The sequence below is a fragment of the Drosophila obscura genome, unplaced genomic scaffold (genome assembly GCF_018151105.1).
Source record: "Drosophila obscura isolate BZ-5 IFL unplaced genomic scaffold, ASM1815110v1 contig_150, whole genome shotgun sequence".
Classification (NCBI taxonomy): Eukaryota; Metazoa; Arthropoda; class Insecta; order Diptera; family Drosophilidae; genus Drosophila; species Drosophila obscura.
Genome location: NW_024542736.1, coordinates 3,783,759 through 3,886,670, shown reverse-complemented (window position 1 = coordinate 3,886,670; position 102,912 = coordinate 3,783,759). Strand labels below are relative to the sequence as shown.

General features: G+C 45.5%; 25 protein-coding genes and 1 pseudogene across 29 annotated transcripts in view; 12 read left to right on the top strand and 14 right to left on the bottom strand.

Annotated features, from left to right (window-relative positions):
• Positions 1-881: 881 nt before the first annotated feature.
• LOC111067604 (transcription factor IIIB 90 kDa subunit) lies at positions 882-18,079 on the bottom strand. The gene is made up of 7 exons (XM_022356779.2): positions 17,777-18,079; positions 17,340-17,708; positions 17,165-17,269; positions 2,539-2,688; positions 2,247-2,473; positions 1,254-2,187; positions 882-1,193 (listed from the first exon to the last, which is right to left on the bottom strand). Exons 1-7 carry the CDS (start codon positions 17,847-17,849, stop codon positions 1,042-1,044), a joined length of 2,010 nt encoding a protein of 669 aa, XP_022212471.2. The 5' UTR covers positions 17,850-18,079; the 3' UTR covers positions 882-1,041.
• On the top strand, positions 5,530-15,614 carry LOC111067576 (BTB/POZ domain-containing protein 6). Of its 3 annotated transcripts, none has more exons than XM_022356753.2 (6): positions 5,530-5,558; positions 11,212-11,613; positions 13,307-13,816; positions 13,900-14,053; positions 14,122-14,796; positions 14,864-15,614. In XM_022356753.2, exons 2-6 carry the CDS (start codon positions 11,277-11,279, stop codon positions 15,411-15,413), a joined length of 2,226 nt encoding a protein of 741 aa, XP_022212445.2. In that variant the 5' UTR covers positions 5,530-5,558; positions 11,212-11,276; the 3' UTR covers positions 15,414-15,614. The 3 variants fall into 3 exon arrangements, with proteins under 3 accessions (XP_022212445.2, XP_022212453.2, XP_022212437.2); XM_022356761.2 differs by lacking the exon at positions 5,530-5,558 and adding an exon at positions 5,577-5,595; XM_022356745.2 differs by lacking the exon at positions 5,530-5,558 and adding an exon at positions 10,044-10,087.
• Positions 18,080-18,327: 248 nt separating the features above from the next.
• Positions 18,328-19,464, top strand: LOC111067627 (protein phosphatase 1 regulatory subunit 7). Its single transcript, XM_022356814.2, has one exon. The coding sequence runs from the start codon at positions 18,477-18,479 to the stop codon at positions 19,458-19,460; it is 984 nt and encodes a 327-aa protein (XP_022212506.1). The 5' UTR covers positions 18,328-18,476; the 3' UTR covers positions 19,461-19,464.
• A 141-nt stretch (positions 19,465-19,605) lies between these two features.
• LOC111067633 (protein CREG1) lies at positions 19,606-21,039 on the bottom strand. The gene is made up of 4 exons (XM_022356828.2): positions 20,934-21,039; positions 20,198-20,661; positions 20,059-20,140; positions 19,606-19,995 (listed from the first exon to the last, which is right to left on the bottom strand). Exons 2-4 carry the CDS (start codon positions 20,636-20,638, stop codon positions 19,886-19,888), a joined length of 633 nt encoding a protein of 210 aa, XP_022212520.1. The 5' UTR covers positions 20,639-20,661; positions 20,934-21,039; the 3' UTR covers positions 19,606-19,885.
• Positions 21,040-21,388: 349 nt separating this feature from the next.
• On the bottom strand, positions 21,389-28,304 carry LOC111067612 (leucine-rich repeat protein soc-2 homolog). Its single transcript, XM_022356788.2, has 3 exons — positions 28,110-28,304; positions 25,863-26,445; positions 21,389-25,794 (listed from the first exon to the last, which is right to left on the bottom strand). The coding sequence occupies exons 2-3, from the start codon at positions 26,341-26,343 to the stop codon at positions 24,350-24,352; spliced, it is 1,926 nt and encodes a 641-aa protein (XP_022212480.1). The 5' UTR covers positions 26,344-26,445; positions 28,110-28,304; the 3' UTR covers positions 21,389-24,349.
• Positions 28,305-29,529: 1,225 nt separating this feature from the next.
• On the bottom strand, positions 29,530-30,108 carry LOC111067634. The gene is made up of 3 exons (XM_022356844.2): positions 29,937-30,108; positions 29,733-29,864; positions 29,530-29,670 (listed from the first exon to the last, which is right to left on the bottom strand). Exons 1-3 carry the CDS (start codon positions 30,019-30,021, stop codon positions 29,585-29,587), a joined length of 303 nt encoding a protein of 100 aa, XP_022212536.1. The 5' UTR covers positions 30,022-30,108; the 3' UTR covers positions 29,530-29,584.
• Positions 30,109-30,213: 105 nt separating this feature from the next.
• On the bottom strand, positions 30,214-30,597 carry LOC111069927. The gene is made up of 2 exons (XM_022360168.2): positions 30,371-30,597; positions 30,214-30,297 (listed from the first exon to the last, which is right to left on the bottom strand). Exons 1-2 carry the CDS (start codon positions 30,558-30,560, stop codon positions 30,239-30,241), a joined length of 249 nt encoding a protein of 82 aa, XP_022215860.2. The 5' UTR covers positions 30,561-30,597; the 3' UTR covers positions 30,214-30,238.
• An 856-nt stretch (positions 30,598-31,453) lies between these two features.
• Positions 31,454-31,971, bottom strand: LOC111069923 (salivary glue protein Sgs-5-like). Its single transcript, XM_022360155.2, has 2 exons — positions 31,701-31,971; positions 31,454-31,641 (listed from the first exon to the last, which is right to left on the bottom strand). The coding sequence occupies exons 1-2, from the start codon at positions 31,939-31,941 to the stop codon at positions 31,454-31,456; spliced, it is 429 nt and encodes a 142-aa protein (XP_022215847.2). The 5' UTR covers positions 31,942-31,971.
• A 94-nt stretch (positions 31,972-32,065) lies between these two features.
• On the bottom strand, positions 32,066-33,524 carry LOC111069915. Its single transcript, XM_022360141.2, has 4 exons — positions 33,012-33,524; positions 32,609-32,954; positions 32,386-32,553; positions 32,066-32,312 (listed from the first exon to the last, which is right to left on the bottom strand). Exons 2-4 carry the CDS (start codon positions 32,859-32,861, stop codon positions 32,257-32,259), a joined length of 477 nt encoding a protein of 158 aa, XP_022215833.2. The 5' UTR covers positions 32,862-32,954; positions 33,012-33,524; the 3' UTR covers positions 32,066-32,256.
• An 899-nt stretch (positions 33,525-34,423) lies between these two features.
• Positions 34,424-35,261, top strand: LOC121403826 (greglin). Its single transcript, XM_041591664.1, has 3 exons — positions 34,424-34,539; positions 34,594-34,908; positions 34,977-35,261. The coding sequence occupies exons 2-3, from the start codon at positions 34,710-34,712 to the stop codon at positions 35,066-35,068; spliced, it is 291 nt and encodes a 96-aa protein (XP_041447598.1). The 5' UTR covers positions 34,424-34,539; positions 34,594-34,709; the 3' UTR covers positions 35,069-35,261.
• A 459-nt stretch (positions 35,262-35,720) lies between these two features.
• On the top strand, positions 35,721-37,254 carry LOC111069048 (lysosomal aspartic protease). Its single transcript, XM_022358933.2, has one exon. The coding sequence runs from the start codon at positions 35,746-35,748 to the stop codon at positions 37,162-37,164; it is 1,419 nt and encodes a 472-aa protein (XP_022214625.2). The 5' UTR covers positions 35,721-35,745; the 3' UTR covers positions 37,165-37,254.
• Positions 37,255-37,443: 189 nt separating this feature from the next.
• Positions 37,444-38,799, top strand: LOC111068876 (pepsin-2B). The gene has a single exon (XM_022358645.2). It carries the CDS (start codon positions 37,460-37,462, stop codon positions 38,630-38,632), a length of 1,173 nt encoding a protein of 390 aa, XP_022214337.1. The 5' UTR covers positions 37,444-37,459; the 3' UTR covers positions 38,633-38,799.
• A 693-nt stretch (positions 38,800-39,492) lies between these two features.
• Positions 39,493-41,186, top strand: LOC111069875 (lysosomal aspartic protease). The gene has a single exon (XM_022360069.2). It carries the CDS (start codon positions 39,546-39,548, stop codon positions 40,728-40,730), a length of 1,185 nt encoding a protein of 394 aa, XP_022215761.2. The 5' UTR covers positions 39,493-39,545; the 3' UTR covers positions 40,731-41,186.
• Positions 41,187-41,326: 140 nt separating this feature from the next.
• Positions 41,327-41,794, top strand: LOC111069895 (annotated as a pseudogene).
• Positions 41,795-42,075: 281 nt separating this feature from the next.
• On the top strand, positions 42,076-42,674 carry LOC111069883. Its single transcript, XM_022360077.2, has 3 exons — positions 42,076-42,316; positions 42,374-42,526; positions 42,603-42,674. The coding sequence occupies exons 1-3, from the start codon at positions 42,133-42,135 to the stop codon at positions 42,611-42,613; spliced, it is 348 nt and encodes a 115-aa protein (XP_022215769.2). The 5' UTR covers positions 42,076-42,132; the 3' UTR covers positions 42,614-42,674.
• An 815-nt stretch (positions 42,675-43,489) lies between these two features.
• LOC111069002 lies at positions 43,490-44,153 on the top strand. The gene is made up of 2 exons (XM_022358881.2): positions 43,490-44,034; positions 44,104-44,153. The coding sequence occupies exons 1-2, from the start codon at positions 43,653-43,655 to the stop codon at positions 44,151-44,153; spliced, it is 432 nt and encodes a 143-aa protein (XP_022214573.2). The 5' UTR covers positions 43,490-43,652.
• A 391-nt stretch (positions 44,154-44,544) lies between these two features.
• On the top strand, positions 44,545-45,413 carry LOC111068993 (histidine-rich protein PFHRP-II). Its single transcript, XM_022358868.2, has 2 exons — positions 44,545-45,170; positions 45,238-45,413. The coding sequence occupies exons 1-2, from the start codon at positions 44,618-44,620 to the stop codon at positions 45,297-45,299; spliced, it is 615 nt and encodes a 204-aa protein (XP_022214560.2). The 5' UTR covers positions 44,545-44,617; the 3' UTR covers positions 45,300-45,413.
• Positions 45,414-46,547: 1,134 nt separating this feature from the next.
• On the top strand, positions 46,548-47,009 carry LOC111069897. The gene has a single exon (XM_022360103.2). The coding sequence runs from the start codon at positions 46,601-46,603 to the stop codon at positions 46,958-46,960; it is 360 nt and encodes a 119-aa protein (XP_022215795.2). The 5' UTR covers positions 46,548-46,600; the 3' UTR covers positions 46,961-47,009.
• Positions 47,010-50,559: 3,550 nt separating this feature from the next.
• Positions 50,560-72,000, top strand: LOC111069469 (peroxidase). Its single transcript, XM_022359550.2, has 10 exons — positions 50,560-51,430; positions 61,385-61,546; positions 67,095-67,177; positions 67,249-67,339; positions 69,404-69,792; positions 69,857-70,030; positions 70,111-71,041; positions 71,101-71,379; positions 71,451-71,547; positions 71,609-72,000. The coding sequence occupies exons 1-10, from the start codon at positions 51,420-51,422 to the stop codon at positions 71,654-71,656; spliced, it is 2,265 nt and encodes a 754-aa protein (XP_022215242.1). The 5' UTR covers positions 50,560-51,419; the 3' UTR covers positions 71,657-72,000.
• LOC111069501 lies at positions 58,647-59,181 on the bottom strand. Its single transcript, XM_022359601.2, has 2 exons — positions 58,982-59,181; positions 58,647-58,929 (listed from the first exon to the last, which is right to left on the bottom strand). The coding sequence occupies exons 1-2, from the start codon at positions 59,169-59,171 to the stop codon at positions 58,862-58,864; spliced, it is 258 nt and encodes an 85-aa protein (XP_022215293.2). The 5' UTR covers positions 59,172-59,181; the 3' UTR covers positions 58,647-58,861.
• On the bottom strand, positions 59,461-59,838 carry LOC111069496. Its single transcript, XM_022359587.2, has 2 exons — positions 59,638-59,838; positions 59,461-59,585 (listed from the first exon to the last, which is right to left on the bottom strand). Exons 1-2 carry the CDS (start codon positions 59,825-59,827, stop codon positions 59,518-59,520), a joined length of 258 nt encoding a protein of 85 aa, XP_022215279.1. The 5' UTR covers positions 59,828-59,838; the 3' UTR covers positions 59,461-59,517.
• Positions 62,015-62,804, bottom strand: LOC111069487. The gene is made up of 2 exons (XM_022359575.2): positions 62,599-62,804; positions 62,015-62,529 (listed from the first exon to the last, which is right to left on the bottom strand). The coding sequence occupies exons 1-2, from the start codon at positions 62,795-62,797 to the stop codon at positions 62,051-62,053; spliced, it is 678 nt and encodes a 225-aa protein (XP_022215267.1). The 5' UTR covers positions 62,798-62,804; the 3' UTR covers positions 62,015-62,050.
• On the bottom strand, positions 65,481-66,889 carry LOC111069479. The gene is made up of 5 exons (XM_022359563.2): positions 66,655-66,889; positions 66,400-66,591; positions 66,025-66,336; positions 65,834-65,963; positions 65,481-65,778 (listed from the first exon to the last, which is right to left on the bottom strand). Exons 1-5 carry the CDS (start codon positions 66,862-66,864, stop codon positions 65,693-65,695), a joined length of 930 nt encoding a protein of 309 aa, XP_022215255.2. The 5' UTR covers positions 66,865-66,889; the 3' UTR covers positions 65,481-65,692.
• Positions 72,001-72,339: 339 nt separating the features above from the next.
• On the bottom strand, positions 72,340-74,626 carry LOC111069140 (eclosion hormone). Its single transcript, XM_022359043.2, has 4 exons — positions 74,504-74,626; positions 72,919-73,117; positions 72,821-72,849; positions 72,340-72,743 (listed from the first exon to the last, which is right to left on the bottom strand). Exons 2-4 carry the CDS (start codon positions 73,022-73,024, stop codon positions 72,588-72,590), a joined length of 291 nt encoding a protein of 96 aa, XP_022214735.1. The 5' UTR covers positions 73,025-73,117; positions 74,504-74,626; the 3' UTR covers positions 72,340-72,587.
• A 6,566-nt stretch (positions 74,627-81,192) lies between these two features.
• LOC111069565 lies at positions 81,193-81,662 on the bottom strand. The gene has a single exon (XM_022359676.2). The coding sequence runs from the start codon at positions 81,573-81,575 to the stop codon at positions 81,276-81,278; it is 300 nt and encodes a 99-aa protein (XP_022215368.2). The 5' UTR covers positions 81,576-81,662; the 3' UTR covers positions 81,193-81,275.
• Positions 81,663-97,277: 15,615 nt separating this feature from the next.
• Positions 97,278-102,912, bottom strand: part of LOC111069449 (Down syndrome cell adhesion molecule-like protein Dscam2) — a 21,009-nt gene continuing 15,374 nt past the window's right edge. Inside the window, exons 21-33 of one of the 3 annotated variants that reach the window (XM_022359531.2) lie at positions 102,793-102,912; positions 101,934-102,242; positions 101,712-101,867; positions 101,296-101,475; positions 100,815-101,189; positions 100,551-100,676; positions 99,864-100,179; positions 99,255-99,418; positions 98,862-99,110; positions 98,571-98,798; positions 98,306-98,510; positions 97,876-98,139; positions 97,278-97,801 (exon numbers count right to left, since the gene is read on the bottom strand). The exon at positions 102,793-102,912 is cut by the window's right edge and continues 24 nt beyond it. In XM_022359531.2, the coding sequence (XP_022215223.2) occupies positions 97,780-97,801; positions 97,876-98,139; positions 98,306-98,510; positions 98,571-98,798; positions 98,862-99,110; positions 99,255-99,418; positions 99,864-100,179; positions 100,551-100,676; positions 100,815-101,189; positions 101,296-101,475; positions 101,712-101,867; positions 101,934-102,242; positions 102,793-102,912 (2,714 nt within the window). In that variant the 3' untranslated portion in view covers positions 97,278-97,779. Of the gene's footprint in view, positions 97,802-97,875; positions 98,140-98,296; positions 98,511-98,570; positions 98,799-98,861; positions 99,111-99,254; positions 99,419-99,863; positions 100,180-100,550; positions 100,677-100,814; positions 101,190-101,295; positions 101,476-101,711; positions 101,868-101,933; positions 102,243-102,792 lie in introns of those variants that run through there. The other 2 variants (XM_022359523.2, XM_022359539.2) reach the window with 2 other exon arrangements.

Below are 102,912 nucleotides of genomic sequence, written 5' to 3'. Positions count from 1 at the left end.
AGCAGCAGCAGTCAAGTCAAGTTGTCTACTAATTGCCGTTTTACTGTCACATTTGCTTCGGGGATTTACATGTGCATACATTTCACATTATTATTTCCAGTTGGGCCTGCTCTAAACCTGTCCCCGAGTAGGGATCTGGGGCAGGGCTACACCCACAGCCGCAGCCATCAGGATTGTCGAGTGGTTCGTGTGCATTTTATTAATAACTATCCCCCAGCTGTGGGCTTATGCAAATTAGCGAACGGACATTAAGTGCAGTTAAGTTCAGTTTGATTCGGCCCTCGTTTTCGGCTGGGTTTTTGGGGGCAGGAAAGTTTAAAGCCCAAAACTGTGCAACACTTTATGGCTGGGGCTTCGCTGGGGCTGAGAGCTAAGAGCGAGTGCCTGTGAAGGAGGGGGCGGAGGCAAGTAAATTAACACTAATTACAACATAATAACTATAAAATCGCAAAGACAAGTGCTCGGCAGTAGACTCAACAGCTCATTGCCGGGCACTTGCCACTCAACAAGCCGCCCAGGCAGTGGAGTCGAGCCAAGTTCTTGGCCTGGCTGCCTGGCTGCCTGACTGCCTGTGCCGTGGCATGATTCAGGCCGCCTGCAGTGCCGTGCAGGACCAGAAACCGGAGAAAGGCAAGCAAAACAAAGTGCAAAACATGATTAAGAGTGAAATATTTATTTGCAGCACTTGGAGGCGCGCCACGGCAGCGCCAACAATTAGAAGCAAACTACTACTAACCCCGCTGCCATGCTGCCCACCCGGCCACCCGGACTCCCGACATGGCTTAAACATGTAAATGGCTGCGCCAGGGCCGCAGGGCACGCAGTCAGCGATGATTTAATGGCTGCCGACTCGCCAAAGAAGCGGGAAGAAGCAGCACAACTGCAACAAGTAAAGTGCTGGGGGCGGAGGAGCAGCACAGGGCGCAGTACTTTAAGATTAATTTAATTGTATTATGATTAGTAAGACGCATACTATAACAATCTGTGTGTATCGTAACTTAATGGCTAAAAACGCTGAAGGGGCTAAATGCGAACTGAAGTCTAGTAATCCTCCTCCTCAAAGCCGTAGCCAAACTCGTCGTCATCGTCGTCGCCGCCCTTGTAGAGCATATCCTGCAGCGAGGCCTCTGGCTCGCCCTCGGGCTCCGGCTCAGCCTCGTCGACCTCGGCATCATCTTCCTCAATCAGCGTTTCTGTGGAAGGGAAAATTCGCATTAGATTGCGGCCAGTTCCATTGCACTGGCGTTGCTTACCTCCTTGTTCCAAAACGGGCTTGGTTTCAGGCTGCTCCACCTCCAGCTCGGGCGCCTGGCTTATGGGCAGACCTGCCTCAATCTTGGGCCGTTTCCTGCTGGGTCCAGGCAGATCGTAGGCTGGCTTGGACCGACTGCTCTTTGGGGCAATGGGGCCCTCTTCCACAATGACCGGCTGCTGCTTCAGTTCCTCCAAGGTGGTGGGCTTGGTGTCCACACTGGATGCCGGGGATTCGCCCGTCAGGCCAGCGATGCTGTCGGTCAGGGTCTTGAGGATGTCGTAGTTGATTTTGCTGGAGATTTTCTTCTCCTGAAGCATCTTTTCGATGGCCTCGCCCGCGGTAGACGATGGCCCGATGACCTTCTTGCGAGGCTTTCGCTTTTTCCTCTCTGGCTTGCCCTCCTCCCGCTCCTTGGCCAGCCGCTCGTCCCGCTCCTTCTGCTCCTGCAGATACTCCGCATTCATGTTCTTCCACATTTCCAGCTTGGTCACCGCCTCCTCCTCGGTCAGCACATACTGGTCCAGCTCATCATCGTTCAGATCGTCGATGACGAGCTCCGTTTCCAGCGGCAGCTTGGCCCGCTCCACATCCTCCAGTTCGCTTTGGGTCACCCGACAAATGGCTTCGATGTCGGGCCGCAGCCCCTCAATGCCCGCCATCAGGCTACCAGGCTCTGTCTTCTTCACATCCTCACTGTGCTCGATCAGGTCCTTGATGATGGCAGCGTTCGACTGCTCAATGAACTGCCTCGAGTCCTCCAGCTCAATGTCGTTTTCGCAGGCACTTTTGGGTGTGCCGGGCTCCGAGTCAAACGAAGTGTCGCCCTTGATTTTCGTCAGTTGCCGGAACACGCTGCTCGAGTACTTTCCCAGATCCTTCTCCAGATGCGCATCAATTTCCTTCTGCAGTTCCGTCAGCTCATGCTCGCCCATCTGGGGAGGAATTTATAAAGTAAATTTTGGATATTCCTGAGAATTCCAGCCACACTTACATCCTTGATCCGCTCACGATCCTTTTTGCGTGCCGCTCTGAAGGAAGGCGGATCCTGCTCGCGCTCCAAGTCCACGGTCATAAACTCCTCCAGCGTTAGGCCGCCCGACGGCGTCTCAGCGAACTCCGAAAGTCGCTTGCGCAGCGTCGACTCATGGATCTTCACCACGCCAATCACATCGACCATGGTGCGGCTAAAGTCGTGCATGCGTGCCGCGATCAGGAGAGCTAAAAGTGGAGATGAAAAGTAAGCTGACTTTAACGCCTTCAACCTTGACAAAATCCAATCTCACCTGCGCCGCAGAGTCCGGTGGGTCGTCGGCCCGAGTGCATGCAATCCTTTTTCATTCGCTGCACAATCCTCAGGGCCGTCATGGACACCTCATGGGTCTTGCCGCCCAACTGCAGTCGATTGGCGAATCGCATAATGTACAGGCAGGGATCTGCAATAAAAACACACACAGCAATAAGGAAGCAATGAGTCAGTGGTGCATGGCATCAACAGATTTAAATAGCATTAGCATCAGCCGAAGAACTTGTTCGACGACCTTGAAGACGGGCTCCGCTCGGCTCTGCTCTGCTGCCCAATGAAATCGAAAACATTCAATAACCGGCCCCAGACAGCCATGGACAGCTGCCGAAATAAACAGTCTTGAACCCGAACTTCAGGTATATACAATATTGTTTTTATTCAATTCATTCAACTTTTACATGAGGCCCAGAGAGAGAGAGAGAGAGAGACAGACAGAGAGCGAGAGAGAGAGAGTGCAAGAGTTGCTGAGTGGGAGATCAACTTTATAGCATGCGATAAATTTTTAGCGCGCGCTCTCCACACAGACATCACGCATCCGTCACGTAGTCCAACGACTGTGCCGCTCGCCTAAGTTTCGGGCTATGCGTTGGCCTATTAAACCAATAATTAGTTGTATTTGAACTAGATGAAAGATAAGCCCAGCCAAGGAAACCGCAAGCCGACAACATCGACACCAACCTGTGCAATTAACACTTGGCCCAATCCCCAGTCCCCAGTCAAACGGAACAAAAGCCAAAGCCAAACGCAAACAACAATTAACGCACGGCAAATATCAGCTCGACAACGCCATGGAAAATCAAAAGCCCCAGATCCAGAGACGCGACCTTGCCAACATATTTGCCAGCGTTTTTTTTTGTTTGTTTTGTTTTCTTTTGTTTCATATATATTTTTCCCCTTTTTTTTTGCAGTTGGGAAATGTCATAGAGTGGATGAGCAGGGAGCAGGGGCGGGAGATTTCCCCAAGCTATTACAAATACTGCCTGCCAGTGTGGTTGGGGGGTGAGAAATTACATATTTCAATTTTACATAATCGTTTGAATAATTGTCCAAGCAAATGATCAAATAATTTTGTATATAATTACTCGTTTAATTATAATTAAAGGTTTATTGTTTGGCCAGACCAACAGCATTATGTGAGCGCACACAAAAGCACCAAAGCAACGTAAAACAAACCTCTTGTTTGTGTGTTTTTGTACAAGAAAAAAATCTGTTTTGCAAACCAATTAAATAAAATCCAAAAATGCTCAAAGTTGTTGCAGTATTAACAGAACCTTCTGTCTGGTTCCACAGCTCAGCATCATTTTGGCTAATAGTTCCTCGCTGTTTTTGATTTTGTCACCTTATTAGCCCCTGTCTCCGTGGTAGTCCTCCGGTCTGGCTGCCACCAGCTTGCTTGATTGTTTATGCAGCTCCACTTGACACACAATGGCAGATGCTGTTAAACGTGAACCACGGCTGCCCTAGAGGAACAGCCAGAGGAAGCCTGTCAAAGTCTCGCTAACTGCACTTGAGGAAAAAAAAAAAGAGAAAGAACTAAGCAACAAGAGGAAAAAAATTATTTATTAAACCCTAATGAATGCGCACATTTGTGGAGGCCCTCCAGCCAACAGTCTCCATTCTCCACTGCCCATCCCACCATCCGAATCCTCGGAAGCAACTGCCGTTGAGTGCTTCACTTGAAAAATGATGCCGCTGCGGCGGCTGTGACCGGGAGCTGTGATTGGGAACTAAAACAGTGACTGTGGGTGGACATGCTTCATTGACCCTTCAGCACACACCCTTCGCCCACTCATCTAGAGCAGCTGTTACTCCCGGGCTGCGAGATACTGTTGGTTAACTGCTACTGCTTGACAGTTGCCTGGCTGCTGCACGGCTGCTGCTAATGGTTTCTTAATGTCTCACGGCCCAGCCCAGCCCTCAGTCCTATGCCCTCAGCCCTGCCGACAATCTGCAACTGCAGCTACTGAAATTATTATTATTTAAACTTTATTTTTGCGTTTGTCATGACAGCAATTATCATTTTGGGTGCGGTTGGGCCGCTTCCACCTCAAACCCCACTAAGTCTGCCTTTGATTACTTTGCGTTTTCTGAAAAATGCCAGCAATTTTGGTTGGCTCGGTGTTTTGCTCGACGCAATTAACTGTAGTGCCGCCTGCTTTAATTGTTTTGTAATTGACCAAGAATTCGTGATTAATGATGAAATTGGAATCTTTGCAGTACTTCCAGTAGTGTAATGGGAAACAATACTTATTGTGTCGCCCAAGAGATTAACTAACAAAAGCCCAAACTGGAAAAACCTTACACTACGCGAATAACAAACGGAGAGAAACCATTTGAAAAAGTAGATAATAGATACTTTAATTAAATCGGCAGAGAATCTGCCTGCTGCCTGCTGCCTACAAGTGCTGACTTCCAAGCGAACAAACACAAAATTCTGTTCGCACTCTATAATTCACATCAATTCAAGTTCAGGGACGATAATAGGTATGTCTAGCCAGTGGGAACCAGGCTAAAGGTCTTACCTCATGAATGAAACATTCGAAAACCCGCATTCGACATTACTCCGCGCAGTGTAGGCACTCCACACAAATCTCTGTGTTCGCACTCAATAAACATCGAAACAAGTGCAGAATTACAGCACAGTTATCGCATGGGATAAGTGATCGTCTCAAGGCGAACAAACACGACGACGCAGCCGATCGATCGTCTGTGATCTTTGGCTACACCGCTGGCTCGTCTCTCAGTCACTACGAATTCGTTCGTTGGCTCGCGCGCACCTCAAGCCGCAGTCGCAGCAGTCCCCACAGTCCCCAGTTCCCAGTCTCAGGCCCCGGTCGAAAATCTGCAAGCAGCAAAACAACCACAACAACGTGGCCGGTCGACGCGCATGCGCAGAGGCAGCTGGAAAACAAAAAAAAAAAAGTCCCTCCTCGCATGTAAAAAATCTTCTTTCAACGTCTGTGCTGTGCTGTGCTGTGCTGTCTGTGGCTTCTCTAGAGTGTGAGTGGTTTGCTTTGTGGCTCACCAAATTACCAAAGTGTGTATTCGTACGGGGTATTCGTACACAATTGTTTGTTAAAATAATAATAATCATTTGCAATGTGCGCGTAGCTCGCTCGCTCATTCGCTTGTTTGTTTGCTTGTTTGTTCTCCTGTTGACGTTTTAATTTATGTGCAAATGCCGGTTGGGGCGTCAATTACTGCGAGTGAAGTGCAAATATTACAAACATACAAGTGGAGGGAGGGGGGGCGCAAAAAAGTGCCCAAAAATTCCCTGCTGATAATTGCTTATAATAGCTTTGGATTAAGACCCTCCGATAAACTCTTCAGGTTCTAACATTCAACTCAAGTGAAGTGCAAATACTACAAAGATAAAAGCGACAAAAAACCCCCGAAAAATCCCCTACATATATAATTATTCAATATGATTGTGGATTATGGCTGTATGGCTACACTCTTGACGTTCTTTTGCATGACCGTTTTCAAGCAGCTGTATACGATCCTCTTTATGGGTCAAGTAGGATAATTGAAATCAAATAATCAATAAAAAAAAAGAAACAGTGAATTTGTGGCAGTGCTCTCTCATGAGCTCTCATAAGCAGTATGCATATGAATATATATATTTTTTCTATGCAAAATATAATTTTAATAAAAGTTTCATTTTTGGCAAAAGTTTTATGTGGCAAAAGATCGGAAAATAATGAAATAATCTTCTCAAAACTTTTTTCCACTGCTTGCTGCTATTTTTATTTCCCGCTTATTTAATTAATCCAGCTAATAATTAGAACAAATTAAATTAAATGTAACCTTGTCTCTCTCTATCTCTCTAAATCTCACCCTCCAACTATCCATCTATATCTCCCTGTGTCTCTCTCTCTCTCTCGAATGTGTCACGTGTTCGTTTTGTTGTCTCTATGACTCCTTTGGGCTTTGCTTCATTCAGTGCAAAACGTATTAATGATAGATATTCGCGAATGAACAGTTGCAGCAGCAGTTAATCGATTGTCCAAATATGTGGATAAGCTATTAAGATGTGAGAAGCAAGCAAATGTTGGGCCTCTGGTGATGAGAGCACCCCAGCGGTGAAGGTCGCCCCAAGATCGTGCAAAGAAAGTGCTAAGCCTTGATGGAAACAATGGAAACAAATCAAAGAACACTTGAACAACATTAAATCCCGCCCGAAAAGCACATGGCGAATGCATTACTGATCAGCTGACTCTCAAGTGCTCGGACTAACGGCGCTATCTTGAAGTGAAGTGAAGTCTCGTTGCTGTTATCACCCGCGGACTGATCGGTAGATCGGCGGTACTGGCCGTATAATTACTATCTGTAAAATGCACTTCCGACTAATTACTAACTGTTTAGCTGTAATTTACCGCTCATAACTATGATTTTGATTATTGTTTCTGGAGGTGATTTTTTAATGACCGTCCGTCCGTCCGACAGTCCGCCCTCCGTCAGTGTCAGTGTTTGCCAATACTCAGTTCGGGTACGGGGTTCGGTGTTCACAGAAATTTCCCTGAACTGCCAGCACAAAGATCAGTCAACAGCTCACCGCACCGCACCGCAATTTCTTGTTTGTTCTTTCAACTTAAAGTCAACAGCAACGGACGCCCCGCCTCGCCCCACCCTTTGCGAAAATAAAGCTTACGAAATGGCATAAATATATCTTTCTATTCTGGGCATCGAAATCCCATTTAAAATTCCCCCTCCAGACCCCAGCGAACGGGGCGGGGAGTCATAAATATTTAAATATTAAGTAACACGAGCACAGAAAACGTTTTTGGCCAACCGTCTGACGCGATGACAATTTGTTGTTGCCATACAGCAGCAGCAGAAGATTATTTAAAAGCTTGAGCAAAGAGACTCGTGGCAAAAGAGTCCAGAACTGGTTCCAGCCTCAGCCTCAGAAAAAAAAACACAAAAAAAAAAAACAAAAACAAAAAAAAATAACCATAAACATAAATCGAGGAATATGTCACAAGAATTAAATAAAAACGAATCAAAATTTAGCAACTCATTCGCACTTCAAGACGCATTCAATAATGGGGGAATTTTACTGGCCCAAAAAGAATCGAAAGCAAGCAGCAAGAAAAATGTATTGTACAATTCCAAAAAAAAAAAAAGGTTAATTCGTCGAGTCATTAGACAAAATGCACCATGACTTACCAAATAATCTAAAGAAATATGAAAAGTGAGTGAGAAAAACTGCATGTTAATGTCTATAAAATTATCTGCAAACTAAAGCGTCTAAAGGCGCAGACGACAGACACCAAAGGCCCAAAGACCCACAGACAGAGCCCCCCCCCCAACCGACAGCGGAGAGTGTCTGAATAATTGCGAAACAACCTAAGGGCCCTCGAAACGAGGCATAGACTCATACGAACACAAAAACACACTCTCGCATCGAGAGACTGACGCGGCAAGCGACTGACTACTGCCAGATGGAACTCAGACTTTTGAGCGTGACGAGAATGAGATACTCAGGCCCGAAAAACCCAGAGCTGGCAGGAAATAATGTGCGGTGTTCCTCGATAAAGCCAACCCATTAGCATAAACTATTTTGGAATATTATGATCTATTTATGGGCTGGCTCCTGGTTAGCGAAATCGTTAGGAAAACATCAGCCTTCTATTTTAAGGTTTCTTATTCCTAATTGATCTGCTCTCGATCTGCTCTCCTTTCATATTTAATAAATAGCTTTATACCTTTCGAATTTATTGATCTACCTGAATCTGATTGTGATATGATCTAACCTCAAGCAAAGTGCATGGCAGCCCAAGAACTCCCTTTTAATATGAACCTCTTGTGAAACAGTTCCCTAAAGCTTTGATCAGATTACTGACCTGAACCAAAATTGGCAAGCTGGCCCAAAACCATTCCATCCCCAAGCCAAAAAGCCTCGGCCACTGGGGCAGGTGTACATATACAATATTGGGGGAAAAAACCAAGAAAAAATACAGACAAAAGCTCATAATTAAAGTGCAAAATCGACAAATCAACAAAACTGCTTGACCGACTGATCGGTGGATTGACCGATCGACAGTTCGAGCGCTTGACCGACGAATCGTCGTTTCGAGCATGGGGAGCCACGTGAGCGAATGGTTTTTGGGCCAGAGACCGCCGGCCCAAAAGTATGTGTGGAGGTCGTTGGTGTGCCAGCTTAAAGAGATGGCTTAGATGTGGCCCGCATGGAAGTGTATTTTGGGGAGGAGGGTTAAGTGTATGCAGAGACCCCTGCTTTATGGGACATTTTGCTAATCAGCCATATGCGTGGCGATTGCAAAATTGTCTTAAAATGAAAAATGCAACAAAAGGAGCTCGTTAAAAGTAAAGAGCTAAGAAATAATGAGAGGCCAAAAGACAAAAGACAGAAAACAGAAAACAGCCACAAAAACAGAAACAGAAACGGAAACAGAAAGAGAAAAACACAAAAGAAAAGACAACTCTTCACTTTTTCTCTGAGTGGCCGTCGCCAGTCGTTAACTTCTTCATACATACACTCGTAGTGTATTTTGGCTGGTGGTTTACTTTTTGGGGAGCGTGTAATGAGGAAACAAAAATCGAAAGTGTTACGCGGGTGTCTCTCTCGCTCTCCGAGTCGAGTCGAGTCGCCCAAAGTATGACCCGACTGGGCCAATGTGGGTCGCGCCATTTGCAATTAAAGAGGCAATGAAAAATGAAATAAAGCACAGGCCAGGCGTAGCCAGCAAGACCACAAATAAATTAAGAAAAGGGCGTCCCAAGTCAATGCAGGCGGCAAAATTTGAAATGCGTTTCATACGCGTGCAAAGTGCAGAGGCAACGCCGGAGAAAAAAAAAACCCATTTAATGCGAAAATAAAGTTGCACATGGGAACAAACTCAGCAAAATGCGGAAAAATAAACGCAAAAATAAAACACCCAGCCCAAAATGAAACAAAAACCTGCAAACTGATGAATAATAAACGTGACTTGATTGTTAAGCCATGAAATTAATTTAGCATAAATTGAGTGTGTGCTTTGCATGGCAGCAGCTGCCAAGGAATGGCATGGGATGGGATGGGGCGATGGGGTGGGCTGGGATCAAACAGCTGCATAGATTTATGTACGCCTAATTGATTTCCATTTGACAAAGAATCTAGCCATAAATTCAACAACTTAAATGCTCGACAGCCCATCACTGACAGGGAGCGTCAGATTTGTGGGCAAACAAATTTCAAATGAGTACAAAAATCTGTCAAAAGAATTATACATTACATCCGTCAGGCTGCAGGATGCAGGGTTTAAGTGAGCCTACTATTTTTCAATTTATTTACTCAGCAACGCTTTAAGCAAATGTCATTTCTGACATTAAAACTATAAGAGAAATATGTGTACATATTTGTTGCCAGGCTAGAGCAGCACAACAGTTCCATATACACACAACAGTTCTATATTTTGTACAACACATTTTATTCAAGAAACAAATTCGTATACATATTTAATAACTTATCAAAAACTGCGACCAAGTCATTGATCGCCTTGCGATTGGACCGAGATCAAGAGCAGGTAAATAAGTTATCAAAAGAGTCTTTCATTTGTCTTGCATAAAAACATGCAAATAAATAATTTAAAATTCAAAAGATTTCCGTACAGTGTTAAGTTGGCTGCGCAACTAGAACTCATGTAACGGTATTTGCACACACAATTTTTCATGCAATTATTTAGCAAGAAAACGCAGTAATAGTTGACCTTAATTTGCACCACTCAAAATCAAGTTCAAATTTGGAATTTTCCACACTTAAACAACACGAATTTTTGTCAAGTCCCAGACTAAGCAGAACAAAGATCAGTTCGGTGACGAGAGAGACAATCGAAGCATGAAGAACTTCATTAGGCGCCAACAACAAATTGCTTTGTTAATTTGCCAAGTCATTTCGGGAGGAGGCGTGTCAGTGCGCGGGTGGGTTGGGGTGGGGCGTCCGTTTTTTCAGGTATCGCTCACTCCTGCCCATATCCGATGTCGCTACAAAGTTGTTGATTGTCCAAGACACCAGCGACACCCGGACCAGACCGGACCGTACCGGGCCGTCGTCGTCATCATCATCCGCGTCGCATGACGCGACAAAAGAGCGAGAGAGAGAAAAGAAACAAAAATTATGTTCATGTCTGTCTGTTGCCGTTTTGTTTTGGTTACGGACTTCGCCGTGTTGCCAATTAAAAATAGCCGCTTGCATAATTTCCTCTCCACGGGCGGAGTCAGGTGCACAGCACAGAGAAATGAGTTCTGCTTAGGCGGCATCGGAGGCGACCCCAAAAGCGTTAAGCCAGAGCCGCGATTTGGGGGCGGAGAGCAGAGCAGACCAGATTTAACTCACTTCCTGTAACAGATAAAATGCGACAGATGCGTGAGGCGCTGGCAGGCGAAGTGGAAGTGAAAGTGCAACCGCAAATGGCAATTTGTTAGCCAAGAGGAGAGCACTCCAAGCCACAGACTCTTGTGATACACTCTCCGCGTGGGGAGTATACAGCCAGATTAAGTAGAAATTATAGTTCAAATTCTGCCAAGTTTAGTTAAAGATCTTGGCAAGGGCATACATTCTTCGGTGCTCCGAAATGATGCAGCTTTCACGCATTTTTTCTTGCGTTATGTAAACCCAAGCGGTTGCTCTCTTTCCGATTTTTGGTTGCAGTTGTCTGAAGGCGGCGGCGTGGGCGAGAGCACAGGAGTTGCGATGACAGCGATGCTGGCACAAAGATGATCGAGGCCTTTGCGAATCACCTGAGCAGTCACCTGGGACGTCACCTCTTCTACTGGTCGATTGATACGAATACGACGGCACCGCACGGCGGAGCCAGCAGCGGCCGTGGCAGCGGCACCGACGGTGGCAACTACGGCCTCAATCTGCGTCTCTCCGAGCTAATCAACAAGTTCCACGGGCCCCTCGAGCGGGGCGTGCAGGTGCTGGATCATCTGCTGACCCTCGAGGAGGACGATTTCGCCGGCCACTGGGGCAGCGCCTACGCGCACAACTATGAGCCGGAGTACGCGGTTCGAGTGCCGGAAAACGAGGAGATGCCCCCGCCCGAACACAGTGAGTATTACGGGGGGGGTGGGGTGTAGTGGAATGGGGATCGATCTACCAAATGACTAAAAATTAGTTTGCGCAAAGGTCAACAACATTTTTTGTTGTAATTTTCGGCACAATCACCAGCACCGCCCCTCTGCCGGCTGCTGCTGCTGCAGCCACATAAAAAAAAAAAAAACAGAAACTGGTTTAAATCGCGGTGGTCTGTGCGTGTCTGCGCGTGTGTCTGTGTGGGAATGTGCTAAGAAATAAACAAACCTTCGGCACGTTGGAGCGGTTGGGTTGGCATCGCCGATGACCAACAACCCAAAACCCAAGCAGAACAGCCGTGCCGCCGGCGATCCATCGAATCGATTTCAAGTTCAACACATTTTATGGTCGTTTTAAATATGCACCGTCCAAACTAAAGAATAAATAATAAACAAGACCATATTTGAGTCAAGTTTAAATCGGTTGAGTACATGCAAATACCCAACAGAAGCGAGGCAAGGCTGCGTGAGAGAAAGATATTTGGACAGAGACAACAACGACAACGACTGTTGTAGAAGCTCTAAGATCGTCCCTTGCTGTGTGCTCCTACACGTACGCTTTGACGTTGACGCGCTTTTATGGTGGGCCATGACGGAAATACATATTAGCCGCGAATGGCCATGATATAATCAATGAGTTGCGAAATTGGAAGCAAAGCAAAGCTGGCAGCTCATTCAAATTCAAAACATGCGCGCGCGTTGCTGTACGTTTAGCAGCACTCCATTTGCGCTGTTAGCCAACACTCTAGAATCTAGTGTGACCGTACGATCGCAAGAAAGGCCAAAAACCTATCGTTATCGCTTCGAGAACAAATCAAACAATAAAAACAGCCAGAGAAAAATAAAAATAAAAGAGGAAAAAACAATGACATTTGGCAGTGCATCAGTGCATCATCCGCTTAATTGAAAGCAAATGTTTGCATTTCACTCGCTTTGCTAAAAGCCAGCTCAGCCCACCGCGAAAAGGTCGGTTGGGGCGCGGTGCATTTTGCCTGACCTCCAGATAATCGCATTTTTCACATTTCCACTGCGACATGGCCAGCAGCAGCAGCAGCAATAATCACGGCAGTAATAATGGCAACAACAATGCCCTGAATCGGCTATCCCTGAAGTCGGCCAACAAGCGCAACCAAGAGTCAATGTCCCATTCCCAGCCGAATGGCGGCTGGATAAACGGTAAGAAAAGCGAACAGTGAGACAGAGAGAGAGAGAGAGACTGACAAAGGGGGAGGTGCAGGTGCGCCGTGTCGTGTCTGTGAGTTATTGATTTTCCACACATATGTATCACACTGCCGTCGCCTCCTCCTCCTCGGCGGTGGTAGGGGGGGAATCGTGTCTAAAAGTCGCGCGCCACGGCAGACAGCGCGAATGCGTCGCTATTTTTGGACGCTCCACTTTTTCCCCCGTGAGCTGCTTTCATATTCGGGGGAAATTTAGAAGAAAAAAATACCCACAAAAAAAAAAGGGGGAGCCCGATGGCAACGGCATTCGTTATTTATTATGCAGACGCGACGGTAGCCCAGCGGAAGTCGCACACTTCCGAACGCACAGCACAACAAATGTTGCATCGCATTCAGCAGACGCTGTCGGAATTGGGTGGGTGGGGACCTGCCTACCCTACCTATCAGCATTAATAACCATTAACCGACTATCCTTATCCTGCCTTTCAGTGGAGACGCTCAACAATGGAAACATTCTGCTGCACTCGCCGCCGCACAACCATCAGCAGCAGCAGCAACAACAGCAGCGGGGAGCAGCTCTCTCGCCACAGGCCGGAGGCGGAGGTGCCTCGGGCAGTGCGGCCGATCAGAATATTCAGATAACCCAACCGATCAGCGCCCCATCCTCGCCACTGGCCTCGCCCGGTGCCCTCAACAGCAGCAGCGTCGGCAGTCCCACGGCCTTCGGTCTGCCATCGAGCTCGGCAGCAGCCGCTGCCATTTCGGCGGCCGCTGCTGCTGCCTCAAATTCGACCCCCACTCCGACCAGCGGCAGTGGATCGTATGTTTGTTCAGCTGGCGGCACCAACTGGCACTATGCGGCTGTGGGCGCCTCCAATGCCATCGACACGGCCGATCCGAATTGGCAGGCCAGCAAGGCGACGGTGCTGGAGCGCAATGCGGCCATGTTCAACAACGAACTGATGTCGGACATCAAGTTCATTGTGGGCGGGGAGTTCGGTAAGTTGTTCCCCTACGCACGCGTCACTGAACCCTGTCCTTGATCAATCTAAGTCTGTTGTCTGTTATCTTCCTTTGGACAGATATCGATCCCATTCAAACAATACCCGCGCACAAGTACATCCTAGCCACGGGCAGCTCTGTCTTCTATGCCATGTTCTATGGCGGTCTGGCGGAGAATAAGCAGGAAATCAAAGTGCCTGATGTCGAGCCCACTGCCTTCCTAACGTTGCTCAGGTAGGAGAGAATCAACACAAGAATTGATCCATATATATTTCATCCACATTTTGCACTTGCTGCTGCAGGTATCTCTATTGTGATGAAATCAAACTGGAACCTGAACACATCCTGGCCACGCTGTACGCGGCCAAAAAGTACATAGTGCCGCATCTGGCACGGGCGTGCGTCAACTATTTGGAAGTGAAACTGACGGCAAAAAACGCCTGCCTACTTCTCAGTCAATCGCGTCTTTTCGAGGAGCCCGAACTGATGCAACGTTGCTGGGAAGTGATCGACGCACAGGCCGAGATGGCGGTTAAGTCCGAGGACTTTGTGGACATTGACCTCAAGACCTTCGAGTCGATATTGTCGCGCGAGACCCTCAACTGCAAGGAGATCCATCTGTTCGAGGCAGCCCTAAACTGGGCCCTCAACGCCTGCGAGAAGATGAGCATCGATGATACGCCCCAGAACAAGCGGAGGCTGCTGGGCCAGGCGCTGCATCTGATACGCATTCCCACCATGACCCTGGAGGAGTTTGCCAATGGCGTCGCCCAAACTGGCATCCTTTCGTCGCAGGAGACAATCGACATGTTCTTGCATTTCACAGCCAAAATGAAGCCGAATCTCGGCTTCCCAACGCGCTCGCGTGCCGGTCTCAAGACCCAGGTGTGCCACAGATTCCAGTCGTGCGCCTATCGCTCGAATCAGTGGCGTTACCGCGGACGCTGTGACTCCATTCAGTTCTCCGTAGATCGCAGGTACATTGAACCGCATGCAAACACTAATTGAATCAATATTTCTAACTGCATATCTGATCTTTGGCAGAATCTTCATTGTGGGCTTTGGCCTGTACGGTTCGTCAACGGGCGCCGCCAACTATAACGTTAAGATTGAGCTGAAGCGCTTGGGCAGGACACTGGCGGAGAACGACACGAAGTTCTTCTCGGATGGGTCCAGCAACACGTTCCACGTGTTCTTCGAGAATCCCATACAGATCGAGCCGGAGTGCTACTACACCGCCTCGGTCATACTCGATGGCAACGAGCTGAGCTTCTTTGGCCAGGAGGGCATGTCCGAGGTGCTCATGGGCAATGTGACGTTCCAGTTCCAGTGCTCGTCGGAGAGCACCAACGGCACTGGCGTGCAGGGCGGCCAAATACCGGAACTGATCTTCTACGGACCAACCACAGTGACGGCCTTAAACTCGCCCACCAATTCGGTGTGTGCCACACCAATTGCAGGGGGAGCCACAGCAGCTGGTTCAGCGACTGCCATTGCAAATGGCAGCGGCAGTGGAACGGCATCGACAGCCGCTGGCAATAATGTGAACAGCTCTGGCGAGGAGCTGGGCGGCAGGGAGGATGGAAGCACCTGATGCGCGCAGCTCTACTGCGCCGAGTGGCAGGGATCTTGCTACTATCGCCAGCAGCAGCCGCAACAGAGGAGACCAACACAGCAATACAAGACACAACCACAAATACAAAATAGAAACTCATGGGTTTTCAGTGCAACACAACAAGGCAAATTGGAGTTTTAGAGGAATCTATATATAGCAGTTATAGACAAGTACATATATACAGTACAGTACATATAGAGAGTGCTCTAGTTTTCGTAATAGTCCTATATAGTCATATATACATACCCATACATACATATGGAACCATACACTCCTATATATACATCGCTACAGTGCGTTTCAAAGCTCATTGGCAGTTGTGTTTAAGCTGCAAAAGTAATTAATGGATGCATTGCCCATTGATGTGAGAGATTTAAGATTTCCAGCTGGCCTAAAGCTCTGAAACGCACTGTACCTAGTTTGTTGGCATATATAAAAAAAAAACCAGAGTTATTTTCAAAACGTAACAAGTTGAACATATACACCCCAGACCTACATATTTATAGATACAGATACGACTCGAAAAACTTATTACGTTCCACAACTTGAGGCGTTGCAGCGGGCGATGAGGAGAAGCAGCGATATAGAAGCGGCGCAATATACACATACGGAGATATATGTTAAATGCAATAAGCAAGGGAAAATCGGGCAATCAGTCAAGCTAAAGTTAATCAATATTCTAAAGTTGAATGCAAATGGAAGAGAATAAGCAAAACAAATACGATATATATACCAAAACAAATATTTTTTGCCAGCATATACCTAACATATATACATACATCTGATCTGATACTGATACTGATATATACACATAAATAATATATATATATATATATAAACTATACAGATAAAGATATACTTGAAGTAAAAGGGAGTAAAGAGCCATGTTAAGAGTTGCATACGACGAATTTGAAAGCAAAGTTAACCAAGTTTATTAAATAAGTAAATACGCGAGTAAACGAGACCTATGTCTTGTTCTCGATATATTACATACATATTGTAGCATGCATTATTTCCATATCGGTAGTTATTTCCCCTATAATATCTCTTACAGCCCACAAATATGCCTTTCCACTGATATTAAGCCCCGTACCTTTCACCCATGTATCCAATCCATGTATCTGTCAAATCTTCTTGGCTGCTCTGCGCAACAATCAACAATTTTATGTTCGACTTAAAAATTTCTTTGGAAATTGTACTGATTTTTTGCTGTTGCTTTTGATAAGAAACCAATTAATGTTTTTTGTATGCATTATATTACATATATATGTACATATATATATTTATACATATATGAACATGTATATCTTTGAATGCAGCAAGTGTTATCCTATATTGACTATGAATCTATTATAATTATTATGTACCTTAATCAATAAAATACATTATTAGATTTTTTCGAATTCATATTGGAAGTGTGCTTTCCCTTTGGATTAGGATTGAGAATATTAAAAACCAGACGACCAGACCAGACAAATACAATGGAATTTCGCCTAGATCATTGTCAATATTATCTACAATCAACAGCACGCTTTCTCTAGCTCGTTTGCTAACTATTTGAATATATAAAACCTGGTTTGCTGTGTTAGCTATGGATACTCAAAAAATGTTACACTAATTTTCTCTCGATTGGCATCCTTACTGGCTGGCTCTCATTTCGGAAATTACCTTCCCATTGAAAATTACACCTCGACCAATTATTAAATTGAAATTTGTTGGCTTTTACTCACCCACAGACGGTATGTTGATGCACAAGGCGTGTGACAACTTTAGATAGGTGCGTCCCAGCTCATACGAGCAGATCTGCTGCACATCGCTTATGTCGATGAGGAGATCTACGAATGAAAACAATCTTATTAAACAACTACGTCATGCCACAATCATTGGGGGGGGGCGGCGACTTACGTGAGGTGCCCTCCGTGCGGCAGGTCATGTACACACAGGCAGCGTAGATGTGGGTACTCTTGCGACCGCGGGTCAGGTGACGACTGAGCGCCATCTTGAAGAAGTTGAGAGCCGTGTCGGCGTAGTGCTGAGACAGCTGCAGCTGCTGGCAGAGCAGAGTGATGTCCTTCTTGGCCTTTTTGATAGTCACCTCGCGCGATTCTGTGCCCGAGCCCACTTGGAATTTGCCGTAGCCGTAGTTGGTGGCGCCGCCCGACGACTCGGCCGACACAAACTGACCTATGGCGGCGGCGCCATGGCCCACCTCCTCGAACTGTACCTCTGACACAATGAGCGAGTCCTCCAGCACAGAACCGCAGTTCGTACAGACTGCAAGGGAAAAGGTAACAGATGTCATTAAGAAAGATTGAAGTCAGAAGTGAAATTCCAGAGCCTACCTCGATCTCCACGAGCATTGTCCTCTTCGATCTCGTTGGATCCGCAATTGCGACACTTTAATCCCGTCGACATCTTGTTTGACCGAAGTCTTTCCTTCCAGCTGTGTTCAAATCTTTAGAGCTGTGAAACTGTAGGGTCTTCAGTATGCAGTGGGAATCCAAGCAAGCAACTCAAAACCACTAGGTTACTCCTCGGTAACGATGCATTTTCTTTTGTTTTTGATTAAACAATTGTTAGTTTATTGTCAAAAATTAATTGCACGCTAGCTGCCAGCTGACCATGGCCAAGCTGCGATTTACAACACTGCTTTCAGAACGAAGAACAACACTGAAACAGGTGATAAAGTTAAAGGTGCCGCAAGAAAAATATTCGAAAGTTGTTTCTATATAAAAGTCGCTTTATTACAAAGAAAACTGAATTTTGTATGAGTAAACTAACCGTATATTGCACATAAAACATTAATTTTCAAAAACTGTGCCATTAACAATTAAGTACCCTGCTATCCACCCGTCAGATTCATCTGTGTGACGTCACACAGCTGACACGAGGCCTCACCCCGACTCAAACACACACACTGCTCACGAAAATACCAAGAAATAATAAACAAGTTAAAGTCGGCATAGAATTGTGATTCATTTACGTACAATACCATACCATACCATACCCAAAGTATAATAATAATACACAAGAGCTTCCGAAATGGGTGATGCCGACCGAGAGATTAACACTAACAGCGAGCCGGTGAAGCCGCCGGTTGGCCTCCAGGTGATTGCGCCCGAGGATATGGCGTCCATCGAGGAGACAATCACAATTGATCCAGAGTGCTTCGAATTAGATCTGAATCATCGCCGCATTGAAAAGCTGGAAAATTTCGAGCCCCTCACTCAGATAGAGCGCTTGTTCCTGCGCTGGAATCTCATCAAGAAGATCGAGAACTTGTCGATGCTGAAGACCCTCGTGGAGCTGGAACTGTACGACAATCAGATAACCAAAGTGGAGAACCTCGAAGAGCTAACCAACCTGGAGATGCTGGACCTCAGCTTCAATCGGCTGACCAAAATCGAGAATCTGGACACGCTGGTCAATCTGGAGAAGCTGTACTTTGTGGCCAACCGGATCACCGTCATCGAGAACCTCGGCATGCTGACCAGCCTCACCATGCTGGAGCTGGGCGACAACAAGCTCAAGAAAATTGCTAATATCGACACACTGGTCAATCTGCGCCAGTTGTTCCTCGGCAAGAACAAAATCGGCAAAATCGAGAACCTGGACACGCTGGTCAATCTGGAGATACTGAGCCTGCAGGCCAATCGCATCGTAAAGATTGAGAACTTGGACAAGCTGACCAGCCTGAAGGAGCTGTACATATCCGAGAACGGCGTTGAAGTAATCGAGAATCTGTCAGAGAACAAAAATCTGGACACATTAGATTTGGCCAAAAACCGATTGAAGGCCGTTGGTAACCTGGAGGCCTTGGAGAATCTGGAGGAGCTCTGGTTGAATCACAATGCCATCGATGATTGGAACAATATCGAACTGCTGAAGGCAAACAAGGCCCTGCAGACGATCTACTTGGAGAGCAATCCCCTGGCCAAAGACGTTCGCTACCGATCCAAGTTGCGCGACATTCTACCCCAGCTGCAGAAGATCGATGCCACCATGTGTGTGATGCCGGGCCAATAGGCTCCTCCATACATTTACATAATATATATATTTAATACAACCGTTTCGAACGACTCATCCACTGGCTAGCCCAAACAATGTTACATATATCAAGTAATCAATGAAACCATGCGTTTAAAAATATATTAAATTACACATTAATTAATTTACACGATTTTAATATACATGTGTACTCCTGTGTACATCCCTACGAGTACTATTCCACATTTGAAAGTGTTGCCCGATTCGGCGGGAGCTTAACTGATAAGTGACGGACACCATTGCAAAGGTTTCTTTGTGCAGTCAGTAAACATCAGTAAAAAAAAAAAATAATAATTGGCTTATCATGAAATTTGTTGCTGGAATGCTCAGCTGAACAAAGAACTGAGGCATCAAGTTGTTTCCTTAGCGTCAAGTATGGTCAGGTGGTGGTGGTTGGTTGCTCATCACAATTGAACGGCGTAATAGTCGGAGGCAGTGACCTGATGCGGGCCACCATAGAAGTCCAGCACAAAGATATTGCGAATGATCAGCTCGCACAGATAGAAGTTGTGGGCTGCAATTGAGCATTGATTGAGTATAAATTAGATAGGAAAATGGAATTTCTTCTGATACACACCCTTTATCCAATTGTTTGCCGACGGATGCCGCTTTATGTAAGCGTCCAGCGCTGGCTGGTAGCTGCTATCTTTTGTATCGAACTACAGATGGAATTCGTTTATTATTTTGATGTAAATTTGGATGCTTTCGCCACTCACCCTCCGGACTTGGCCGCTGATCATTGAACGGGCACAAGTGGGCTCCATGGGATCCTTGCCGTGATCCTTGCAGTTCAGGGTCTGCTCCTCACTAAAAAGCAGCGTCACCTTGTTGTTCTTCTCCCAGTCGGGACCCGTGAAGTCCAGGTCGGTGAGCAGGAAGCGTATCTTGCCCGTGGAGTTGCCCTTGGCGTCACTGTCATCGATCGATATGATATTGACCATGGGATAGCTTTCCACGATTTTGTTGGTGGAGATGCTGCCCACCGCCGCCCAGTTAGCGCGGTGCACCAAATTCCTGGCGATCTTCGCGTGATTGAGTCCCATCTCGCGCTTGTACTCCTCAATAATTCTGGCATCCTCGCTGGGGGAATATCCTTGGGTTTGGCTGAGACCAAAAGCAAAAACCAAGGTCAGCAGCAGAGCAGGGCAGGTGTTCATTGTGGCTACAGGTTGGCGGAAAACTGTAAGTAAGAGCGTTCACTTTCAAACACCCACTGTGCGGGATTCAGGAAATTTGCAAAGTATTTATAAGCAGCCTTCATCTTTGTAGCAGTCCCAGTGCGTAACTTCGTGCGTGATTCACAAAGATTCACATAAAGAACAAAGCGACCGGACCATTTGTTCCGCTGCTTTCACATATTTACGCATTGACCTTTGGCGCCTTTTTGCTTTCGATTTTCTACGTAGAACTTTGCACGTAGCTCCTACACATTTATGTATGCACATCGCTTACCTTTTCTAGTTGAAGTGTTTAGTGTTCTGGCTCTGTGGCGATTTGTTTGCCAAATGACTTGCCCTGCTGCTACTACGCCTTTGTTATCATCACCTGCCTGCCCGCCCGAGCTACAAAGAGAACGGAGCCCACAAAGCAGCTGTTTTGAGCTGCTACCCACCGCTGGAATGGGTATATGTGTCAGCATCATTAGTTGCTGATTAACTAAGCAGGCAACTGGTTACTAGCCCGCCTTGCATTAAGCTATGCGCACATGACACATTTAACGTTTTTTCCCTTCCATTGCAACGTGCATGCTAAGTAAAAAGTATCAGCAATGCTATGCACAGAGTTAATTGGGGGGTATTAACTGGTCGATCCGCTCTACAGGTTGCTCGCACGCAGCATTGCCAGACCAAAATTAGCTGAGTGCTGCGGCACCCCAAGCCGATACAAACAGTTATTTGAACTCATTGTTGGGCTAACAGCTTGGTTTCTTTTATTTTTGCAAATTTTTACTCCATAAATGTATTTGATGTTAGGAATATCATAATATTTGTAGTTGTACATTTCGTTTTCCATTAACTTGACTTGGTTTAACATTTATTGTGGCAAATTTTTATGTTTTTTCCGTTGTAATATAAAACAAACAAAAAATTTAAATTAAAGACAAACGTTTTGTGTATTCATTTCTATGAAAAGTTCTTCTGTATTTATTACAGGGTGCGAATATTGTTTAACATTTATTTGTATTTGTATTTTTTGTATTTGTATTACTGTTACATTTACGATTTCATTTTTGTACCGTTGGAAATATACGTTTTGTTTTGTTTTGTTTGGTTATTACTCGTATTTGTTGTAATTAAATTACTTTTGCCAGTTTAGTTTACCCTGCCGCATACAGTTTGTTTGAAAAATATATGTACATACCTATGCTCCTATCCCATTGAATACTGGGGATAAATACATACGAGTATGTGTAGATATCAAGTGTGTTTTGCATTCACTTGACTTTGTCTTTGTTTTTGATTTGTTTTTTTTTTTCAAAAATAGATGTGTAAAAGTACATAGATCATATGATGCGTGTATGTATTATGTGTGTATATATGTTTGTGTAAATATATTTGTATGGATGTACAATAGTTAAAGTTAGTTTCGTTGATGTATTGATTTTACAATTTTGTTAAAAGATTAAAGCCCACTTTTGCGTTGCATTGCAGCGGAGCGTAGCTCAAAAATGTCTTACTTCTTTGTTCATTGTGTGTGAGTGTTCCAGGACATGTAGCTTAAGTCTTACAAAATATAAATCATCGTGTTTTTGTTGGCTTTGAGCGGTATTCAATGTCTGCATGTATTGCCAGTGCGAAATGGCAAAGGGAAATTCGACAGATTTCCTTCTATGCATCTTTCTCTCAAAGTTGATCCAAAAAAGTATTTTGTCCAGCGGCCCCACAAGCAAGTCAGTCATAAACAGGATATATTATATGTCGGACGGACCATATAGCATGTCCAGAAATGATTACCTGCTTAGGCCTCCGACACGCGCTCTAATTAGTGCGTATCCCGAGACCTTATCAGCTTTCTCCTGCCAGAACACTTTTTCAGTTAACTTTACGAATGAGCAGCATAGTTTCCATCTGCGGAGAATATATGGTATTTATGTATTTTATGCTTATCAATTATGTGGCATTTAACTCTTTGCCTGCCGTACAGATATCGTTGCGACAAAATAAAACTTTTGGTATGTAATTTTTAGGCCTGGTTGTGAGCCATTCTTACAATTTGCAATAAACATAGCTCCAAAATCTTTTTTTTTATTCAAATACCGCATTTTGGTTACCTTGCGCACTTTTTTAACTTTCACACCACCACAAGCAAGTGTGTCACACAGAGGATATAAGTATAAATATAATGGGGACAACTACATCATAAAATACATCCAAAAATGATCAACTGCTGGCCTTACTAAGATAATCAAATCAAAGCTACAGACATTTTTCTTCGCTATCGTTTCAGCGGATATCGAAAGTGAAAGTTATAACAGTGCGCAGTGTCACCAAAAGGCGGGTTTTGAATTTTTTAAAATCGATTTTTTGGCTATTTTGCAAATGGGAGGGATACGATCTATCTCTTTGTCCTGTGCAAAGTACAAAATCACTTTAGTTATGATAACTAAATGCATTGAATCATTTATAGTATTCATGCGCACACCTATACTGAAAGGTTTTACAGATATATTCAACATTTTTTTTGTTTTTCTGTTTTGCTAGTTTAACTCCATTTAAACACGTATAGGTTTAGTATTAAGTTGTCTGGTTAATTTAAGTTTAGGCTAACATACAAAAAGCAAACAACAGCAAGTCGGTCACATACATATACATGTATGTATAGTGGATATATCTATGTGGTGATGGCCGATAACTTGCCTGTTGGCGCCACATATTAAAATAGTTACACACACATATATATGGTTATATAATCGTATTCTCGATGACGTACATTTACAATTGAAAGAATATTGTATAGGATATACACATACATTTTTATATATAGTATTTGTCCCTCGTGGGGCGCACAAAAGAAGCATTTGCATTTGCAATTGCAATTCTTCTCCATGTCTTTGTATATTAACCCAAATCCCTATTACATACATTTGAGTAGTTTATGTTTAGTACATATCTGTACATATTTGCATAAGTTACTTAATAATCGTGTTAAAGTTCCAATACATTTTTTCGGCTACGTTTTACTTGTATAAATATTAATAATTTCTTATTAATTTTTAATTTCATTTTGTTTTTTGTTTCTCTTCTGCTTCATCATCATCAAACAATTCCTTGGCGCTTGCGTATTCTGTGTAGGTTTTTTTGTTTTGTTTTTAACATTAGATTTTGCTTTGCTTTTTGTGCCTCTCGGTTGTGAGAGCGTGTAACCAAAGACCAAAGTTCGAACAAAAGGTTTTAAAGCTTTCAATTAACTTTCATTTCGTTTCAATTAATTATTTTTGACTAGCTTGGAAGCATAAGTTAAATTAGAACCTAAATTTGTGTGTGGTGTGTGGTGTATATGGTGTGTCCAAGCAGCTTGGGAACTGTGACCTAAAAGTGTGGGTTTAACATAAGGTAAAAGCAAAACGGGGCAGGGCTGTTTTCAATACGCGGGACATTGGTATAACACGTTAAAGCTATCATTTTGTCGGCCAACGCACTCCAGTAGGTTTTACTCGGGATGCTTGGGTCGGAGGAGAACGTGAACCTGGACAGGAACGGGGGACGGGTACGGGAATAGGACTCGCTCAAATCGCACCATTAACGCCGATCGTTGCCGTCGCCCGCTACCGGCTTTGTATCACCGGGCGCCTTTTGCACCGCCTGCAGCTCGTACTGGTAATAGCAGTCGCTGCCCACATAGACGGTGCGCCAGACGCCGTCCACATCTCACATCTGCCGGTAGGGCGAGTGCATCTTGAGCCACTGCAGCACCAGGGACGGACCACCAGCCTGGATTTCGGGCGGAATGGTGCTCAGCGGACACTTGTCAATGTTGAGATACTTGAGGTTCTGGCAGAGGGCCAGCTCGAACGGCAGCTTCTCCAGACCGGGATTCTGATTGATATATAGGTTCTCCAGTCCCTCCAACGACCCAATCTCCTCGGGCAAAAACTGCAGGTTATTCTCGCTGACGGACAAATGGGTGAGGTTGCTCAAGTGCCCAATGCTGCGCGGCAGCATTGTGATCTGGTTGGTCTGCAGTATCAGGCGCTGCAGCTCGTGCAGCAGCCCAATCTCGTGCGGCAGAGTCTCGATGCGGTTCTCCTCCAGGTCCAGGATGCGCAGCTTACGCATATTGCCAATCGTGTTGGGGATCTTCTTGAGCATGTTGTTCGACAGGATGAGTATCTCCAGATTCTGCAGGTTCATGATGTCATCGGGCAGCTTCTGCAGCGCATTGGTGGCCAGATTCAGCTCCACCATGTTCACCCACGTACCAATGTCCAGGGGCAGGGCCGTCAGCATGTTCTCCTTCATGTTCAGCTTGGTCAGGCCCTTGGCTCTCGAGAAAATGCCGTAGGGTATCTTGTCGATGCGGTTGTGCTCCAGATTGATGCTGTACACGTTCGTGAACTGCGCCGGTCCGCCGGTGGGGTAGCTGGTGAACTGATTGCGGGACAGGGTGATGGTGGTTAGGCCGCTCAGACTGGCGAGCATGCCGTCTGGCAGCTGTGTCATTCCATTGCCCTCCACATTGAACTCGTCCATGCTCTTGCAGTTCTTCAGCGTGGCCGGTACGCTGCTCAGTCGATTGTAGCGCAGCCCCAGCCGCACCAGCGACTTCAGGTTGCCGATGCTGTCGGGTATGTCCAGCAGCTCATTGTGCTGCAGATCGAGGGCACTCAGATTCACACAGTTCCCAATGTCGTCCGGCAGATGCTCCAGGTGATTGTGCGACACATCGAGCGTGGTGAGATTCACCAGCGCCCCGATGGCACTGCCCAGCTCCCTGATCTTGTTCTCGCGCAGACTCAGCATCGTCAGGTTGACCAGCTGTCGCAGATCGTCGGCCACGGCGGTGATGCGATTGAAGCGCAGATACAGCGTGGTGAGGGTGCGCAGCCGATAGATGACGGCCGGGATCTCGGCCAGTTTATTGTGCCGCAGATCCAGCACCTTCAGCTGCTTGCAGTGCTGCAGCGACTCCGGCAGCGAGGTCAGCGAGTTCTCGTTCAATGCCAGATTGCGCAGGTTCACCAGGCACCCAATCTCGGCGGGCAGCTGGCCAATCTTGTTGCTGTACAGATACAGTTCGGTGAGGTGCACACACTCCTTGACCGTGCTGGGTATCACCGTGATCGAGGATTTGCTCAGGTCCAGTCGCTTAATGCCTGCACGGGGGAAATGATGCACAATGATTGGATGTTCTTTTTGGGAGTGGATGCTGTGGCAGACTTACCCTCATCGCGGCAGCGTTGCAGCGCCTTGATCACGTCCTGGTCCGCCTGGATGGGCTTGCTTTTCTTGGTGGTGGGCTTGGGCTTGTTCGATTCCGGATGCTTGACCGTCACCATTTTGGGACGCGTCTCGGGCGGCATAGTTGCGTTATTTTCGTTGTGTTGCTGTGTGTGGCTGTGTCCGTTGCTGCTGCTCGCCGGATTGCTGCCCCCGCCGCCGTTGGCCGCACTCTGCTGGCTGTGGTTGGAGTTCAACACTTCCTCGGGGCTGCCGCCACCTCCGTTGCTACCAAAACAGTGTGTGGTCGTCTCTGATTGTCCCTCGTTGTTGCTGTTGCTGTTCCTGCCGCCGCCGCCGCCACCTCCACTACCTCCTCCTCCTCCTCCTCCCCCGCCTTCAGGCGTGCCGCCGTTCCTCTCCGCCTGACCCGTGGATGATAACGATGTGGTCGATGCCGTAGCGCCCGAGGAGCACAAGTTCATTATTTTGCCCAGTTTTGCGGTCGGCGGCGACAAAGCGTTGCCCAGAAGTGTGCGAAAGCAACAGCCGCAGCAGCCGCAGCCAGAGGGATTCGTTGCGTTACCCTGTAAAAACGTTAACCACGGAGAAAGGGAGAGAGGCAGAGTCAGTAAATGGTGGAAAAGTTGATTACTCGTTTCGTTTATTGCTGCACTTTATCAATTGTGCGTCAGACGGAGAACAGAGCCCAATCGGCGACCGTGCGTCATCCCCACTGCCAAAGCCAACGCCCCTCTCCAGCCCCCCTGGCTAACCCGCGCTTTATTACTTTTGCTCCGCTACGCCACGCGCCTTATTAACAAGTTGACCATAAACTTTTCAGCAACTCTACACGCAAATCAATAATTAAACATTCCATTCCAACAGTGACGTCGAAAAAGGACCGAGTTGATGTTCCGCCTCTGGGATACCCTGTACGGTGTACAGTGTACACACCCCTCTACGATTTGTGACAAGTGCAAAAAACAACACGGCGAACATATAAGCCCCATATCTTGAACGTTGTTCCGGAGCTTTTCCCTGATAATGGCAAAAGGAAGAAGACGTGATAAAAATATAAAACAAACATGAAATTCGTGAAGATTAACCAAGAATAAATATGTATGATGTTTGCTAGCTCTATTGAGCCAATTTTATTAAGAGAATACATTTATTTAATTCGGAAATAATTTACTGTTTAAATGCAGCTGAAAAAGGATTTAAAGACAGGGACTAGATCGAATCGAGTGCTAATCCAATACCACAAAGAATTTATACTCTTTAAAGCACTTTACATCAATAGGTATGCCCCAACAGGATAGAAGAACCCGAACCCATCTATGGGATGGGTACGCCTTCTACTTATGAATGTATTACCCTCGCAGTTCCAGCGCTTTCCACTCCCATCACTCCATATATGTATTTATGCTCTCATAGAACTTTCGAGTGCTGTCAATAGCAGCAGGATACATGGGGGCGGAGAAGGCGCATCGCATGGCATTGGGTTGCACCCCACGCCCACACCCGCACACACACCCACAACTACCGAATGCCCACTCGCACGACAGGCAAATGGAATGGTCCTGGTATATATTCGTGGTAAATGTCAAGGTCAGTGTGGCAGTCAGACGATTCCTGGAAAGAGCCAATGCCAATGCCAGGCCAGTGTCACCACCACCAGTGTCAGTCAGCCGTCAAAGGTTGAAAGTGCACTCAATACATCACATCGCATCACCGTTATGCAGTGGCCAAGAAACACGAGAACCAACAAACCACAACTTTGGCCACACACAGGCAGGCAGACCTCTCCGTCTTGTGCGAAACTTGAACTTAATTATTATGCACAAAAACAGAATTTAAGACGCCCTAATCAAATTTCGCTGCTTTGTGCACATCCGAACCAATTAAACGGCCGCTCGCTCAAGTGGAAGACGCCGCCGTGGGGGATCAGAATCTCGGTACAAGCAAAAATGCAGTGGAATTGTACGAAGCTTACGATAAAGTCCCCACACAGAATGATAGATGGATAGCGGGTGGGGTGGGGTGGGGGGACGGGACGTGCTGGCTGGCAGCCTCTGATTCATGGTAAATTTCCATTTCTTTGATTATTATATTATAGCGCATTGTACTTAACGCATTGTTGTTGTTGTTTTGTCAGTGGGTCTCATAAATTGTTGCTCTTTTCTAGGCAAACACACACACACGCATATTAATTGAAAAGCAAATCACTTCTATGCAGCATTTAACTTACTAATTTCACTTAATGTGCCATCAATTTTAATCCAATGCTGATCTCCTAATTTTCCGTACTCAGCTCTGCACATTGCCGCACACAAAAAAGATTGTTATGATTCAATTTGCACACATCTTTTTGCTTGTTTGCCCATTTTTTTTTTGTCTTTCTGTTTTATTTTTGAATCGAACAGCTGTTCCTGGCAGTGTGACCGCAGATCGATCAATAAAATATACCGTTCGACCCTCAGAAATATGCCAACACAATATACCTACTCATTTTCATAATATACCGCAATGAGGAATATCATATTTCTCAATATTGATATTCGATTGAATATTATAAGGTAGTTATTATTTCCACCAGTGAACAAGTAATTTCACCAGATAGAGACATACATTTGTTGCAATATTGGCTAACTTTGAGGCTTGCTTTTGATGGATTGCTTATAAAATCTTGCGATAGAAATATCGAGCAAAATGAAGTACAGCAAAAATACGCCAGGTCATGCTCAAAACTGCGCTGAAGTGTTGGAAAATGCCAAATGAAAAGCTTGCACTTCAAAAAATAAAAAACAATGAAAGAACAATGAAACTTTCAATGAAATAATGAAACGCAGTTATCGGTATCAATGAAAGAACAATGAAACTATCAATAAAATAATGAAACGCAGTTATCGGTATCAATGAAATAATGAAACTGTTATACATAATTTATGTATAACACAATTTGGCACAATTTGCCAACATTGCAATGCAGAAAAGGAGGTTTTTCGCCCGAAAAGCAACAAATGACAGCCATCGGGCAGGGGAGTAACAAAAATAGTATACCAACCTGCAAGTAAATCGCAACCCGTGAAAAGGTATTCAGCGTGTCCTTGCGAGTCCCGTGCACTGGAATTAACTTTTTTCTTCCTGCGCCTTTTCCTGCCCGAACACACTTTCGCTTGACCCTCCTCTGGCTGCGGGATTTCTGTGTCTGCTGTGACCGTTTTTTGCTTCGCGTTTTTTTTTCTCGCTTAATTTTCACAGTTTAGTTAATGTCGAACGCGCTAGTTAATGGCTTAATGTGGAGCGGGAATGAAGCGGAGCGGGATGTAAAACAGTTTAACTTAATCCGGAGAAAGTGACTTAAAGCTTTGCAGAAAAATAAACTAAATAAAAACTGGCGATTTTCCTTCTCGGAGGTGATGTGACGCGCGTTCAGAGTTGTGGTTCGCCAGAGAGTTGCAAGGGATATATATATTATCCTTCTAGAACTTTGTACAAATACAAAACACGCAAATGCGTTCCACGCACAAGTTCCACACACGCGTCTGCGCAGTCTGCAGGCTGAAAATAACATGTAAAAATCACGAAGAAGTAAAAGTGACAGTAGAATTGATATTGCCGTTAAATTAGAAATTAAAAACCGTCCAACGAATCGCTAAACATATTTATAACCTAAAGGTACTTTAATTAATTCAATAACAATTTGTATAACATTTCAAAAACTTATTTCTGCAGAAGGGTTCCCAGAATGTTGTTCAGCTCATCGTGGGTTATGATCTCGCAGGCCCGTTCCGACAAGATTTGGTAGTCTGGAATTGAATATTGAATATCTAAGAGGAATCTGTGGGTCCTTGGCTCACGGCGATCTTACCCTTCTGGTACTTGCAGTTGTACATCCTCATGACACAGCTGCTGGCGAAGGTGCGTAGGCAGCCGTCCAGGGCGTTCAGAGCGCAGACGACACGATACTTCATCGGGCACACATCGTGGCACTTTTTGGGACCTGCACATAGGATGTGAAAGGCGGTTTCAGTTTTCCTGTGAATTTTCAATTAATTTAACATTTTTGACGCACCCGTCAAGGCAAACAGGGGGCCCACACCGATCCCGGCTAGAAATACACAAATGACGAGAATTTTGTTGCCAAAGGCAATTGGCATTTTTACTGGTAAACTTTTTACGCCGTCTGCAATTTTGTTAATGTGAAGGTCGAGCCGAAAAAAAAGTTTCTGTACTGCCAACCGAAATGCTTTTATATATTTCATCTGTCAATTGTGTCAATATTTATGTAAATTTTTATAAAAATAAAATAATAATATTCATGTTGGCTATTGCCCTCAGCGCCGCGACTCCTGCTGCCTGGTTCATATTTTTTGCCTAGCGGCCACAGGTATCCGAGTCTCGCGTGCACCGACCTGTCGACGCCTTCCTCCAAACTGATGAAATAATATCGTAATTTAATGCACATCAATCTCAATCTCAATCTGTTTCTGTCGGACATGCACTCACCCTCCCTTTTTTGACAGGCATGTCTATGCATTTCGCAGGGATTCCTGAAGCTGCACTCGATTTCAACTCCACTTCGCACCGTTGTACCGCAGAGGTACTCGATGCGTCTGTTGCACTCCGTATTGCATTCCTGGGCCAACACCAATGCCATCAAGGAAATCAGTGCTAATAGCATCAGGATGAGCTTCATCGTGGGGTAGAGTCTGACGGGGCTCTTCAACTGGCACGCGCTGGGCGCGAACTAAAGAACTTTTATATGACCAGATTTGGGACATTCAGCGAGCTCGTTTCGAGAACTGCATTGTTAATCTGGAAACAATAAATTCGCTTTGTTGGGGGTATTCTACATACATGCACATGTAAACAATGTTTATGTAATGCTTACAATATCAGTTCATTGATAAGAACACGTAGAGTATGCCTGTATGTGGTGCACAACATGATTCGTGCCTACTTGCATAGACAACATTTTCGAATTTACAGTCACGTGACAAAATCAGCGAAGCCCTGAGGCCAGTCGTGGGCACGGGCACAGGCAACAGACTATCTTATCCTCCGACCAGGCAAGAGCATGATGTATTGCAGCTGCACGAAATACGATCCAATCCATTTTCAGCGGCTGATTTGTCGTACAGCAAATTAATTTCACATTTGCCTACTTTTGGGGACTACTTTAAATAATATTGCTTGCAAAAAAAAAAATTCATCTCGCAGAATTCTGAGCTTGTACTTTTTATCTTTTATTTGTTGATTTCTTTTATTTTGAAATTTGTTTACCTTGATGTGTGTGTGTAACAACACATTTTACTGCCTATAAATCGTTTCAGACAATTTGTTTACTTTTTGTTTACCCGTAATTACGATTTTTATGAACAGTTTCCCAGGGATGGCTCTCCCACAAAGGCTGTAATTGGAAATCAACAAATTTTATGAGTTTAAAATAGATAAAATAGACTATTAAATCCTGTAACCTTTTGGAAAACTTTTATAAATACTGATATTTAAATGTTAGAGTTTAAAATGGCTATATAAATGTGAGGCATGGATTTTAAATGGTTTTATGTTACATATTCAAGACGATAGCTACCGACCTATATTATTCCGGCAGGCATATTGCTCCAACAGACAACGGTTGGGGAAGGCCAGAGAGCGATCACTGTTCACCCCGTTGCTATTGATGTACGGAAACCAGCCGCAGACTTCTGGACCAACGCTCGGACAACGCCTGGGGCAAAACTCCTTACACTTCTCCGGCGAGGTGGCACTCAAGGCTAACGGGAGGAGGGAGATCTTGTAGACTTTAAACAAGCTGCGGCGACGAAGCACTCACGTGACTGGCCTTGATTGACCCTCGTGCAGTTTTCGCTGCCAAAGATGCAGCCGTTCTGGTAGACGCGACAAACGCCATCCACAACCGCCCACACCAGCTCTTTGTAGTAGGGCGAGCAGCGAAAATATAAATTGCAAGTCCTGGCACAGCTCCTCGTCTGGGCGGCACTCGGATGCTGGAGTAATCCCACGAACAAGACGATGAGAAACGACAGCCTGTAGTGGCCCATGCCCATGCCCATGCTGCTGGTGATGATGATAACAGAGAACTGAATGTACTACCGACTAGATGCCCATCATTTATAGCAAACATCTGCACTGAAGCTCTGTTTAAACAGTCGATAACAGCTGCGCATACTAGTGCTCTCTATTTAATTGAATTTAATTCAAATTTAGGAAATATATAATTATCGGTATTCGTCAGTCGTTGATGAACAAAGTTTACTTAGCCATAAAAATTGTTTCAATAATTATAGAAATTATTGTGAATAGATATAATTATTGATATACTCCTATCTGATCTTAATAATTTCCAAAACTTCTACTTGATTTTTGTTTCAAAAGGCCAACGTGTTGCGGGGGCACTGTCCCAGGGTTGGTTCGCCCACATAGGCTGCACATAAGAAAATGTTTAAAGTTGGTCAGGACTTTGTTTGTGATTAATACTGATGCTGAAATAAACAAACCTTGAGCATGCTGGCAGGCATATTGATCCATCAGACAACGATTCGGGTAGGACACGTAACGACCGGCGGTGTCGCTGTACGGGAACCAGCCACAAACTTTTAAACCCGCACGGGGGCAGCGTCTCCGGCAGAACTCCTTACACTTCGCCTGCGAAGTGGCAACCAGAGCTATGGAATGAGCAATTATTTATGGCACAAATATACCCAAGTTAGTTTTAGTTACGTGGCAAGCATTGATTGGCCCTCGAGCAGTTCTCGTTTCCAAAGATGCAACCATTCTGATAGACGCGACATGCGCCAGCCTCCAATGTCCAGACAAGATCCCTGAAGTAGGGCGAGCAGCGTACATTGGATATGCACGTGTTGGAGCAGTTCCTGGTCTGAGCCACAGCTCCACCCAGCAGAGCGATGAGCAGAGACAACTTGCAGATGATTGACATGCTGAGTGAGTGTTTGTGTGTCCTGGATGTCAGCATATATACTCGCAGCTTGAAATCTTTTTCATTTATTGTGATCAGCCATCGATGTGTGAACAGCTGTGGATCTTTGTTGCCTCTTTATTATGCCATCTGTTTAAATGGAAATAATTAAAATGCCATGCAAAGTACACAGATCAAATTTATTACTCAACTTGCGACAGCGATTGTTGGCAGTCAAGTAGCTATTTCGGGTACATCTTCTCCGATCCATAGACAGCAGAGCGCGTTTGAGTCGATGTATGCGAGTGAGGTTTGAGCTCTGAGCGTGACAAACCGACAGCAGAATAAAGCAGATACAGCAGCACCAAATAAAACAAGCTTTCATCCTGCTTGAAGATTTGCAAATGAATCAAATGCAACTACCAACCATATTGATTCCCAATTTTCCGGCTGAAAATTTGCAATTTTCCATCGATTTAAGCCAGTTGCGAGACAGTTAGTTGGGGAAAGAGCTACACAAAGATCATCTTCGTGGAGTGCGTTAATGGTTTTGGAATATTTGAAAGTCATTGCCTTTGGGTGGGAGGGTTTTGCTACAGATAGTTTCCCGGCATTTCTTTCGTTTCGAAAGTAAAATCAAAGCACGCGCATGTTTTGTTTTTTGTTTGCTGTTTGCTGTTGGGAGTTTTGATTGACTTTGTCTGTTTTTGGTGTATCAATTTGGAGCAAAAAAGCAGCAAACAAAATGTTCAAACTCCCCAAGTAATAAATCTCTGGAACTGTCAGCTCAACGACACCGTGTGAGTGCCAGTGTGCGTATCTGGTTGACCAACTTCAACGCCCACCCGTCGGCCTGGTCTGGCTCGGCCTGGTCCGGCCTGGTCCGACTGGGCTGGACTGGGCTGACATGACAAGCGTCTCGAAGCCAAGTGAATGGTTAGCCCAAAGTGCTGGCAGGCATTATTTACATTTATTTTGAAACTCTTTTTAATAAAGTTCCTTGGCAAGCTCGTTCTTTAGGCCATGCTTAAAGGCCACTTTGATTTGTCGATTCGACTTCGGGTTTATAAGCAGGAAAACATTTTGATGGCATCTCCTTTTTCGCGTCTTCTTCCGCCCCACAACATATATTTTCTTTACCTTTTCTTTGAAAATTAATTTCTTCTTTTTCTTTTCTTTCCGTTCTTTTCGAATGTGCGCTGGCTGGACTGGTATTGGATTCCTTTCCAAGTACTTAACGTAGCGAACCTCGGATGGATGATGATGGACAGTCATGCCCGATGACCGCATGAAGACATGCTCTTTGACGATCCGTTGACTGAGTGTCCGCTGTATGAGCCAATATAGCATCCACACCCACACAGCCGGCATGACCAACTTTCAATTGAGAGTGGAGTGGATTGATCTGTTTGGGGGAGTTCAAGTCGTTGACGAAACGAATCGGTTGGTGCCATGAAATGATCGCTGCAAATTGAAATTCAAACCAATAATTGTTAAGCTGAACAGCACGTTTTCTGCTCAGACTGCGACCATTTAAGGCGATCCATGCCTAGCGCCAGGGAATTGTATTTGCCAGAAGGTTAAAGCTCTCAACCAGTTCAAAAGTATGAATGGTCCCAGTCCCAGTCGGCGGCTGGGTGTGGAGTGCTGGCGTTGGGGAGGCAACTGCGTAGCCTCTCAATAGCCGATTGATTGACAAAATCCAGAAAGGAAAGAAACTTGAACTGCCATTAAGGTTAAGCTAAATAAAATCGTTTTGTGATCTTAAATTAAAATGAATTTTTAACAGCTGTTTCTGGGGGCGTTGATCTGTTGACAGCGATAACTCATCCCTCGGCGTCTGCCCTATAAAAGCTCATCTGACTGGCGGTGATCAGCCAGAACATCTGCCCCTACACTATAGCAATGAAGTCGTTTGTTCTGCTCCTTGCACTGCTTCTGGCCTGTACACTCATTGAGGCCCAATCGGAGGCGAACTGTCCCTCCATCTGCCCGGCAGTCTTCAGTCCAGTGTGCGGAGAGACCCGCAAAAATGGCCGATTGGTGCGCTGCAAATTCAGCAATGGCTGCCAGATGGGAGTCAGCGCTTGTGTCAATTGTTTGAGTAAGTTTTAAATTTTAGATACCTTAATTTGCACTATGAAACTGAAACTGATATTCATCTGTTCACAGAGTGGAGCGAGACGAGCTTGAGCGAATGCAAAGCAACCGCAGACATCTGCAGAAGCTTGGGAGGATTCCAAACACAAGCAGGCAGAAAATAACTTTACAGACCACCAACTCTGACGTGGGTTTGCTCTGCAAATATTATCGTATTTTTGGCGGAATAAAAGATGATTGTTTTGGTACCAAAATAAAATGATGTTTGCATATTTTTTATGTTTACTCGACGTAATTAAAACTTTGGAGTTGAGGGCGTAGAGAATGAAAGAAAATAAATTAATTTCAAGAATGTGATGGTCTGATTTTATATCTTTTAATTAGTTTTAGGTTCGAATATATGATGAAGGGATTAAATTTCACTTTCAGATATATTTTTCCTCGAGTATTGAATTTTTAAATAAATATTAAAGATTTATTTCAAAATGTTTTTCCTTATGTTTTCGATTTATTTGCGACTGACATTGGTAGGTATTTAATAGAGCCCATGGCCATATTTTTCCATTTGGAACATAATTTTTGCAACTCAAATATTTAAAGGCAAAGATCGTGAATGAACTATTTTTAGACTGAATTGTCTTTGACTTAGACTCAGACTTAGAGGTGTTGCTATTTACTCTTTCTCTCACGTTGGTAGCTGGGATATTCCGCTAACAGCTGTTTCGCAGCGACCTTGGCTAACGGTTTTAATTTTATTTAGACTAGACCAGCGACTATAAAACCAAATTGACTCGAATGGCCGGGCTTAGTGGTTCCTTAGCTCTCGAAATTAAGCCTCAAAATGCGCCTCAAACTGCTGCTGTTCTGCGCTCTCGTTTGCCTCATCGCAGTCCTGGCCGAAGGCAGGGATCGGAGGGCAAACAGATCCCACAGATCCCTAGGACTCAGGCAGCAGAGGGCGAGGGCTCAACGTAGTGTGCGGCAGGGCAGCAGGCAGTCTGCCAGAGCGAGAACCAGCAGCGGACGCAGACTGAATGCCGTCAAGAAGAGCAGCCGGAAGAGCAGCCGGAAGAGCAGCAGCCAGCGAGTCCGGCAAACCAATGCCAATGGCAATGCCAAATCAAAGGCCAACACAGCAGCCGCTCAGTCCGTGAGCAAAGGATCGGGCTCTATCAGCGTGCCGATCGACTTTCAACAGAACTTTGTACGCACCACAGACAATCTGCGATGGGAGAAGTCCTTCCTCGCCAGCCGCTATGGCCAGAGCTTCGCCAAGACCACGGGCAAGACCACACTGACTAACACGGCCAACATTGAGTACACCTGCAAGATGAGAATTGGCACACCGAAGCAGATATTCACAGTCCTGCCCGACACGGGCAGCTCCAACATCTGGGTGCCGGGGCCCAAGTGCAAAAGTGAGGCATGCAGGCGACACAAGCGATACCGTCCGGGCAAGTCCAGTACCTATGTGAAGGACGGCACCGCCTTCGCCATCACCTACGGCGCCGGCGAGGTCGAGGGCAAGCTGGCCACGGACACCGTGGGCGTGGCGGGTCTGGCTGTGAGCAACCAGACGTTTGCGATGACCACCAAGGAGCCGGGCAGCACCTTTGTGTCGTCCGAATTCGATGGCATCCTGGGCCTGGGCTTCCCCAGCATTTCCGTGGATGACGTGACACCGCTGGTGCAGAACATGTGCGCGCAGAGCGTCATCTCGAAGTGCGTTTTCAGCATCTGCATGAAGGGCGGCGGCAGCTCGAAGCGGGGCGGCGTCCTCATCTTCGGCAGCACGGACACCAGTGCTTACACCGGCTCCAATAGCTACACCTACACGCCCGTCACCAAAAAGGGCTACTGGCAATTCGACCTGAAGGGCTTTTATTTAGGCGACACGAAGGTGAGCGGCAGCACCCAGGCCATTGTGGACTCGGGCACCTCGCTGATCGCAGCGCCCACGAGTGCCGTCAACAAGATCAACAAGATCCTCGGCTGCACCGTCACCTCCACCGGCGAGTGCTGGATGAAGTGTGCCAAGAAGGTGCCGGATGTGACATTCGTTATAGCCGGCAAGGAGTTCGTCATGGCGGGCAACAAGCTGAAGCTCAAGGTGAGGACCAACAAGGGCAACACAATCTGCATCTCAGCGGTGAGCGACATGGGCACAAGCTTCTGGATTCTGGGCGATGCCTTCATCAGGCACTTCTGCACAGTGTTCGATGTGACTGGCAGCCGCATTGGATTTGCTGCCTCATCTTAAACTTAATTTCCATGCGCTGCAAATTCTGTTGGGACTGATCTCAAATAAAAGCTGTCTGTATTTATTCCACAGGGAAGGATGCAATTTCTTGTCCACTATTTTCCGCTAATATTCTGTATTAGCAACCTACTTAAACCTACTGGAGTCAGCTGCCTAGCTAATGAGTTTTACTTTTACTGTTCGTTACGTTAATTACGCCCCACAGATGCGCTTACATGAGCGAGCACCCAGATGGGGGGGCCCTGGAGAAAATGGAAGCTTAGCGGGCTCAGTGCTCGGTGTAAGCTCATCGAAGATGGCTCGAGTTCTGTTTTGTTTGCTATTCGTCGGTTTGGCTGTGACCTTTGCCAGCAATCGCCGGCTACGCATATCGCTGCATGCCCGGGAAAACCCAATGGGATCGCAGCTATCGCAGCGATTCCTCTCAATCAGCACCAACACATCCTCCAGCAACTCGACTGATCGCAGGATCCGCCTGCCCCTGCGCAATCGCAACAATGTGGAGTACTTTGGCATCGTGAGCATGGGCACGCCCAAGCAGATGTTCAAGGTGATGCTGGACACGGGCTCCTCGAACACGTGGCTGCCCTCGAGCAACTGCGCGCGCAACAATTGGGCCTGCCAGAACCACAGGCGCTACAACGCCTCCAGGTCCAGCACCCACGTCCAGGACGGGCGCAACTTCACCCTCTTCTATGGCGCGGGCAGTGTCATTGGCTACCTCTCCAAGGACACGTTGCACTTCGGCGGCACCCAGCTGCCAAACCTGACCTTTGGCGAGGCCATGTTCCAGTATCAGGAGGTGTTCGATTCGGTGATCTTTGACGGCATTGTGGGCCTGGGCCTGGGTGAGCGGGCCTGGGCCAATTCGACGCCCTTCCTGGAGCTGCTTTGTGCTCAGCAGCTGGTGGAGGAGTGTGTCTTCTCCGTGTACCTGCGACGCGTGCCGGGCTCCATGCGAGGCGGAGAAATCATGATCGGCGGCATCGATAAGTCCCGCCACAGTGGCTCCCTTCACTACGTTCCCATCACGGAGTACGGCTACTGGAAGTTTGAGATATCCAAAGTGTCCGTGGGCATGGAAAACATCGATATGGCAGTGAGCGCCATCCTTGACACGGGCACGTCCAACATCCTGCTGCCCGAGCAGAGCTTCGACAAGCTGCACAAGGCCCTGGGCGCCACGACTGACTACGATCTGACCTTCGTCACCTGCGAACTCGATGTGCTGCCAAATATCAAACTGCTGATCGCTGGCAGAACATTTCCCATCACTCCCCGGGACTACGTGAAGGAGGTGCTGCTCGAGGACAACATAAAGGTGTGCATAACTCGCTTTTCCCCCATCAATCTGAGCTTCTGGATACTGGGCGATGTCTTTCTGGGCCGCTACTATACCGTCTACGATGCCACAGAGAAGCGAATCGGTCTGGCCCGGGCCGTTCCAGACGTTGCGATAGCAGCGTAGAGTTCAAATCGGTCAAACGCAAAACAACAGTGCTTCGATTTCGGTGAATAATATAATTAAAAATGTATCGAAAGTATTCCAAATATATATCGGATATATCGGAACGGATTTGTATATTTTCCGTATTTTTGAGTAAATTAATAAAATAAATATAAATAAAAAATAGAAATTAAATAAAAATTGGCAAAAACTTTTGGAATCGGAAATTACACAATTAAAATTAAAATTAAAATTGTGTATTCAAAATATATATCGGATGTATCGGAACGGATTTGTAATTTTCCGTATTTTTGAGAAAATTAATTTTAAAATAAAAAATAAATAAAAATAAAAAATATAAATTAAATAAAAATTGGCAAATATTCTTGTAATCGGAAATTACACAATTAAAATTAAAATTAAAATTGTGTATTCCAAATATATATCGGATGTATTGGAACGGATTTGTAATTTTCCGTATTTTTGAGAAAATTAATTTTAAAATAAAAAATAATAAATTAAATAAAAATTGGCAAATATTCTTGTAATCGGAAATTACACAATTAAAATTATTATCTGTGTTTTCCTATATCTTGCTCAACGGATTGTAATTTTCCATTGATTTTAGGAATACACATTAAAATTGCCACCGTGCCACCGTGCCACCGTGCCACTGGAACTTATTTTGCTGGTGATTATTGGGGGCTGATTTGTTTATACGGCTATGTACAATTAAATGAGCTGTTTATCTGCCAAACATTGAAATGCGTTCAATTTCAACATTAACCGATTCACTCGACCGATTTGAGTGCCAGACAGACATGGCCCCATAAAATGACCCCATTTATAGGCAGTATAAAACAATCGGCGCAATAATCTGATCCAATTAGTTGGAATTAAATCTACGGTGTGTTCGGTCTACGGTTGGTCAGCGATGTTGCGCCTCCTTTGGCTGTTGTCCGTCTGCTGGGCCCTCTGCTGGGCCGGCACCATATCGAGGGGTCAGCTGGTGCGCATTCCCATGCAGTGCCAGGCATCGTTCACGGCCACCCGGCGGCAGCACCGAGCGGGCAAAACGTCCCTCTACGCCAAGTACAATCTGGCCAATAAGGAGGCGACGCAGCGCACCAGCGGGGCCAGTGAGCCGCTGGACAATCGCTTGAACCTCGAGTATGCCGGTCCCATCAGCATTGGCACCCCCCGCCAGCCATTCAATATGCTGTTCGACACGGGATCGGCCAATCTGTGGGTGCCCAGTGCAGAGTGCGCGGCCAGGAATGTGGCCTGCCATCACCATCATCGCTACAATGCCTCTGCCTCGAGCAGCCACGTGGCCGACGGACGGCGCTTCGCCATCGCCTACAGCACCGGCAGTCTATCGGGCAGGCTGGCCCAGGACACGGTCTCCATTGGGCAGCTGGTGGTGCAGAATCAAACGTTTGGCATGGCCATCCATCAGCCCGGCTCCACCTTTGTGGACACCAACTTTGCGGGCATTGTGGGCTTGGCCTTCCGTTCCATTGCGGAGCAGCAGGCCACTCCGCTCTTCCAGAACATGTGCGATCAGGGCTTGGTGGACGAGTGCGTCTTCTCCTTCTACCTGAGGCGGAACGGCAGCGCCCAGCAGGGCGGAGAGCTGCTCTTCGGTGGCATCGATACAAGCAGATTCACGCCGCCACTCACCTACGTGCCCCTCACCCATGCCGACTACTGGCAGTTCCAGATGCAGAGCGTGGAAATCGATGGCAAGACCATCAGCCAGGGGCGTCAGGCCATTGCGGATACTGGCACCTCGCTGCTGGTGGCCCCGCCGCGAGAGTACCTGATCATCAACAGCCTCCTCGGGGGTCTGCCCACGGCCAGTGGCGAGTACCTGCTCCGCTGCTCGGACACCGATCGCCTGCCGGAGATTGTCTTCGTGATTGGGGGCCAGCGCTTTGGCCTGCTGCCGAGGGACTACGTGATGCAGGTGGCCAACGATGATGGCTCCGCGGTGTGTCTGTCAGCCTTCACATTGATGGACACGGAGTTCTGGATTCTGGGCGATGTCTTCATCGGGCGCTACTACACGGCCTTCGATGTGGCCCAGAGGCGAATTGGCTTTGCCTCAGCCGCATAAATAACACGTTATGACGTTTTGACATTTTGTAGCCTGTATTTCTATTTCCTACAAAATTTTGGCCAGAGAGAGATAGTTAGAGAGAGAGAGGGTGTGTTCCGAAGAGAGTTGGGTTGGGTTGGTCAATAGAGAGCAGCTAGAAACCAGTTTGCGGCTAAAACAGCTGACAAAGTCACGTTCAGGTTCGGCGAGCCCATTGAATATATTGGCCACGTTACTCATTCACTTGGCTCTGGGGTATATTTGGTACACTGGGTTCCATTACCCATTACCCATTACATTTGTTATCTGACAAATACATTATTTTGCCACAAACTCGAGAAACAATCGGTCAGATATTTTATTATTGATTTCCAATCACTGAGTATCCCCCTCGGCGAGCCCTGCCTATTGCTCCCCTATAAAGTTTTTTTTTTGGTATCACCTGAAACACATGTATATATGTAGAAGTCGCGGAAAATTCCCCCACACACGTCAGATATTGATACTAATGAATATTTCGATAGCCCCGGTCGCGCCCCCTAGCTACAGCTATATAAGCTCATCCAAGCACACACCTGGCCGTAGTTTGTCAACAGCTAAAAGACACACTGAAAATGAAGTCATTTCTCTTGCTTTGTGTTGTGCTCGTTCTGGCTGTGAGCCAAGTCAGTGCCAATTGCTCCGGGGACTGTCCGGACACGGAGGAGGTTGTCTGGGCTCTGAGCCCCGATGGTGGCGTTTGCAATGTCTTTCGGAACAAGTGCTTCTTCGACAAGGAGAACTGCACGCGCAAGCCACGTAAGCAGATCAGTTGATCGCTTGGATTAGTTCTATAAATATAGACTTCTTATAGCCCTGACCCTCACCACCAAGGAGGAGTGCCAAAAGAAGTGTCCGGATGTATGTCCCGCGATCTATCAACCCGTCAATGTCCTTGACTAGGGGCAGTACCGCACCTTCAGCAATGAGTGCGTGAAGAATGCTCACACATGCCGCACTGGTGAAAGTAAGTTTACTCTGCACAACATTTCCAGAGTGCCCATTAAATATTTCTAATTTATTCACTTGCAGCCTTTTTGTAGAATAACCCCCCGGAAGATTGCACTTTATTTTGTATAAACATAAAGACGACTAAAATAACTTTGAATATTGTTTGTTTGTTGGGTAGAGGTTTTATCTTTATCAATGGGTATCTCGTGGGCGAACATTCTTCTCTCTGCGACACCAAAACCCGATTCGCACAGCAGAAAAAGTCCCCACATCTGGCACGCCTGTGACGTCTCCGCTTGTATTGACTTTGAGAAACACTTCCATGGACCTAGATAGAGCTGCCAGTATATAAGCGCATCATTTCATTGGGCTGGAGTTAGTTCTTCTGCATATTCTGCCTCCAGCAGTTCGAAAGTGATATTTCCTCAAGATGAAATCGTTTATTTTGGTGTCTCTGTTGCTGGTCCTAGCTCTGACCCAAGTCTGCGCCAATTGTTCCGGGGACTGTCCGGAAACGGAGCAGGTTGTTTGGGCTCTGAGCCCTGATGGTCGAAGTTGCAGTGTGTTCCGCAATGAATGCTACTTCATCAAGGCGAACTGTGTTCGCAGGCCAGGTTCGCAAATCAGTTGAAGTCCAAGAATTATTCTATAAATAATTGTGATTCCCACAGCCCTGACCGTCAGCACCAAAGAGAAGTGCCAGAAATTCTGTCCCGATATCTGTCCATTGTTGTATCGTCCCACAACGGGCAATTACAATGGTCAGGTTCGAGAGTTTAGCAACGATTGCGAGAAAAATGTCCACAGCTGTCGCACTGGAGAGAGTAAGTGTGCCTTGGAATCACGTTCAGAAAATCGCATATAACCAACATATATGTTTATTTTTTAATTTCGTTACAGCCTTTTTGTAATTTTAATTACTGATGGGCTTAAATAAAGCAATTTATCAGCAATCTGTATTGTATCCGAAAATCTTAGCATTTAAGGGGATTGAACTTAGGGGTTAGGGGATTTCATGTCATACTTTAGCTATTCGCATGTTCAAACATTTTTTCTGCAGTTGAACAAACGATGATTTCATTTAATTTTTATCGAAAACAACTTGCTTTTATTTATTCTACATACATATGTACATATGTACTTTGCAGTGTATTTTTCTATATGCCAAATAAACATGTCATAATTTGCGTGCTTCTTTGATGTAGAACTTTTGCACAGCTTGCACAATATTCTCATTGATATTGGCCATATTTTGCTCAATTCGTGAATTATAATTTCTGCAGATAACATTTAATTGAATATTCAAAAGAGAGATCACAAAGGCTTTATTTTAGGTATTTTGTTAACATTTCCTTGGAAATAATTTATTTAATTCATTTAGAATGTCAGCACGTTGTCTATCATAGATCTTCACAATAATTTAACAACAAAGAGAATTAAAACCCCGAGCTCAGCACTAATAAGCAGTTAGTTTCATTAGGTTACTATTATTAACCCGCCAATTGCAAAGCTATTAATTTTATTTTACTTATATTAAAAATGTTGAATGTTCTTTAAACTATAATGAATCAGAAAATTGATTAGTATTCGAATTTAGTAAAAATTGAGCTGCACACTAGTAAATATTTAAAAAATATAAATTTAAATAGAGTTTAATTGAAATATTTTTGGTTAAATATAATCAAGAATGAGGTGTTATATGTTCAAATCTAAATCTAAACATTGTGATAGTTTAATGATTTTGGCACATTACAAATATCGTCGGTTATTTTGCTTCGACCCGACATCCTTTTTTTGTCATTCATTCATTCATTCATTCCAAGAGCCAATGCAATTGGGTTGAAAAAACCCTAGTTGACAAATAGACGGTTAAGCTAGCAAATCAAGGGATATAATCATATAAATATTGACAGCAGTTGAGTGCGCTGATCAGTCGCTGGACAAGCAAACATGGGAATGAGATGCATTAAGCTGATTTTGGAGCTGGGCAGCCTGCTCACCGTTGTGGGATGCAGTCGGGCAGAAGAGCGCTCTCTCTTCGACTGCAGTGTGAAGTACAAGTGTTCGGCGGAAAAGGACTTTGTCTGGGCCACAGCTGACGAGCGCTGCTTTATCTTTCACAACAAATGTCTGATGAGGGTGGAGCAGTGTGCTCGCAGTACCAGCGGCAGATCGGAGCTGATCGAAACGGACAGGGAAACCTGCAAGCCGAACTGCGTCAAGATCTGCTTGGATTCGTACGACCCGGTGTGCGCGCAGATCTTCCAGGAGGAATACATCACGTTCAGCAACGAGTGTGAAATGCGCAACTCCCTTTGCGAGAACGAGAGAGGTGAGCAGCCAAATAAACTACTAGAATTACTTACTCTGTTTTTAAAACGCAAAATCCTATTCCGAATAGCCTACTCCTACTTTTCCGTGGGGGAATGCCCTGAGAGTCCAGTGGGATAGCTAATGGCCACAGAAAAAAAACTTTGTTGTAAGCAAATAAAGCATTCTCCGACTACAGAATACCTGTTTATCATCGCGGGTTTTAGCACGTGTTACTCTGAGTTCAGCTTACTCAGTCTGACCTGCTGGATAGGGCAGAGGACAAAGCTCTTGGCGCTCGAGGAACAACTGGATCAATGGGGCAACTCCGGTTGAATCATCCCTTTTTTTGCTTATGATTTATGTGTTCCGTTCGCTTGCGTACTTTTTGGTTTTTTGTTTTGTTTTCTTAGCTTGAGATGTCTTTGCAGTGCTTATCTTTTAATTAATTTTGAAAATGTTTTGGTAATTGTCACTAAGTTTTGGCTTTGCCGTCACACGAGTATGAGCTGCGGCTATAAAAGTGCCAACTTCTACCGAAAGCAGCATCATTTGAATTGCAAGCAACGATTGGGGATCTACAAGAATTTAATCTTAAACGCAAAATGGCCTGTTTAATTCTCCTTCTGAGTGCCCTGTGTGTACTTGCCCAAGGAACGCATCTGTCCCATGTCGGTCACGGATCCTTTCCCGAAGCTCATGGCCATGGGCATGTTTCGGTGGGACGCGAATACCTTCCGGTGGAACACGGAATCCCCATTCCTATTGGACATGGATCTTCCCATCACTATGGTCTTGAAGCTCCACATGCACACCATCTGCCGCTTGCAGGCCTAGGCTTTCCTCAGCATCACGGTCATATAATTGCACATGACTCAGTATCGGCTCAACATCTTCCAGAATCATATCATCAGTTGGCCTCTCCGGGTGCTTCCATTTATCATCACGATCATCATCATCATCATGGGGGATCGGCTTCCATTTTGGCTGGAACTGGACATGCTCATGTGCATCATAATCGCAATTGCCATGCCACCATCCAGTGTCCCAATTCTGTGAGTCCGACCTATGCATCCGATGGACATTACTGCTATAAGCTTAACAACCCCTGCGACCTGGCCATTGCCAACTGCAAGCGTCGCAATGAGCTGAAATCCGGTAAGACTTAACTTTATCTATCTTCTTACAATTTTATGTTTTATATTTCTTTTCTTTTTCTTTGCAGTCCTAAGGCATATCAGTCATGGCGAGTGCCATCATCTGCCTAGAAGTCAGATACCCTACTAAGTCCGCCCTTAACAAGATGAATAATCCACTGACCAAACAAGAAACTACTTGATATATTTTCTGTTACTTTTTCTGTTAAAAATAAAGGCATTTTTTAAAGAATTGTTAAATATATAATAACACCGAAATTCTAAGAGTTATCTTTCATTTGATATTTCCTTTTCAGTCCACTTTTCCACGGCTAGAATGTTTACGCTAGAAAAACTTGCGTAGTAGTGACCTTTAGTAGAACAATAAATGAACATTTCGGATATTTCGGATTCCGGATTCATACGATAATCGATTAATTGATTGATGGGAAGCATATTAAAAAATAAATTGTTTATGCGTTGAGTGTAATATTTGTAGTAGTAGTAGTTTCTTTATTTTTTAATTTTTATTAAGAATAAATATAAATATAAATATATACAATTTTCGAACTATTCTGCTGGCGTGGCTGGGATGCCGTTCGCCCTATTAATATTGTTACTTAATTTTATTTATGATATTTTTGCCTACTCTAAAACCGCTCTCTCAATACATTCTCTCTGTAAAGCAACATTTCCTTAACGAAATGTGCCAGTAATATTTGTATTACAATCGTTTTTATTCATATTTTTGTGAATTTTAATCCAAAGTTAAGCAAAGTTAGCGGGCTACCGGTAGCGATACTCGGTACTTCTAGTAAATTATAAAAACCCATATCTTTTTAGCCCTTTGATTATTCGATCTCAAGTTAATTGTTAGCGATAAACTAATTAATAAACTATTTTATAATAAACTATTTTCTACGGGTATTGTCTTGTTGTTTTGGCTCTTTTCGATTCGAATATCCTGAGGCATGCCTGAGTAGCTTTTCTATATTTTGCCTTTCGAATCCATGGGAATACAATCTACTATTTAGCTGTAAGTCCAAGTCCAAGTGTATTTCTGAAACTTGTTCGGTATCATGTTTATAAAGATCCCAGAATGTCGAGATTAAAAAAAGTCAGATTGTCATTTTAGAGAGTTGAAAGTGCAAAAAACTTTTATGAATGTGAAAAACTGGATGAATGGGAAATATCCAGTGTAAGTTTATTTTTTGTGCCCACATACCGCAACAATTATTTTATATTTACTGACTTATATTGATAAAATCTTTTTACATGTAAGTCTCATCTTCCAAGATATATATAAATATATTTAATAAATAAAGTTTAAAGTTAAGGCTCTGGAATAAGGTATAAAAGTTCTCGGATTGGCCAGAAGCAGCATCAGTTGTCTCTCGAGCATTCCATAAGCCTTTTCAAACTCAATTAATCAAAACTAACAGAATTATAAAAATGGCATTCCGTATTATTGCTGTGCTCAGTGTCCTGGTCGTCTTGGCCCAAGGACATCAAATTCCTTCTGCTGGTCAAGCATCAACCGTGGGATCTCGCAACTCCGGTGTCCTTTCACCTGGCTCTGGTGGTTTACCTGCCGGTTCTCTAGGCGGCTATCGACCTGTCATTGGATCAGCTATACCCCAGCCTCAGCGTCCTGTGTCTGGATCCCGGCATCAAGGTGCTCTTCCAGCTGCTGCCCTTGGAATCGGATCTCGCCCTCGCCACGCTGCATCACCAGTTTCAGCCATTCGTCAGCCTCAGGGTCCGCATGGAAATGTTCACCAGAATATCTATCGCCAACAGAAACCCTACTAAGACTACCCTCCACCCATTGAACCGAACACTCAAGCGAACTATGTATATGCCTCTTAAATATTAATTGCAAATAAAATACAACTGTATTTACATAATATGGCATCGTGGTATTCATAGATAATGGTACAAGATTATCTTCTAACTTTGTAGTTTCGCAGGTCCGGTAGACAGTATCAATGGAGAACACGTTGTTGGTCAGAGCACAGATCATCTTAACAAAAAGTATCAAAGCAATCGCTTACTTATTCAGGGAATTAAAAGTGCTTGCAAGTGTCACAAGAAGTCAGCAGCTTATGTGTGTTTGGGGGTAATTGGTAAGACACATTTTGAGAGTTAATTAAAGCAAGTAAAAATAACGAGCCGGTGTAAATATCATGTCAATAAATTTAACTTCGATGCATTACATGTCTTGCCAGATTAACCACTGTACACTTTTTTTTGGCCAGCTCCTCTGGCAATGTATGTATAATACATGAAGTGCTGGCCAGGCGCAGAAGCCTCTTTTCATACAATTATGGCATATCTATCATTAAGTACTAGCTGCCGTTGGCTTAATTGGCATATAGAAGACTTCATTAAGGCTTCCATTTCCAGATTTGACCAAAAAAAAAACATTTTTTGGTTAGGAGGGAAATTGAACATTTGTTGGAATGCATTTCCACATAGGCTCGCAATAAATACGACACAAAGTGCGTGGTAACCTTGCCATATACGGCTCAGGGCCAGTTTATTATCCAAAACAATGTAAGCAAATTAGGCTTACGATTGTCTGAGAAATTGCAAATCCAATTGCTTTGATGGGCGGGCAATAACCAAACAAAAATCGGCATCAAAAGTGATATGTCATGGTGGCCAAAACTTGAGTAAAATTACGTAAATTGGCCGGAGATTAACCATTTGAAAGTTAACCTTTTCTTATGCATAAAATGCGAACAAGCTTCGGGCAACTTATAGGTCACTGGAACATTGATTCGTATTTTATCTAATCATATGTGATATATGTGGCTGTACATTCGGACTCTCTTAGGCAGGCGAGCAACAATCCCTGGAAACCATCTCAATCTCAAGTGAATTACTTTCAACCCGTCAACACCTAACTTTTGGCATAAGTACAAAAATATGCCAGTTAATTGGGAGTCTGCTCGAGGTACAATTGCAGCCATGACTCATACGCAGTGTTGTCGCCAGCTGTGCGGCGATCAGAGTGTGAACACTTTTTTGATTATTTATTTGTATTTGTTAGGCTGACATGCAAGCGTTTGGGGTTTCGGGTTTGGGGTTTTGGGTTTCCAGTTTCTTGTTTTAATTTTAATTACAATTTTCGTATACAATTAGCTAACAAATCAATAAAAATAAGACAAAAATCCAACGACAGACAAACAAATAAGAAAAAAATTGTGCGAGTATATCAGCAATTGCCCAATCGCTTCGATCAAATAACAAATAACTTTGTGCCGAATATTGACATTTCGTAAGCATTTGAAAAGTGAACGCAGCAGCAAGACCAACCGAAAAACACAAACACACACAAAAACAAAACAAAAAAAACCTAAATGCAGTGCGTTGGTAAAAATCTTGAACATGTTAAGAATGCTGGCAAGGTTGTCTGCCAGAGCAGCAGCAGCTGCTGGTACTGCTGGCACTGCTGGGGCTGTTGGCGTGGGTCTTAGTCTCGATCCTCAAACTCCGTCTCAATCCGAGAGTCTAACTTAATTAAATTGGGTTTTATGTGGCGGACTGGATCGGCCATTTGGGGGCCTGCTGCTGGTGCGCTTGGCCCAGACGACCATGGCGAGGTGAGGCTAATCAAATGGCCAAATTGTAGGCGCGTTTACCATTCAATCCGTTGGCCGACGCGTAATGAGCTTTTTGTCGGCTACACGACTCCGTGGCGGCTATATTATGATGTACATGGACAGGGTCCGTCCAACGATAAATATCAATTAAGACTCCATCAAATGGCTCAATGGCAGCAAGAAAAATTGAAAACTAATACCGCAGACATGCTAATGTTTTGCTCTACATTGGGGCTATGCGTAAACAAAAATGTCACACGCCATTAAAAATTAATAGCATGTTTAAAAAAACAAACCGAAGAAACAGCAAATCAGGCGCAGTAAAGAGAGAAGTGGAGAAAAAGGAGCCAAACTCGATGCAGTCAAACCGGGTCGATAATACAAAAATTTCGGTGCTTAATGCTTAGACAACAGCGACGGTCGCAAACAAAAATTGAGTTAAATAAAAGAACAAAAACGTGGCATAAACAACTTTTCAAAAAAATGCGTGGTTCATACATTGTTAATACGGTTGTTGTTGCTGTTGTTTCTGTTGCTGCTGCCTTTGCTGCTGTGGTCCAAAATAGTTGCACAATATTCGTGCGTTCATGCAAAGCAATTGTCAAATGCAACAAAGCTCAAAGCCAAAGGCCACAAAATCGATATGGATTTTACTACGGAGAATGAGCCCCTGCCACCACAAGAAAAAAATCATTTTGCTGTGCTTAGGAAAAATTAATTTCAACTGGTTCGCATTTTGACGTTTTTTGGCCGCACTATTCGTTATATTTATTATTACATATATCTCTCATTTTATTGTATGCTCGTTCACTCACTCCCAATTTTTGAGTTATGCTGAAGGCTTTCCTGATTTGTCTGTGCGGCCTGACAAATTAAATTAATTGGCTCCAACTGATATGCCCTAGCTCGGACTGGGACGAGGCTCTAAGTGATTGGTCTGCTTGAGGTGCAGCTTGTTTTGGCAAATTGAAAGAAATATACGAAAAATACCTAGCTACAGATTGAGATTTCCTTTAGACATGGTCATGGAAGATTGTCGATTGTGAGTTCTTTTGGCGGTTGTTTTAGCTATGCTTGGCTGTCACTAAATATTAATTGTGTTACTCGGAGGTTAAAATAAAAAAAATATGTTCCTGTGATTGCGTTCCCTTTCTGTTTAATAAAGTTAGTTACTCAGTTAATTTATTTTATTTTGAAAGATCGAATATTAATATTAATTATTAGTAATTATTAATATTAATATATTAATAATATTAATATTAATATCGAAATAATATCGAATAATAATAGCTCACTCGTTGATCGCCATATAAAACAAGCGACCAGCAAGCCCTCCAGCATTTATAGCGAACTATTTTTTTTCTACTATTTTCAATAATTTATATCGAAGGAGTATTCAAATATCAGTACACAAATTCGTACACATAATTAAGCGGTAAATAATAAATACATTTTATTAACGATCTCTTCGGGATCTCTTCCCTGTTAAGTCTTAAATCTTAATTGTAATTTTAGTGTGCTGATTAATGGTAAATATTTATCACAATAACATTGATTGGTTTACGAGCGACTCTTGGCATTAAGTTTTAGTTTAGGTTTCTACCAATCAGCGGAATATAAAAAGAAAAGACTTAGGAAACGAACTTCACACTAGAAAGCACTCAAAAGCGCCGACTTCAACACACCACAAAACGAACTCAACTCGACTCAAATGAACTCAACTTTCACTCAAGCCCGACGCTAAAGCCAAGCTCAAGCTTCGTCGTTGCTCTTGTGTTTGGGCGTCTGATCGTTGAGTTAGCCGATGCCAATGGCAAGCCGGCAACGCGGCTGGTGATAACCAAAGGAAAAAGCCGTTGTATTGGCTGCTATCGCTGCTGCGGTCGCTGTCGGTGTTGACGCCGTTGCCGGCCTGGCCTCTCCGGTCGCTGCTGCGCCGTGTTGCTGTTTCTTCTTTTTGGCTTTTCTGTGGCAGCTTCGACCGGCAGCGTTCAGTTAATATTTGGACACACTCCGAGGCGGTTGTGCAGGCGGACAGTAGTACATGGTAGTAACGGTACCCAACACCCAGTGCATACAAAGTGATCTTCTCTGTGTGTGTGAAAGTGTGGCCGCGACGCGACGCGAAGCAGGAAACGGGCCGCTAGCCAGCAAGTGTTTTTTTCGATCGAAAATAAAAGAAGAAAAGAAAGAAAGAAGTAACCAAAAGGCCAGTGACAAAGGGTGAAACTCGAGAGTAAAAGTTGCTGCAGGGAAAAGCCTCAGTCGCGGACAAGTGCTCACTCCATTGGGTTCTCAGAAAGTGCAAAAGACTCTGGCAACGAACTCGCGCCGAACACTGCGGCTGCCGCGCCGAGCTCCCCACCCGTACTAACGCACCATCGGACCATCGCACCAGCCAAAGAAGGCTTAAGATTAATTAAGGCCAACACAGTCCGCATCGAACACAGCGTGGGCCATCGTCTCTGCTTTATTGCCTTGTCGGCCATAATTGGATTAATTTGCAGCCTGTAGCCACTGCGTGCGAAAAGTATTCGGAGACCAAAAATACAAAAAAAAAAAAAAACATACAACAAAAAGGCAACAGCCAAACGCATTTAAAGAAGTCATTAACAAGTCCAACAACGGCCAGCGGCCAAGTGGCAACGTGCAACGTCAACGAAATGATCTTAAGGTATGTAAGGTGTCTTGGCTTGGCTATTTTTTAATGAGCTGCATTCTCATTTTTGGTACAAATGTTTCCAGTTTATTTTCTAAGAAGCCGCGTGTGTGGCAAGTGGTCAGAGTCAGTCAGCGTGGTCGCACAGCCGACTGGTTCTTGACACATTTTTCCTTAACCATTTTTATGTAATTTTAACGCGTCTAGCGCTTTTGTTATGACAACTTTCTGTAAACATTTCTACCAAATTCTTGGGTTCTGTACCCAGTACAGGAATGGGTATGCTGCATTTGTGTAGAAGAAAGCATTTCCGTTTGTCATTTCCGTCTGTGTGTATAAAAAAGAATTAAAAGAACAAAAAATTTGATGTGCGAGAAAAAATAAAACATTTTGTACGCAAAGCTTCTCGAGGAGGGGGTATCTGATAGTCGGGAAAGTTGTGAAATAGTATTCTTATGTGGCTTATTTATTTTGTGTGTGCGTTGGTAACTGGAAAGTTCTGACTCGTTGGCACAGAAAGTTTTCGTTTGGTATGCGGCGTTCTGACTGATTTTGGCTGCATGATAAAACGGCATTGCGCCATATTAGTACATTGATTCGTCCATTTATATTCAGGTTGAGCCATGAGCCATGGGTTTGGATGAGTTCTCTGAAGAGTTAGGCACGGCTTTCTGTATGCCAGCTCTGCTTGTCTAACAACATCCCATGCTAATGGTTTCCTGCCACTTTCTACAAGTGTTACTTGGCCGCTGGCCACGCGCCATTCCCAGGCCGTAATGATGAACAAATCAGCAAAATTAATGAGCATACAGGTCACGCTCTTGGCCTTCTCAGCTTCCGCTGCGTTGAGCCGCACTGCTCCGAACTGATCCGCCAAAGTCACACCTCAGATGCGGGCTTAATGTGGGGCTCAGCTGGGGTTTTCGGTTTCGGTTTCGATTTAAATAGCAATTAAGCCAAAGGTGAAAGATAAGTCTTTAAGCAGGCCATATACTAATAATATTTAAATTGTTTTTCCTTTGTATCAATGACAGTTGCAAGGCAATCTGGCCGGAGCTTATCCGCTTTGCACCAAGGCTAGGCCCCAGAACCCGCCCTCATTTTAATCAGCTAGCCAGCCAGCCAGCCAGCCAGCTAGCCGGGCGTGTCCAGGCGGCTATTTGTCATTACTGGGACTGGGACTGAGACCCGTTGCGTTGTTGTTGTTGACTTGGCCATAATTTGCCGGCATGTTCTACGGCCTAACGGTAGTACCTGGTGGCAGCTCACACCCAACAGGCCAACAAAACAGACTAACGGCTGCAATAAGCATAAAAGCCGGCTGGCCGGGACTTAGCGAGTAGCTGCTAATTGTCTGAGCTCTGCTGGGTCGCCTCGTTCGTTGATTTGTTTTTCAAAATCTCGACTACAGGCCACCATAAAATAAAGTTATGACCAAGAACAGACTCCACTCTTTTTTTTTCGTATGGCCAAACGGGGTCATTAACATTGGATGCGAAGTTCAAATCGGGTTGCACAATTGGTCACAATTGTGTGTGTATGTGTGTGCCCCGACTCGATGTTGAACTTCATGTCCAACCAGTTGCCAGCTGAAATCGATCAGGCTGCAGGCAGCGTTTTACTTTCTCCTTAAATGTAGAAGACGAGAAACGGAGCAGCAAACGGGTTGATTTCCTGACTGACTGCCAGCCTGCAATTGTTGGCTGAATCTGCCTCGTGACTTGCCAGAAATCCAGTCCAGCTCGTCGTGCCACCGCTCCGCTTATACTGGCAAAATGATATAAAATGAAGACATAATTGTGGCCATAGAGAGCCAGGCAGACTGGCCGACAGGCAGCCAGCCAGCCAGCCAGGCCAGGCAGGTTGGTAGGCGGGAAGCGTTGATTGCTCTCCTGTTGAATTTGTGTCAAGGCTGCCAGCACTCCGACTTGCAGTTTGCCGATTTGCATGCACATAAATCAGACAATCGGCCCAATCCGCGACTGGGCTGGGCGCTAGTGCCAAATTGGAAAGCGGCAAAGTAGCGTTCGCGCGAAGTGCATTCAATCGCAGACCGAATCGAAGTCAAAGTCGAGATCGGGACTGGGCGATAAAGCGTCGCATTGGGCTGCGTATTAATGAGTGCCAAATCCATCAGTGTGGGGGCCTTTGTTATGGCCAAATAAAAGCCAAAGGCTACCAGGCTTTGTCTGCCTCTGGCTCTGGCTCCACTTCTTCCCCTGGCCGCTGGCTGCGTTACATAAGCTGCCTTACAAGGTTCACCAGACCCCAGCCAAGAGCCCAGACCAGACGGCAGTCAAAGCCATGACTTGTGGTAGCATATTGCCGTTGTTTTCCTCTTTTTTTGGGCATAATGCCTGCCTGATGTGTTTGCCGCAATTACTCGCACAACACAACACAATTCATGCCCAATGCCCCGACCCAATCCCTCCAGCAGAAGAAATATTGAAACGACTTATTGCTCAGCCTCACATTGATGGATAAATGGAGGTAGTACATCCACATCCACATCCATATCTATGGCTGTGGATGTGTATTGTTTGTACCCATATTTTGCAACTGCTCGATTTCTTAAAGTGAATGTTGGTCAACATTCACTTTTGACTTAAAGATCTCTTTCGGCTGTGGATGATGCTGATGCTGATGATGCGCCATTAATGCGCTACATTAACGTAAACTACTTAAAATCATTTCACTTTCAAAAGCCCGATTCACGTCATGCCTGCCCACAACCAAAACCTTTTGAATTGGTTTCGTTTCCCATTTTCGATATATATTTTTTAATTAGATTTTTTTTGCATTAGCTGAAGCTGCTTTGATTTCGCGAACCTTGCTGATTAATGTTATAACAAAAGAAAGTCGAACAAGCAGAGTTCATCAATGGGAAGATGATGCCTTCATTGAGTGGATGAGTGATGAGCGGAAGAGTGCCCCTTATGAATGGGCGCCAGGGGTGGGCCTCTCATTACAATGATCTGATTCATGTGATTCAGTGCCGAAAGGGTCTGCCGTGTACTGTGTTCAACACATGTTTGTGCCACTGAAACATGAAAGGTGCTTGAAATTCGATTCGAGATCTTTCATTGGTTTATAGCTGACTCACGGGGCGAGAAAGTGTTACAAATAGCTATGACAAAATGAAACTTTATTGTGGCCCACATGAAATACCAATTGTACGAGTATCAGACACACCTACCAGCGTGAGAACCGAAAGTGAAATGCTTGAAAAACTGACTTAGATCAAGGCAGGCAGCCCTTGGCGCCTTATCAGTGGAACCCCTGCTAATTGAAATGCAGAAGCTGTCGACGCAATTCGCTGCAAATTGGAGCCGAGCTCCACTCGGAACAGTTACAGATACGAGTCGGCTGCAAGTCGGGCCGTGAGAGTCGAGGTAACCCAAATGCACCCGTCAAAATTATGTGGTAACTGAGGCAAAACTATGCGCAGCACACAGGCAGATGCAGCACTCTGAGCAGAAACAGATGCAACTGCCGGTTACGAGTACATAAAATACAAACATATTTGGTTTTGAAAAACACACACAAAAAAAAAAAAAGGTATTTAAATAAAGCAAAAGCGCACAAATGTGCTGCATGTTGGCATGCTGGGGCTACACAACACTCGAATTCAAACAAACCGAAAATACCGAACCGAACCCGAATAATCACTTGGCTCATTGGTAGGCAGGCCAAGTGGAGTGTTTCTCCGTGTTTGCTTGCAACATTCGCACTCAAATTGATGATGATGATAATGATGATGATCAAGACGATGTGCCAATTGCCAGACATCATCAGACATACCCGAGCTATTGAATGCATGAGCCCAGGTAGGCTACGAAAAATTTGGTAATTGTTGCAGCTATTTTTAGGGGGAAATCTGGAACTCGGTGAACTGGTGAAAGGCGTCTGCCTCTGGCTCGTACTCGTACCCGTACGAGTATAACCAACCGCCTACATTTTCATTGTTTGTCTGAGGAGGATGCTCAGGCATCGCATAGAAGTGCACTTCAAACTCCGCTAAGAAAGTCAAGGCGGTTGACTTTGTTAGAAAAGGCGCAAAAAAGGCATTCGAAATAGACATCAGATGCAAAAGTTGTTTTTCATTTGATTTATGTACAATCAATGGCAGGTCTGGACAGCAGCCAGTTTTGCATTGAGCTGCACTTCATAATGCCTGAACATTTTGGTCAATAAGTTGGCATTGAATCTATTGCCAGCTATTGAGGCTGACTGGGCTGTTTTACTGGGGCCAGCCAGCCGTTGCAATTTGTATGCAATTAGCCGAGAGTTTGCCAGGTATAAATCTGCAAGAGGCGGTCGCTCAATTAATAAGCTGTTAAAAGCGTAAAATGCCGTCAGATTGCCAGCTTCGGTTATCAGTCAGAGCAAAGATCGGCGGCGTTTTAGCACCCGATAGCACACCAGACCAGACCAGACCAGACACTGCACAAGTTAGCCAGTTACAGCTGCAGTTCGGTTACATTCTATTCGAGCCTAGTCCATAAACTGCACGTAAGCCGTGTCCGATGGCTATCTGGATTGCGTGCGTCGGCCGAGTTGGCTGCTTTTTGGTGATATATCAAAACCCTTCACATGCCGTATATCCAGCTTGTGACTGGATTTCCTCAGAGCGATACGATCGTGAGTGGCTTTGTGGGTCAGAGACCGAATTAAGGCAGTATTGGCCCGCTTATCTGGCCCATAACTGTGTCCCATCAAATCTGCATTGCCAATTTATGGCCCAGTAAAAAAGAAGGCGACAGTAATGCCACATAAATGTGCGTCATGTTGCAATTGCTGCCGTCTGCCTGCTTGCCTTGCCTGTCTGCCTGCCCGCCTGTGTATCAAGTATGCGCCATGTGTTCTCTATTGATTTCATTTGGTTTCAGCTTTTTACGCCGCTGCATTCGAAATGCCAAACGGATGTGAAGACATGAGAGCTGCTGCCTGCCTGCAACACACAGACTCACAGATCTGAGAATCAATTAAGCAATTGGCCGGTGCCAAGCGTTGAGCAAAGCTAAGTGCAACAATTAAAAGTGCATGGGGCTGGCATTACCAATCAGCAAAACAAACGAGATTCACTCGGCATGGGTTCGTTGCATTGGTTAAAAATAGAGCTGCTGCTCTACCGCAAATGTATCTTTGCATATCTCACACCTGTGCGCTTGCTGCAAGAAATTATTCAGAAATAACCCAAAAAAATAAACTTCAATTCAAAATTTAAACTAGTTTTAATAAGAACTTTAAGCGAGAAACCCTTGTTTGTTGTTTTTCTAGGACAAATCGTAAAGTTAAGTTTATATTCTTGACTTATGATTTTTATTGGTCAGAGCAAGGCAAAAGTTGCAAAAGTTGCAAAGGCAATTTCAACTCGTTTGTTCTGGAGCTTGAGTGCATACTTATTGTGTTTGTAATGTCTAAATGTGTTTCTCAGCTGAGAACTTTACCTGTGAAGCTCGTTGTGGGGTAAGAATAAAAGAATGGAAACGTTTAGTATAACTTAACAGATTGTGACAGAGTTTCAGCCATTGAGTTAGAGCAAAACAAAGCCTGAACAAATAAAATAAAATAAAATATACTATAACATCCATATTATAAATTCTTTTACGATTACGTGCATAATCACAGGTTTCACTCGGCTATCAGGCGATCCCAGGCCAAAGTCTGAGCGAAATGGTGCGAACATGGGAGGAACATGGGAGGCCTTCCCATGAGCGTAGCTAAGCTATAAAAAATTACGAGCTAAATGCGATTTAGCAGCCGTGAAAAAATATATCTATCTGAGTATTATTTTCATATGCATTCAAATAGTTAATCCAAAGAGTTATCAACTTAATCACTATCAATAAAACTGCCTGGCAGATAAGTTATGAATTTCTCTTTAGTACGTTACCAAAGTCATTTCAACACATTTGCATGACAACTAACATCAACTCAGCTAACTCGAAGCCAGCAGCCACATGCCGAGCAGCAGATTTCCATGCAAAGCCTGGCAGACAATGCGAGCGATGTGGCAAGCAGCCGCAGCCGCAAACAAAGAAAGAGGCAAACAAAAAGTCCTATGCACTTGGCACGCCCCTGGGGGCCTAGGCAGGGTAGGGGTAGGGCTTTGGCTCTGGCTCTGGCTTTGGCTCTGGCTTGGGCTGGAGGCATGTCCCAGGTATTACAGCAAAGATGACATAAGTAGCAGCATCAGAGCAAACTGTACGAGTACGATACCATCAGCAGCCAGCAGCCATATGCATTGTCTAACAATGGATCGGGCAATTAACGTATGGTTGATGCAGACAAAAATATTATTAGCAAATGTCAACTTTAAGATGCGCTTCAAAATATGCACAGATCTGGTTAGCGGAGTTGGAGTACAGGACCTACATATATCTGGATGGGCTTCTCCCAAGTTGGCGACTCTAATTGGGCAACTGCGCCCGTTCTTTGTTCGTGGATTGTGGCGTTGATCATGGGACTCGCTGCAACCCCAAAAGGTTGCCTCGGAAAGGTGGCAGCTATGGTCACACAGATGTGTGTCATCCAAATGTTGGCTCCGCTGGGCGAGTGGAGTGACTTAGATAAGTCAAAGCTGCAATTTATGTAAAAGTCGTTTGGCCAGCCACCGATCGACGAGCCAAAATTAATTGACTCTTGCGGGCAGGTGTAAAGACACCATATATATTTATATGCATGTGAGTATGAATAAATTGTTGGGACTGGTGCTGTTGCTGGTACTGGTACGGGTGCTGGCCAGAAGGACGTTGCGTGCAGGCCTTTCACAAAAGTTGTCGCCCCAAAGGCGAGCAACAATTAATTGACTTACGCAGTGGCCTGCTGGCCCGCAACTCTGATCTGCATCTCTGACTTCTGCGTCTGTCCAGGCAGTCAATTAAGTCAGCGACCAGTCCACAGACCACATCCCCTCCCCCGTCTCTTGGCCAATTTGTGAGCCGCGCACGCGTGGCAGTGTCTGGGCGTGGCAGCGTGTCAACCCCAAAACTCTAGTCTGTGTGGGCGAATGCGTTTTGTTGGCATTCTAATTGCCCTGTCATGACGGCTAATGAACGAAGTGCCATTTGGTGAGCATTCCACTCATAAAGCAAAATACCCATGCGACTATGTTGCACGCTCCGCGCACTTTGTGGTCCATAACATTTTGATTTGTGTGAAATACTCGCATTTACATTAAAGGGCAACCTTGAACCAAATTAATCTTTGTGCGAAAAGCAAAATGAAATGAAATGAAAGTGGCACGCCGGTCACGAGTTTTAATAAGCATTTAAGCCACTTAAGGCCCAAAAAGCACCGAGCTGCAAATCATGTAAGCTGTGACTGGAAATTATGACCGTGCAATGGTAAAAAAGTGTGCAAGTCTTCTGTTAATTTCCTGCTCTTGTGATTAATATGAAATTTTATTTACTTGGGGCTTGGGCAAATAACATTAAAATCCCTTTACTGGCGTATAACAATGCAGTCTCTGGTTTCGACTCTGCATTTTGTTTCAGTCCTTTGAATCCAATCTGCAAGAAAACAAAATAATATTTCATAATCCGATAAATATCGTTTACTTACTCTGATTGCGCTGGCAAATCTGATTCAGCAGGCTGCATCGATTGGGGAAAGTGCAGACGTCGGTTATGCCACGACGTGTCCAAGAGGCACAAACAGGACGAAAGATGGCGGCACAGCTCCTAGGGCATTGTCCCTCAGCCAGAGCCAGGCAGCTTAGGGCAATCAGAAGAATAATGCAAAGAGATCTCATGGTGTTGACAAATCTGTTCTGAATGATCGTTAATTCTGGAGATCTATATTTATAGGGCAGAGCCTGCCAGAAGTTCTGAGCAGATGAAAACAATTTAATTCACGAAACATTTGTGCAAATACTGCAATATTCCCGAACAATAAGATCCATTGAAGTGGAAGATTCAATAAAAGATTTACTCAATGGGCTCCCCAGCTATTTTTAGACCCCCCTCCAATCTGTAATGAATCAATCTGAACCAAATGAGAAGTGAAAGGACTGAAGTGCGTTATTGTTACTGCTCGAGCATGTGATTAATATGCAAGTTTATTTAATTAGGGCCTGGACAAAACAAATTAAAATCCTTTTACTGTAGTAGAGATCTGCAGTTCCTTGTTTCCAAAATGCATGATGAGTTTCTATTTAGAATCCAATCTGCCAGAAAAAAAAATAGTATTTCATAATTCAATAAATATTGTTAACTTACCTTGACGGCGCTGGCAAATCTGATTTCGCAGGGCGCATAGGGTTTTGAAAGTGCAGGTGTCGCTAATGCCACGACGTGTCCAAGTGGCACATACAGGACGAGTGATCCTGCCACAGTTCTGGGGGCATTGTCCCTCAGCCAGAGCCAGGCAGCTAAGGGCAACCAGAAGAATAATGCAAAGAGATCTCATGGTGTTGTCAAATCTGTTCTGAATGATTGTAAATTTTGGAGATGTCTATTTATAGGGCAGAGAACGCCAGAAGTTCTGAACAGATGAAAACAATTTAATTCGCAAAACATTTGTGCAAATACTGCAATGTTCCCGAACAATAAGATCCATTGAAGTGAAAGATTCAATGAAAGATTTACTCCATGTGGTGCCCAGCTATGTTCAGACCCCCTCCAACCTATAATGGAATACTGGGCCCATGTTGTGGCACGTCGGACAAAGTATCACATTTTATGTTGTCTCTCGAAAAGAAAGCCTCAACTGTGCCAAATGAAAAGTGAAAGGACTTAAGTGCGTTATTGTTTCTGCTCGGGCTTATATAAGCGAACCTGCTGCCCAGGGAGCTTTGCCCTTCTGTGGCTCTTTCAATGAAAAGCAAAGTACTTTCACTCTTTACCGAGTGTCAGCAGCATCATGAGGTACAGCATAAATTTACTATACAAATATTTACTGAGCATCATTAAAAATTATTCAAATATGTTTAAGTTTTGCTGCCCTATACAATTTTCAGAAGGTGTAAGTTAAACTTTAAATAATGGGAAGGCTTTCTTCGGTAAATGGTACCATTATTGATTACTCTTGATATATTTTCTGAGGATATAACAGAGTAGAAAATGGTGGCACTCCTGTTAGCGATTTTCGTTTTATTATATTAAATAAACATCTGCCGGAAAGAAAAAAAAACCTGAAAATTCTCGAAATAATATTAATTATAATATATTTATATTAATATATTAATATTAATATATGAATAATTAATAATTATAATCATTTGTTAATTGATATAATTGATATTTTTCAGCCAGGTGTTTCAACGGCTTTCAGCTTCTCAAAGTTTAAATAATTAAATAATACTAATAAATAATTAAATTTAAATAACTGAGAAATTACTCTCTAAGTTGCAATTAAATATTTAAAGTGCTTTAAATTTGTAAGGGTATTTGAGGCATTCCATGCTGTGAAGGGGGAAACACTGAATAGGTGGTAAATAAAAGCAAAATACTTTCACTGTTAGCTGCTGCCGCCAGAGGCAGAAATAACAATAGCAATCAATAGCAATAATTATCAAAAGGCGTTAACAATTGCCCCGAAAATGTGTTTTTGTTGCTGCGACAAAAGCCAACAAGGCATTAACACGCGCCCCGAGTCATAAATCTGAGCGCATTAAATTGAAAAATAAAAGCAAGGTTGTCAGATGTCAGGTTCCCCTACCGTGCACTCCCCTTGGCTGACAGTAACCGAAACGCCCAAAACAATGCCCAGTCCAAATGCAATGGCAATGCCCATTTGAATTTACTCAGACATACCAATACCTATGGACGTAGCCATACAAACACCGCGTCAGCTGCCACATGTGCCGTTGCCGACCTGTGGCTGTTGGCTGATTAATGCTCTTGGCCGCGGGCGTGTTTCTATTTGTCAAAGAGGCGTGTCGCCTCCACTGCATACATACACATATACACAGTATGCACACACTTAACGTATTAATTTGCCTCTCTGCCACTCGTTTACTTTCAGAATACTTCTGCTCTCCCTTGTGGCCGCAGGCGCGCAGGCGCAGTATCATCAGTTTGGCGAACAACTGCAGACGGCCCACGGATCGGAGTGCGCCCTGTTGCTGGCCGGACCTGGTCGCTCCTCCGTCTACGACTACAATGTGAATCTATTCCGCGGCACTCTGTAAGTACAAATAGAAACGGGGAAACTGTGCTGTGGCTTTGCAGAAAAAAGTGGCTCGGCAGCATTCTGGGTTATGTTTGAGACTCAAATATTTGAACGTTGACACCGAAACGGCGCAAATGCCTGACTGACAGCCATAAATCTTGGCTCTGGGTCTGGCTCTGGCTGTGGCTGTGGCAGTTTCTGTTGCGGTTGCAGCTTATTTGAGCAGTGGCAACATGGGGCTGCTACCTGTCGATGCTCTACACCTACGACAACATGGCCTAACACAGGCTTTGAGCTAATCATTAGCAAAGCAACAGCAGCCGCAACAACCGATGGCAGAGTCGAGTAGTTGCAGTGCCTTGGGAGGTACCATGGTGAGTGCGCCTGCTGAGTGATGTGATGGGATCTGCTGCTGCTGCTGCTGCTGCTGCACACGAGTAGTTACCACATATGACAGCCAACGTCTTCATTCAAGCTTATAGGCGAATCAAGAGATATTTCCCGGAACCCATGTAGGTTTTATTCAAACAATGTCTCCCTTACATCATGTTGTTCTCGTTTCTTGGCATGATTATTGCCTCTTGGATGGGACTCTGTCCTGTGATGAGTCTTGCCTCTCGTATGGGACTGCCTCCCATCCCTAATTACGGTCATGGGCGGTTCTGTCAGGAAGTGCTTCCTGTTCCTTAGATTTAAGTGCCAACTAGCATCCTTCGTGACTTTCGGCTCCTCTGTGACCTCCACTAACTGTCGTCTTGTACTCGTCTCTTCGGTGGTTCGTCTTGTGCTTTGCATCTTCAGAGTGTCTTGGACTGTTGTCCTGTGACGCTTTTGGCCCCTTGAATGGAACTTTGTTGCATTTTTGTGTGCTCCTTGCTTGTGATGCTTCTTCATTTTTCGGGTAGTTATTTTTGGTGTTTTAGTTACTATTTCTTCCATTATTCGATAGCAGTCCCTTGTCGGCCACTGGCAGGGCTCGTTGCTCTCCAAGCGCCAATCTGCAAATGAGAGGAGTTTTTTTTCCCCCCCTAAAATACGGACTAAGCATAATTTTGGGCTCAACTCACCTTTGTTCGTGGCTAAAAGAAATTCGTCAAAGAAGCACATGTTGAGGAAGGTGCACACGGTACGGCCGCCTGAATATGGTTTATAGCCGCAGACTGGCAACTCCTCCAAGGTGCAGTTAGTGTGTGGACCTTTGTCGGTGGCCTTATGCTCGGCCTGGCTGAGGCCAATGAACAAGAGCAGGACTGCTGGCGATCTCATTCTGTTGGATCACAGCATTTTAATGGTCTAGCCGATGGTTGGATGGGTCTTATATAGCGAGGGAGTCAGTCGCCTCCCAGAGGTGCCAAACACAGACCGAATCCAAAACACATGCTCAGAATGGGTTCCTAGGTGTAACAAGCACGGTGATTAAATGCAATAGCAGCAGCAGATGGTTTTTGGCCTCGAACAGGCCTCGAGCGACGACAGCGCAGACATGTGATGCAGACAGACGCATCATGCAGTCACCTGACAGACCAAAGCGACTTATTAGTAAAGGAAACAACAAAAAAAAGAAGCAAACCGCACGACAAAAAGCCGCAAACATAAACAGCAAAACAGCAAACCAGCATCCAAACAAATGGCATTGCAACACTTGCAGATGTTGAAGGAAAAACGGAAAAACGGAAAAATAAACCCACCTGTGTTGCCGTGGGGCAGGCAGACAAACGTTTGTCTTGAAATGATTTCGAAAAGTGACTTTGAAATACTGCCAAGACACAATGCCTACCGACGTGAACTTCAGCCAGCACTTATGGCACTTGGCCGCCAGCAGATATCTACTGAATATCTATATTTTAAATGTCACACGATCCAGATTGAGATTGAGCCGCACAAAATGGTTCGACGCTGCATCTGTGTGCGGGGGTCATTCGGAATTGGAGCTAATTTGGGGTCGACGGGCATCAAAACGTGAGTCTGCGAGATCGTTAAAGCTGACTTTGGCTTGGATGTTGAACCTGGCTGCGTTGCGGTCAGCTTGGCAAAAAAATGCAGCCAACAATTGGCGGCAGCAACCTACTTAAACTTAAATACAGGTTTTGCACGGCCACTTTCATTGCGGCCTCTGCAAAAACTGTTTTGTCTGTCTACCACAAGTCTGTAACTGTAACTGTATTTGTATCAGTATCTGAGTCTGCATCTGCAACTGTAACTGCATCTCTCTCCATCGTCGTGTCTCCGTCTGCATCTGCGTAAGCGAAGTAGCCCCTTAGAGACACGATGGTCGCCTCCATGGTTATGCCATGGGGCGGCCCCCGAAATGTTGAGAAAAGGAGAAACAGACCCGCTCTCGCATAGATAAATGATATTTGAATATTTTGCCAGCGCGTTTACGACACGCTTTTGCAATTATTCACAATATTACGCATACGCCGCCGCATGCAGACGCATGCAACTCAATACGGTTTCGCTTCGCTTCGCTTCGATCAGGAAGTGTTGGTCGCGCACCTGCGAGCGCATATTGAATTCACGATCCCCGGCCCAAAATTCGTAACATTAGTTTTTACTTTGCAGCAAACACACAATCAGGATAACAAGTACTGGTACAGGTCCAGGTCCAGGTCCAGCTCCAGGTCCGAGCACAGAGACGGGACTGTGGCAGTGCGCAGTGCGTGCCGAATGCAAGCAACTTTCTAGTTGGCCCAAAACTCTCCGGCTATGCGCACATTGAACTTACCGGGCGCAGTAAATTTTGCTTAACTAAGGTATTTTTCTTTTGATTTTTTGCTGCTTTTGCAAAATTAACTGGCAGACCAGTTAAGTGCCAGACATTGCCATTTTCGATTTCAATTTGACAAATTTGCCTAAGAAAAATGCGTGGAAATTGTTGCCTGGCCATGGCGACGTTGCAATGCACTAACAATAAATATTGCCATTTAGAAAAATAAATCTAAAAAGCACTATAGAAATGTCGGAACTTGCAGCAAGTTTATGTTTGGAAAAGAGTATGAGTAGTACGTATATTAAATAGTACAATAAGTACAGTATATCAGTATTTGTATCTGTAAAGCTATTAGCCGTTTTTAATAACTCTTGAATTTGTTTATAAAGAATACGAATTCTTATTCGGAAGGGGAAGGTAGAGGTAGGCCGATATGATATTATGACCGATAAAATAAAAAGCGATTCCGATGGCTATGGTGATAAGCTCTTGAGTCTAGACTCTAGACTAAGGGCAGGCGGAAGGAATCGCCCGTGCCCTAATGCAAGCAAGAGAGAGAACGAAAGAAAGCGATGGAAGGAGAGCGTTAGAACAGCTCGGGATAAAGAGATGGAGCGCGAGAGCACAGCTCGACGCTATACGAAAATGTAGAAACGAAACGAAGAAAGACGAAAGAAAGACGAAAACGGGGGGACGGTTAACAATGCTTATCTACAGTGGGCAGTGCAAGTAGCGAACAAAGGGTAGACCCACGTTATTCTGCACCACTGGATATTGCTTGTTGGAATTTGTTGGGGAATGTCAGGCTGGGACACCCGACAGCATCCAAAAGGAGCATCCGATTGAATAAAATCTGTCTGCATGCGCCTGCAAACATGATGCCTTGGTGGGTATGCTCCATTAACGGGTACGTACGCATTTAATGGCTGCAAGTTCGTGAAAAATGTTGCTTTTAGCTGAAATGGTTTTGCATTGCGTGTATTGGTCGTGTGTCTGTCTGGCTCTGTCTCTGGCTGTGTCTCTGCTATTTGTTGAACATTTTTTTGTTCGTTTTTTGTTCGTTGCTGCTGCTGTTGCTTCTACAGTTGTTGCTGTAATTACTTAATACTTACGCATTGTTAACACGCATCGGTGTCGCCTGACACGCGTTTTACATGTCGCACCATTCGAGGAAGTGGCTGCCCCCCATTTAAGGGGAGATTTTCTCGGGCAGCTGCCCAACATAAGAAATTTGCGTGTTTTTGGCATTTAATTAACAAACCGGCTGGCAAACATAGAGAAAAATATGCAATGTTAAAGTTAAGTTTGTTACTGTAACAGTTACAGTTACATTTGCAGTTACAGCTAAAGCCAGAGTTGTCCGTGTTTTGTTTTGGCCACAGCCTCCGCGATGGAGATGTCGAGGCTGCCGTTTCCTGTTGCGCGGAAAATCCACCACGAGCCGGTCGTGTCTAGTCATATTCAGCACCGATGGTCAGGCTGATAGCTCCCGGCTGGACAAAGGTCTGGTGGTACCATTTGTTGGTGTCCAAGACAACTGTAAGAGTATCGATTAGCAATCGGCCCATATGCATAGTCCAATTTGTACCCACTAATGTCGCCCTGCCGCACCACCACATCGAAGCTGCGGCACTGGAAATAGCACTCGGGTGGGGGCACCAGCAGCCAGCGCTTGCTCCCTGCCAGCTGTGCCTGCCACGAGGGCAGTCGCACATTGTCAATCTGAATGGGGAAGAGATTCAATCAATCAATAAGTCGATTCCCACCCCTGACGCATACGCACATGCATTTGTGCCCCCAGGCCGGAGGTGCCAATGAAGAACCAATCAACTGCATTATTCTCGGAGCTTTCGGGCAGGAAGTAGGGTCGGCCGTAGTGCCTGCGAAACTCCTCGGCCGTTTCCGCATGGCAATTGCTCCAGCCAAAGTACCACGGCTGCTCACCCTCCTGCAGTGCCACCCGCTCCTCTGGCATTTCCAAGGCCTCGTAGATGTCCTGGAATCCGGTCTTGTAGGGCAGAAACTGGCAGTCCCTTATGCGTTGCTTTCGCATCGCCCTGCCATACACATCGCGAAAGTACCAGTAGTTGAAGAGCTGCTCCAAAAAAAGATTGCTTTAACTCTCGAGATCTTCAACGGCACTCAGCGCACTACCCACCGACGTTGCTGTCCAATTTTGTGTGGCATCGCCGACAATTACTGGCGCCCCGCTGTATGCATATTTTCTCTCAAACTCCTTGGGACTGATCTCCTGGAGGCGTGGCACATTTTGGATGTTCACACAGAACTCACAACTCTCGGGTGGGCGAAGAGCATACCGCAAGGCACGCGGCAAGGAAAGGGCACAGTTCTACGTGCGAAAGGAGAGAGAGAGAGAATGAAACAAAATTCGGATCGCAGATCGGTCCCTCACCTGTCCCTGTAGCTCCTCGTGATAGTACTTCAAGCTGGCCAGCAGCACTATGATAACCAGCAACCATTTAAGCCATTTGGCCAACTTTGGACTTAATTTCGAGGTTTGGCCTGCGCTGAGCAGCAAGTCCTCAATATGCCCAGCCAGATAGTTTGGCTTGTGGGCTTTCAGTATTTGGCTGAGCCTGCTCTGTGCCTGCTTCAGATCCATGCCGCTGGTGTTGCCACGACCAAGTCACGTTCCGCACTGTGGCCAGGAGTCGAGCGCTGCGCGCCTCAAGGCCCCATGACCCCATGGCTGGATGCATTCGCCTGGCAATAATCTGATTATCCGCCAGTGCGCAGCCCGCCAGCAGCTGCGGAGGCGCTGGGCTTGTGGTAGCATGTGATAAGGGACAAATTGGAATTACTTTCACATCAATTTATTGTGGCTCTTTGCAGGAACCCCTACAACAATGGACCCGGCACTTGCATCACCTACGATGCCATTAACGCGGCCTACTTGGATGCACGGAAGCGTATACGTAAGTGGGAGGGAGGACTCTGTATAAAAAGTTTACTAAGCTGATAATAAAATGTCTCGTGTGCGTTGCAGATGTGGCACAACCCAAGTCGGACTGGAAGCCGGAGGAGCTGGCCACCGTGGGCGAGCTGCTGCTCGACATTTCGATTCAGTTGGCCCGCACGTAAGTAATCCACGCTAAACGCATTTGAAAGTTGCCCTGGCACGCCCACCCAGCTCCCTCGGCACTAATAACCGAATAACCGTTGCCAAATAACGCATGACAAGGCAGTTAAGTCGTGCAACACGGCTAAGACCGCCTGCAGTGATCGCATATGTATGAGATTCGGCTCGGCTCGGCCTGTCTTGTCTTGTCTTGTCATGTCTTGCCAGCCTTCAAGGTTCTGTGCTGCGCCAAAATCGGAACATAAAAGCATCTGCGGGATATGTATATGGAGTTTGGTTTTCGTTTTTGTTTTTTTGAAAGTCTGGCACATGCAAATGCTAATTGCAATGCCGAAAACTCCGTTTGCTCCGTGCGCGGCTCTGACTGATGGCCAGTGACTGGTGCACAGGCACTTGAGGTGCTCACGAGGCCTTCTTCCATGCCACTACTTTCCGCTTCCCCTCCCCTCCCCCCCACTGGCGCAACCGCATTTTTGCCATACAAAAATATTTGCAGCTATTCGCTGAGCTTGCAGCAGATGAAAACAAATGCGGATTATGCAACAAGCCGCTGGTGCCAGACAGCCCCAGTGAGAGTGCGCGTGACTATCTTCCCCGATACTCGGATCCAGCCCGCTCTCAGCGCCCCCCCTCCAGAGCACCCAGAAGCTGCGGAAGATGCCACACAACATTTCCAGTTTTATTTCTCCTTTTTATACCCCGTAGTCGCGGAGTATTTGGGTATATTGTGTTTGTGGAATCAAAGGCAGAAGGAGGAATTTCCGACCACAGAACTTTTCACAGACTGTGCTTCACGCAGGATATTTGTCTAAGCCAAAGAAAACCCAACAACATCATTCAGCAATGGTCTTTCCGCAAAGGTATCTACAAATTCGATGCCAAATCCTTTCTTTCAGCGCTCTTAGGTTGGCCAACGATTGGCTATTGCATTGCATTGGAGTGGGTTGGAGTGGAGTGGAGTGGAGTGGCGGCGGAATCTGGGTAAGCGGGTTGCCAAGTCAGTTGGCCACAGTTGGCGGCCAGAGTTGGTCCACCTCTGCCCACAGCGCAATGTGTTTGACTTTCACTCATCGCATCTATGGCTGACTTGGGTCGCCTGCCGCATCTTCATCTCCAGCTCCAGCTGATGCTGACTGCAGCTGCGACTGGTTCAATTGCCGTTGTATAATCTTTTGATTGTGGCTAATAACATGTTGTAAACGGCAAAAAGGCGGCTGCTGCCTGCTGCCTGTTGCCTGTTTTGTTTATGGGCATTCTATAAAACAAAGAGTCGGCTGTAAACAGGATGGGATGCAAATCAAGATATACAATGTAATGTAAATCAATGATGGAGGATTGATTTGTTGCCGTGCAAGAGATCTGTTTGCCTTGTTTTGTTCGCGGGTTGCACGACCCTATGCCACGGGTACCAACTAAATTGCAGACTCGCTTACAGACTCAATTGGCTGTGAAGTTTTACAGCTTTTCACTTCACTTCCCATCTCACTATCGCATCACATCACATCACATCACACAATAGCCAGAAAGGCCAGAAACAATTTCCCTTTGGCTTTTCTCACTTTCTCATGCACTTGAGGAAGAGTCTCGACGGTGTTGTGGCGGTCCCTTTGGATATTTATGTGTGTGCCGGCCAGTGACGGCTGTTTTCTCCCCTTTTTCTGGAGCTTTTAATTGCCCATAAATACAAGTTTGTCAGCATAAAACTCTAGAGCCAAAATCGGTTGGAAAAAAGGCCGCGACCAATTGAAAGCAAAACAAACGAAAAAAATTTGCCACTGTCAAACGTCAGACATCAACATCAATATCTGTCAGTGTTAGCCAGACCAAAAGCGCGTTAATTACACGCCGTTTGCTAACTGGGCTAATACGTTAATTTTGCAATTTTCCAATAAACATTTCGCGTAGCGTAGAGAATCGGACAGGCCAGGCCAGGCCAGGTCCAGTGAGGCACAGGAAAGAGCCAAGTTTAGCGATATCCGCAGTTGCGTGAACGTGAGCCGCATTCAGATGCAATTAATCTCGCACCGACTGGCGACTCAATTCCGTTTACTTTCGGTTGCAGCTATGGACTGTCGTATGAGGAGATTGAGAAGGGTCTGCCCACGATTGACACATCGAAGACGATGATACGGGAGGTGTGTCCGCCCTTCTTTGCGGGCGTCGAGTGCCGACCCGGAAAGTACCGCCGCTTCGATGGGCTGTGCAACAACATTGAGCATCCCACGTGGGGAGCGACAAATGCGCCCTTCCAGCGGCTGATTGGCCCCCTCTATGCGGATGGCATCAACGCGCCACGGATATCGGTTACTGGCCGGGACCTGCCCTTCTCGCGCGTCGTCTCACGCACCATGCATCCCGACGATGGTTATCACGATCACGCGGGCACTGTAATGGTCATTGCCTGGGGTCAGTTCATGGATCACGATTTCACGCTGACGGGCACTCCGCTGGGTAGGTCTTCAGATTCATTACGATAGGCAGCTGCAATGTAAATGCAATCATGAATGCCCCACAGATCCCATCAACCGCAACGATCCCGAGGAGTGTTGCAAGCGTCCGATGCATCTGAAGCACCCCTACTGCAACGAGATCCGCATCCCAGATGATGACTACTTCTATCGGCTCTTTAATGTCAAGTGCATCGATTTCGTGCGCGGCTTCCCATCGCCCCGACCCGGCTGCCGACTGGGTAAGTTTCATTCGATTCGACCTTTTCCTATGGGGGCCTCGCCCGCCTAACTCTCCCCGCCTACTCCTACTCTACTGCAGGATCCCGGCAACAGTTCAACACTCTGACTGGCGTCATCGATGCGAACACTGTGTACGGAGTGAAGGAAGCTTTTGCCCGCAAACTTCGCACTGGCTACGGCGGACTGATGCGCATGAATCCCGTGTTCCAGGAGTACGGCCTGAAGGACCTGCTGCCCCTCAAGCTGGACATACCCGACGAGGGCTGCACGCGACCCAACAAGAGCATGTACTGCTTCGAGGGCGGCGAGATTCGTGTGAATGAGCAGCTGGTGCTGACCTGCATGCACACGCTGATGGCGCGCGAGCACAATCGCCTGGCCACGGGCATGGCGCAGATCAACAAACACTGGGACGACGAGACCCTCTTCCAGGAGGCGCGACGCATCAACATTGCCATCGTGCAGCACGTGACCTACAACGAGTTCCTGCCCATTCTCCTGGGCAAGGAGGTGATGGAGAAGTTCGGCCTGGTGCTGCAGAAGGACGGCTACTGGGATGGCTACGACTCGGCCGTGAATCCGGGCATCATTGATTCGTTTGCTGGTGCCGCCTTCCGCTTCGGGCACTCGCTGCTGCCCACCGCCGTGGAACGCTGGTCGAAGGCCCACAAGTTCATTGCCTCGAAGCGTTTGTCGGACTTGATTCGGCGTCCCTACGATCTGTACCGGGCTGGAGTTCTCGATGAGTACTTCATGGGTCTGATGAACCAAGTGGCCCAGGCCATGGACGACTCCATCACCCAGGAGGTGACCAATCATCTGTTCAAGAAGGAGGGCGCCCGCTTCGGCATGGATCTGGTCTCGTTCAACATGCAGCGCGGCCGCGAGTTCGGCATTCCCGGCTACATGGAGTTCCGCAAGTTCTGCGGTCTGCCCACCTCCAACACCTGGGACGAGATGTACGGCTCCATGCCCAATGAGACTGTTTTGCGTTATGGCAGCATATTCGAGTGGGTTTCCCTTGAAATTCACTATTACTATTATTACTTACTATTTACTTAACTTGCAGTCATCCGTCTGACATTGATCTGTGGTCGGGTGGAGTCTCGGAGAAGTCGCTGCCTGGCTCGATGCTGGGACCGACCTTTGCCTGTGTCATTGCCACCCAGATGAGTTATCTGCGCCGCGGCGACCGCTTCTGGTACGAGCTGCCCAACCAGCCCTCCTCCTTCACCCCCGAACAGCTGCAGGAGATACGCAAGGCGAAGCTTTCCCGCTTGATCTGCGACAACACCGACTTGATAGACACCGTGCAAATCTATCCCATGGTATTGCCCGATCACGAAATGTAAGTAAATCCGTTCGGCATATTTTGAGCAAATATATATTGATTTAAATATATTTAATTTTTGTTTGTAGAAACCCTCGAGTGCCCTGCAAGAGCGGCATTATACCATCAATTGATCTTTCGAAATGGGCCGACTTTGGCAATCATGGCGTGGATCCCTCTCTCTATGTAAGTTATCAGAAGTGATTTAAAATGATTGAGTTACTTATATAAATTGTGTACTTTTCAGAATTACATAAATGAAATACCCGATACGCTACTCAACTTTAGGAAGTAAATGCCATTTGTGTGTTTGTTCAACAATCTGGATTAATTTTTTGGCCTCTCCATACACTGTCCTTTCGCCTCCTCTGCAGTTCTGCATTTCACATCTTTCCCACTGCTGCTTAGTCTCTTTACTAGTCTCACTATGCTCACCATTCGCCCCTCCACTCAGCATTTCTATATAGCCAGTCAGTAGTTTGACACTGCCATTTTCTTCAGTTCAGAGTTCTTTCCAGCATTTCCATACATTTTTTGTATATATTATTATTAAATAGCAGAAATAGAGCGCTTAAGTTAAATGATATTGAAGACCGGAAAACCGAACAAGAAACCTTTAATAATTATAAAATTATTATTTTGATGTAAGTTTTTGTATATGCAACTATTTTTTAAATAAAATAAAAAAATTATAAAGAGTTTTTGTATTGATTTCAAAGGTTTAGGCTCAAGAATTTATTCTTTTGCCATAATTAATTGTCGTGAAAGCTGGAAGTCTTGGCTTGCGTTTCGAAATCTTTTCATTTGATTTTTTTTTAATTTCCATAAGGTATCTCCAAGGAACCACGAAGAATTTAAAAGTAGGAACGATATGTTTATTATTGGAGTAGGGAAAATATATATATTATCCCTCTGAAATCCCGCTGAAATCGCATTTACGGCAAATATATAGAAAACAAATCCTTCCTATGTGTCAACACATAATTAGTTTATTTACGATAACATTATAAATTAATAGGAACTCTTTGGTTACGTGCTGGAAGTTCAGTGGTTTAGCAGAAGTCAGTTTCATAATCGTTGTGGTTAAGTCGTAATCAGCAGCCATGATCGCTTCGTGTGGAGCAGCGCATTGACCCAAATCGGCATCTGAGTCAACTGGCCATAAAAACACACATACACACACACAAAAGCAGCCCATGGGCCAAGAGACGGACGGCGCTGCGGCTCTACTCGAGTGCATTGAGGAACGGAGCTATAGAGGCGATGTCCTCACAGTCGGGTATGGCTTTGCCTTTGAACTTGAGGCAGGAGAGCGCACAGGTCTGGCCCTGGAAGTAGTCGCCCAGCATGGTCTTGCACTGGACGCAGTTGTTGAGACACACCTGTGGCAGAAGGAGTTGGGAATGTGTTAATTGGTCATATATCATCGATCGGTTCGAGCTGATTTATTGAGACATACCTGAATGAAATCAATGCCGCCCATCGCATCTGCAAGTAAGCAATTAAAATTGAAATTGAATGCGCCATGGGGGAGGACTCGAGCTGCTGCAGACTTACCAAAACGCTTGCCATAGTGGCCGATGGAGGGCAGGGCATCGCCGAATTGCAGCAGGCAAAGGGCAACCAACACAACGGTGCACAGTACTAAGGGCTTGGCATTCATGATGGTTGATTCTGTGTGTTGATAGTGACAATAACTTTGTGTGTTGATTTGTCGGATATGGCCGGGAGCTAGCTGGCTTGCGACTTGGCTGGTCTAGAGCGGAGTTGAAATAATTATTATCGCTCGTTTGTCTTCTTATTTTATATACATATGCCCGGCCAAACGCAGATGCGAAAGCTTAATAACGTAAAGAAGTCTGAACAGAAACAACAAAAGCAACAACTATTGCTGAAGCCGGTCTCTGAAAGCGCAGAAGCGAGAAGCGAAGTCGTCGGACCACCGACGGACACAGACAGAGACACGCCAGCGACCCAGCCAGTCCCAGCCCAAGTGGCGCTAAGCTACGTCAGATCTTTGAACGAATCGAAATCAATACAAATTCAATAAAGCTGCCATTATAGTTGCTGAGCGTATGCAAATTTCGATTTGTACCCAGCGATAGGCAAACACAAATGTTCCTATTCAGAGATTTGTTTTGCTGCTATTTAATTTTGCATAACTATCAGGTGAACCGATTTAATGGCAGCTAAATCGATGTTTGGCACATGGAATGAATGGAATTTATGGAATTTATGGGGAACGCCACTGATAACGCTTCAAAGGAGACGCCACCTAAATGTTTTGTGAGGCAATTAAATATTGGTGTGTCGTCTCCTGCATAAATTAGTTTACAGATCTGCCATCTTGTGTATGCTAATTATAGCTGACGACAAAAATTTCCCCCACTTTCAAGAGCACAGCAAAAAAGTCACCGAAGTTCGCAAAAAGAAAGTAGAACCTAAAGAGCTTTTGGAAAACTTCTCGGAAAGCTACAGCAGCAGCAGTGGCAGCAGCAGCAGGAAGTGTCAACGCAAACGGACACAGCACAGCCGAACTGTAGCGCTAATTAATGCAAATCGTATGCGAATGGCAAGCGCCGGGTCTGCCGACCCGATCCGCTCCGATCCGATCGCTCATTAATTAATGGCGCTGTAAATGCATTAAAAATATTGTAAAACTGTGGAGCGTAGAACGGAGTTGGGTGGGCCTGGCTATAACAATAAGTTACGCTCCGATATAATGAGTATTCATTCTTTTGTCCTACACGGATCTGCCTCCAACCGGACACGCTGCTGAGGCGCCGCTACTGCAACTGGTTTTGGGCGTCTGCCTTTTCTTTAAACGATTTAAATTGATGCCATCAAAGCGAACCAGAATGCGGAGACTAAACGACAACAACAACAACAAAAATATATATAAACTAATCAACGCGATATCGTGGGAAAAGTTTTAGTTATGCTAATTTAATGCGACACAAATTGTTTGTTTGTTTCCTAACTAGTGGGCAACACGCGCCAGCGAATGAGTAATAAGCCCGAGGCGATTTATGCCGCGAATACGTCACAGCCGGTTTGTGGGCGTGACACTTGAGTCGGGTTTTAACATATGATTTTGGCTGAGTGATTTGATAATGACGTATGAACGGTACTCGACACTTACCGGTAGTTGATTGTTTGGCGGCGAGGTGTGGGCTCTGCGACTGTGGCGATGTGGCGATGTCTGCACCGATGTCTGGTCAAAAAAGTGTCGGCTTGGCAACACGTTTGTTTGCTGGAAACTGGTTCTAGAATAACTGCTGTCGGATGGAAGAGTTCTTGTTGTATTTATACAAAGACTGTCGCTGGGCCTTTGTGCGAGCAAATTAATCAATTTATCTCCACAGCAAATCCACATAATTGAATATACGCACTCGCCAGCAGGCACAGCAATGGCAAAATGTCACTTCCGCTCAAAAAGTGGTCAACCACTTTCTTGAGTGCTTTTCACAGCAGTTGTTCGCTGGATGTAACTTATCCAGTTTAATTGCGTTTCTTTTTGGTACAGCCGTAGCATGAAGCAGCATGAGGTACTCGTCGAATTGGGATTGGTATGGAGAACAAACAGGAAATGCAAACAGCACAAACGGTTCTACATCAACTACATATGAAAGGAGTTACTTTTTCTGTTGTTCCAAATCATGAGTTATTGTTTTGATTTCCTATTGCCTGGGGACTACGCGCGCGTGTGAACTTACTTCACCCCTTGCATAGGAACTCACAGCACAGGTAAAGGGTAATGATTGCAATCGTCATTCAAAGCTATAATGTGATGCCAAGTAAGCTGTTGTTTTTTTATCCCTTTGACCACAAGTAATTTTAAAATTGAAATTAAAATTCGGAATGGTGACATTCTGCCTTACAGCCGATGACCCTTTAAAGTTTATTTTTTGACCAGACTTAGCTTATGACCCGATTTGAGTAAGTTTTGTAACATATCCTGGTCAGATCCTTAATGGAAATAAAAAGTCTAACCGTATTGACTATTTATAGGTATGTATTAGTGTAATAAAAATACAGCAAATAAATATTTAAAGTCAAAAAAAGGAAGTTTTCTTATTTAAAAATTTCTATTTAAGGTCTGCTTAAAGTAAACAAAATTTGTAGGCGCACTTAGCAAATAAATATTTGAACTTGAACGGTCATCGGCTTTTAAACACTGCTTGCTTATTCGACGTGAACTGCTTGCAAAGCGTACGTTCTTACACAGTATGGCATCACTACAGATATAATTATCCAAGCAGTGCAGCCTGCATTTTATGCCGCTAGATGGCGCATGATATATATTTTTTGTGTGGAAGCTGTTATTAATTTAAAAAAAAAAAAAACTCCATCATTGGCTTCGCACGAAACCATTGCATGGATAGTTTAAATGCCACAGATTGCCAGATTCAGCTCAACCTTTTTTCTATATATTTCCTCAGCGTTATCTTGTTAAGAATACATTTCAAAAAGATTCCCATCTTTGAATAAACTCTCTGGTAGTGGAAACATTTCTTAGTCCATTTAATGACTCCCATAGAAGCAATAAATTTCTCTTCAATATAAATCTCATTATTAAAGTGCCGGGCGGATTAAGTTCTGTTTTTTGCCCCCAACCCCCCTGGACGTGCGTTGCAATTGCTGAAAAGCCACAACAGCAAACATTTCAACCGCTGGCCAGCAATCGAATCGGGTGTATGGGTGTGGCACACCAACATCAACGCCATCGCCGTCGAACAGCGAAAACTTTTATTAGTTGGAGCGCCCCACGCTCCACAGAAGACCAGAGCGAGTAAATCAGTAAACGATTTTCTTTATAGTGCAGCATTTTCGCAAGAAACTTTTATTTTAAACCAAGCCAAGCCGAGGTTTTCGGACGCTTTATTTATGAACTTTGCCGGCAGAGTAGTCGATGCGATGCGATTCGATTCGATGCGATGCGCCTCACAGGCTCCAGCCCATCTGCAATCCATATATTGCAATCGCTTCCTTTGTGCCTCGATGGATATTTCAGGCACGTAAGCATTAAATTTTTTAGCCATACAATATGCTCATTGTGGCACTGATTTTAGCTCCAAGATATGTATGCTGCCAGCCAGCCGGGCATGACAAAAGAGCAATGAAGCCTATTTTGTAGCAGCAAACTTTGTCAGGTCGAACAAAAAACTTTATTTAAATATCCTCGCTACGTTGCCAGCTCTGAAACCACTCCACTCCTCGTCTACTGTTCAATCGCCAATAAGAAGTATGCGACGGAAGGGACAAACTCTAATATAGTTGTTGCACTTGTTAATAATAAACCTTAAAGTATTTTTAACTATTCCCCCCGAAAATAAGAGCAAGCCAGGAGTATAATTAGTATATGTAAGCCTTTCACATGCTTCACTGCACACGGGACAGGGACGGGAATGGGGCTGGTGTATGGCGCCAAACTAAAGAGCTAAGTTCCCACTCCAGTCACCGCCATCGTCTCGTATGCGTAATGAAGCTTGGGCTCCTGACTTGCTTGGGACATCCACACACACACACTCCACAGGGTCCCATACCTTGGTGGGCCACCGGCATGTGAAAAACGTGTTAATCCACAAACTAATTTGATGTTAATGTAGAGGGTTGATGGGTCGACAGGTCGGCGGGGGCATGCGGGGCAGCGGGCAGCCAGCTGCCTTAATTGTTTTTCAGCTCACTTTACACTGTGCCTCGCCTTTGTGGGGCTTTAAAAGCCATTCAAAGTGGCCGGGCCATTAGAGCGTTAACAAATTATACCTGTCCCCTGGCCAGTTCCGGATCCGGACCACCAAAGACAACAGCCTGAGCCTGAGCCGAATTAAGCGACCTGCGAATTAGGTGCATCTCAAGGTCCTCCTCCTCCTTCGCTGCTGCATACTCAGCGGAGCGTAGTGTAAGGAAGCGACGGAAGCGGCCTCATCTCGGGGGGCGACCGCCTGGCGCGCTCAATGTGCTCGAAATGAAATCAGTGAAATGCTGGAAATTAAAAAATAACGAGATAATTAAAAGCTGCCCCCGCAGTTATTTGCGTGTGTGTCTCCTTGCTCACGTAGCGCTGCTTAAGTGGCGGCATTGAGGCTGAATCCGATTGGGGGCGTTCGGTGGCATGTCCTCACTCTGCAGAGCTCTGTCTGCCCGCACACAATTGTGTCTGCATCTGTGTCTGTCTGTGTGGTCATGGAAATGTTCTTCGTACACACACACACACACACATCCAGAGGGTGACACAAAGCGAGTGAAAGAGCCGTTTTAATCCTGCCGTTTACTTTGTCCCACCAATGCCCGTTCATGTTTAATGTCCTTTCATTTTGTATTTGACTCCAAGTTGCCTTTGTTTCTGTTGTTGGAATTTTTTTATTCGTGTTTTTGATTTTGCTTTGTTTTGTTTTGTGTTATTTTGGGTTTTCGTTGCTTATTTGTTTTCGGCTCACGCTGTGCCAAACGAGAAGGCCTGCCTCTGCTTTATTTGCTAATTGCTTTTTGAGGTTTTTCGGCTCTGGTTGTTGCACATACACATTTTCAGGTTTTCTGGGCCGATGCTCGTCTAACTATTATTCGCAACGGGTTCCGCTTATGCGATTTGTTATTGGAATTATCCCGTACAGCATAATCCGCATTGATATATTGCTAAATGTTGGCAGTGGCGCATTAATACACACTTTGCTAATTACCTATTCAAGGAACTGATTAATTATTGCCAATACACATTAAGAGCTGATAAACTGTATGCAAAAAGCTAAGCAGAAATGGCCTGAAAAGAGCCCCAAACCAGACAAAAGAAGAGGTCAATGTCTCGCCCACAAATGAACATTTTTTGCACTCATTAGTGAATGCTTTAATTTAATATTTTTGTTGGGCCTGTCTGGCGTTCGACTGCAAAATATTCATTACCCTAAATGTGCATAATTTATACTGATGTGCGTTTAAACGCTTCAATTATTTGAATTTTTTTTTTTGCCACCATTTTTTGGCATGACCACAGAGTTTCCCATTGGCCATTGAAATAATTTCAAATTACATTTACTCGATGCATTGTAATGCGGAAAACTCTTTTGTTGGAAAGCTTGTTAATAAATTTTGAAATGTAAATCAGTACACCCCGCATAGCCGGGGGGAAACGATGGGGGGGAAAAGCCCTTTAAACAGCCATAAAATCAACGAATTGTGGCATTGCAATTAAATAAAATCATTTTAGTGGGTTTCGTATTTTTTGTTGTTGTTGGTGTTTTATTTATTCCGCGTTTACCTTTTCAATTGTTGAGTACTACATATTTACACATGGAGTCGCAAATTAAATAAAACGATTCACCCCTCCGCTGATGAACTGACCTGTCATGTCACTTGATTACGTTAGTCGCAGCATAATTAGTCGCCTGACCGCCGAAAAATGGCCAAGACTCAAAATTAGACCAAACGTTTGTTAATTAGTAAGTGCAAACACGAATGTGTGTAGGGTGTGTGGGAGGTGTGTGCCCGTGTGACATAAATTGAACTGACGGTGAGCGCTGGGTGTCTGGATAACTAGATGGCTGGATGGATGGCTTAACTGGGCCACCAGCTGGTTGGAGGAGCAAGCACTGACATGCACATGTCCGAAATGCATAGCTCGACAAAATGTCAGCCAGCTGTACCCTCCTCCCCCTGCACCCTCCCGCTGCAGCACCTTCTTTGTCTATGTGCGGAAATGTGTCGAACTCTGCCATGTTGCGATACGACAAAATTGGGTCGCATTTCAACAATTTTTCGACTCTGGATGGTCAGTGGGGTGCTCTCTGGGGGGAAGAGTGCGCAGCTAGCATATTTCTCGATGAATCTCTGCCCTGGTGTTTGTGTGTGTGTCTGTATCTGTGTGACTGTGACTTTGCGTTGACATTTCAACTTTGCCCCGACCAGGCTAATGCAATGAAAACTTCCAGTTTGCCGTAGAACTTGTCTTTCTTTTCTCTTTTTTTTTTGTTTTCTGCTGTTCAGATGTGTGCAGAGAGTCGAATCCTTTTGGGTCATGGCTGGAGACTTTAAGTCGAGTTTCTGTTGTTGGACCTGCAATCGCAATTATACGTACACAGTTTCATAATCGAACTGCCAAGCGGCTGATCCTATGCAGCACCCACCACAACACAGCACAGCACAGCACAGCACAAGACAACACTCCAGCCGCACTGTTGCAACAGCTTCAAGTTCTGCCCCAGCCAGGCAGTAATAAATGTCATGCCGTTGGCCGTCGGCCCTTTGCAATCAAAATTTATGCTGGCCAAAGCACTTCAAAGAGCTGACGCCACAATAATAAACCATTGCACAGGCCCGAGGCGCAGCAAGCGGAGCGTCAAAGACAACATCCAGACAAATCGGAATTAAAGCAGACAAAGCAGCCCAGTGCAGCAGCTCGGTAGCGTTGCTTTAAGGGAAGCCCCGACTGGCGGTATATTGAATCCGGTGAGCCTGAAGTTTCCGCTACTGTCAGCTGGCCAAAAATAGCTGCCCTTCAAGCGAGTTGGGGCAGCCACGACAGCATTGAGTCGCGTCTTTCTCCGCTTGCGCATTGTAAAAGTTTTTCCTCTTTTTATACCCCCTGCTCGTGGTGTAGCGGGGTATATTGTTTTGAGTAGATTGTTTCTTTGGAAAGCGGCACCAAGCACAAGCCCAAAAGTAAACAAATCGATAAGCAACATTTTCAAAGTGTTCCCAGCAGGATGATCCTAAGATTTCGCAGCGTTTTACGCTCTCCAGCCTGATGTAAGTCCTTGGAATCAGTATACAAAATCTGATCAGGGTATCGTATTGTCGGAATATTGACTTTGGTATTCTTTCCTGCTTTCTTTTTGGTGTTTTTTTCCTCTTTTTATTTGAGTTTTCACTTACCTTGTGCTTAAGTGTTTCTTCTACCAGGCCATTTGCCATTTGTTTCGGCGCAACATTCTCTGTCGATGTGAAAACTTTTAGCCAAAGGTGGGAGAGAAGTTCGGGGAGAGGCAGTGGCAGAGGCTGGGCGACCGAGTGTGCGGGCTACTTTTATGATTATTGCTTTCCTGCCTGCTCAACCTTGGCTGGAAAGTATCTCGTATCTGGGCGCCTGAGCCTGAGCCCGAGCCTATGCCTATGCCAATGGCATACTTAGGCCTTAATGTTAATTTTAAGCATTTTCAGGCATAAGCTTTTGATTTAAAGCAGCCACAAGGCCGGGTCAGACCAACCGATGCGAGCAGTCTTGGCGTGCTGCCATCCGAGGAAGGTACACAAGCATCATGCACATGGCTGTGCCACTGCAACCCCCGGCCAGGGCAACTGCAGCTGTTCTCGCTCTGGCTCTCTCTGGAAGTGCACTTCACTCTGTCTAATTGTAAAATAAATAAATGAGATAAGAACGCAAAGTGGCAGGGGCGTGTAAAAAATGCAAAGGAAATGAAAAATTGTGCACGAGTTGCGTCCTCCCCTGCACTTGCACACGGATGTGGTTGGCGATGACTGCCGCCCACCGGGTGTGCAGAGTGCGCTCCCTAAGCTCACGGCAAGTGGGTGTCCGTGGGGGGGACTGTCGAAAATAATAAATCAAAGTGACACATTGAAAATGCAAAGATCCCGCCCTGGCTTCCCCATGGGTGCATCTCTGGGAGTCTTGCACCTGGCTGAGACAAAGAAAGTGAAGCTTTCAATTTCCACGCACCGCTCCGCAACGGCAGGCCAGACACAAGACGCTGGCTGACTGCCTGTGCAACAGGGGGATGCAGTGGCTCACCTCAGTCTTTGTGGCAGCCACCCTTTCGTCATTGTCAGACAGCGCGACGGAGTTGTTTAAGTACTTTGCGGAGAGAATAGCTGGCTGTCGCAATTTAGATAAATTTTAATTTTAATAAAGTGTTTGCTCTGCACTTCTGGCCCACTTGAGCGGATACTCTCCGCATTATGAATTAATTATCGCAGTACGCCGCTGGCTTTGGCTTTGGCTTGGTCTTGCTCGCTGGTAGCCGGCAAGGCTTCGGTGGGAGGGCGTAGTAGAGCTTGCCCACTCGTCCAATGGTTTTGCATGCCATGCCCTCCTCGAGGGCCTCTCGTATGATCTTGTAGCAGACTTCGGCAGGAAAGCTGGTCTTGGCAGTCACAAAGACACCCAGCTCCTGCACAGAGGTGGCCTGGGAGCTCTCGCGCAGCCCAGCCAGGATGAGTTCGAGGGGACTGTTGATGGTGCGATCGTAGTAGATGAGAGCCATTCCGGAAATGTCTGAGTCTGATAACAAAAAAAATATATAAATTTTGTGCTGTCAACTGAAAGGAAAATCAATAAACACTTTTCGATATCAAATTTCGCTGGCTTCCTGCACAGCAGCAAAGCCAAAGCCAAAGCCATCTTGTCGGCTTGCCTGTGGCCGTCTTTGGGGAATCGGTAATCACATGCTTACCACATGCCACACGACGCGTTAAGTTACTCATGAGATTCTTTTTTTGTGCCCCAGAGCGACAGTGTTTTTCACCCCTTTCGCCTCTCGCACACATGCCTGCATCCAGACGTTGCCTGTCAAATTAATGCGGCGCTTTATGCGCCCCGTGGCGCCTCGTTGTGTGCTTTGCTTTGCTCAGCTTTTTTGGGTGCACATTTTTTGACTCCGACTAAATTAAAATTAAAGCAGCTGGCTGTAGTGGCTTAACTGGCTACTGGCAACTGGCTACTGTCTGGCGATTTACCGACTCAATAACACATTGGCTGCCAGGCCAAAAAGTTCAAAAGGCGGTCAAAACTTTTCCGTTTCTTTCATTCTTTGCCCAGTGCGGACAATTTGAATGAGGCGCGCAAATTGAATAAAAGACCCATTGCCACAGCTCAAGCTGAAAAACTGCTGGCTGTGATAAAATCATCAGCTTTCATCCTCATTCCACGATTTCCTTTCTCTCATTCTGCAAGTTTTTTATAGTCCGTCCAGTCCACGTGGAACGAGCTTGGTAAGCTTGGACTGGCAAGGCGAGTCGAGGCGAGGCGTAAGGGAAGCTGCAAATAAATTTTTATTGCACGAACGAATTCAATAAAATTGGGAAGAAGCGGAATGATGGCCACAAAGAGGGGGATAATAGAACTAGAGGCAAACTGGAGGGATTGAGATTGCTGCCTGCTTAATTAAATAATTCGGTTTTTGTTGGGGAATGTTGAGGAATGGATTTGCTAAATATGTTTTTCTCAAGGGACTATTATTCCACAGAAGTACTCGAAGTCAGGTTTAACGTTTTTAGAGTCCTTTTCCGCGTCAAAGTTTATTATTATTAAAGTAATACAATTTAGCAAACCATTCTCGCAACACACCATATAAATGTAATTTATCTCTTTTGAAAAATAACATTAACTGCTTTTTATTCATTGCATGGGAGTGCCAGTTCGAATTTCGTATTGGTTAGAAAACTGTTTGCTGCTGATTACCGGCAATTATCCAATCAGCCACGTACGAGCTCATTTTGCATAGCCGAGCTCTGACCGGAATATTCATATCCAGCATATCCAGCATACATACATTAAACGCAATTTATGTAAATTGTGTGCCATCATTTGCACTAAGCTAAAAATGGTACAGTGCCGACCAGGCGTCCGACACCAGGGTCAGTAATAGGGGGCGTAGCCGGAGTGGGCATTACATTAAATCAAATTTGAATGCATTGAGCAGGACTATGTGTGTGTCCGGCAAACACAATGGATGCAATAGAAAGGAGACGGGAAGGGGGGCATGTGTGTGTGTGTGTGAATTGAATTTAATTTTATGCATTTGCAGTATCAACGCATAAATTATGATAAAAGGCATAAAATATGTACAGTGCGGGAGAGTGAGCCAAAGCGGAAGTCCAAGTAAATTATGCTGATGGCCGGCAGGGTTGGCCGGGGAGCGGATCCTGGAGAGAGGGGTCAGAGCCCATTCACTACTCACTAAATTTATGCAGCAACAATGGCAAAGATCAGCCTGACACAGATGCTCACTGAATTAGCCAGCGCAAATATTTATGGCCCTCTGAAAGACGAAAAGAAGAGCCAGTTTACGTAAATGTTTGCCACCTGCCACCTGCCACCTGTTCACAGTTTTTGTATGCGAAAAATAGAGAGTGGTGGTGGGTGCAGGCAGGTGCCAGGGAGATCGAGATGGCAGAAAGCAACTAATCCGACTGAGCGCCAATTGGGGACACATGTAGACAGGTGCTGTAGTTGCTGAAGCTGAAGCTGCAGCTTCCTCCCTTGCTGCCTTGCTCCCTTGAAACTCATTCGGGGCAAAGCTGACATGGGCGGAGGACACGACTTAGCCAGTGTTGACTGCTAATTGAACAGACGGTCATCTGGTAGGGCAGAGGACATGCCAGCAGAGCATTCCTTTGGTATTCCTTCTTTTATTAATATGTCCCCAGCCTGCTGTCCTCGAATACACAGAAATAAAGCACAGGATGGCAGGGATGGCAATAGCAGCGACAAGCGAAATGCAAACTAATTGAAAACACTTCAAAGGACATCAATATCAAAAGCATAGACAGCGACACAGACACAGGCACTGGCCAAAGGATACAGATGGAGGAGGAACGAGATACGGAGAACTGAAGACAACCCGTCCTTCAGCCATCCAACAGATGTCAAACGAACAAATCGAAAAATTGTCCAAGGTCCGCAGAATGCACAACAAAAAGAGAAGGGAAAATGTACGGGGAAAGGATGAAATCCGCAAACGTTTGCCCTCGGTTTGGCCCCAGACTCCAGCTCCAGACACAATCAAATCAGAGCTATGCCAAAATTAAAAATATTTTCGCATTCTTCCAAATAAGTATTTACTTCAATGGAGGCACTTTTCCGCAGCAGTTTCCATTTTCAGCTGGCCGCCTGGGCATCTAACAGCAGCATATACTCGTACTCCTACTCGTAGTCCTACTCGTATGATATTCAGCTTTTGCGCAAACCAATCGGCCCGGTCGGAGACTTGTAGTTTCAGTTTCAGGTGGTGGCCGTGCTGGACCCATCACCCCCCCATGCAACAATAAGTGGATAAAATCCTTTTCATTTTCCCCCAGTGTGTCCGGCTTGCTACAAAATCAATTTACAACGGAAGCTTACTTACATAACCCCCCCGAGACACATAATCCTGTTTATACGAGTATGTGCAGATGATTCGAACGGACCCTCTGGCCCAGCGCCGGTCCTTTCCATTCCTTTCCTTTCCAACCCAATCGCCACTGCATATTGGAGCTGTCTCGGGCCGGGTCTCTGTTTTCCTTGGGCATTTCACAAAATATCACAGGTAACTGTCTAAGGACAATGTCATCACATCCTTCGGTTCAACTTTGTCGTTGCTGTGGTCGGAACTTTTGCATATCGGTCACATTGTCCTCTGGGGCAGCACGTGTCTTCCTCCATTCCTATCCTATCTTTCTACCTTCTACGTGTATATATCCCACACAACCGCCTCCCCCGTTCTATTCATTGTGTGTGCGTAAAGGCTCCGATTGCACTTTATAATACGGTTATGCCTCCAGGCATTTATTTGCCTTAGTTAGATTTTGTTTGTTGGAAAAATTTCATAAATATTTACTGGCTGCCAGCTGCAGTTTCACCTATTGTTCTCGTACTCGTTGTAGCCACTCCTGAAGTGACTCTCCTCTTAATACCGAACCGAATAAACCCCAATTTGTCCGTGTGCCAGGCAGTGATTTTGTTGTGCGTTACGACATTTAATTACGAATACCCAAAAAGCTGATGGCCATCGTTGCGTATTTGTGTGATTTATATGAACCTTTCAACGAGCGATTTGCCGGATATGCAGAGCAGAAATTAATGAATACTTCATGGTAGCTTTCCTTATTGGGTCAAACTGGACTGCTGCTTGAATGCATTGTTCGCATCGCTCGCACAAAAGCTGCTGCGAGGCTTTATAATCCTCTGCTGGAATTTCAATTTGAGTTAATATTTTACGATTGATTTAGTTTCTGGAATTGAAACTCCAGTCGCAGTGAGCTGACAGAACTGAAATGCATTGAAAGCCTTGAGGTGGGGCTTTTAATATACGAGTATGTACTTATGTGGGTCTAAAACTAAATGGGAAATTTTCCAAAATGCTAAAAGCAAATTTAAAATTCTGCACCTAAGTCCAGTCCGGAAGGCCATTAGATTAGTACGAAAAGCCATCTTAATGCCAAAATATAAAATCAATGTATGGGGAAAACCTTTCGAAAGTCAAACAGATTACGAAGGGGAACTTTTATGGCTTATCAAAAGTTAAGTGCTGGCCAACGGAAATATCATTAAATGTTAAATAAATCGAGAGCTGGCAGAGTTGCATTTCAAATGCAAATAACGCAGCGAGTAACTCTGATTCCAGTTGCAATGCAAAACTGATGGCAAAGTAAACTGTGGCTCGTACTCGTAAGTTTCCCCCTATTAACTGAGCCAGAAGTTGAATATGCAAAATGATTATGTCTACGCCAACGGCGACTCACAGACTGACTGGCGGATGTAGATTAAAGACACCAAAAGCCACTCAAAGTCAACTGAATGGTATGAGAGAGGCAGAGAGAAGAGAGAAGTAAAGTTGGATGGGCACTCGAAAGTTTTTTAAAGTTTTGTGCAACAATGAGATCCTTATGCTGCTTCTGCTGCACCTTTTATCCTACTGCTTCTGCTGCTGCTGCAGTCAAAGTTGGCTGGCAACATTGCGCCAATTCAATTGATTTGCTTCTGAAGTGCAATGCGTTTTTGAGCGCTGTGCAAATAAAACTAATGCAATGTGTGTCCCAAAAACTTGGTTAAGTGATTGCATCCCCCCGGCATCCGCCAAGCTGCTAATAAAATTCAATGGATATTTTTTCTTTAATTAAACTGATTGGTATTTCGGTTTCTGGCGAACCAGTTGGGTGCTTGGTTTCTGGTAGCTGGATCCCTACGCCTTGCTATGCTTTAAACTCGCCAGTTGAGACTAGCCAGATGAGGGAGGTCTAGAATTTATTAGCCTCTGTTTTTCCAGCACATTTTTATTGGCATTTTCCGTTTGCGTAACAAGTTTTGGCTAATTTATTACAATCGACGCCTCGTAAATTGCGAAAACGAGTCGTTCCCTCATTCCTGCTCGCATCCGAGTACGGAGGGACTCAGTCCATGTCCTCGTCCGACGCGCAATGAGCATGTTAATGCTGAAATTTATGCTCAGCAAACAACTCACGAATTTCATTTATTTTCCAGACTCAAGTGCGCTGTCCAGAGACTTTTCCCAATTGCTTCCTGCATAATCCCGCTTAATTAGCTCCAATTGTCACTGTCATAAAGCGCATCCTCCCAAGACACTTAAGAGCCCAATTTGCAAATAAGTCAGTCAGCTTGGCAGGTGTTCGCCCCCTGCCCCTGTCGTAACCTCTGACGAATTTTCTTAGCTCATTGGCAAATTAATTAGCTGTCAATTTGCTGAAAAGTTTCCCCCATTGGGTGGGCAGTGGTTGCCCAAGTTTAATTGCGTTTTTGTGCTTGAAGGGCTTGGACCTTTGAGGCTTATTATGGTAAACTTTGAGGAGTTTTATTTGAACTGACAACCCAACCCACATGCCCAACAGCCGCCGCCACATGAATCAAACCGTAGAACTAACAAGAGCAAGCGAAAACAAGCGCAAAAACACAACCCCCTACGATGCTAACGAGATCCTAAAGAGATGACAATGTCGATGGCGGCATTCGAGTTTATTGAAGCGTTATGAAATCTTGAAAAGCGAACAATTTTATTTGTCTTGCGGGAGCAAGCGGGAATGCCAACCACGAGGACACTCTCCTCTGTATGTGGGAAGGTGTGTGGCTCGACAAATCGTTGCGATGTGGGAATAAAACATCTGTCTCCATGGGGTTACATGCATAGCTGCAGAGCAGGGCATGAAAATGTGTTCCAGGGAATTGAACATCCACAGAGCAAAATGCTATGGTTGCTCTCTCTCTTCAAAGTTTATTTTTAAATACTCCTAAGATATTTTCCTTATTCGGGCTGTAATAACTGTTCAATCGGAATTATTTTAAACTTTACCTACGTATAGTTAGATTGTCTGTGGATTTTAGGCAAGAATACAAAAACTTTGTTCTGCCTGCTATATATTTTACACGACTGAAATATGCCCTGCTGATACCTAAAACGTACACCGTGTCCACGTGTAAAGGTAGACTAGCAGCGAAGTATTTATGAACTGCTGAATCAGAGGTCTCGAGAGAAGAAAAACTTTCAGAAACAGTTGCTCCGCTTGAGAAAGATTTTTCAATTAAACTTTACCCTGTCGGCACACTCAATCTTCACCTGTAGCCAGGTTGGGTGCTGCTGCTGGTGCTGGTGCTGGGAAAGTGAACCTATTTAAGTGCTGCGTCTCGCATAAATATGCACATACTAATGCTGGTTGGTTTTTGTTGGCTACTCCCACTCGTACATATAAACGTATTTACGACACGTGCTAACTTTGATTGTCTTTGCCAGTGGATGCTACCCATGGGAGGTGCTGTGTAGTATATGTACTTCCATATAGATTCTGTCAATGGTGACTGGCAACTATCTCACGTTTTGTTCCTGGCGATAAATCAGGCGTGCTTGCAGTCGGTCGGTCGGGGCCCGACTTGGCCATCTTCTGGCCAACTTAAGTAACGCAATCAGCGAGAGTGCTTTTTCCAATTTTTCCTCGGCTGATGCTGGCTGTCGCTATCGTTGCTATTACCTTATTTCGCTCTCTCTCTATATATATATCTTTCCGTTTCGCTTTTGTTGAAGTAACAGAATTGCATTTAAATAAAACACAAATCGAATTCAATGACCAGCTGAAGGCAAATTGAGTTATTTAATTTGCCCGACAATTATGAGAGCTGGCTCTGAAGCTGGCTCCGAACAATGAGCTGCAAATTGGTTCGTTGCATAACGCTTTTGTGCCGTCATATAATAATAATAGCAATCATAGCCATCAGCCAACTTGCTAATGCGTTTCTGTTAATTAGTGCAATAGAAAGCAATGCAAAAATTCCATGTACATATGCACGAATATAGAGCTTAGAGTATAGAGAGAGAGAGAGAGAAAAATCCAGGCTGCTCAAAATTGAGTGTTCCATAAATAATGGCAACGAATTCCCGCCGACTTGCACAGCCACTTGCACCGGCAATGCCACTTCCTCTCTGGCGACAACATCCGCTACAAAATCGCAAGTGTGCATTTCCGTTTGTTGCATATTGCTAAAAGCATATCACTCCTCAATTGACAATAAGAAATGAAATTTGCTGACAGCACAAACGGCGAGTGGCGGGGGGTGGGCTACAGTGCTCCCATTTGCAATGCCATCAAAAATGTATGAATTTGTTGATTTGACGGAAGCAAATATTTGGAAAGCGGATGTGTGTGTGCAGAGCATCTGGGAAATGTATTTTCTATGGCTTGTCAAGATGCAAACATTCGACATGCACAAAGCAATCGATTGCATTGCCTTTGGGCCACTACGACGGCTTCACTGCTCATTGATCATCGGTTGGCAGGGCCTCGGGACAAGCCGATTGCTCCCTCCCTCGCCCGGAATTAGTTTATGCTGGCAACGCCGTCGCCTTCGCAGCGTTACCAGCCCAACGAAAGGCATTAGTGTTTGCATATAAGCGTTATCGCCGGCCCGTAGCCCCCGTAGCATGGCCAAAAATTGTATGCACAGTTCGATGGTTCTGCCCCTGCAGGCAAATGCAATTTTCTGTCGCCTGCAGCGCGTGCCCAATCTTTAATGTGGTATACTCCAATCGAACATTAAGCCCATATGTTCCGAAAAGTCCGGGCAAAAAAAAAACGAACATTGTTTAAACAGAAGAAGGAAAAACGTTACAGTGAAAGATAGTGAGTGTCGCTGTAGCTACGTACGTACGCGCGCTGGTGACGCCGATGCATCCGCCTAATGAGGCTAATGTAGAGTCATGTGTGTGTGTATCTATGTATGCCTGTGTGTGTATGTGCTATGTGTGGTGTGTGTGTTACGCAGGCAGACACTCTCCAAATGGCTGCCTGCATGCTGCTCAACTAAGCATATCGACGTCAATAAATCATCCAATAATGCGCTGATGCTGATGCAGTGCAGGGCGCAAATGTCGCTGGCTGCTGGCTGCTTGTTGGTGGATGGTTGGATGGTTGGATGCTGGATTCTGGATGCTGGAACCATGTCTTTTGCCATTTCCGTAGTTACATACGATACGCTCCTCGCTGAGTGCTTTTTAACTTGATGCTGTGGCGGAGCCTGTGACTGTGGCTAAGGCTAAGGCTGATGCCGTTGCTGATGCTCAGACTGGTTGCTGCTTCGAAGCACTTATGTTTGCAGATTGTCAGCATAAAATGCGAGCGAAGAGAGCATTTCACAGATTGAATTTTATTCGGTTGCGGTTATTGCAGCCATTACGAGTGCTATGCTGTGCCGTGGCCCAGCCCAGCCCCTGTTCGCCACTGCGCCGCACGGAGTCGAGTGCATGCATCAATTTACTAGATGAAGCTCATGTGCTGCGATGGCAGACTTGCCACGATTCCGCTCTCGCACTGCAAAGTGCCTGCCATTTGTTCGGATGAATTTCGCTGGCGTCAATGTTGTTTTCCCAGCACACATAGACACATGCCCCATGCCACCCCCAGCTTCAACCTCCTGCCAAGCAACGCCTGCCGCCACTGGCAAAGTTCATTAAGTTTCATTTGTTTTTTGTGCTGTGTGGGGCATGCAAACGCCCCGCTACTTAACAACTTATCTTCGCCCTGCCCCACACACTGCATTTGCAGGGATGGGTGGGTGGTTGGCGGTGGGGTGGCAGTGTCAGCTAATCATTTTATCGTTAACGCCCCATTGCGTCAACTTGCGTGGGGCGTGCCGTGCCGCTCCTGGCCCGCTTAGCTTAGTCGTGTGAAAAATAGTTTCGCCATGCCAGACTGACTGACAATCTTCATAGATTTGATGAAATTGCTGCTGCTGATGCTGCCATTGCGCCGGCAGCAATAATGCGATTTTAATGCTCTGATTTGATTGAAGCCAATTGACAGTTTGCTCTCGTGCCCCAGCATCCTGCTTCCCGTTCTTGCACTTCCCGATGCCAAGCTCATTAAAGACACGTATAGGCACAGCAGGGCTCGCTGCATAGATCTACTCTACGTATACCCTGAGAGCTTAAAGCTGAATTACCATTTAAGATAGCACATAAATAAACTCGATTATCTACGATATTTCAATCGTTCAAGTGAATAAGAATAATAAAGATTTTTAATATCTTTAATATATAATTTAAGGAGTTGGTAGTGCCATCAATATTACAGATTTCCATCCCTTTATTGTGCCCGGCCATTCAACATTTTGCAGTTGCCTTTGCACTTTGTGCAGATTGACACCTGTGGTGCGGCACCTGGCCTCTGGTCTGCCTCTGGTCTCCACCCTGTCTCCAGCAGAACGTTTAATTAGACTAATTTAAACCTGACAACGAGCACTGCATTAATAAGCTGCAATGTCTGGCCTGCAATGCATTAACCGCACATCGTTCACCGTCGCCTGCCTGCCTGCCGCCCTGGACGTTTATGCAAATCAGTGGCACGCCTTGTGCAGCCTGTACTTAAATGCAACTGCGCAAAGCGTCTTTGATTTGAAGGCACAAATTGTCAATATTATATTGGATGGTGTGGTCTGTTCTGGCTTGGCCTGGCCTGGCTTGGAGACAATTAACGCAATAATTGTCCTTCAGTCCTTATGACTCCCTCTCGAGTGTTTCGTTTTTAATTTGACATGCAAATAATGCCGAAGTAATTACATACATATTTTATGCAAATTATTAGCATGCATGGGCAATGAGTGCACTCCAAAGGAAAGGATAATCATGCCCTGAACGAGGATGCTGACGATACGGAGGCTGCTGGCTTTGTATATTTTATACAAAGAGTTTTTGCTTTTAAAAATATTGCGACTCGTTTCAATTTCTTAGAATTTGCATTTCTGCCTTTGACAACACTTTTTTCTCTGGCTGTATTTCTGTCGGCTGTCGGTCCGTCGCGCTGTCTATTGACATGGGACTGTGTCCAGCAGTGGCTAGGAGCCACTTGCCAAGCCAAGCCAAGCCAGCCCAAGCCGTCCCATCCGTCCGGCAGAGTAAGTAGCCGGTGCCCGAGAGAGTCCTTGGGGGCGGCTGTGAATTTCCGTTTCCGGTGGCATGCGACACGCTTTGCAAGAGCACTCAAGCGCAAAAAGTGCCTTTCAACTTATTTTCCTGTTTCTATTTCGCCATCTTCGGCGTCCTGCTGCGTCTTCCGATGGCTCTGCGAGTGTCCCCTTTGTCTCGTGTTTTTTTTTTCTGATTAGATTTTTATTCTCATGAATTTTCATTTCCGTTCCTGAATTTTTTACGTTCGTATATATATATATACGTACGTACGTCCGGCGATTCATCAGTGCTCGTTGAATTCCTTGGAGTTGTGTCGATAAACAAAAAGCAAAGAGCAAAGTAAATAAATAACAACTCTTCGGCCATTTTGCAATTGAAAATATATCTGTATCTGTATCTGTTGTGTATTTCTATCTGTACTTGTGTCCGTATCTGTAAGCGCTTATATATGTATGTATCTTTAGTAGTCTTTCCGTTTGCTATACGTATTCCCCGACGTGCAACTTAATGCACATTTCAAATTACCGGGCAGTTGTTGACCTGATTACAGATCAGCTCCCTGCGGCGCTGCCCAGCCCACTTTGGACCACAATCCTCAACCCATTCCCCTCCCTTTGCCTTGTTGCCGTAACTATCTATTCATTTAGCGCCGCCTTAATTAAACCGGACAATTTTTTGCCTTGCACTGTTGCGATAATGATTTTGTGGGCAATATTATCATAATATTGATTATGTAAACGCCAAAGGGAGAGCGCGGACGGGACTGGGGTGTGCCAGGAATTTACTACACCAGTCCCTGCTTGGCCCAATGTTTATTGAACCGAAACTAATTAGGAAATTTAAAGGGCAAGGTAAAAGCATATTTGTCATGCCACAGACATATTTATGGCCATGAGGCAAAGGTGGGTAAAATGGTATTTAATTTACAAGTTTAATCAAATTATGTTGGCATTAAGTTGGTTTGAAGAAGGAAAAAAAGTCTCCGTGTTGCATAAAGCAATGGGAAAAGGAATAAAATTAAAATATAAAAAGCATTATAAAGTTATGACATTTAGCCTCATAAAAAAATCCGAAAATTGCCTAATCTTTCACTCTTCTTAATGGCTTCAAATTATTGTAAATTAAGTTAGATTTACTTACGTGTCTTTGACTATATGAAATATCGTTGCCGAACTTAATGCATTCATTAGCCATTCATAAATGAGTTCAATTTGAATTTTTCCATTTACTCGTACACTCAATTGGCTGTGTTTCCAGTTGAATTGGTTTCTATGTATATACCCCGGGCAATTGAGACGACAAGCAGATACGACATCGTCGACAGCATCGATGACAAGACGAAAGAACCCATATGGCTACAGGGAACGGGGAACCGATCAACGTTGAATGGGCAAAAACAAAAGGCTGAGCTGAGTAGAGAGAGGAAAGAAAAGGTCTCGGCAGAAAGGCAAAAGTTGGAATGGGCGTGAAAAAAAACTGGAACAAATTACCAAGTACTAGTTTGGGCTGGACTGGCGTTCTGGCCAAGCGTGAAGATACCCCAGTGAGGTGCCCCATAGGGCCATTGCGTGGAGTCAGTCAAAGCTGGGAGGAACGATTTAATTCCATTGAATGCCTTACCCAGCACTAAGCGACTGCAACAAAGTCCTTTGTGTTAAATAGTTGAACGGTGCAAGGAATTATAATGAATCCAACACCTCACATGTTGCACACGGATTGAGGATTGTGCGGTGGCATGGGAAGCGGGCCATGGATGATAAACCTGTGATAATTCAAATAATCATGGAGCTGGTCTTGCAGACAGCCAGCCACAGCCACAGTCACAGCCACATAGCAGCATCCGGCATTCGCACTCGTATCCGCATCCTGCCGGAGAGGCAGCCAGTCAGACAGGCAATGCAAAAGCACTTTATTTAAGTGAGTCCCACATGAATTGCACTTGGCTGTGCGTCTGTCTCTCTGTCTCTCCGTCTGGCTGGCTGGCTGGCTGGCTGTCTGTCTCCCCTGACTGTTTGTATTTGTAACACTTCTTTGCATTTTTTATGCTCCGTCTTTATAAAGCATGCACCCACACAGTCAGCCCTTTGGTGGGCCTGCACCCCACCTCATGCCGGCATCAAGTGCCTTTGGCAGCAGCTGTTTGGCATTTCTGCGGCAACGGATGTGGCTACTGAATGTGGATGAGGATGAGGATGAGCATGTGGCTGTGGCTGTGGCTTTGGCTTCTGATTCAGGTCCGCGCCTGCTCATTATGTTAAGTTAGCTCTTCGCTTGCATATGCCTTTGGCTGCTGTTTGCTTAGACCCAACCCTTACACGACTTAAAGCGATTGCTTTTACACTGACGCTATGGCCAGAGGGCACATTAAATATGGTCTAATCAAATCAGATTTATGCCTCCACACACACATTAGCTTATGCCGAAAACATTTTACAATTTCTTTGTGGCATAAATCACAGGGATGTCAACGACCAGGCCTGGCGAAGAGGCCAAGAATTTCCCTGTCATTTTGTATTAAAACAGTTGCAGCAATTTATAGCTGGCTATAGCATGCAATTCAATGCGAATGCGAATGCGAATGGCACTAAAGCCATTTACCTTTAGTAATTTGAGAATTTTAATTAAAGGGGACTGGCCAGGCAGCAGAGCAGGCAGCAGGCAAACTGAATTTCAATCTAGCAGCTCGGATGGGACCCAGAGACACAGTTGGGCGCCATGTGCAAATGCATCAAAGGACATTTGCATTTGCCCGGCATTTGGAGATAATGTTCTGCGTAGGGGAGGCCAACCGAACTGGACTATCTCTGGCATACGAGTATATGGCCAGGGCAAGTGCTGGGACGAGGACGTTATTAAATGCAAGTGCATCAGGGCACAGGGCGTAGGGTGCAGGGCGCAGGGACCGGGCTGTGGTTGCCTAACGTCCTGCTGGCTGTGTCCTGCATGTGTTTGTGTGTGTCCTGGTGTGTGGGTGTGTGGGTGTGGGGGATGTGGGGATGTGGGGATGTGGGGATGTGTGGGCTTCCTGTGTGCATTACAACTACATTGGAACAAGTGTGCTGCTTGTACTACTAACCTCTTGCAATTTTGGGTTTTGAATTTGCTTAAATTGCATTATTGTCGTTGTTGTTGGATGTGAAGCAGAGGCTTGTTGCTGTTGCTATTGCTGTTGCTTTTACTGTTACTCGGAGGCCCCCGAGCTGATTGCCCTGCATTGTGTTTGCTGCTCAAATTTATCCCTTTGCAATTTTGTGCTTATTTGTTGCAGACTTGCCTGCCTTGCAGCTTTAACTAATTGAAATCGATTTTGCTGGGTCGTAGGGCAAGCGGTGCGAAAGAGAGGGCCAGCCAGCGACCAAGTTTCCTTAGCTGCTGTCTCCTGTCTCTTGTCTCTCGTCTGACGGCATCGGGAATCATGTCAGCGTTAAGCCTAAATGCTACACCCCAAAGTGCATGTCGTGCGTGCGGTTGCAGAATCGATTTTTGGACTTCCGCAAGCCAGCAGCTCAGGGCCCAGATAAGCCCCTTGCACTTCCTAATAAAACTTGCATGCGCCTTAAGTGCACTCCAACTTTCCATCGGCTGAACAAACTGTCTTCTGGCTTATGGCTTATGGCTGCGGTCTGTATTTTCATGCTTAATTAGATGGCAATCGGAGCCAGAGAGCGTAAGAGCCTCCCCCACTACATGCCACAATCAGGCACATTTCTTCCCCCCATTCCATAATTATTATGAGCAGAGGCAGAGACAGAGACAGAACGACAGCCTGCACAATGGCAGCAGGGCAAACATGCAGCCAATTACCGTTTTGATTACGCCACGCCACGCCCAGCACCATCTTTGCCGGCAAACGCCCCCTAAATTCGTAGAGCACATAGCCCCATAGTTCGATGGCAGAATTGGAAACTTTGCAAATGGCTTCATGTTAATTAGCAAAAGTTTTGTGCTTGACTTATCCCACCGACTCACCTGGGGGCTCTGCTCTGAGTAGCTGGCCCAGTGGAGCCGCCAGCTATTGTTAACCAATAAATAAGAACGAAACGAGTTTTACACTCTGCTCCCACACAACTTTTGGCTACACTCGTACTTGTGGAGCTGCTTTGGAGCAACTTCTTGATGCAATTATAGTCTGCAAACAAATGATAAATTCCAACTTTCGTTGGCAAGTGTGTATTTATCCTCCTAAGGAAATTGTCCAGGAGTAAAGGTCGAGGCAGTGCAGATTATGGCTAGAACTCTTATATCAATCAATGTCTCGCACAATGTCTCCAATTAAATATTTATATGTAATAAATTAGTTGCCATTTAATGTGAACGATATTATTATCACATGACTATTCATCAGCCATTTTCAGCGAATGAAAACAATCGTTAAGTTTGTTCAATTCCGATTCCCGCTTCCGTGTTCGCCTGCACTTAACCTCCCTGCAGGGTGCGCTGAATATTTGCCTTCTAACTCTTTGGTAATCCCATTAGGTGGCTTTTGTCTGGCAGCTGTGTGTCAGTCTGCCACATACAGCACAAATGTTACCTCACCGACAGCACTGCCAAAAAGTTGGCAACATTTGTGAAAATTGACAAAGTTTGAAGTCAGCAACAAACAGCTGGAAAACAGTGCAGCGTCAGGCAATGCCATGCCATGCCATGCCATGCATGTTTAATGCTGCTTCAACTGCGTGTTGCGTGTTTTGCCTGTACATCTGTATCTGTATCTGTGTGTGCGAGTGTGTGTGTGTGTGTCCTGTGAGTGTGTGAGTGCGTTGTCAAAGGCATCTTGTGGTTGCGTTTACCTAGGGAAATTGCAGCCACATTGTGGCGGCCATCGCCATCGCCAACTCCAACTTGCACTGATTGCCTAACTGACGTGCGTTCCATCTGCTGTCCTGTGCCTGGGATTGGGTTCGGGTTCGGGTTTGTCTGGATGGCGACCGCTGGCTTGTGGTTGGTTAGTCTGCAGTGCTTTTGATTGATTTGGTTTGCTCTCATTTGCTTGCATAAATATTTGCCCAGCTGCAAACAGGTGAAACGCAAATCCATAGAGTTTGGAAACCATTGAGAGAGCGACCAGCAACCAGGAACCATGTGACTAGAATGCGGCACAGAGCACATAGCAGCCTGGCATTTTGCAAATTTGGTTTTAATGAAATTACCACGATTTGATTTTGTTTATTTTTACACATCTTTTATTTAATTAATTTGCTGCTATTTGGATTTTGGCATTCGCCGCAAACCAACTCCCACCACCCCCACCAACACATACATATTCAGATTCATATACATACAGTTGAGTACATATGTATACATATAAATATTTACCTATGGTAGCAATACAATTTTATTGTTGATTATCTACTTTTTAATTAAATTCCATAAATATTACAATAATTTTTGCCCAATAAATGCAGTAACAGATTTGCGTCAGTTTCATCAATCAGTGAGCATGGAATGGAAAACCAAAATGACATCGAAACAAAAAATATATATCCGCAAATACCATTTGAGGAGTGCTCTCTCTCTGCTCTGCTCCGCTCTGGAGAGAGGGAGAGAGTGAGAGTGTCAATCGAGTTACGCTGTTCATTAACCCGACATGTTTTTTACATCAGCTAGTAATTCAGAACAATTTAATTTATCACAACAAATTGAATTACATATATGAATATGAATACGAATATAGGTGTAAACACGTGTACTTGTATGTATGTATGTATGTAGATGGATTTATATTAAATGTAAAATGTATAGTACTCTAGCTAGCTAATACAGTTCAACGGCCTTCATTTGCACTCGCCCCCAAGATCAATATCAATATCAATATCGATATCGATTGAAATATATAACATTCCAGTTGAATCTTCAGTAATCGATAATCAGTAATCGGTAGTCAGTAGTCAGTTATATGTAGTTATACTCGTAGATCAGTGTTATAGCTAGATATAGTCTTTAATTTGCTCGAGAGTGTGCGAGAACTTCGGGTGCCTGCTTAATACCTAAACTTGCCTGTTGCATGGTTAATGTATAGTACTTAATACACTTAATGAACAACACTTACGACTTGGCTAAATGCATTTAAATGCCACAATTTGTATAATTATTTTTTTTTTTTTTTTTTCCTCATTTGTGTTCGTGCGTGTTCGTGTTCGTGTTTCGGGGTGTTTGTGTTAGTTAACGCCATCAAGGTGTGAGCCAATTACTGGCTCGTACTTATTATACGTGTATCGTGTATTCTTGGCGCTCCTGCTCCTTCTTCTCGTGATACCTAGGGGGGTGGGCGGGGATGGCGCAGGGCTGGTTAGTTATTTGCGTTTCAAGTGCGGGGTAGGTAGACGCTACGGGCATGCAATACAAGCTACGGTCAAGCACTGGGAGCAGCGATTCAATTCATTTACGGCTGATAGTTTACCTTGCCAGCAGTGAGGTCAACTCCTCGCGGTCCATCTTGGCCAGTTGCGCGTCCCCGGTGCTCTCCATCACGCGCTGCACCTCCAGATCCAGGGCGCGCTGCTCGCGCTCGCACTCGCTCTGGTCCTGGCTGGGGAACTCGCGGCCATCGTGGAAGCCAGCGGGCGGACGAAAGCCGCCCGACAGATCCACACCGGCCCCGGTCATGACTGCTATAGAGGCGGCCAGCGAGGCAGCCGTCTCCGCATCGACCTCACTGTCTAAACTGTGTTGTTGGTGGAGAAGAAAGGGAAGAGATTTGCTTAGCTAAAAGTAGAACTGGATCATCGCTCTCTCTTCCTGCTAATCTAGTCCGCTAATTCTTTATGCTTTTGATCGATTTATGGCTTTTGATTGATTTGGATTGGTTAGGGTTTAGGTACCTGAACTACCTGTTGCTACTACCAGGGCACTTTCGTCGCTCCAACGTTTGGTTGCTGGGCTGTGCCGCGTGCTTGCGGCTGCGCTGGCCGGCGCTCCTCTTCTCGCCGGCCACGCCCAGGCCAAGGACGTGCCGCGGCGTATTGTGGCGCCGCTCGGGCGCCGGCGAGCCCTGGTCGTTGTTGGACTCGGTGCTGGAGTCGGGCCGGAACATATCTGCAAGATAGCATGGGTTGGGTGCGATCAAACGCCCATGAGCCCGTGCTCTATACGAACCTACGACGGCGCGGCCGTCACTGCTGCGCGAGGACTTGCAAGGAACTCGATAGGTGGGCATGTTCGAAAACTCTGTGCTGGGGCTGATGCTCGTGTCCGACTCGGACTCGGCCACCACTCCGACCGAGCTGCCGGCATTCTTGGCGCTGCGCCCCGCGCTCGACTTCTTCGAGTGGCCGGCCTGCGAGCCAGCCACAATGGTCATGGACTTGCTCAGCGTGGACTCATCTAACCGGGGAGAGGGAGATGATGATGAACATCATTCGTAAAACATTATCCAGAGCTGATTACCATCTGTGTTGTAGTAGCGCTGCTTGTGCCAGCTGGACTTGCTCTTCACGTGCCCGAAGCCAGAGGTGGGCAGCAGCGGATATGCGGTGGCATTCAGATTCTCACCCTCCGGGTGGCCGAACGTCTTGAATTGCATGGTGTAGTCGAGTGGAGTCTGTGCCGCCACGGCACGTGTGGGAGTCTTGGCCGGAGCCCCAGTGCGACCTCCATTCACGCTGAACGTGGCATACGGCGAAATCTCGTACATTTCTGCAACGGGAGTCATGCAAGCGGGAAACAAAATGATAGAGGGGGAAAAAACAAGGATGCGGCGGCCTTTGATTGCCTGCCTTCACCCGGACACGTACACAGCGCAGCCTACACCTCAATTGACTCGCGACCCTCCCGACTCACCCGACTCGTTGCCCTTGTCCACCGTCTTCACCGGCGAGGCGCTGTACACCTGCTGGTTGCGCCGGTTCTCGTGCTCCTCCTTGTATTCGCCTGGAAGTGCACGACTCTCATAGCCCTCGGCCATGGGTCCGCACAAAGTGCGTCGGTGCTTGATAGTCAAGGCTCTGCGAAGGGAAAAGGATACACTTATGAATCTTCATTATGGCTTTAATTGAAAGACGCAGACAGAACTCTCCCAGAGTGACTCTTGAGCTAATCCACTGCTTAGCAACAGAACACACAGAAAACTGTGTTTAAATGATTTTGTTCGGGCAAGAAACCCATCCTTAAGGCACAAAATAATTATTAATTCTGTTGAATTGTGTGCGAGAGTATGATTGGCTGGCGCATAGACTGCTGCGGGCCAGAAATAAATCTCGTTAACGGCAATTTGAAGCTCTGAGTTGGCACTGTCAAGACAGTTAATAAATCCTTAATTAACATTCGCAAGCAATTAAGAACCAGCGAGCCAGCGAGCTCCAATGCGGGCCCCCTCCCGACTACATAGGCCACTTGCTGTTCCCAATTGAATTCCCCAGCTGCTGGGCATGGGTCCCATGGCGCACTTACATCGTTATGATGGAGACCGTGATGATGACGATGACAATTAGCGTGGAAAACCAATCACCGCTGGTGGGATTTGTTGCATTTATCAGATTGTTCATCAAATCGTTTTCCGAGGGGAAAACCGAGGGCGGCGGAATGGTGATGCCATCAATGCTCGTTGTGCTGAAATGATAATGCTCCGTCGTTTTGCCCGCATCGTTGGTGGCGGAGATGCGCAGCTGATACCACTTGGCTGGCAGAAAGTCGCAAAAGATTAAATTTTCACGATTTTCCTCGGCATTCGAAATATCCGATGTGACAACTGTCCAGCGTATGTCACCTGCGGGTTGATGTCAGAGGGCAAACACACACACAGACACATGGGAAATGGAATAAAAAGAGAGAGAGAGGAAAAAAAGGAAATTATACATCATACGCCACGTTGCACACGGCAGGGAATACGGAATAAATTTGATAAATATTTATGGGTACAAATGGCTGTAGATTGGTCAGTTAATTGAAAACACAAATAATTATATTAACTGTATTTAATTTAATGGAAATCCATCGACCGAAAGCCAAGCTGACTTCCGGATACTCTCAGCTGTGCGTTTAATAATTTATTTAATTTACAGGCAATAGAAATAAGTTTGCTTCCACGGAGCAATCCATCGAAAGGTTATTCCCATTTCATTACTAATTTGCACTTACCCAACGGTCGATGCTCTATGGAGAAATGATGAATGCCACAGCCCCCGTTGTGCCACGATGACAGCTTCAGATTCACGCACGTCGCATTGGTGGCAATTAGTTCGTTGCCATTTGGCGCCTGGGAAGCTGCGCAAAGGCCAATCAAAAATTCAAAATAGAAGGCAGAGAAAAGGGCAAAGCAGAGAATGCCATTCAGAATGTCGCTTCGCCAGGCTTCAGGCCCTCTTGCGGTCGGGCACAGACATGCCAGACACACTCACTCACCTTTGCCTTTCGTCCAGACATTAATTTCCTCACTGGACACACCAGAGCCGACCATATTATGAGCAGACATTTTTATAATGTACTGATTTCCGCACTTCAGGCTGGTAATCGTGTAGGCGTTGTTCTCCGGCAGCAGCTCGGTGCTGGACCAAGTCTCGCCGGCCGTATGGTGGGAGATGCTGTAGCCCTGCAGTGGCGCACCACCGTCGTCTGGCGCATCCCAGCTGACACGTATGCTGTCGGCGGAAGCGTACTGCACGATGATTTGTGGTGCGCCGGGCGGCTTCATTGCAATGACCTGATATTGGATTTCGTCACTGCCAAAGAGATTGTTCGCCGTACATGTATAATTTCCGGACAGGCTGCCTTCGACGCCTGCCAGTCAACCAGCCAGTCAGCCAAATGGGGGAAACGAAACGAAAGCGAAATGCAAAAATCGGCTGTAAATTTTAATGCCTCTGTGCCACCCCATCCCACTTACGGTGTATCTTCAGGTTGCCCTCATTGGTCACTTCATAGAAGGGACTGAAGGTGACGGGACGGTCGCGGGTCAACCAGCGTGCCCTGGGCGTGGGATTTCCAACAGCCAGGCACTCCAGCACTAGGCCGGTGCCCACGGCCTTACGCACCACCTGACCAAACGATGCGATGCGTGCCGGCGCTGAAACAGAGGACAGAGTGGACCACAAAGGGCCACAGCAGGCCCAAAAGCAGGGCAAACAGTTAGGTGTGCGAAGTGTGCGAAATTAAAATGTTGCGGCTTTTGTGGCTTTTCGCCGGATCGCAGAATAAATGTCAATTTTTAATTAAAGCGAAAAGTTTCCTGCTTTACATTCACGCGTACATATTTATGTATGTACGTGTGTATGTATGTGTGTATACGAATACTGTATTTACCTCGCGTATTGGTGGCCTGGGCAACCACAGATGTGGGCTCGCCCTCGCCGACGGACGTGGACGCGGATACCCAGAACTCGTACATCTGATTCTCGGCCAGGCTGCGTGCCTCGAATGTCACCGGATACCCATTCTCGTCCACGCGCACCATGTGGGCTGCTCGAAAAAGAAACAAAAAATCACGTATAGCACATGCACGCCTTTATTTTGGGGTGTACTCACTCTTGGCCTGGCCCTTGCGGCCCGCTTCCCGTGCATACACCGTGTAGTGCGAGATGATGCCATTGCGATTCTTCGGCGTTAGCCATGAAATTAAAATCGAATCGGCCGTTAGCGCTGCCGCCTTAATGGCCGCCGGTGCATCGGGCACATCGTCGTCCGTCTGGCAGTACAAGGGCTGGCTGGCCAGGCCATCTCCGGTGGCCGTGTACGCCAGAACCCTCAGTGAATAGTTGCTGGCCTTGTGCAGCGTATGCAGATAGGTTTCCAGGTTCGAGGTGCGCTTGATCTCCAGCTTGGCCGGAAAGTCAACTATTGGGAAGCGAAAGGGCACATAAAAATACGCGTAGATGTTCGGGGATTTATAATTAACTGCAGCACTGACAACATTCGTCAGTGTGTAGCCGCCAACTGAATATCTATATTCATATCCAGTTGATGACAATATTGACTTGATAAGATTTGATAAATCAGTGCCAAACCCAACAATTTACAGTCTCATCAAGGGGCGAGCACTCTGCACCGCCCATTGAACTGCTCGCCAAAACCAATAAAGTCAAGCAACTAGCTCGCTCCGCTTGCGTGCTTCCGTCTCCCCAGACTCTCACTCCGAGTCTGACTCGTGCTGGATGGCTGGATGGATGGATGGCTGGATGGATGACTGGCTGTCTGGATACATATCATATCTATTGCTGTTTGCACAGCGCTCTTGCACTGGCAATATCAACAAAATCAGCGTCATAAAGTGCCAACTGCGAACTCCCAGCGACATTCACAGTCGCTGCATACTGGCACTGGCACGGGCACGGGCACTGGCACGGGAACTATAGCTATGGTGGCATAAGAAAATGCATATACTCACTTTGATGCACAATTGGGCGATATAAAATTTTATAACCCTGTATAATGCCGCCATGGAATTGGAGCGGTGGCTCCTGCCACGAAATCTTCAGACTCTGCGAAGAGAGGGCCGTGCAGTTGA

Bases quoted from the DNA above. Each gene is read 5' to 3' on its own strand.
- LOC111069140 (XM_022359043.2), bottom strand. From the start codon at position 73,024: ATGAATGCCAAGCCCTTAGTACTGTGCACCGTTGTGTTGGTTGCCCTT. The intron at 72,850-72,918 runs GTAAGTCTGCAG...GCTTACTTGCAG, and splicing joins CCACTATGGCAAGCGTTTTG to ATGCGATGGGCGGCATTGAT. The intron at 72,744-72,820 runs GTATGTCTCAAT...CTTCTGCCACAG, and splicing joins GCGGCATTGATTTCATTCAG to GTGTGTCTCAACAACTGCGT.
- LOC111068993 (XM_022358868.2), top strand. From the start codon at position 44,618: ATGGCCTGTTTAATTCTCCTTCTGAGTGCCCTGTGTGTACTTGCCCAA. The intron at 45,171-45,237 runs GTAAGACTTAAC...TTTTCTTTGCAG, and splicing joins TCGCAATGAGCTGAAATCCG to TCCTAAGGCATATCAGTCAT.
- LOC111069469 (XM_022359550.2), top strand. The intron at 61,547-67,094 runs GTAAGTACAAAT...GGCTCTTTGCAG, and splicing joins AATCTATTCCGCGGCACTCT to GAACCCCTACAACAATGGAC. The intron at 71,548-71,608 runs GTAAGTTATCAG...TGTACTTTTCAG, and splicing joins GCGTGGATCCCTCTCTCTAT to AATTACATAAATGAAATACC.
- LOC111069501 (XM_022359601.2), bottom strand. From the start codon at position 59,171: ATGAGATCTCTTTGCATTATTCTTCTGATTGCCCTAAGCTGCCTGGCT. The intron at 58,930-58,981 runs GTAAGTAAACGA...GTTTTCTTGCAG, and splicing joins GATTTGCCAGCGCAATCAGA to ATTGGATTCAAAGGACTGAA.
- LOC111067627 (XM_022356814.2), top strand. From the start codon at position 18,477: ATGGGTGATGCCGACCGAGAGATTAACACTAACAGCGAGCCGGTGAAG.
- LOC111069002 (XM_022358881.2), top strand. From the start codon at position 43,653: ATGGGAATGAGATGCATTAAGCTGATTTTGGAGCTGGGCAGCCTGCTC. The intron at 44,035-44,103 runs GTGAGCAGCCAA...TATTCCGAATAG, and splicing joins CCTTTGCGAGAACGAGAGAG to CCTACTCCTACTTTTCCGTG.
- LOC111069883 (XM_022360077.2), top strand. From the start codon at position 42,133: ATGAAATCGTTTATTTTGGTGTCTCTGTTGCTGGTCCTAGCTCTGACC. The intron at 42,317-42,373 runs GTTCGCAAATCA...TGATTCCCACAG, and splicing joins GAACTGTGTTCGCAGGCCAG to CCCTGACCGTCAGCACCAAA.
- LOC111069496 (XM_022359587.2), bottom strand. From the start codon at position 59,827: ATGAGATCTCTTTGCATTATTCTTCTGGTTGCCCTTAGCTGCCTGGCT. The intron at 59,586-59,637 runs GTAAGTTAACAA...TTTTTCTGGCAG, and splicing joins GATTTGCCAGCGCCGTCAAG to ATTGGATTCTAAATAGAAAC.
- LOC111068876 (XM_022358645.2), top strand. From the start codon at position 37,460: ATGGCTCGAGTTCTGTTTTGTTTGCTATTCGTCGGTTTGGCTGTGACC.
- LOC111069487 (XM_022359575.2), bottom strand. From the start codon at position 62,797: ATGAGATCGCCAGCAGTCCTGCTCTTGTTCATTGGCCTCAGCCAGGCC. The intron at 62,530-62,598 runs GTGAGTTGAGCC...TCTCATTTGCAG, and splicing joins TCTTTTAGCCACGAACAAAG to ATTGGCGCTTGGAGAGCAAC.
- LOC111069923 (XM_022360155.2), bottom strand. From the start codon at position 31,941: ATGGGCATGGGCATGGGCCACTACAGGCTGTCGTTTCTCATCGTCTTG. The intron at 31,642-31,700 runs GTGAGTGCTTCG...TCCTCCCGTTAG, and splicing joins GGTCAATCAAGGCCAGTCAC to CCTTGAGTGCCACCTCGCCG.
- LOC111069875 (XM_022360069.2), top strand. From the start codon at position 39,546: ATGTTGCGCCTCCTTTGGCTGTTGTCCGTCTGCTGGGCCCTCTGCTGG.
- LOC111067633 (XM_022356828.2), bottom strand. From the start codon at position 20,638: ATGAACACCTGCCCTGCTCTGCTGCTGACCTTGGTTTTTGCTTTTGGT. The intron at 20,141-20,197 runs GTGAGTGGCGAA...TTCCATCTGTAG, and splicing joins TCAGCGGCCAAGTCCGGAGG to TTCGATACAAAAGATAGCAG. The intron at 19,996-20,058 runs GTGTGTATCAGA...GCTCAATTGCAG, and splicing joins GGCAAACAATTGGATAAAGG to CCCACAACTTCTATCTGTGC.
- LOC111069897 (XM_022360103.2), top strand. From the start codon at position 46,601: ATGGCATTCCGTATTATTGCTGTGCTCAGTGTCCTGGTCGTCTTGGCC.
- LOC111069565 (XM_022359676.2), bottom strand. From the start codon at position 81,575: ATGGCTCTCATCTACTACGATCGCACCATCAACAGTCCCCTCGAACTC.
- LOC121403826 (XM_041591664.1), top strand. From the start codon at position 34,710: ATGAAGTCGTTTGTTCTGCTCCTTGCACTGCTTCTGGCCTGTACACTC. The intron at 34,909-34,976 runs GTAAGTTTTAAA...ATCTGTTCACAG, and splicing joins CGCTTGTGTCAATTGTTTGA to AGTGGAGCGAGACGAGCTTG.
- LOC111067576 (XM_022356753.2), top strand. From the start codon at position 11,277: ATGATCGAGGCCTTTGCGAATCACCTGAGCAGTCACCTGGGACGTCAC. The intron at 11,614-13,306 runs GTGAGTATTACG...CCTGCCTTTCAG, and splicing joins GATGCCCCCGCCCGAACACA to TGGAGACGCTCAACAATGGA. The intron at 13,817-13,899 runs GTAAGTTGTTCC...TCCTTTGGACAG, and splicing joins CATTGTGGGCGGGGAGTTCG to ATATCGATCCCATTCAAACA.
- LOC111067604 (XM_022356779.2), bottom strand. From the start codon at position 17,849: ATGTCGACGGGATTAAAGTGTCGCAATTGCGGATCCAACGAGATCGAA. The intron at 17,709-17,776 runs GTAGGCTCTGGA...TTTCCCTTGCAG, and splicing joins CAATGCTCGTGGAGATCGAG to TCTGTACGAACTGCGGTTCT. The intron at 2,188-2,246 runs GTAAGTGTGGCT...ATTCCTCCCCAG, and splicing joins ATCGTGAGCGGATCAAGGAT to ATGGGCGAGCATGAGCTGAC.
- LOC111069048 (XM_022358933.2), top strand. From the start codon at position 35,746: ATGCGCCTCAAACTGCTGCTGTTCTGCGCTCTCGTTTGCCTCATCGCA.
- LOC111069915 (XM_022360141.2), bottom strand. From the start codon at position 32,861: ATGCTGACATCCAGGACACACAAACACTCACTCAGCATGTCAATCATC. The intron at 32,554-32,608 runs GTAACTAAAACT...CTCATTCCATAG, and splicing joins GGCCAATCAATGCTTGCCAC to CTCTGGTTGCCACTTCGCAG. The intron at 32,313-32,385 runs GTTTGTTTATTT...TCTTATGTGCAG, and splicing joins TGCCTGCCAGCATGCTCAAG to CCTATGTGGGCGAACCAACC.
- LOC111067612 (XM_022356788.2), bottom strand. From the start codon at position 26,343: ATGAACTTGTGCTCCTCGGGCGCTACGGCATCGACCACATCGTTATCA. The intron at 25,795-25,862 runs GTAAGTCTGCCA...TCCCCCGTGCAG, and splicing joins GCAACGCTGCCGCGATGAGG to GCATTAAGCGACTGGACCTG.
- LOC111069479 (XM_022359563.2), bottom strand. From the start codon at position 66,864: ATGGATCTGAAGCAGGCACAGAGCAGGCTCAGCCAAATACTGAAAGCC. The intron at 66,337-66,399 runs GTGGGTAGTGCG...TTTTTGGAGCAG, and splicing joins AAAATTGGACAGCAACGTCG to CTCTTCAACTACTGGTACTT. The intron at 65,964-66,024 runs GTGCGTATGCGT...TTCCCCATTCAG, and splicing joins GCCTGGGGGCACAAATGCAT to ATTGACAATGTGCGACTGCC.
- LOC111067634 (XM_022356844.2), bottom strand. From the start codon at position 30,021: ATGCCAATTGCCTTTGGCAACAAAATTCTCGTCATTTGTGTATTTCTA. The intron at 29,865-29,936 runs GTGCGTCAAAAA...TCCTATGTGCAG, and splicing joins CCCCCTGTTTGCCTTGACGG to GTCCCAAAAAGTGCCACGAT. The intron at 29,671-29,732 runs GTAAGATCGCCG...ATTCAATTCCAG, and splicing joins CAACTGCAAGTACCAGAAGG to ACTACCAAATCTTGTCGGAA.
- LOC111069927 (XM_022360168.2), bottom strand. From the start codon at position 30,560: ATGAAGCTCATCCTGATGCTATTAGCACTGATTTCCTTGATGGCATTG. The intron at 30,298-30,370 runs GTGAGTGCATGT...TTATTTCATCAG, and splicing joins TGCCTGTCAAAAAAGGGAGG to TTTGGAGGAAGGCGTCGACA.